We start from the raw sequence: 144,179 nt of genomic DNA on the forward strand, positions 1-144,179 counted from the left end.
ATTCCCTTCTATTCTCATTCAGTTTTCTCCAGTGGTCTACCATATCTAACTTTTCTAAAATTCTATTCACCTCCTTAACTTTTTTCTTGTTTATTTTGTGGTTAGATTTATCTAGTTCAGAGAGGAGGAGGTTGAGGTCCACCACTAGTATAGTTTTGCTATCTATTTCTTCCTGTAACTCCCTGAACTTCTCCTCTATGAATTTGGGTGCTATACCACTTGGTGCATGTATGTTTAGTAATGATATTACTTCATTGTCTATGGTGCCTTTTAGTAAGATGTAGTTTCCTTCCTTATCTCTTTTAATGAGAACTATTTTTTGCTTTTGCTTTATCTGATATCAGAATTTCTACCACTGCTTTTTTTTTACTTCAGCTGAAGCATAATATATTCTATTCCAGCCTTGTACCTTTACTCTGTGTATATCCCTCTGTTTCATAAGTATTTCTTGTAAACAACATATTTTAGGATTATGGTTTTTAATCCATTCTGTTATCCAATTCTGTTTTATGGGAGAGTTCTTCCCATTCCCATTCCCAATTATGATTACTAACTACGTCTTTCTCTCCGGCCTATTTCACAACACTCCTGTTTGTACTTATATTTTTTCTTTCTCCCTTTCCCTCCTCACTAGTATTTTGCTTTTGACCATCCCCTCCCTTCTATTAGCTCCACTTTCTTTTCCTCCCCTTTACTCTTATTAGTTCTTCCCTCCCTTTTGTTCACCCCATCCATTTTCTTTTCCCTTTCCCCTCCTATTTCCTATAGGGTAAGTTAGATTTCTATACCTAACTGATTATGTTATTCCCTCTTTGAACCAAATCTGACGACAGTAAGGTTCAAATAATGCCCATCTCCCTCCCATCTTTCTCTTTACTGTAATAGCTTTTGTGCCTTTTCATGTAATATAATTTACCCTTATCTGCCTCCTCCTTCCTTTTCTCCCAGAGCAATCCCTTAATTAGATCCGCTAAATTCACTTACTTAGATCCCCTTAACCAACTTAATTAGATTTTTTATCATTACATCAAAGTCAACTTATACCCACTCCCTTTGTCTAGGTATACCCCTTTTAAATGGTATAATAACAATACAGTTCTCAAGAGTTGCAAGTATCATCTTCCCTTGTAGGGATGTAAACAGTTTGCCCTTATTAATAACATGTTGCTGTTCTTGTTTTATTTTTTTCTGTCATGTTTACCTTTTTATGCCTCTCTTGAGTCTTGTATTTGAAGAATGAATTTTCTGTTGAGCTCTGGTCTTTTCATCAGGAAGGTTTGGAATTCCTCTATTTTGTTGAATGTCCATCTCCTCCCCTGAAATATTATGCTCAATTTCACTGGGTAGTTGATCCTTGTTTGTAATACAAGCTCCTTTGCCTTATGGAATATTGTATTCCAACCCTATAATCTTTTAATGTAGAAGCTGCAAGGTCCTGTGTAATCCTGACTGTGATTCCATGATATTTACATTGATTCTTTCTGGCAGCTTGAAGTATTTTCTCTTTGACCTGGTAATTTTGTAATTTGGCTACTATATTCCTTGGTGTTTTCAATTTGGGATCTCTTTCCAGAGGTGAATGGTGGATTCTTTCTATGGCTATTTTATCCTCTGGTTTTAGGACCTCAGGGTAATTTTCATCGATGATTGCCTGAAAGATGCTGTCCAGGCTCTTTTTTTTTGTCATGATTTTCAGATAAACCAATGATTTTAAAATTTTTTCTCCTGGATCTATTTTCCAGGTCAGCTGTTTTAACAATGAGGTATTTTACATTTTCATCAATTTTTTCATTCTCTTCTTTCTGTTCAACTGATTCTTGCTCTCTCAGAGTCATTAGCTTCCACTTGCCCAATTCTAATTTTTAATGAATTGTTTTCTTCTATTAGATTTTATACCTCCTTTTCCATTTGACCCATTTTACTTTTTAAGGAGTTCTTCTCCTCAGTGAGTTTTTGTGCCTCCTTTTCCATTTGGCCAATTCTGCCTTTTTTCCCCTTTTTCTTTTTTTCAATTCTGCTTTTCAAGGAGTTGTTTTCTTCAGGGCACTTTTTTTTTTCCAGTTGACTAATTGTACTTTTAGGGACTTGTTTTCTCCAGTGTCTTTTTTTTTTTCATTTGGCCAACTGTATTTTTAAGGACTTGTTTTCTACAGTTAATTTTTGTCTTTCCTTTTCCAAGCTATTGACTCTCTCTTGCATACCTCTCATTTCTTTTCCCAATTTTTCTTCTACTTCTCTTACTTAACTTTTAAAATCCTTCTTAAGCTCTTCCAATAAGATTTTTTGGGCTTCAGATTAGTTCATATTCCCTTTTGAGGTTTCAGATATGGGTATGTTGATAATGTTGTTGTCTTCTGAATTTCTGCCTTGATCTTCCCTGTCCCCATAATAAGAATCTAGGTCATTGTCAATTTCTTTTTGCTCATGGTGTTTGCTTATCTCCTGGCCTTTTTTTTAAAAAAAGAAAAGAGCTGTCTTGCTGGGGATCAGGGGGCATTGACCCAAGCTTCTTGTGCTGGGAGTCTGGGGCCTGGTCACTAGCTTTGGGTGCTAGGGCCTCAGGTGCTAGCAGTTGGAGGCTGTAGGGTTCTGTCAGCTTACCTGGTATTGGGCTGGAATCAGCAACAGTGGAGCTCTACGGGTAGGGGTAAGGAATCTGACCCCTGGAGGACTCCTGCTTACCTGGGCCTTTCATTCCTTTCTTTAGCTCCTGCTCACCTGAGCCTTTCACAGGGACATTTCACTGCTGCAGGATGACTCTCAGCCTGGAGCTTTACCTTTTGGAGTTGTGCTTCCCAGAGTTTTGCTGAGGTACCAGGAGACTTGGCTGATGGAGAATGCCATGGTGCATGGTGGTTTTTTGAGCTGGTATCCACTGTTTCCCCTGTCCATACTGAAGCACTTACGGATCCTGGTGTTGGTGCTTGCCTGCTTCACCACCTTGGGTTCAGAATCTCCCCCTGCTATGCTGAGGTGGGGATTTCCACTAGCTTGCTGGAATGTCTCATGTTCTGTATTGATCCTCCACCCCCAAGGTGAAAGGGGACTTTCCCATTAATCCTCCAAGCTTCCTGGGCTGCAAGATTGCTGCACTCCATCTTTTTGCTGGTTCAACTGTTCCAGGTTTTTTCCTTGGGCAGTATTTTCTGGGATTTCAGAGGTCAATAAGGTGAGATCAACTTGCCTTTTACTCTGCTGTCTTAGCTTCTGGAAGCAGAACTCAGTATTGCATATTTTCTTCCCCAAGTAAAATATCCTACTTGAGATCAGGTAGTAATTTGCTATCTTTACCATTTAATATAGAGTCTTATGTATAACAAGTCAGCCTTCTTCTAGATCAAGAAGTTTGACTGGCTCTCTATTGTCTCAAGAAGAAAATACCAACTCCTGTGGCTTTTAAAACCCTTCACAATCTTACTCTAAAATTGCATTCTATATTTACTTCAAATTACTCATCCTCATGCACTCTGTATTCCAACCAAACTGTCATACTTCATGTTCTCTCTCCATGCCATTCCTTCATCCGTCCACCTGTGAAATGCTCTCCCTCCACAGCTCTACATCTTTTTAAATCCATACTTCCCTTCAAGGATTATGCCACATACACATACATACATATACACATATACACACATATATACTATGTATAAAGAATAAGGACACCCAGCTAGGACAATAAAACAAAATTATAAAAAAAAAACAGTCATTTCCTGCCTACTGTGTCTTTGTTGCTGCTTTTTTGTTTGTCATATCAGGAATGGCACAAAGTTAATTTTGTAAACTATATTAAGCTACTGTTTTGTAATACACAGAATATGAACTTCAAACTCAGAAAAAAGCTTCTAAGTTTAAAATGGGATAAAATTAAGTCAAATGCTATAAGTAATATTGCTTTCCTTATGGAGTAAGATAATTTTCTGGGTAGAATATGTGTCTAGGAGTAAGCAGGGCTTACAAAAAGAAAGTATTTTTGCCATGCATTCATTCAATTAAACATTACCATCTTTAAGGAAAGTAACTTGACAATTGATGTGAGATGCAGTTTACAGACTTTGTTCTTCATGAAAAATAAGTAATTTAAAGTATGGTAGAAAACATAGTTTTCAAGGTTGTTAGCTTAGCAGATCTAGAATTTGTCAGTAAAAGTCTTCACAGTATGATCAAGAAATGACTCACATGGAACTCATAAAAGGGTTTTGGATTCTAGAATTCTTTTCCATATAAAAATTACCTTTGAAATATTTAGAGAAAATCCCTATAGATATATTTGCATAAGAAAATTGTGAGAACTGCATATTCATGCTGAATTTTTGAAGTGGAATATTTCAGCAAGAAATGAAAATAGCCACTTGGAAGTGTTTACGTTGTTAGGATTAATGTAAATCTGTTGCTCCATGATGATACATTGGGTTAACTAAAGTTGTCAGACCTCATTTTATGAATCCTTATACTAAAGGTTGTATTTTTCTCCCAAGACTAGGTATTTTCTAGGTGCAAACTTGACTGTTAATAAAAAGAAAATTGCTGGAGCATTGCCTGATGATGATGAATCTGCATCAGGTATCAAGAAAAGAACATAATTAGGCCCATTTTATTTGTATCTAGTATTATGATTAGATGATTTTGATGGTTGCTTTGTAAAATTCAAGGAATTTAGAACTCTGATAAGAACAAAAGGGAAATAACTCATGTTTAACTGAGTATCTTAAGAAAATAAAATAGTAATCATGAGTATTCATATTATTGTAGTGCTTGAAGATTTCTAAAAGTTATTTTTAATCACAAAAACTCTGTGACGAAGTGCAAGTGTTTTTATGTACGTGTTAGATGAGGAAATAGAGGCTCAGCCAGGTTATTTGACTTACCTAATGTTGCAGCACTAGAAAATATTAAAGATGATCAACAAACCTTTGCTTGATTTCAAGTCCAATGTTCTTTGTACTATGCCATACTGAAGTTCATGAGATAATGATCATGACAAAGGTAATGCAGTTTGAAGATGGGTACTAATTTCAAGAAAGCTAGTATTCTATTACAAAAGTAACATTTAATTTGGCATCATTCTCTCTATTAATTTTATCCTTTCATAGTATTATTTTCTCCATCTCTTCCATCTTTGGACTAGTTCTGTGACATGGTTTTGAAAAGTCCTGAACTCTCTTCACTTTCTGAATACATCACCTGCTTGGGGTTTGGATTTTGTGTTCCATAACATCATTAGCTTTTATTGGATTTACCTGGAGATGGGCTGCTTGCTTTTTTCTAGTCTTTAAACATGTAATTGAATCATAATGGCTGAATTTATATTACTTTCTTGGGAATCAATGTGTGGCTTATTTTTGAGTTGATTACTGCTATTTTCAGTGTATATACTGTCTTCATATATCTCCAATATGGCAGGGGGATTGAAATGGTGTGTTCATCTGTAAAGGCATAATGACATACTGCTTAAAAGACTATATACACTTACATGCAATACATATGCTATTCATGTATGTATGTATGAATGTATGTATTATGGAGCTTAGCAACTCTAGAAGTTGTTAGTAAAAGTCTTTATCATAGGATGATCAAAAAATTAATTATATGGAACTCATAAAAAGGGTTTGAGGGCAGGGACTGTTTCACTTTTCTTGGTCTTTCCAGTATCTAGCATAGTGCTTGACATAAAGAAGAAATGTAGTTACTACTTGTTGAATTGAATTGAGATACCCTCTCCCTCATTTCCATCTCAACCACTTTCTTTTTTTAAAATTAATTTATTCATTTATTTTTTTTTAGTTTTCAACATTCGTTTCCATAAGATTTTGAGTTTTAAATTTTCTCTCCCTCCCATTTCTTACCCCCAACCACTTTCAATATTATAATCAATCAATCAATAAACATTTATTAAACACCTACTATGTGCCAGACACTATGCTATGCACTGGGGAAACAAAAAGGGGCAAAAGACAGTCTCTGTCCTCAAGGAGTTAAAAATCTAATAGACGATATCATTCACACACACCTATATTTATGTGTGTGTGTGTGTATCTGCATATATATATATATAATATATATACACACACACACACACACATATATGTGAAAGAGAGAGAGGGAGAGAGAGAGGGAGAGAGAGAGGGGGAGAGACAGAGAGAGACAGAGAGAATGAGAATGAGTTATGAATGCTTATCACCATTCTCCAGAGGATTTTCTTCGTAACAGTGTGTAACTATGTCTACACTTTCCACAAAGGTGAATATAACTATGTCTACACTTTCCACAAAGGTGAATATAACCTTTTGCCCTACTTCTTTGGTCATGTCTTTGTGTGATTTAATCACTCAATATTTTTGAAGCATCTACCATGTGCCTGGCATTGTGTTAGTTGTTTTGGATAAAAATATAAAATTAAAATAATCAATGACCTCAATGAAATAGCATTCTACTGGGGAAATGGGCTGTGTGCATACCTGCTATAGACAAGGGCTATTACAATTTTCCTCCCTTCTCCTCTTCTATCTCTAATAGGTTGCATTTATCTTCCATTTTGCTGTTATATTTCTCAAGCTCAGTCTCATCTCTACAGTTCACCTTGCCACACAAGGTTTGCTCTGCCTTGGTCATCCATCCAATCATCTGCTTCATTTATCTCATTCTGTGACATTATGGTCAGTGAATTATTGTTCTGTTTTGGGGAGTTTTTTCAGCCTATTATTATGTTATACTATTATGAGGATAACTAATACTACAACAACTAAGATAATAAAGATGATGATAACAATGACAATGACTATTAAGAACAATTAAAAAGAGAAGAGTTATCAAATGGCAAAAATAGAAAGGGGCAGTACTGAATAAGAATCATAATGCTGGAAATATATTAATTACCAGGAAGGCAAATTGCCAGTTTCTCAGACATTGGTCCAATTTTGCCTTTCTTAACAGAAGGCATAATATCTATTATCAAAGGACGAAAACGCCAGTGAGTTCTCCAAGTTTATAACAAACATTTGTTTGTACACTTAATAAAAAGCATTCTTAGCTTGTATCATGAAACATATGTGTATGTATGTGTATGTATCTATGTGTGTGCATACCTACATACCTATAACATGAAGATAGGTAGTTGGGAATATAAGATAGATAGATAGATAGATAGATAGATAGATAGATAGATAGATAGATAGATAGATAGATAGATAGATAGACTTAAAAGAAAAAAAAGATTTATTTTTGAGCAGCAAAAATGATATGTCAAAAAGTCTCAGGATTTTTAAGAAGCTCTTTTTTTTGTTGAGTTAATGATTTTAAAATGAGCTGCCCTAAAGTATCATAACACATATATTGCTTTTTTGATTACTGGAAAGCCTTTGACTTCATTTCCTTATTCTTATTCATTTCCTAAAAATTATAAAATAGAATCAAGTAAAGTAAGAATAGTAAAATATTTAATCTCAACCTGGAAAACTCTACTTTTAAAGCATACTACCATCATATTAATATCAAGAACAATTCATATAAAATTTGACATTATCATTTTTGTTTCAGCAATTCCCAAATGTACATATCTAACCCTAGAAGCTCTCCTGAGAGACCACATTACTAATTGCCTTTTTGGACATCTCAGCTAGATGTCTCAGAGGCACCTAAAACTTAATATGTCTAAAACAGAATTCATTAAGTACAGATCTGACCCCATACTCCTTTACTCATTAAGCTCCAGGGATTCCCTATTAATTCCAAGATCAAATATAAAATCTTCAGTTTGACATTTAAAGATCTTCATAATCTGACCCCTTGCTTTCACTTGTCTTATACCTTTCTCCATTCCATACAATCTGCAACCCAGTCACAGTAGCTTATTTGCTATTCCTTGCACATGATACTCCATTTTCTGACTCTGTACATTCATACTGACCATACCGTAAGCCTAGAATGCTTTTTCTATCACCTCTGTATATTAGGTTCCCTGGCTTCCTTCATGATTCAATTTAAATGCTGCTCTTTATAGAAATCCTTTCATGATGATACTCACTGCTGTTAAAGCCTTCCATCTGAGATTACCTTTCATATCGACTGTTTATGCTCTGTCTATCCATTTATCCATCCTTCCCTCATGAAACCAACTATAAATGTTTTGTATAAAGTACAAAAAAATGACTGCCATAAATATGGAAGCATCATTGATGTTCTCATCCATTGATGATAGGTAGCGTTATGCTTTTTGCTTAGAAAAACAGAATTAGGCATAATCTAAGAAGAAGCTGAGAACAATGTACCTTCGTATCAATTAATCTGCCACTTGAGCGTTATGATTATACGGCATAGCCATTTTCCAGCTTTGCAGAGAGGCTAGAGTTTCCATCACCACTTTTGACATAACTATATATGTACATAGTTGTTTACATTTTGTCTCCCTTTTTTAGAATGTGATGTCCTTGAGGATAGAAAGAACATTTTTTTTTACTTTATTTGCATTCCCAACATTTAGCATGGTAAGTATTTAATGAATACTTGTTGATTAATTTTTCAGCGAGAGAGTTTGCAGCTATTATGATTTGCCTATCCTTAAATTTATTTTTAAAATCTCCTAAATATGAATTAGTATGGTTTCTAAAATAAAGGAGTAGAGACATATTATCCTATTGATTACTAATATATAAAATGGCCCAAAGCTATATAGTTTCACTAAAAAAATAAACAAATCATCACATTAAATCCTTCTCCAATGATATGAAAATATAATTTATACTTAATAAGTGAACAATTCTTAATATATGAGAGGTAAAAAGATATTAAAAGTTTTATCTTGAATCAGGAAGTCACATTGAATCGATGGATGAAGGAGATACTCAGAATATCTTGCTCTTCACCAGGTAAGGCATATAGAGATATATTAAAGAGAAGGTCTGTGCCTGAATACATCAAAGTACTAATTGACATCCTCAGATTAAAACTTGGGGGGGCGGGAGTATGAAACAATGAAAATTTGTACAATACCATTCTTATGTAAACTTTCAGAATTGTAAAATGAAAAGCAATAATTAAAAAATAACCTAACAAAAACCCAAACTATAGAGTACTTTCTCTAAAGCAGTTATAAAAAATAGCACTTCTACCAAAAAAAAAGGAATAAGATTGATAACATTCTTAGAGCACATGTCAAATAGGTCAGAAATCTATAGAAATTCTTCTGAATAAGTAATCTTCACTTCACTAAACAGTAAATGTTGATAACAGATACACAACATTTAATTTGTTGAGTGTGACTGGAAGCAATATACCTTCAGAGGGAGCCTATGAAATGGCTAAGATACAAAAACAGAATCTAAAAGCCCTCCATGAGTGATTTTCCTATGAACTCAACCAACAATTTTTCAACATTAATGAAACAAATAAATGGCTTGGTAGTGTGGATTTGTTTATATAAATGCAAGGATTTAAGATGACAATTCAGGATCCTATCATTGCCTCCAGAAATAAAAAAGAAGTTATCCTTAAGGAATTTGAATTTATTTATCAATGCTCATTATTTAAGGATACAATAGAAACTGTACAAACTATCAGTGAAAGTTGCAAAAATGTAACATTTACTAAGACATAGTCTAGCGGCAAGAATTATTCATTTGGAAGTTTGCTAACAAATAGATGACAAAACCTCACATTACAAATATGGACCTGAAATTTCATTGAGAATTCAATAAATAAACTGTGTTATGTATAACTGGTGCACTATCACAGGCAGTGGAAGCTAAGTGTCACAATAGATAGAGCCCCAGGCCTGGAGTCAGGAAGACCTGAGTTCAAATCCATTCTGAGACACTTAATAGCTATGTGACCATAGATAATCACTTTACCCTGTTTGACTTTTTCATCATCTGTAAAATGAGCTGGAGAAGGAAAGGACAAACCACTCCAATATCTTTGCCAAGAAAACTCAAAATTGGGTCACAAGAGTTGGACACGACTGGAATAACTGGCCAAATCAGAGGCTTCTCTTTCCCACAGTTGCCCAAACATAACACTGATCCTTAAAAATATTTGAATCGATTTTTAAATAGACACATCTCTACCAAATTCTCATGGACCTCAAGCTGTATAGAATGAAAATATTTCAAAATATAGAAATCTAGTGGAGAAAATCAAAACCATGTGGAAAGGTTCAAGTAAAGAGTCTGCCACCAGAGTTTTTCTGAAGATGATTACAAGGACCTTACAGAAGAGAACTTATATCTCAATACTTTTATTCAATCAAATAAAACAAAAAAGAAAAACAAGACAGTTAAGCAGGGCAATTTCTATCTGTGCCCTATCAAAAACAGAATAATGTGATGGGTAATTATAACAACAATAACCACATATATTTATATTGTGTTTGACAGTTAAAGTTATAAAATGTTTCACATATATTTCATTTCAATCTCTGCTTCAAGCTGCCAGAAAGACTTTGAAAATGAGGTGAAGGTTGACTGGAAAGAATATAAAAAGGTCTTGTGTATACTGAAGAAATTAAAAAAAAAAAAACATTTTGACAGTTTTAGTAGTATCAGGCCCCAACTTTAAACATTCCTAAGAAAATAGAAAGGTGGCCGTAGTGGATGGAGTCTGAAATAAGGAGGACCCAAGTTCAAATTCGGCCTCAGACACTTACTAGCTGTCTGAGCCTGGGCAAGTAATTGAACCCTGTTTGCCAAAGTTTCCTCATCTGTAAAATGAGCTGAATAAGGAAATGGCAAATCACTCTGATATCTTTGCCAAGAGAACCACAAATGGGTTCACGAAGAGTCAGACATGACTTAAACTACTGAACAACAACAACAAAAGTGGAAAAAATGAAGCAGTTTAAATAATAAAAGTTACTTGGGGTGTGGAGGTTAAGTTATTGTAATAATTGTATGGTTAAGAAATAACATGATATTCTCAGAAATTCAATCACTATTAGCTTGTAATGCAAATGATAGCCAATTGTTATTGAAGTACCAATGTGGAACAAGCCAAGGTATGGTAGTTATTTTTTTAAATATGTATTTTGTGAAAAATCTTTTTTGCCACTAAAAACTTCACAGTGTCTTATCATTACTAAAACATGATGGTGACAAATAAAAATACACAGTCAAAATTCAGAAGCAGTGACATTTTATATATAGAATCTTCTAATTGCTCAGTTATTTTGCAAAAATGCACACTTTCTATGTAATTATTCAAAACTTGTTCATTTTTTACAGGTATTGTACTAGACAATCTATCATGGTAAAGGTCTAGTTGTTTGATGCATGAGCTTCATTTAATTTGGAAAAAAGGCATGGCTGTTATAGCAGTACTAATAAAATACATATTTTATGTAAAAGCATAAGAGTATTTTAACACATTAATGTTCTTCTTAAGGATTGCTTCTTTGCTTTTTATTCAGTAAAACAAAATTGGATGGCAACCTGATCAGGAAGAGAAAGCCAGGAAAGATCAACTCTTTTGGGGGTGTGTGTGTGTGTGTGTGTGTGTGTGTGTGTGTGTGTGTGCTTGTATACACACACATACGCATATGATCTCAGCTTTCTTTTTGTTTGTTTAATCATGTCTGACTCTTCATGACTCCATTTGGTGTTTTCTTGGCAAAGATACTGGAGTGTTTCACCATTTCCTTCTCCAGCTCATTTTACAGATGAGGAAACCAAGGCAGACAAGGTTAAATGACTTGCCCAGGGTGACAAAGCCAGTAAGTGTCTAAGGCAGGACTTGAACTCAGGAAGATGGGTCTAGACTAGAACTTTCCTCATCATAAGCAGACTTTTAAATTATCTATTTATACTTTTGAAATTACACAATTTAAATTTAGAAGTGTTCTTTAAGGAAGAGATAAAGTAGTTATAGGCATAATATACTTTAATCAAAAATAAATAATAAAAAACAAATTTTAAAAAGTGTTTGTAATTTTTTATAGTTGCCAGTTCTCCTTGTTGGATATATCAAACAGTCATAGATATAAAGCTTGAAGAGACCTCAGAGACCATAATATCTTATCTCTTTTTATAGATGAGGAAACTGAGACATAGGTTGAGTGATTTGGCCAGGGCCATATAACTGGTAAGTAACTGAGGGAGGATGTGAATCTACATCTACTCGATTCCAATGTTCTTTTGTATGCCATGCTGCCTCTCACATATATTAAAATATATTAAAATGGGGCAGCTACATGGCACAGTGGATAGAGTACTGGGCCTGGAGACAGAAAGACCTGAATTCAAATGTGGACTCAGATACTAGCTGTGTGAACCTGGGCAAATTACTTCACCCCATTTGCCTTAGTTTTCTCATCTATAAAATGAGAATATTAATAGCACCTACCTCCCAGGGTTGTTGTTATGAAGAACAAATCAGACAATAATTGTTAAGCACTTAGCAAAGTGCCTTGCAAATAATAAATGCTATATAAATGTTAGCTGTTGTTGACAATATATAAGACACAGCTTCACATTAATGGCATTTTCACATCTAAAATTCAGTGAATGATATAAATAGGAGTTCTGTAAGACAATTAAAAAACCATGATTGCCAAATTTAAACCTCACCAGAGACAGTATTCTTAATTGCAATATAGGGTCCAAAACAAACAATGGATGTGGTACTTTTCAGAGAGATATGAAACAAAGAACAAAAACAGTAGTGAAAGACGAATTATAAAGCTTTCAGTAGTGGATGGTTATTAAGGCAGTATTTAAGCACTTTTTATGATACATAAGGCACTATATTAAGCACTGAAGGAAACAAAATTAATTTAAAACTATTCTTCCCAAGAAGAACTTATAATCTTAAAAAAGGATATAAAACAGTGATGAAAATAGATATTAATACACAATTGAGTATGCTAAGTTTCTAAGAAGGTTCCTAAGAAATAAAAGAGAATAACACTTCTGGTTTTTAGAAATGAGAAAGACTTCATAAAGGAATTGTTACTTGAGCTAGTCATTGATGATCAGGTCACATTTCAATAGGTATGGATAAGGGAAAGGATGTCTAAGTGAATGGAATGGCATGAGGTACATATCAAAATCATGGGAAGGGATTTAGGAGTAAGCAATTATTCACTTTCACTGAAGCAAAGAACTTGCTAGGGAATATTGTGTGATGAGGATGAAAAGATAGATTAACACCAGTTTGTGGACTGCTTTGATTGCCATACTAATAAGTATGGTAGGTAATAAGGAGCCACTGAAGATTTTTGAATGGTATGATTGTACTTGTAGATTTGGAAGATTAATCTGGTAGCAGCACAGGAAGAACTAGAAGGGAAGGGGTAGAGACTGCATAGGTATAAACTCCAGTAGTCCAGGTAAGAAATAGTCCTGGCTTAGGCTGATGATTTTAGAACTTATAATAGAGGGATTAATCTGAGAGTTATTTTTGAACAGAAGGTTAAAAGGATACAATAAGTTAAATATAGAAGATGAAGTAGGTTAAAAAATCTGTATACAGAGGACTTGAGTTTGGATGACTGAAAGAATGGTGATATTAGTAAGCAAATGAAAACACATGAGCCCCAAGTTTTAAAGAAAAATGATGAAACTTATTTTGAACCACACTGAGGTACCAGCCAGACATTCAGGTGATTGTAGAAGATATGGGAAAGTGACCTTTGGAGTTATGTATAGAGATAGAACTCTAAAAGTTATTTATAGTGGAAGTAATATTTGCAATCTTGGGAATGAGTATAGAAAGATATGCAAAGAGGTCCAAGGTGAGAGCCTTGAGAAATATACAGGTGACAGGAGGAGAAAGAAGGGTGTACAAGGGTGGAAAAACAGATACCAAATAGTAGGTAGGAGGAGAACCAGGAAAATTAAATTAACTAAAATCAGATTAGAAAAATGAAGAACAGGGGAAGTGACTATCAGTATAAAATATTTTAAAGTAATTAAACTGGATGAAAACTTTTTGGTTTCATTTTTTCCCTTAAGGCCACTGTATTTTGAAAGTAAGTAATCAATGGGAAAGTATCTTGAGAGGACATCAGTGTCTTAGGAAAATTTATCCTTTCAAAAAGCTGTGTAGTAGAGTAATAGAACAGAAATTTTAAAGCCCTCAGTTGTGAGAGGTTGCTAAGGCAGTATAGTGAGTGCATGTTTTGGGAGCTTGGGAATTAAATGGAAGAAAAAAATCAGACATTATTGTAAAGGGTTAGCAGAACATAGGGAAAGTGCATGTTTTTAATGACAGTGGAGACTTAAAAACGTTTATTTAGGTCAAGGAGAAGCCAGTGGAGAGAAAAAAATTGATGATGCAATTGAGAGAAGGGATAATTGATGGAGCAAGATAGTGTAAAAAGTAGGAGGGTGAAAAAAAAAATGAAGGGCATTAGTGGAAACTTTGCCAATGAAGAAATAAATCTTCCTTTAAAATTATAGGAAAGAGGGAAAGGATGAGTGGGTTATCTAAAGAAGTTCTGAGATGTAGAGGGGAGGAGTTAAGGAAACTCACATCAGATGCTTTTTATCATCTCAGTAGAACACAAGGTGAAATCACCTGCCTATGTATGTAGAAAGTTATGGGTGAGGTTATAACTTTGAACATGAAATATGTTGTATATGGTCAATAATAGTTTCATGAAATTATTGCCATGTAACAGTGAGGGCCTTGATGCGTATATTTAATATGGCTTTAGAGTATACCCAAATGGCCTACTTTGTGTCTTTCTCTAGCAATGTATAGCTTCATAAGACAAAGCAAATGGTTTACCCATAGAGAAAGAATGTGCTTATCTCTATGATTAATTAGATAATGGTAAAGGACATTCCACTGAATGGTAAGGGGTCTTCAATCTCCTTAAGTCTTCTCAGTACCCTGAGCAGACCAAACTTATTACGAAAACATGTTTCAGACAATCACACTATACTGAAGACCTAAAACAAAGCAAAAAACTTGCACTGTATTAGGGAGAGCTATAATAATTAATGTAATTATTTATTAATTATATGTGTAGCACTTTGCTAAGTGCTGTAATACTAGATTTTTTTTAAAAAGAGGCATAAAAGAGATGTTGTTTAGTTGTTTTTGACTCTTTGTGACCACATTTGGGGTTTCTTGGCAAAGATAATTGAGTGAATTTGCCATTTACTTCTCTGGCTCATTTTACTGATGAGGAAACTGAGGCAAAATTAAGTGACTTGCTCAAAGTCACATAGCTAGTACACATCTGAGGCCAAATTTGAACTCAGAAAGAAGAGTCTTCCTGACTTCAGGCCCAGCACTCTGTCCACTGTGTCACCTAGATGCCTGGTAGAAAAGAAAGTTCTTGCCCTCAAAGAGCTTATAATATCTATGGGAAAATAAGAGTAGTACAGATGAAAGAAAAAAAATAACATACAGGGGCACTATACAAAGAAATGTGATATAAATGAAGAGGTTTACCTTTACCTCTTTTTCCCTTTTTGCCCCTTTTCAAAAGGAATTTGGCTAAGCTTATTCAAATGCACCTTTCCTCCCCACCCCTTAAAAGAACCTGGCTTCAGTTTGTCTACAGGTCCCAGGAAAACCTTAAAGTTTTAGAAACTGCCTTATTTCCCTTTGAAAGCTCTCTTTATCTCCCTTTGAAAGCAAACTTCCCCCTCTTCCAGCTCCCTTCATTATCTATTCTCATTGTCTGTTCAAATCTCTCAGACATTCCAAAGGGAACTCCCACCCGGGCCCTTTTTCTTTATCACCTCCCCCCTTCAACTGGCCTCTCCTTCCATTGTTTTGCCTTCTCACCCTTAATCCTAGCTAGGCTCCATGAGGTCCAGGACCCAGGAGTCCTGTTCACCCCAGCTTACTAGCCACTCCCATCCAGATCTCCTTAGACCCCTCCTCCAGTCACTCCAAACTGGTTGGCCACTCCTAGACCCCTCCCCTAGTCTTTCTGTACTTAAGACTCATCTTTGCCCCATTCTGATGCTGAGCTGTTCTCAAGCCTAGAGGCTGAGACCCCTCACGTTAGTCCTCAGGGGCTTACATAGCCTATCCACCCCAGCCCCCACTCAGACACTGGGAATTTCTCATGCACCCAGAGGCTGAGATTCCTATGGCCGCTAGTCCTTACGAGGGTCACCTGGCCTTCTTAATCCCCAGCCCCCATTTGGATCACTGATGTTTAGGTTCCTTGGGAGTCCGGCCTATATGCTTTATCTTTATTTAATAAACTTTTTCTCTGACTGGAAGATCTGGGTTGAATTCATTCAGGCAGATTCGGTGCCACAATCTGGGCTTTTTCCCAGCGATCTTGGGGTGCCTCTGTGCATCTAGGAGCACCCCAAATCCCCCCACCTCTTCATAATGAAAACAATGTTCTACTGCTACACCATCACACTGATTTAAATGCACATTGGGAGGCCAGCAGTATGCCACTCCTCTCTTCAGTCAGCTACATCAGAGATCCTTAATTCAACATCCTTTGGATTCATAAATTTTGTGCATGGTTTCCTTTTGCCCTTCCCACTGTGGATGCTTGAGTTACCACACAACTACTCATTTGGAAAGGCATTTACCTCCAAATGAAGGGATTAAAATGAGTCTGAGAAACTGATCAATTCTCATTTTTAAATTGCTTGAACTCAAGGAACCCTCATTCAAGTTATTGTATTGAGTGTTTCCAATTTAATAGTAACTTATAAAAACTATTTACTGAGGCATAGGGGGATTTAAATTTCTGTCACTGGAGGGAATCTTGATGGTTGAATTCACTTTGACTTAATGCAACCTGGTAGCAATGGGAGGGGGCATTGAAAACAAGGAACTCAATTAGGAGGCTGTTACCTTGGTAGTAGAAATAGAGGGAAGCAATAGAGGAAAGTTGGAAAAAAGAGACAGAGAATAATGAGATCATAGGATTCAGATGGAAGATAAAATTGATAAAACCTCTTCATTTGCAAATGAGGACACTGAAGAACTGGTTATTGAGTAACTTTCTTTAGGTCACAAAGGTAATAAGTAAACAACAGAATCAAGATTCAAACGCACTCTCTGACTCCAAATCCAGAGAGCTTCCTAAAACACCATTTGCCTTTGAACATATTGAGTTTGAGATGATGGCAAATCAAATGAAAATTTCAGGAAGGAATTTGGAAATAGTGGATTGTAGTTATGGCAAGAAATCAGAACTGGAGATAGAAATGTGGAAATCACCAACAGAGTATAGAGATACATCCATAAGAATAAATGAGGTTTAAGTATGAGAATATTCAAAGACAAAGAAAGAGTATAGGGAAATAATCCTTGAGAAATACAGAAAAGAGATGGGAGGGGAAAGAAGATTCAATGAAAAAGGGAGGAGTGGTAAGACAAGTTGGAAAATAAGAGTAATATAGTATTAAAGAGACAAGGGATTAGAATGTATCAATTGTCCACTAACTTTGAATGGGCTGAAAGGGCAAAAGGAATGAAGACTGAGAAAAAGTGTTCATTGATTGGTTAATAATCGAATTAGTGACATTTGGTAAAACAAATTAGCATGTTGTAGGCAACTGGTTATGCAAAAAAGGAACCTTCAGGAAAACTTGGATCTTGTTTTGCCATTTCCTCAAGCACCTGGTTCAGTACTCTGCACATAATCAGTACTTAAGATATGTTTCCTGAATTGAATTGGGGAACTAGAGGCAATGCATATACATATACATATATACATATATATATACACCCACCACATATATAAACATACATACATATATACACACATAAAATATGTGCATGTGCAAGTATGTATGTATGTATGACTCACTCAGGAAGTCTGACAATGAAGTGGAGAAAAATACAATGAATGATAGTTTGAAAATACAACTAGGACAAATGGATACTGAGTTTTGTTGATCAGCGTCTGGTTTAGTTTTTGAAGATAGATAATTTCCATGTTGTATGGAACCAGAGTAGAAGTAATTTGAGATAGTAAAAAAAAATATCACAAATGCCAATGATGTATAACAGGAAGGTCCCACAGTAGAGGGTCAGCTTTTTTTGGAAGCTATTTATCTGAAATTGAAAAAAAAAAAGATGGAAGTGAGGTATGTTTCAAGGAAAAGGTTCTTTGTTTTGTGTGTGACAACAGCCACACTAGAATTAAAAGTTTGGGGGTTGAGTCAGAGATCAGCAGAGGTTTTATTCTTTCTCGTGAGAAAGGGCACAGCCCTCGTTGCTCAAGCAGTGACTGCCAGGGAGTGCAAAATCTGCTAGTGAGGAACAAAGTTTTATAGCCCTAACTCAATATCCCTCCCCATTCCTGAACCCTGCTTCCCATTGGCCGGGTTTCAGGGTGCACAATCTAAACGGGACTTTCTAAGACCCTTATTTGGAAATATTTGCCTAGAGACAAAGAATCAGGAGGACTTTTGATAACAATTTAGAAGTTCTGCCTAAAGACAGATAAGCAGGTAGCCTCTGGGGGTCAGGCTAGCAGTCTTTCTCAATGTTTACCTTGCTAGAGGAATTGGAGCACAGGTTAGCTCTTGCTTAATGCATAGCAAATGTTTGCAGATTCATCAAGTTTTACTGCTTTGGGAGTAGAAAGGGGATTCATGAGTTTTAGTACTGAGGAAACTTCATCTATCTCACACAATTTGAAGCGCATAGAACCTGCTGAGGGGATCTGAGAACTTGGGTGGGTGGGTGGGGGTAATGAAATTCTCTTTTCATTAGTCTTTGGTTCTGTGTAATCTCATTTTTTTTTGTTTTCTTCATTTAAAAGCATTATTCTGAAAAGAGATCCATAGGCTTCACTAGATTGCCAAATGGGCTTATGATACAATATAATGAAGAACCTGTGTTTATGCTAGCTGACTTGGTAAAGCTATGTAAGCTGCTTACTCTCCCACATCATGATTTTTAGTTTAAATTCATTTTGATTTGACTTGTTAGACTATAGGAAAATACACTTTAATCATAACTTTTTATGTGAACCCCATCCCTGAAAAAGAGCCCACAATTTTTATACTTAAAGCTGTGTTCTAGCAATCCAAATTCTGTTTTAAGTCACTATCTTCTTAAAGTATAAAGAGCCATCTCTGATTGTTACAGTCATGGCATTTTCTGGTAGTTCCTTCAGTGAAGTGTGATTCAAGCCGGCTAAAGATGCCAAGTGTTTAATCACTCTTTCTTTCAACAAACAGTGTCCTTTACACCTCCTAGCTGCTGACTCAGTTATCAAAGTAGCTCTTGCTGTTATCACTGCCAACCAATCTAAAAGAGAGAGACAGAGAGAGACAGAGACAGATAGGCAGACAGAGACACAGACACAGACAGAATGAGAATGCAATTTTTATTTTCAGTTCGAATTCTCTCCCACCCTCTTACTTCTCCCCCACCAATTGAAAAGGCAAGAAATACTATACCTACTATGCATATGAAGTCATGCAAAATATTTCCACATTAGCTATGTTGCAAAAAGAAAAAAAAAGGCAAGAAACATTTTTAAAATGAAAGAAAATATGCTTCAATCTCTACTCAGAATTCTTCAGTTCTTTCTCTGGAAGTACATAGCATTTTTCATCATGATTCCTTTGGAATTGTCTTGGATTGTTGTAGTCATAAGAGTAGCTAAGTCTTTCACAGTTGATCAGTGTTACAATATTACAGGTATGATGTTCTACTAGTTTCCTTCATTTGGCATATATGCATGTATATATATATTTATATGTACACACACATACATACATACATGTGTGTGTTCTTTACATATGGGCCCTTTTTCTTTGATCTCTTTAGGATATAGACCTACTAGAGTTTTTGGTGGCTCAAAGTGTATGCACAGTTTTATAGCACTTTGGCTATAGTTCCAAATTGTTCTGCAGCATGGTTGAACCACTTCAAAGCTCCCCAAAAATTATATTAGTATACTTATTTTTCCACATCCTCCCTAGTGTTTGGCATTTTCCTTTTCTGTCATATTAGCTAATTGGATGGGTGTTAGTTCCTCAAATTTGTTTTAATTTTCATTTCTCCAATTATTAGTGATTTAGACTTTTTTATATATGGTTATTGATAGCTTTGATTTCATCTTTTGAAAATTGTCTGCTCATATCCTTTGATGATTTATCAATTGGAGAATGGTTCTTATTTTTATACACTTGGCTCAGTTCCCTATGTATTTAAGAAATTATACCTTCATCAAAGAAAATTCCTACAAAATTTCCTCCAGTTTCCTGCTTTCCTTCTAACTTTGGCTCCATTGGTTTTGTTCAAGACCTTTATAATTTCATGTAACTGAAGCTGTCTAGTTTACCTCCCATGATCCTTTCAGTCTCTTGTTTAGTCATGAACTCTTCCTTTATCCATATATCTGAAAAGTGATTTTTCCATGCTCCTCTAATTTGCTTGTAATGTCACCCTTTATATCTAAATAATGTACGCATTTTGAGCTTATCTTGGTGTATGTATGAGATGGTGGTCTATGCCTGGTTTCTACCAGGCTGCCTTCCAGTTTTCCCATCAGTGAATGCATTTGTGCTTAAAAGTGTGGTGGTATGATAATGACAAAGAATGTGGAAAATATCTCACTTTAAAGTGTTAAGGAAGAAATCAAAGTTGATCAACTCAATGAACTACATTAGGAGCCTATAGGTTGTAATCTCTCTATAGAACAGATTTTATAACCTGAGGTCTATTATCTTTTAAAAAAATGTATGCATTTAAATTATATGTATTTCATGCATTTAAAAATATTTTTTCTGAGAATGGATCAATACACTTCACCATAATTACAAAGGGATAAATGATCCAAAAAATGCTAAAAAAAAATTGAGTTAAATCAGGATATTCATCTCAAAAAAGTTGAAGGTATCTATTGAAGATGAAATGGGGCAGAGGAGCTGGTAACTTAAGAACATGAAACTGACACTGAGGAAAATATGTTTGGAAACCAACAGAAACAGAACAAAAATCTTTGCATGTTAGTTGTTGAAGGATTTGTTGAAATTAAACAGCAAACATTTATAGTGATCTGATTCTGCAAAGTTTTTTTTTTATTAAGCACTTTCAATAAGCATTTTATGTATCTCTACCATCTACATTGCTAAATGTGAGAGAGAAAGGAAATTTTGAATATATTAAGAGAAGGAGAAGAGAACATATTAATAAATATTATGTAATCTAGAGGGTGAAAGCTCATAAGGATTTTAAAGTGCTATAATAAAGAGGGAGGGTTCATTTCTGGTTTGGCATGCTGGAAAGTTACATGTAGAAGATGACATTTGAATTGATTCTTTAAGGACAAATAAGACTTCAACTGGCAGAGATACTTTAAGGAGAGCGGTCCAGGCATAGAAAATGATGGTAATAAAAGGAAGAAAAAATGAAGAAAAACTTAGAACACATTCCAGTAAAAGAGAATACAATGGTTTGGTTGGAACATAATGCACATGAAAGGGTAGAATTGTCAAATAAAGAGGAAAATGTAAGTGAAAGTCAGATTATGGTGAAAATTGAATGCTAACCATAGGAGTTAATATTTTATTTGGTATTCAACAAGAAACCATTGAAAATTTTTGATCAGGGAAATGTTATTTGACCTGTATATTAGGAAGATTAAATTGGCAGAGATGTATAAAAAAAAAAGGACAGAAGTTATAGATGTAGAGATCATTAGTGTTTTGCTGTTGTCCAGGAGAAAAGAGCACTAGATACTTAGGTTATATGAGTTAGAATGAAGAGGAGAGGAGAGATTTACATTTCTGTTGGGGTAGAGAAGACAGGACTTGGTAAATAACTGAATAATTCCTTCCTCCATCCCTTATCTCTTGAATCTTGCAAAGATGAAGACCTAGACTTGTAGTCAGAGGGCTTGGCTTTGAATTTCATTTCTATTTCTTACCATCTCAATAGTCACTTAACCCCTCTTGGCTTCATTTTCTTGATCTATAAAATAAGAGGGTTGAAGTAATTGCCCTCATCTGATTTCACTTATGAATCCAGGTTTCTATGATCCAAATAATCTTCAACATTTGATTTATCAAACCCTTTTCCATCTCTGTACTCCTCCTACATTCCTGAAATGGAGCCCTACTACTCAAGCTCCATATGTTGAAATTCCTCCTTTTCTTCATGGTACAACATTGCTGCCACATTAAGCCTTCCCTGACCCTCAGCTGAAAGTGATAAATTCCTCTCAAAGCTCTCTCAACACCTTGTTGAGCTTCTACTTTGCACTTGCCACACTCTTTCCTGTGTCACAGTTATTTGTATATATTTTTTGTCATCTTCTTCCCAAGTAGATAGCAAGGTCCTTGAGAGTAGGCTGCAATGTGTAGCTAGCTTTCTCTGTATCCCTAGGGCCTAATACAATGCTTTATATAATAAATGAATTTTGAATTGATGTGGATAACCAGATGTCCATATATTTTTGAAATATTCTGTGACCCCAAGAGCAAGAACAGTTCGTGTAAAAAGAAAGACAACTTTGTAAATTTTCGAGGCAGGATGTAGCAAAAGATAAGAGACATGAGGGAGTCCAGGGATGTGAAGCAGGAAAAACTAGAGGCCATGATCCAATGTATAGTGAGATTGACTCACTCAGTAAGCTTCATTCCTCTGAGGTTTGTTCCCTAGATAGGATTTTGAGCTCCTCTTTTACCTTTGATGCAATCCTTAAAAGGTGCTATGTGGCATAGTGATTTGTTCAAGACCTTGTATGATTCTTTTCATGGAGGTAAGATTTGCCCTTGTGTTCTTGGCAGTATTTCTACTTTTCCTACTGTTCTATAGCAATTGTCAAGACAGCTGGTGTCCTCCACTTGGAAAATTATAGTAGGATCCTTAGAAAATTAAAAGTGCTACATTGCATTCTTATTTTAAGATGTAATGTATGTTTAACTCTGGTACCATATGGATACTACATTTAGAGAATTAAAACTATCTGAATGAGATCCTATAAGAAATGAAAAAAAAAGATGTATATATAGAGAGATTTGTGAACATGATTTAGTTATGGAGAAGCATAAGCGTGTAAATTGTTTTAAGAGAGTACTTTAGCTTTGAATTCTGCTCTGTGCATCATACCACTAAGTTTATCCTTTTTTTTTTTTTTTGAGAATGGAAGCTACAAATCCCAAATGGTATTCCTTAGCCAGGTGACATGCTACAAGTCTACCACATATTTAGTTAAGTGTACACATGGTGTTGTTTATCCCTGATTCTTATATCTTATGCCTAGGCCTATAAGTTTTGAGTCTGTGCTAAGGTAATTGTTATGCTTTGAGGCCACCTTGATAGTTCACCTTCCTTTCACATTCATATACTTTGGGATGTCTCCATGGCTCATAGTCTCACAGGCATACAACAAGAATGACCATAGGCTAGGGTGCTTCCTAAAGTTACTAGGTTGTAGGTAGGGGCTATTTTTCTGATATTTGTAATTACATAAATTATTTTAAGTAAGTTTGTCCTATCCACTTGAAAGTCTTTTCCTTTAAAAAATAGTTAAGGTCACACTACTCTATAATAAATTAGCTTTTAATGTGGCAAATAGTGAGTCCACCCCAAAAGCTCATCACTTTTCATTTTATGTATCCATGTTAATGAGTCTAGGAGACAGATAACCCACCTAAGAGGATATCATTCTCAAAAGCCCAAATGCAGCATAAAGGAAACGGACATTACTTGGAGCTTATGTATTCTCAAAGGACCTATATAGGTATCAACTTAGCCATAAATTGACAAAGAACCTTGTTTGCCCTCGGGCTGTCAGGAACTTATAAGAAATGATATTTTAACATTTTGGGGGGAAGGGGACTTATAATGAATTGTTATTTATTGAAATCTCCAAATGTGATGCTGTGTACATGTTTTTTTCCTAGTCAAAATCTACAAAATAAATAGAAGTCTCTGGCTACAGATTTCAACATAAAGCTTCTGTAATCTACAATATTGTCTAATTTGCATGAATAATAAGTACAACTCTTCTTTGTAAGGGATATCAATAAATATGCAGTTAGATGTGCAGTTAAAATTATTCAACTTTAGGTGTTGTACTTTTTTTAGAAATGAAAAAGACTTCATTTTTATTTTGTTGTGATTGATATTTTTTATCCTATTACAAATGAGGCAAATAAAAATAATAATTTAGTTAGGCCCATATTCTGGCCTACAATAAAATTGTTTATATCAAAAGTTCATTTGTACATTAAACCAACTTTTTTTTATAATTGATGTATTGATATTTATGTTGAGTAATGTCTCTATAAATCCTTAAAATTGACTACAGGAAGTTGCCTCACTGGGGGCTCCCTCCAACAATAGAATCAAAAAAGAGTGTCTAGAAAAAAAGAGAGGGAGGTAATGGTGGAGAGGAATCATTTTTCTGTCCTTTAATAACTTGATTTCATTCCTAAGCAACAGGTGAAATTTTATTCTTTTTTCCTCTCTTGGTTTTTCATATCGAAGTATACTTTTCTATATGGTATCATTTAGTTTTACTTTGATCATGCAGATTATAGAGTAATAATGCTCTGCTGAGCAAAAATAAAACAGTTACAGAAATGTAATATAATCCTTTAAAAGGGGGGTAATTGGGTTTTATATGTTCTATATAAAGTGAGTTGGCATTTTTTTTTAACATTGTGAGTGTTTTCTTGCTCACTCCAGGTGGGATCTTGTCCTTTCCTGAAAGACAAAATGATTCAGAAATTAAGGGCAATTAGTCATTGTACATGCAGTCTTCCTTCTGTTTCTATTAATCTAAATCCTACCCTTCCTTTAAAAAAAGAGCTCAGATTCTATTTGTTCTATGAAGCCTTCCCCTAGGATTCCAGAAGAGATCTCTCCAGATGAAGTTTAGGACTATTTATTATTTGTAGAATTCATTTGTTTTACAGTGTAAAAAGGCCAGGCAGCCTGATATAGATGCAAGAGAGCAGGATTTGAAGTCAAAACATCAGGGTTCAATTACTGGCTCTACCTATTATGACCTATATAGCCTTGGGCAAGTCTTTTCTATATGCCTCAGTCCTCTCATCTATAAAATAAAGGGTTAAACTATAGGGTCTCTGAGGTCCTTTCTAGTTCAAAATCTGTGACATCCAGTATTTTTATGTATATAACCTATCCTCACCCCAAACACTTTGCAAATTTGTTGCGTTTTGCATCTTCAATGCCTGTCACATATAGCAGGACCTCACTAAATATTAATTGACTAATCTTTTTTTTTAACTCTATGTATTGTGATTTTCTCTAACACGGGTAGAACATAATTGAATTATAAACTCATTTGAAAAATGGATTTGAGATCTATCATGATTAAATAAATTAGAGCAGGGAAGATTAATGTAAAATTTTGGTTTTTTGTTTAAATTGGAGAACAAAATGGGACTAATTAAATTATTATAGACAGGACAATTACAATTATGAATTAATCCCCTTTTGTATCTATTAATGCCTTTATATCCTCAGTATCTACACTGTACTTTAAAGGTTACAAATGAAGTAACTAAGATATTTTGCACTTGAGAGAAATGATTTGTTACGAATTCAACATTTTGAATAATGTGTTACTTAGCAGTATTGGTACACCTCTGATTTAACAGCTAAAAGAGTAATCAGGAAGCATTTGACAACATTGTAGTTAAATGGTTTTCTTCCTTCCTTCTTTCCTTCCCTCCTTCCTTTTTTCCTTCCTTCCTTTTCTTTTCTTTCCTTTTTTTCTATAAGCTTTTAATTGGGGTAGCTAGGTGGCAAAATAGAGTGCTGGGCTTGAAGTCAATAAGATTCATCTTCCTGAGTTCAAATCTGTCATCAGACACTTACTAGCTATGTAACACTGAGCAAATCATTTAACCCTGTTTGCCTCAGTTTCCTTATCAGTAAAATGAGCTGGAGGAGGAAATGGCAAACCACTCCAGTATCTTTACCAAAAAAACCCAAATGGGGTCACAAAGAGTTGGACCAGACTACAACAAAATTTTTTATGCTCTACTTTTAGAAGAAATTTAACTTGCATGTACCTGAAAGAGGTACATGAGTGAATGATTTTTTTTTAATAAAGGTCATATGACAGACATTCTTGGCACTGAGAAGTGAAATGAGTATATAAATCCTTTCAAGAAAAGATGATTTCTAAAGTCCAGTGGGTATGAGTCACAATTTAAATAAGCTTAAATCTGAAATTTCAAAGGAGGGATGGCTGCTGTTTCAGGTTTGTTGTCAAATGTTTCAAGAATCACCAGTTATTAGAGCTGAAAATGATTATCTACAAGTGAGGAAACTCAGACCCCCAAGTTACACAGCATGTTTGTTGCGGGGCAGAGGCTGGAACACACATCTCCTCACTGTCATCTGAGAAATTGTTCCATTACTCCCAGCTTCATGGAAACTTCAGATCCCAAATGATAAAAACAAATGGACTTTGAATTTTTGTAAGAATGGCATTAACACATCATCATCATCATCATTAAAAACTATTTAACCACCCACAGGGAACTAGGAGTTCCAAAAATTTCCAAATTTCATTCATTTACCGTGATAAATCTGAACCCAGAGTTAGTCAAATAAGCCTTTTACTCTTTAGAGAGAGGAGTAGTCTTGATTTAACTGGCCTGTATGCCACTTTCAGTTTCATATTTTCTTAGGTTTTACGCTGTGTCTTTTAAAACCTTTTTTTCCCTCTCTTTATTAAATTCAAATGTTACATTGCTTCTCCTTGCATATACAGGAGTTTTAATGGTCCCTCTATTCAAAACAAAATGCTCAATGTATACTTTAGATAAGATGGTTATTTCTAATGAACCATCCAGTAGCAGTATGACAAGTTGTATTTTTCCTCCTCATTCTCCAAACCATCTCTTTTAATGTCTATTTTTGAATGATGATAATGACTCCATAATTTCCTTGGGCAGCATGTTTTATTCCTTAAATGATATTTAAAAGTTTTTTTAACACTTAGCATAATTTTTCCCCACTGCATCTTAAGCTTGTTACTTCTTGTTGGTAGTCTTTGACTAATGACATTTATTGGTCCCTGATCTCCTTCTAGCTTCACTTTATGTTTTTGGAAGAAGTTATTATTATGTTTCTGCTCTTCTAGACTGAATATCATTAGTTTTCTTCTCTTCACCTTTATCATGTTTCCTACATATAAGGTTTATTAGAAATATTTAGCACCTTTTCAATAAGAGTGCTCTTTGAAAAAGACAAAATGAAACAATTAAAAGAAACAAACAGGCATTTCTTTCATCCTACAATTCTGAATTATATTGTTACTTCTGTTATTAAGTTATTAAGTTTTTCCTGTTTCTTTGCATTTTATTGACGTCTGAAAGGTATTAGATTTGTAATACTTTTTTTGGCAACTGATAATTGTCTTCACATTAGCTTCTGAGAAATATGTCATAAAATTTTCCTAGAGATGAGCAAAGGTCTTTAAATAATAAATACAATAAGCACCAAATTTTCAAAACCTGTTCAATATCATAAGTCAAGATCTTAAGTCTGTAAGCAGTTATATGATAAAACATTGTACTACAAAGTATTTTAAATGTTTCTTTAGCATTATACTCAAAAAGAACAATAACATTTATTCTTATTCTGGGAGCAAATCTTACATTTGAGTTTAATATCAGAGGCTTTAAACTCATTATGTCAATCTGGTAACATCAGAATTTTCAGGTTTTCTGGCCATATTGATGATGATAAATCTCCCTTCAACTTCACTTTTTAGACATAAATTCTTATTTTTATTATTAATTATGGGACTGATAGCAATAATCATGTTTCTCAATTATACCTGGGTGTAAACTCACACATTAACATCAATTTTGTTTAACTACATTCAGTTTAAAACTTTTAGTAGTAAAAATGGCTATATTTTTAAACAATAGATTTTTGTTACAACCAGCTTTGAAAACAATTACTAAAAGTGCTTAGAAATTATAACATTACATTGAAACTATCCCTGTAAGTAACATTCATTGATGATCTGATGAGGAGGATAATACAATTAGATTTTCCATGGCAAAGTAGGAACAACATGGTATTTTCTCATGTTTTCTAACTCAGGAAAAGAAACATCAAGGAAACAGTGTTTGAAACAAAGGCAAAAAGAAACTTTGTGTAAAACAAATTATTTATTGAAGATGAACAGTTGTTGGGAGAGGAAGAGTAGTATAATAGGTAGAGTGGCTTCAGAGTCAGTAAGTACCTGGATTTAAGTTCTGCCTCAGATATAATATACTAGCTGCGTGATCTTGGTCAGTCTTTTTCTCTCAGCACCCCCAAACAGTTCTCTCTTATTATAAATTGCAGAGCAGGTACTGACTTGCATTGAAAGAAGATATTATCTCACCTATAGCATCCTACAGCAGTGATAACAACTGGTCAGAATTTTAAAAAGCAGTAGTTGATAAAGGCAAGAGCAGAATACACCAGAGACTCTTATAGTAGGACTAAACTATAAAAGTAATAATACCTAACTCTGATAAAGAATGGTTTGGGCCAGGAGTCTAGTCACAGTCCTGGTATTGAGGAGAAGGCAAGAGGCCTAAGTCAAGAGTCAATTGTGACATTGTCAGTGTTAACATTTACACCTTGGTTATTGGCAAACATTACAAATCCAAACTTGATTTGCTGCTTTGTTGCTTGTCTAGACTCAATAAAGTGATAGACAAAATGTTAACAATGCAAATAAACTTAAAAGTATATAAGTGTACTCCTCCACCCCTTAACCCCGATCCCTAGAAGTAGTTGTTCAACATTAACCAGAACACCTCTGAGTCCAGGGTTCCCAAAGGTCCAGGCTTTATAATCTTAGGAGGTAAGACAGTCCCAGCCCTGGTCAATGTCCCATGATTCTAAGGAGAAAACTGTCTTGGCTGGGAAGTCAAGCATTACAAGAGAGAAAATAGCATAAGATGGGAGCAATGTTTAAATGAGCAAATTTCATTAAGGGGAAATACAACAGGAAGGAAGCAGTCAGGGAGAGTGGACTAGGGCAGGTCTCTTGGGTTCCTGCATGGTATTAGGCTCTCCCAAGCCATCAGTTTGTTTGTTTTTTTTATAGGATTCTTGGCTAGGGCAAAGATGACCAGGTTTGAGAGGAAGGGTTCAGGGACATCAGACTTGTTGTGCAGATCACAATTAAGGGACTGGTACTCATTCATGCTAAGTGAAACATGAGAATTGACTTCTGGTTCATATTCACACTCCCCTCCAGTAGAAAAAGGAGTTTTCCAATATTATTGTGAGTCTTATTTTGGCAGGGTAGGTCAGGGGATTTTAGCCTTTTTGATATTTCTTCATTAATAGAGCTGGGAGACCACTGGAGTTTTCACAGTCAGTTTGATGTTTCTCTTTCTTTCACATCTTTTTTTTTTGTTCTGCTATTAATCATCCTTTTTCTTCTTTTTGTAGTATAATTAATTTACAATTTTGAATGAGGAGTTGTATCTTTGTAGAAAAAAGAATATTTGCACAAGGAAGGATTGCATGTGCTTTGAAACTCAGCTGGCTCTATCTTGGGAAGATCCAATGCATTACATGGTGTCAGCTGCTAAAATTATGGATCTAATGAACAAAAAGAACAAACCAGCCTATGAGTCATGGATAACAATTTCAAATCTTTTTTTTTCACTTTTGTTAAACATTATTAAAATACGTCTCAAATTAGTTTTTTTTTTAAATTCCAAGAAGTCCAGTAGTTTTGACTGAGCCTACCAGCTGAGAAATTCCTCAAAGTTAACTTTTTTAAAAAATGAGTTATCAATGACATGTCAATAGTAGGATATGGTACAAGTCATGACCTAGTTGACCATTTTAATCACTTTCTGAGAATTTGAATTGATGAAACAAATGGAGGTTCTCATCTTTTTTGTGAATTTTTGTATTAATTTTCTTTTTCAGCTCAGCCATATTTTGCCCCAGTAATTTATTTCCTTGGGTTGTTAGGATTTTCTGGAAGTTCTTTTCCAGCGAGTCACGTGAAAACCAGAAAGAATGCCTTGGATTAATGTCTATTAAAACAGATCTTGCTGGAAAAAAAAAGAATTGATGGACTTACAAATATTGCTAGGTTGTTGAGATTTTTGTTTTTGTTTTTATTTTGGTGTGTGCGTGTGTGTGTAGCTAAAGATTCTTTTGTGGGCTAGTTTTTGAGAAGTTTTTTTTTTTTTCCCATCATATCTACATTGTTGTCACACATTAATGGAAGGCTTGATTAGTTATTTGAGAACAATATCATTCACTTTGATTTAGTTTTGCTAGTGCTGGGCTTGTTTCTTTAAGGCTTAGTCTGAATGCATCATTCCATGGTCCAAGACCCTGTGCCAGAGTTCCTAAATCCTGCTGTACTTTCAGGTATCAATCTATCCCTACACAAATCTGCCAAAGTAATATTCATTCCTATTCCAATATCTTGTAATGTCTTTCTGTTGCTTCCAGGGTCAAATATAAAACTACTCTGTTATTTAAAGCCCTTTACAAACTGGCTGTATCACATCTTCCCAGGAATACTTAACACTTAACTCCATTTTACATATATTATTATCTAGCAAAATAACTTCTTACTCACATATGGCATACCATCTCCATCTGTGCCTTTAATATTCCCCCATCTCTGGAATATATTCCATTATCATCTCTGAATTATAGATTCCCTCTTTTCCTTGAAAGCTTAGTTCAGATATGATCTCCTACAGGAGTGTTTTCCTGATCCTCCCAACTGTAAGCTCCTTAAAGGCAAGAACTAGTACATTTTTTGCCTCCCCCCACCCAGCTACTTACAATGGCTGACACATAATAGGTATTAAGTCTGGTCTTTAGGTTACCTGGTATCCTTTGTTTGTGACATCAGGGTGTGAGACAACAATGGAAGCCAGGAGTTGCTCAAGAGAGAGTTAGGTGCCTTCCTTGGTATAGAACTGGAAGCTACAACTCCAGCTATTGTTAGGGAGGTCTGCTCTCAGAACAAACTATTCCCTAAGAGCAAAATTCCTACAAACTTCAACCCCATTGCATACATTTAATTGATAAATGTGAGTCAAAGTTACACTTAATTATAATTGCAGTATAAAAGTAAGAATTTAAGTAGTAACGTATCTTGGAAAAGAGAGACAATGAAAATAAATTTGTTTTTTAGAGCTTTATGGAGTTCAAGAAAGATTCTCTGAAGAAGGTAAATTAAGTTAGTGATTAAAAAAAAATCTAGCTCACTAAAAAACAGGGGAAAATTTTGTTTGAATACTGCTTAGACATCCCTAATGGTACCTAGTAGTTTCAAAGAATCTGAAAGAGGAATCAAGCATGCTTAGTGTAATTCAAGTTTGAAAAGCCCATAAGAATGGAATTGTGCCCAAAGGAAAAGGGAATAGACATGATGTGAACAACCACATCAACTTTTATTCTTTTGTACTAAGATCATTTGCCTTTTCTTTCCTCCTCTTCAAATGAGCATGGTCACAATTAGTCTTCTTTATTATCCTAAGGAAAAAAACATAAATGGTGACTTATAGTATATCCTTGAGCATTTGTTATAGAATACCTCCTGAATCTCATTTGTATGCCTTATGAATATATTTATTGTGCTGAAAACTGATTACCTAATTTCTTCTAAGTCTTTCAAGGCAGTAAGCCAGGATATTTCTAAGTTTATAAGCATACTGATTTTGACAGTTGGGAGAGTTTGAAATTTTTATATTAATTACTATGTTTACATAAAAATGAGCTTTATGTCATTTGTGACTTCTTATTATACACATTTTCAAAATTACAGAGCAATTACATGAATTGCTGAAGCTGTATGTGGTGCCTAATTTAATTTAACAAGATGCAGCTACATCATTTTTCACGTATCATAAAAATAGACATATTAGATATGTAAGTCATAATAAGCCATTAGTTATAACACTGTGTATAGTTCTTAAAATATGTGCCTATCTGATGATAGTTACATTGATCACAAAGAAATATAGGTATACTTGCTGACTACTTTAATAAAAATATGCAAATGAATCTGCCATTTTATCCTTAGTATCCTTCATTGGGTGACAGAGTTAGAAGGGAAGAGGGCTCAGAGGTCTTCTGGTTCAAAATTCTAATTTTGCAGATAAGGAAAATGAGAACAAAAATGGTTAAATGATTCAGTCAAATTACACAAACAGTAAGTATCAAGCAAAGAGAATTGCTTGTGACAGTCCCCAGATTTAAACCCAACTTTTTATATTTAATGATGATGATGGCAATGATATAATGTATGTGGTCTGAGACTTGGCATGAGCCAACCTCTGATGAAGATCAATCATTTCTTTGTAATTTATATTCCTAAAGAGTCAGTTACTTGGAAGCACCAAAATGTTCAGTGACTTGCCCATAATCACAAACGTTATATGTTTCAGTGGCAGGACTTCATCTCAGCTTTTCCTAGCTTCAAGGATATCTCTCTACTCACTATAAATTTTAAATTTAAACATATTATTGTGTAGTTGAAAAAAATTGTGGGGTTAAGCAGTGATGTTATTGTACACAATAAAGCCTTAATAATGACACACCTACCTGGACTACCAGTGCCAATGGAAGGTGGGATGGGGAACTAAATGCTGACACACAATATGGCAATAAGTCTGTTTGAACTGGTTGGGGAGAGGATAACACAGATGAGAAATATCAAGTAAAGAATATAGAGTGCAAGTCTAAGCCATGGCTTCTATTTAGGAAATCTGTACAGTACCAAAATGGGGATATCCTGCATAATCCATCAAACATATGCTGAATATCTACTATATTCAAGACTACAAGGTACAGGGAATATGAAGTCAAAATAAAACTAAATATGTCCTTTCCCTCAGAGGACTTTTATAATACTCAGATGATAGATTATGTAAAGGGATAAGTATATATGCGATAACTTGAGGAAGAGAAAAAGTACACTCAGTTGGGGAGCTAGAGAAAGGCTTCCTCTCATATAGAAGCATATAAGCTTTGAAAGATTTCAGCAATTCTAAGAGAGAAAGTTGAAAAAGAAGAACATTCAGAGGTTCCTAAAATGATGATGCTACCCCTTAGGCAACACTGGAATGATCCAGGGGGTGACCTTAGGCGCAATTGGGGGGTGTTAAATAAAAATAAGGGAGTGATGGAAGCATAAAGAAAGAAGAGAAGAGAAGAAAATTTTGAAAAACTTATACATATTTCATCTGTTGTGTAACAGAGTTAAAGTCACAGCAATTACATTATTTTTTAAATAAACACACAAAATGCAAGTTATAACCCATCAATGATCAAGTCCACCGACCTTAACAAGCAAGTGTTGGCAGGTGAGTGTGTAGCACATTGTTGGGAAGCCCAGGATGCACTGGCAGGAATATGTATATGTGATGACTTCATTGGTCAGAAGAACTGTGTGGTCAGAGAGATAATAGAAATACAAGGGTAATGTCTTCTGCCTCAAAAGAGTAGTTTTAGTTGTCAGGAAGTTAAATGGAATTACCAAAGGGCATATTTATTATATAGAAGGACCCAGGGGAGCAGTATCCTCTCATTACTAGAAAAAATATAGTGAAAGCAATAATTAGACCAGGTAGGTGATATTGATTTGTGTTCACAAATAATTATAGATATTAATTTTATTCAAATGCATGTTCTTAGATTTCTAAATGGAGATGTCCTTAGCATTATAGATAAACTATTTATTGTTCTCACTCCCCAAATCCAATCTGGTGCTAAGGCATATAAAAATAGATTTTACCTTGAGAACATTCCTCACCTATGTGCCCTTCTCTCTTCTGACCCTGTCACTACCTTGGTGCAAGTTCTCATTATCTCACACCTGGACGATTGCAATAAAGTGCTAGTTGGTCTACCTGCAACAACGCTTTCCCACATTCCATTCCATCCTCCGTTCAGCTGTCAAAGTGACCTTCCTACAGCCCATGTCTCTTGCTGAGTAAACAACAGTGGCTCCCTATCACCTCCAGGTTCTAATATAAAATCTAATATAAAATCCTCTGGTGTTCAAAGTTTCTTCTCTTTCTTTTCAATCTTTTTATACTTCTTGTATCTTCCCACATACTGATTGATACAATGATACCGGCATCCATGTTGTTTCTCACAAAACAATTTATCTTCTCATTTCTGGTAGGCATTTCTTTACCTCCTCACCTCCATCTACTAGATTCCCTGGCTTTCTAGAAGTCCCAGCTAAAATTTTACCTTCTACAGGGAGCCTTTCCACATTCCTCTTAATTTAATGGCTTCTTTTTGTTGATTATTTCAAATTTATCCTATGTATAGCTTGTTTGTACATAGTTGTTTACATATTGTCTCTCTCATTAGAGTATGAGCTCTTCAAGAGCAGGGACTGTCTCCTACTTTTGTATTCCCGGCATGCGACATAGTACCTGGCACCTAATAAGGAACTTATTACATCTTTATTGACTGAATGACTTTTAAAAGTGAATCATTTCTACAAAATCTCCAATAATTTGACTAGACAAAAGTAATGTAATTCTATTTTATTGTTTATATAAAGACACCTGAAAAACAAATAATTGATTAGCTTGTCCTTTTTAGGGAATATAGCAATGTTCACTATAGCAATCACTACATGAACAATGTTAATCTTTGGGGCTTTCAGAGGAACATGACCCTCCGGAATATAATTCAGTGTCTCATCTCGTCCAATTAAGGATTGACTGAATAATACTATTCTATTCTACTCAATTCTTTATAAATTTCACTTAATATTACATGTCAGTTTATTTGGGTAAACCAAAAACACAAGCTGAAATTTGGAATCTACCCCACAGAGTGGAGGCTCTTTATATCCTCTCTCGATCCCTATTGTTGAACTTCTTACATTTTCATACCAGTTTTGTGGCCATGAGTATTGATTCTTATTTCATTTTATGAAAAATGCTATCATGTATACCTGGAATTTGACAAAAGCCTTGCTGATACTTGTCAAAGTTCCTAGATATAACTGACTTCTCGTGACTCATGTGGAAACCATAATACCTCTAATGAAAACCGAAAGGGCTTGCAGAGTCTTGGGTACAAAACTGAAAAAAATTGGGGGCCAAAGAAAGTGTTTCTTTGCAAGTAAAATATGACTATAGAAAATGAAATCTGACTGAGAAAATGTTGGTGATAATGTATATGATTTAGTTCAATGGAATACAAATAAAGATACCAAAATATTGGAATAGTGGCAAATGATGATTTAATCAAAAGCCTTGTATTTCCCTAAGAAAATGTAAGCAGAGGAATAAAAACACTCAGATATAATTGTTAATCTAAATATTACAGTTGGCAACAGATATGAAGTAAAACAGAATCACAATATGGGATAGAAAGAAAAATTCACAGAAGAAAACACTTAACAATAGGTCCAGGAACAACATTTGTGCCTTTAGATGTCTATATAATAGTACACATAGTATGAAAAACAAAACAAATTTGAAACAAAGAATTACACAAATATTGGAAATTGAATGGACAAAAATATAGTCATAGAAGCCTATTTCTTGTTGGGAAACAAGCCAAAACAAGAATCCAATAGAAATATAACAAATTATTTGAAGAATACAAGGAAATATCCAAATGATATAGGAGTCGTGCTAGAAAAAGGAAAGAAAAACCAAAAATGATGCCTCTACAAATGCATTACAAATGACATGATCATATGCAGAATATGAATGATAAGTTCCTGATACAGATCATAAAATAGTGACAGAGTGGGAAGTTTAGTTTTGATAAGAGTCTTCATCTAGCCAGAAATCATCTGGAGATCTTTCCACCAAAAGTAAAGCATCTGATAAACTGTTTATTTGATGGTCCTACAATTTCATTTTTTGAGTGATAGGGAAAGTGCCAAGGGAAACATTTGAATTTAATTCTGATCATAAAGTAGAATTATTGAAAATGGTGGAAAAACTAAACATGTTACTTTATTCATATTAGCCAAAAATTGTGATGCTGAAGATATAGGAAGGCAAATCAAGGAAAAGATATAGGTCAGCCAGTATTTTAGACTAGCAAAAGAAAAACAAAGCATGGGGGGACAAAGAATGATCAAAAAATTGTGATGGCACAGTGATGGAAATATTCAGATGAGGATGAGCATTAAAAGAGACCAGTGTGACTACAAAGAGAACTCAATTGAAGACATATATAAAATATGAAAGTAGGGATATGTGACCAAGGATAAATGAGTGACATGTATTTATGTGCTTTTCAAAATAATATCCTAAAGTCTGAAGTCTACTGTGAAGAGAAACTTATAAAAAACATATAAAAATGTTAGCATAAAAAGTAGGTTCTTTGCTTTAAAACTCTCTTGCAGTCAGGAAAAAAAATATGAATGGATTAAACCTGGATGAATGGATGTATAGATAGGTACATAGATATATAGATAGATACATAGATACATAGATTACAGAAAGGAATTAGAAAATCTTGATATCTGTTAAGTTTCTGGATTCTTTATAGAGAATAACTTTCAGTTTGAAATAGTTCAGAGATTTAGAGATAGAAAGGACCATAAAGGTAATGGAGTAACAACTCCATCACTTTACAAATGAGAAAGCAAAGGTCTGAAGCATCACAAGATCACATAAATTGACTTGTCCAACTCACAAATGAATGAAATCTTCAGGAAAGAGAATAAAGATTTATATAACACCTACTATGTTCTAGGTACTGTGCTAAACACTTTTTACAAATATTATCTCCTTCGATTCTTACAGCAGTCTTGTGAAGTAGGTGTTGTTATTTTGCTTCAGATCTGGGGACAATGAGGCAAACAGAGGTTAAATAACTTGCTCAGGATTATACAGTTAGTATGTAACTGAGACTGGATTTAAACTCAGGTCTTCTTGACTCCAGGCTCAACATTCTATACTGTGTCATCAACTGTCTCAGACAAGTGGCCATCTAGTCTCTGCTTGAAGACCACCAAAGAGGAGAAATCATCACTTCATTAGGCCATGCTTTCTACTTTTGCTTAGCTCAAAGTTTTAGGAAGGTTCATTGTTCTTATTGTTATTTTCCCTGCCATCAAGACCTCTTTGTACCTTGTACCCATTGCTACTAGTTCTGCCCTCTGGGACAAGATAGTCATCCCTCTTCTACATGACAGATTTTCAAATATTTGTAGACAACCATCTTCTATCTTTCCCCTCCCCCAAGCTTCTCTTCTCCAGGCTAAATATCACAATTCCTTGCATTGATAAAACCCTTCACCATCCAATTTGCCTTCCTCTGGCAACTCTCAGAATTATCAATGCTATGTCCTCATTAACCTATGGTATCCAGAACTATAAAGAGTACTCCAAATAAGGGTTAACAACTATTAATAACTACTCCTTGAGCCTGGCTATCCAACCAGTTCTAAATCCATCTGATTACATTATCATCTAATTCTCATTCTCTTTTTCATAAGACTGAGATAATTTATTAAAGGTTTTACTAAAAACTAGATAAACTATAGAAATAGCATTCTTCTTATCTGTAACTTTAGCATTCCTATCAAAAAGAGAAATTATGCTAGTCTAACATGACCTGTTCTTGATCAGGCCTGTTGACTCTTTTTAATCATCACTTCCCTTTCCATGTGATCTCTTTACTGATTTAACCTATAAAATTTCCTGGCAAATGAAGTGAAGCTCACTGGCCTATAGTTGACAGGTTTTGTTCTTCCCCCCCTTTTTTTTTTGAAAATTAGGACTTTGCCCTTCTCCAATCTTGTGGTAACTCTTTTGTTTTCCATGATATTTTACATAACACTGCCTTGTTTCACTCCATTGGTGACTGGGAAAGCACAAGAGCATCATCCATTATCTAGAACCCAGGCAAGCATGCAGTCATGAAACTGACTTACAATTCTGATGAACTTCTCCAGGCAACCAAATTTTGACATGATTTTCCCTAATGACTGACAGTATCATAGGCCTTGGTCAGATCTACAAATGTTGTGTACAGACCTCTGTTCTGCTCCTGATATTTCTCCTGGAGTTATCAGGAAACTGAATTGCTCCCAATTGAATTGTTTTAGGAAGATTCTGAAGATCACCTGGCAGGATAAGATACCAGACACTGAGGTCCTTTTTCAAACTAAACTGCCAAGCATTCAAACTCTACAGCAGGGAGCACAACTCTGATGGCTGGCCATGTTGTTTGAATGCAAAACGTCTGCTTGCCAAAAAAAACTATTTTGTGGACAACTCACACAGGGCAAGCACTCACATGGTGGTCAAAAGAAGTGATATAAGGGCACACTCAAAGTCTCACTTAAGAATTCATTGTGTGACATGGGAGACACTGGGAAAGGATCACTCAGCATGGTGTGCCCTCATTGGAGAAGGTGCTCTGCTCTATGAGCAAAGCGGAATGGGAGTAGCTCAAAAGAAATGGAGATATGCAAATTTAGAGAATCCACATGAAATGTTCACAGTGGTTCAGCAAACATATCCACCACTTTTTTCAAGATCTAAGGTAGTAGTTCATCTGAGGTGAGACTTGAATTCATTAAGGACAGCTAGATGTTCTTACTTATTTTAAGGTATAAACTCCTTAGTAGTAATTTCATCCTGTCATTTCCAGTTTATAAACTACTAGAAAGTGTTAAAAAGAGGTTAAGTGGCTTGTCCAAAGTGGTGCAGATAGTGACTCAGCTGGAACATGAATTCTGATCCTCTAAATCCAAATCCAAAATTATTTGTACTGTGCCATATTGAGAATTGAAGTAAAATTATAACTGAGGATGTAATTGGAACACTAAATTGCTACATATTACCTGGTCAAAATGAATCACATCTGTGACTACTGAAAAATATCTTCTAGAAATGATCAGTAAATCATTGTTGAAATCATTTAAGAAATCATTGAAGAATGGGAGAATGTTGCTAGACCAAAGCAGGACAAGGGCACCAATTTTCAAAAATAGAAGAAGGTAGGTTCTGCAAAAGATATAACTATGTGCTTGATAACCATTCCTGATAAAATTTTAGAACAAGTTATTGAAGGATAATTTGGCATCACTTAGAACAGGAAGCAGTGATCACAGGAGTTAATAAAGAACAATTGTACCAAGTAATCTGGTTTAATTTTTGTATTCAAGGGTTGCTAGACTTGTAAATCAAGAGAATGTTATGGACTTTAGGAAGATATTTAAATGACTGTCTCATTGCAGCCTTGTGTATAAAAAGGAGAAATGTGTGCCGGATTATCATATAATTAAGTGCAGTTGTAACTGATTGAATGTCTGTACCCAAAAGAGTACTGATTAAAGTAAAACTTGAGCGGGGTCTTTATGCTATGCCTCAGGGCTACATCCTCTCACTTGTCCTATTTAATATATTTATCAATGTTTAAATGAAGATTGGAAAAGCTGCTTATTAACATTGCACATGATAAAAAAATAAACTTGATAGCTACTTCAATTAATTCTACTGATCCACCATTCTTATGCAGACACAGCCAATGTATACTGGGTGTACTGTCTGTCATCTTAGTGGTCTTTAAGAGTGTATAGTATATAGGCATATATACATATACATATATATACACACATATGTATGTGTATATATACATATATACATACATATATACATACATATACACATACATACATACATACATATATGTGTGTGTGTGTGTGTGTGTGTGTGTGTGTGTGTGTGTGTGTGTGTGCCTAAAATAACAGGGAGGTAATTTAGGAACTAGTAGAATATGGATCACATTTTGTATTGCCCTCCAAAAACATAATGTAATTTCAACTTTTTATTACTATTGATTTTAGTTAGTACTTCAAAACCATCAAAAGCATTAGGAAGGATCAGTAGTCCATGTTAGGAGACACAGTTGAGTGCCATCCAATAGCATAAACATGTGGAGAGGGTTTTTTGGTTTTATGGTATTTTTATGGTATTTGTGTAATCATTGAACTACAGGGTTTTTATTAGATTGAAAGGATATCTGATATAATTTTAACTTTAATTTTATTTACTAAATTTCTGTATACCTACAGTACTCCAACTATAAAAAGTGCAAAGCTTTTTTTTTTTACTTATCAAAACTATTTTTACTATTTATGTCTGCTGTGGTTGAGTTATAACACTACTTCTTCAGTTAATGGTAGCATTCACAGTCATTCATCATTAACCAAACCAAACAATACTGCATAAATATTTGGAATGGAATGGTTTCAAGGCAGGCTGCAGTAATATGTTTGATCTATCTCTGCTAGAGGAAATATATGAATTTTAGGAATGAGAAAAAGTCCTTCAGCTTATTCCCTTCAAATACATTAATGCATTTTGTCTTGAATTTTAATAACTTCTGGCACAGAAACAGATCCAGTATTTGCACACTGTGGGTTTAACTTTTCATGTTATAGCTAGTACTTTTGGGGATGGCACTATTAAACAACAATTCTCATGATACAAAAATTCAAAATTAAAGCACGTTTGAGTATGACAGACCTTAGAAAAAAAATCAAAACCTAGTGACATTAATCTTCAATTTCAGTTGTCTTTCACCTTAACATAAGTGTTGCTCTCATGGAAAGTTTTTGCAGAATTGGTAAGGGAATACAAATGTTCAAAGTTTGTCTCTCTCCCCTAGAGTTCCATTTAGCCTGTGTCGGATTAGTAATGTAACTTTATTTGATTATTGTGCATAGGTCACTCATTGCTATTCATTGTGCATAAAATAAAAGAAAACATTGACAAGACAGAAAAAAATAGCTTTTAAGATAGATTTTTTTAACTTACAGATTTTCTGAAACTTCATTACTCAATATGGAAAACAAATCAGTGACTGTATTTAGTTGTATAGAGTATAATAAGGAATTTTGTAGTTGCAATAGTACACTGTTCTGTGTCTCACATAACATCCCTGGTCATGTCTGCTTCACAAAAGTATGCCTTTGGTGGTAAGGAAACTGGGAAAACGAATGCTTTGACATTCAGTGTAAGTCTAAATCAGACCTGAAATGAATATATCAGACTGATTGACTAACTAATGGAGATCAAAAACAAGGCATTTTTAATTGGTTAATATTCCAAAATGCTAGATATTTCCTTAATTCCTGGAACATATGAACATATATACATATATGTATATACATATATGTACACATATATATGTATATACATATATGTTATATTATTTCCATAAGCATTTGATTTGTTTTAATTACATCAATATGACATCCAAAATTTCGATATTTTAATATGTGGGCAGACATACCTAGTTGTGATTTGAGTCACACCAACAATTCTATGTGTTGTGCTACTTATTCGCATAACATTTCTAACCAAAAAAAAAAGTCTCACCTCCTAGTAAATGAAGTAAAAATCCCTCAAAGTATAGAGATGTAGAAGAAGAAATAAAAACAATGTGGCAATGAATAAGTTGTACAGTAGAGAGAGAACTGGGCTTGGATTCAGGAATAGCTGACATTACATTATGCTTCAGGTATTTACTAGCTAGGTGATCCTGGCATACAATTTTACCTTTCAGTGCCTCTATTTCATCACCTGTAAAATGAGTAGAATTCTATGGTCTCTAAAACTTCAATACTAGGGTGCTCAGAAATCATTGTTGTTGTGGTAATGGCTGTATTCTAGCCCCTCCTCTAATACAATTTAGCCTAATTTTTTCCCTGAAAAGTATTTTGACCTTCCTTAAGATTGATTGGCTCAGAGGACTAAAGGCTCAGTATGCTGTTACCACTTCCTCATCATCTGAGTAAAAAGCATCTACAAAGAGCTCCAGGAGTGCTCTGATGCTTGGCTATTGGATCGCAGTAGGTAACTCAGAAAAGAGAACTTCATTCAGTTGTAGCAACTCGATGTGCCCTCGGTGTCTATCCTTGTTGAACATTTTTCTCTTGCTGTAGCTAAGTATATCTCTCTTTTATTAAACTGGTGAATGACCTACAAGTTTCTCATTTTGTTCCAGTATTAAAACTGAACAACTATTAGACTTCTGCGACAGGTGCAGCCCAGCACACCTTTCATCACTTCTGCGGTTACAGTGGTTCTAAAGATGCTTTCAGTGAGATTAAATAAAATGTGCTCACATTCCAACACTTTTATTCCCAATGCTTATTTATTTTATTTATTGGTATGTCACCATACCAAATACGGAAGTTACATGGGATGAAATCCTTTAAAAATAGATACCTCACAGAAAAGACCAAAATCATGTTGGAACAAGATGAAGTATATGTCATTGAAGTTGCCCTGCCTGCTATAAGACCTTTGTTTTCAGTGAGAAAAAAAAGGTGATTTTATATTCTATTGCTTTTTTTGCAACTACACATTTATTTTATTAACTCCATATATGCCTATCTGTTTCAAGTATGTTTTTTGTAAGCAAAATATTGATGAATTCTGGCTTCTAATCAGTTCTGTTATCTGCTTCCATTTTATGGGTGAGGTCATTCCATTCCCATTCCCATTTATGAATGCAAACTATGTGTTTCCCTTGATCCTATTCTCTTCTATTTATCTTTCCCTCTCTCTTCCTTTTCTTTTTTTACCCTATCCATCCTGAACAGTCTGTTTTGCTTCAGACCACTGTCTCCCTTAATTTTTCCCTCCCACTTATCAATACCCTCCATTTCTCTTAACCACTTCCCTTTCTGTTTCACTGTTGGGTAAGAAGATTTCTATATCCAACTCTCTCTGTCTCTGTCTCTGTCTCTGTCTCTGTGTGTGTGTGTATGTGTTTGTGTATAGATACACACATATAGGTATCTTCTTCCCTCTTTGAACCATTTTAGATGAAGTTCAAGTTTTGCTCACATCTCCCTATTTCCCCCTCTACTACAAAAAACAAACTCTAGCCTATCTCTTTTATGTAAGATCATTTCCTACATTCTTCCTTTTTCTTTTCCTTCTTCCAGCACATCGGTCTTTCTCAGTCTTCCATTTTTCTTTTGAAATCATTCCATCATAGGAGACTCATACCCATGCCCTCTATCTAAGTAGCCTTCTTATAACTGTCCTAATGATGATAAGGATCTTAGGGGACACATCTATCATATTCCAATTTGGAAATATAAACAGTTTAACTTTATTAAGTTCCTCTTGATTTCTCATTCATGTTTACATTTTTATGCCTCTCTTGAATCTTGTGTTCATTGTCAAATTATCTCTTCAGCTTTGGTCTTTACAACAAGAACGTCTGCAAGTCCTCTATTTCATTAAATATATTTTTCCCTTGAAAGATTATTCTTGGTTTTGCTTGGTAGAATATTCTTGATTGTAAACCTCACTTATTTGTCTTCCTGAATATCGTATTCCAAGCCCTTTACTCCTTTAAGTAGTAGCTGCTAAATCTTGTGTGATACTGTTTTCATGGTTTTTTAAGTATTTCTCTCTGGTTGCTTGCCATATTTTCTCCTTGATGTGGGAGCTCTAGAATTTGGTTACATTGCTGGGACTTTTCACTTTGGGATCTCTTTTAAGAGGTGATCAATGGAATCTTTCAATTTCTATTTGACCATATGGTTCAAAATATCTGGTTATAATTTCTTGAAATATGATGTCCAGGCTCTTTCTTTGATCATGGATCTCTGGTAGCTCAATAATTCTTAAACTATATCTCTTCAATCTATTTCCAGAGTACTTGTTTTCTTTCTCATCAGAGTTTAATCCCATTACTGTCTCTGAACATTGAGTGATCCCAGTACAGCTGTTATTGCTGCTGTTGCTGCTGCCTCCAAGCCTAGCTCACACATCATACACCCTCCTACGCTGCATTCCCAACCAGTTCCTACCCCATTGCCACAGGCCTCTCCTTTTGACCTCCTAAGTTGTCTTAGGCTAAAAAATGTTTTGCCTTGACTTATTATTTGTTATGGAGTTTTATAATTTGTTTTGACACATTATTTTAAACTTGTTTAGAGGAAAATGTTGGGAGGGCTCAGCTAAAATGTTCTCTTTACCACCTTGGCTCTGCCCTAATGATCCTTTATTATTCACTTTAAAAAAAGTGTCAGATGCTCTGCTAACTTTGGAGAAAACAAAGAAGGGTAAATACATGGTGCTTGCCCTCAAGGAGCTCACATTCTAATGAAGGAGACAGTACACAAAATAGTGTATTTACAGGATACATACAAGTACAAATTGCTGGTAATCTTAGAGAGAAGGCACTGGGCAGGTGGTGGGAGGGAGAGGGGCAGAAAAAGTATCTTGAGGAAGGTGACATTTGAGCTGAGTAGTGTTAAAGGATGCCAGGAAAACCAAAACTATTGGTGACGAGAGAGAATATTTCAGAAATGGAGAAGCTGGAAATGCATGGGGTCAGGAGATAGAGTCTCGAAAGATTGATATCACTGGACTGTAGATTATATGTAGAGAAGTAAATTATAGGAAAACTGAAAAAAATAACTCAAGTTGTGGGAGAAAAGAAATGGAAGAGGAGGGGAGGCTTGGAATAAGCATTTATATAACTCATATTATGTGCTAGATACTATGCCAAGTACTTTACAAATATTAACACATTTTATACTCAAAACAATCCTAAGAGGCAGGTGCTATTATCATTCCTGTTTTGCAGTTGAAGAAACTAAGGCAAACAGAGGTTAACTGATTTGCTCAAGATAACACAGCTAGTATGTTTTTGAGGCTGTATTTCAACTGAGGTCATCCTGAATCTAGGTCCAGTGATCTATCCACTAACCAGTGGTACCATTGGTTAGACCAAGCTTTAGGAAAATCACTTTGCCAATTGAACAGAGGGTGAATTGGAGTAGACAGATACTTGAGACAGAAATAGAAACCAGGAAGCTATTTCAATAGTACATTTGTGACAAGATAAGGGCCTGCATCAGAGTAGCATGTCTGCAAGTACTTGAAACAATAAGTATAAAGGAATATTAACATCATAACTACTTGTATGAGAACCTTTTTCATCTGAATCCCCATCAGAAAAGATGATTAAAAAATAAGATGATCATAATGATGATAATAATCACTGACATACTTCTATACATTTTGAGTTATATGAACCACTGTACATAGGTTATGTATTTGTTTCTCACAACAACCCTATGAGGTAAATGTGTAGTCAGCAATCACTTAATAAGAGTCTGCTATGTGCAAAGTCATTGTGTTAGGCACAGATAGGAGAAGAAATATAAAACAAAAAGCTTTGTGTTAAGATTTTTAAGGTCTAAGAGGAAAAAAAAACATAGAAGACCTGTACACAAATAATCTTGATAATATTAGAAGTGAAAAAAAATGCAAATTTCTGTGAAAATTTTAGGAAGAATAAGATAATCAGAGAAAACCTCATGAAGAAAGCAGGACTTGGGTTTAATTTTCAAGCAAGGATGAAACTTCAGTTGATAGATGTGGGCTGGAAGGCAAGGAGCATTATCATATTTTTAAAGATGAGGAAACTGAGGCACAGAGAGGTTAGTTGACTTACCAAGTCATATGACTTGTAAATTATAGAAGTGCATCTCACACTCAAGTTGACTTCCTACTACACTCTAGTATATTACTACTGCTCTGCTCTTTGGGGAGGGGCCCAGTCTGGCTAGCCTTCATTCTTTTACCAACAGTACTTCTGACTTTCTTTACTTCAGCACTGTTAATTAGCAAAACCTGGAATGGCCATTAACATCTGGGTTGCTTCCTTACCACAGACATACCTTTGACATACCAGCTCCTTTCTCTCACTGGGAACATGTTCTTTGTACCTCTATTTGGGGGAGGGTTCCACGCCTGCTAATCTTTATTTCCTTCTTAACTGCACTTCTGACTTATCTAACTTTAGTATCATAGCTCTTCATAAATGCATTTATCTCTACCCCCCCCCTTTTCAGTTTTCTTTTGTATGCTGCCTTGTTACACTACAATGAAAGCAGGGATTTTTTTTTTTTACTTTTATTTGTATCTCCAGTGCTTACCACAGTGCCTGGAACAAAGTAAACACTTAATAAAAGTTTGTTGCATTCCTGCCTTCTATGCCATTGTTCTAAAGCAGCTCTTCTTAACCTGTGGTTAAGTGATTCCGTATGGGGTCACAAAAATTTGGCAATGGTAAAATGTTTCTGAATGTGTAATGACCAAAAATTAATTCAACATCAATCCAAGGTGTTTGTTGCAGTGCTTGCTATTGTTGCGTTGCTCAACTTCACTGCACCTTGTTGTTGTTGCTGTTGTTGTTGTTATTGCTGTTCTTGTTGTTGTTTTTAGTGAGGCAATTGAGGTTAAGTGACTTGCCTAGGGTCACACAGCTAGTAAGTATCAAGTGTCTATGGCTGGATTTGAACTCAGGTCCTCCTGACTCCAAGGCTGGAGCTCTATGTACTGTGCCACTTAGCTGCCCCCAACCTTGGTTTTGAACACAAAGCTATGCCCTCAGGCCACGCAAAGTCAAGGAAAGCTGCCAAAATGGGAAAAGGGGTCTCAGGTGGAAAAAAAGTCCTGTTCTAGAAGACTCTATATGGCAAAGGAATAGCTCCAGAGACTTGGGCACACCAAACCATGTCAGAAGATATCAAGACAGAAGCCTAGTCTTAGAAAAATTTGCTCAACAGTAGAAATTTTAAGAAAATAATAAGTGGAAAAGTCAAATTTTCACTAATTTTGTCAATGTTCTACTTACTAAGATATATATTATATCCTCCTAGTCAGCTGTTAGACATGACTTTGAACCTTTCATAATGATATAGTTACAAAATGTTGAATTTCATTTTTCTGTGTTTTCCCCTTATTTTTCAATCATCAAATTCAACAGATTGCCTTTTTGAAACTTCATATGTTATAAGATCTGAAGAGTAAAACATTAACACTTTAAGATTATTTTAAGGAAGATAATGACACCCCTTCAATCTTTTGAAGAAAATGATGCTCTCATTTTTTGCAGTAAAATTGATTAAATGATCTTTAGTTCACATTTAAGAAGCCAAAACAAATCTGGTATTTCTTAAAGGTAAATTGAAATACTCCTTGTCAGAAAGAAATGACTTCAGATTCATCTATTTCTACATTTTATAGCACTCCTATCAAACACAACAGTATTAGAGATGAAAATCTCTTCAGGGCCACATTTTGCACTAATGTCAGGAGAAAGCAGAAGAAAAAATATCCTGAACTCTATTCTTATTAGGCAAAAAGGAAACAAATCAAAACAAATGAACAAAAACTTCCTTTGCACTTAAAAACAAAGGTTTTTTTTTTTTGTCTGGGTTTAAATCAACTAATTTTCATTAAATCAGGCATGAAACTTTATAGAATAAGATTGTCAGATTTCTTAAAATACACATTAGTGATAATATTTTCATCTTAGGAAACTTTTATGCAAAGTTAAAAAGAGACAATCTGTTACCATTTAAAGAATGTTCAACGGGAATTTAAAGACACTAAGCTAATTTAAAAACAAAAAAAGGAATTTCTGAACAATACCATTTTAATAGAGGTGTTTCAAAACATAATCCAGTTCAATCCAGTAAAAATTTATACAATGATGAAATATAAACAATGAAGTTTACAATGTAATTTATCTGTGCATCACAAATGTGTATTTGTGAACATTTTCAGACATCAGAATTTTATTACTTTCTAAAAAATAGTTCTAAAGAAATAGAAACCTAATTAATATTCTATATTCAGCTTTAGAATATTTCCTTTTCTTTCATACTTCAATATTTCAAGGTTGCGTGAGTTCATTGTTTTATATTTTCCATTTACCACAATAGATGGCATCTTCTCTTCACAAAAGAGTAGCTTCACAGAAGCTACTGTGTCTGAAAAATCATCACCTTGTAGCTAACTGGGTAATGAGCTTCCCTTAACTTTACTAGTTTGGTCCTGGGTCTGTACTTGAATCTTTTCCAGCTTGGAAAATTTACCAGAGTTTTTGCTCTGTTGGTATGCCTTCGAGAACCCTAGATCATGCCCTGCCATGATAAGTCATTAGAGTAGAACCCAGATGATCAGTAGATAGAACTCTGCAGTTTAATCTGCATTATTAACATTTTCTCCAACACATTCTTAAGTCTGTACAATTAATAAAATAATCAAGCTCTGATTCATAGTATTTGTCAATTTCCGAAATGTTAATGCTCACACCAAAAACTTAACAATCATTTCTTGTGAACAAGTTCCTTTTGGCTCTAGCAGACTTCTATTAGTAGTGACTAAAAATAAAATTACTTCTTTTTCTATGAAACCCTTTGTCAGCCTCTTTCTTTAGGTAACAGTGGGATGTCACAACTGGCTAAAAGATGATAGGATTTTACAACGGAAGGAAGCATAAAATGCTTTCATTTTACAGATGATGAAATTGATTTTAAATGACTTATCCACAGTTACTCAAACAGTAAGCAGCAAAGCTGGTACTCAAGACCAAACTTCCTCTTTCCAATTCTCGTTACATTATGCAAAGTTGCCTCAGTACCTTTAATACTTAAATACTTGACTGTAATAGTATCTGAAGCATTCAGTTCATCTAAATAAGTTATCCTTGAAAGTTCTAGCTATTGATATTAATGTTATTCTCTGTTTCTATTATCTATCCTCATTAAAATAAAACTAGTATTTCCAAGTTCCCACAAAGAAGTCAGATCTTCAAATTTCTTGTATCTATATCTTTCTTCACCAGTAAAGGGAGACTTGGTGAGGACTTTATATGTTATACATGTGCTAACACATATGTTGTTCAATTGTTTTAGTTGTGTCTGATTCTTCATGACTTCATTGGGATTTTCTTGGCAAAGATATTGGAATGGTTTGCCATTTCCTCCTCCAGCTCATTTTATAGATGAGAAAACTGAGGCAGACAGGGTTAAGTGATTTGCCCAGGGTCACACAGGTAGTAAATGTCTGAGGCTGAATTTGAACTCAGGTCTTCCTAGGCCTGACATTTTCTACTGTGCCACCTAGCAGCTATGGATATAGATAGTGCAGATATGGGTAGATAGATACACATATAAACATACATACATAATATATAACATGTATAACACACATAAGTTATATATACACATGTATATATATATATATATACACACACACACACATATATATGTATATATAATTTTCTTATGTGTATAACAGAGAGTGTTCTCACCAAGGTATCAAACTCAAGGAGGTGTCAAATTTGCCCTCAAAACGCTTGAGTATTTTATGAACCAGATTAAAATGTAATTGGGAAGTATTTAACAAAATAATTAAAAATATAATACAACATATATAATATTAAATTCTAGTTTTCTCATTCAATATGTAGCCTTCAAGGATCCTGTTCTATTTGAGTTTGATACCACTGAATATGTAGATTAGCTAATACCCTATAGTTCACTCCTTTCTCCCCTACTAGCTCTTCCCTCTTTGTTTTTCTGACAGAAACATACACACAGTGGAGAATATTAATGGGTAAGCTCTGTTTCTTTGAAATATTAGGCAAAATTTTCTACCAGGAAGCTAAATTTACTTCTTACTAATAGTGACAGTTAGGTGGTATAATGGATAAAGGGAAGTACTTGGAGTAAGGAAGACCTAAGCTCAAATTCTGCCTCAGGCATTTATTAACTGAGGGCTTCTTAGTTACTTATCTTCTCTGTCCCTCAGTTTACTCATCTGTAAAATGTGGAGGTTAGACTCAATGGTCTCTAATATCCCTTCTGTCTCTAAAGCTATGATCCTATGAAACCTGTTCATCTATTTCTCCTGACCAAATTGAAAGATAAATCTTTTAAATACTTAATTGTATTTTTTAGAAAGTTCATGACCACAGAAATGTTTTTAAAAGGGATGACAAAGAGAAGGATCACTTAATAAGTCACAGCATTGTACTTAGAGTGCTTTACTTGTCATCATGAAGACTTGAGCTACAGTCTTATCTCTGATACTCACTAAATGATCACCTTGCGCAAGTCACTAGCCTTAATTTCCTGAGCTATAAAATGTGTACATGAAAACTTAGAGTATCTATTTGAAAGGGTACCAGTGCTTTGCAAACTTTAAAGCTCTACATAAGAGTTGATATTATTCTTGCCAAGTAATTAATTTTTCATGGTAAATTTTCAAGCAGTTTTTAGCACCCTATGTTCTTTTATATATTATAATAACAATATCCCCATGTAAGTAGACATATGGGAGGGAGTTCAGTGATGGGCAGAGCAGTTTTTGTTTATTTCCTAAGTATGTATAATATCAAGAAAATTTGTAATTGTATAAGTTGATGGGTTGGTCCTGGAGAGTATTGGGAGGCGAGAGATACAAAGACAGAAAGAAAGAGAGAGAGAGAGATTGAGAGAGAGAGATACTCAAGTCATGTTGGGTGTATCCTGTGTACAGGTTTTCGGGAAGACTTGGAAGGGAATTGCATAGGAAAAAAGAAGTTATGGTTAGGATGAAGTTTGTAATAATGGGGTAATGTCGCTATGTTGATTAGATCACAGTTCCATTGAATTAGTGACTGATCATAAGGGACATATTTGTGGAGCAAGGTGGAGATGTCTTCCCTTAGTTCACAACATATAAAATAAATTATTCCAATTCTTTGCTATGTGTCAGAACATATCTAATTGTTATATAGCTAAATAGCCATTTCCAGCATTCTCTCTATGCTTTCTGCAGGTTGTCTTTTCTAAGTCCAATATTAATTACATTAATTCTCATAAAGAAGAAAAAATATATTTCTCCTGAAAAATAGTATAATTACAGTATACCTAAAAATATTTATGTAGCTAGATTATTATGCACTTGATAGCTATATTTTTGATGACCTTCTGTTTCTTCCTGTATAGTTTCCTATTTAACAGTATCTTACCTGGTAAACTCATAAGTGTCTTAACGAGAATATCAAGATTACCTAGTATACATAGACTTTTAAGTATTTAGATAGTATTCTTTAGGTATGAAATAATAATAGCTGACATTTATTGAGAACTTCAGGGTTTGCAAATTGATTTACACATATGTTATCTCATTTGATCCTCACAATAACCCTTTAAAACATTATTATCCCCATTTCACAGATGAGCAAACTGAGACCAAGAGAGGTTATGTGATGCTTAAGGTCACATAGCTAAAAAGCATCTGAGGCAGTATGTGAGCTCATACCTTCATGACTCTAAGTCCCAAGCACTGTCCACTGCACTCTTGTTATTGTTGTTCAGTCCTGTCTGATTCTACATGACCCTCCATGGGGTTTTCTTGGCAACTATACTAGAGTGGTTTGCCATTTCTTTCTCCAGTGTGTCTCCACTTTTACAGATGACTAACTGAGGCAAATAGGGGTTCCATGACTCACCCAGGGTCACACAGCTAGTAAGTGTCTAAGGTGGGATTTGAACATAGAACTTCCTTACTCCAGGCCCAGGGCTCTCTCCACTGTACCACCCTAGCTGTACTACACTCTTTACTACTTCAAAATAAATTGAAATGGTTGTTATTAGTGCTCCATGCCAAATAAAATGACAATCTCATCTTATATTTATATTTAGAGCTTACCTTTTAGGGTTATAAAAGTGCTTTCTACACTTGATTTAATTTGATTTATACCTTACTGCTGTGAGTTAGGTAATACAAGGTTTATTATCCTTATTTTATCTGGATGAAATAGTCTCAGAGAGGGTAAAATATTTACCTAGGGTTCCACAAGTAAGAGTAATAAATGAATGAATTATGAATCAATGAATGAATGAATGAATGAAGAAAAGTATTTATGAAGCATTGAATATGTGTGAATCATTATATTAAGGTCTGAGAGTACAAAGAAAAAGGCAAGATAGTCCCTACTCTAAAAGAGTGTATGGCTTAATAGGAGAGACAATAACATATAGAAGAATTCAGCTAGTTATGAATTAGATGGAAAGTTGCATCTTCAGGTGCACTAATAAAATACATCTTCGCTAATGTCATTTTCATTAATGAAGCCACGCATATAGTTTTAACTTTATAATTTAATGAAATGACTCTCTTTCTCTCTCTATACACACATATACATTGTACATATGCATATATGACACATAGCAGGAGCTTAATAAATGTTTTTCTCTCCCACTAAGTAATGTTTATCAGTTTTAGATAAAGAAATCCCTTAGGCTGGGCAAGGGTGCTCAATTTTGCAGTCTCTGTCATTATAATCTAGAAAATGGTTTATTTAGTGATGTCTGGCAAAGTTTCCAGTGTACTTCAGCAGCAGAAACAGCAATAACTACCAATATTGTAGCCATAGTCTAATTTCCATGTTTAAGGAACTACCCAGTTAAAAGCCAATCGATTTCATTTTAAATTTTAATGAGGCCATGAGTTTGTGATCAGCTATTATGCATTTTTCAAAAGGATATTTTATTAGAACAGGATTTAACCTGTTGTCTCTTAGGTTTGAACTACTTTTTTTGTACTAAAAGGTCCATTTCAAAGTGTAGTCTTTCTAGCCTTCCATCCTTTGTGTCCAGCTTGATAAATTTTTGCCAATTGATACTTACATAATAGTGGGTAAATGCTTAATGATTCATATGGCTCCACTGGGAATGAAACACTCTCCTATGTAAATCCAATACCTTTCTTTTAAATTAATATGCCTCTGATTTTTACCTCAATAAATAATGAGAATTATATAAAATGTGCTAGAACAGTAATAACCAACTTCCCACCTACTTCTCCCAAACTGACTAAAATATTTGGAGATGCGGTTAATCCTTATTCATTATATTTGCTGAATTTTACCCCATCATAGTATACTTAACTATTAAATATCTTTAATTAAGGAGAGGGTCAGCAAGGCTGGCCTTGGGTTCAGGTATTGGCTCTTATTGGCTGTCACTTAACCCTTGTCAAGTCCTTCAAACACTCAATGATCTTGACTACTCTCCCAAAAAAATTACAGAGAAGTTGCCAGCCTGCAATGGAAAAGGAATTACTCAGGAGCTTCCCAAACCAAAGAATTCACTAGTCAGGTTTTATAGCTAATTAAGGTGAACAGAAATCTCTTCATTCTCAAATTTCTCCCATGTCGGCTTGACCCCTCCTCTGCATTTAACTCAGTCTCACTTTCATTTTATTTTTGTATTTGTACTTCTTCCCATTGCATTGAAAACAATGCCTGGACCATATTTCTCTTTCTATCTGCAGCTACTGGCTAAGTGCCTTGCAGAGTCAGCACTTAAAGGGTTTGCTTTTGAATTAAATATCAGCATTTTGACTTCATGTTACAAAGAACTTCAGTGTCCCCAAGAAGCTTCCTCTTACTTTTCACTTGAAGAGATGGAGGTAATCTATGTCTGCTTGTCAGCTTTCAATATAGTTGTCAACTGTACCCTTATAAAGAGAAAGTTATAATTTAACACAAATAACCAGAAACAATTGACATTTGCTGCAAGAATGAACACCATTTGCTTTCCTAAAAATCTTAAACTCAAATCTATTATATGAGACATGTTTTTTTTTCTATGAATTTTGATGATTATTTTTCTGTTGCAACACACAGGTGACTATACCTTTTCTTCTTTTCAGTGGAAGAAAAGGTGGAAATTTTAAAACACCCAGAAAATTATTGCATGTTTATTGTTTAATTGAGCTTTCTTTATGGTGGCTGAAGGACATACCTGTATTTAGTAATGGATTAATAATTTAATCAAGATACTTAGTGAATTCCTAGTATACATAAGACACTAAAAGTAACATAGAAATATATACTATGTCCCTCACTACTGGTATCTAAACTCTAGAAGGTGAAAGAGTGCAAGTATCCAAATAAATATAAGTCAGCATGAAATAAGTATAATAATAAAGAGGGAAACGATTGCAAATATTTTGTAACTTCCGCTGTCCCTAAGGTTTTAGGATTTAATTTTTCACTTATTTTTATGTCCTCTCCTCCATCAAGTTTTTGGCCTAAATAGAGAATTTTAAATATGGAAAAGTCTAGTAAATGAGTAAAAATGAAATACTAATATTAAATATTCACCAAATATTTATATGTATTAACCAGTTAATCAATAAGTATATATTAATCAATTCAAATACAAATACAAAAGTAAGACATTTCTTGTCCTCAAGGGACTTTTTTTTTTCCTATTAGAGTATACAACTTGTTCATAGATAGGTAAATAAAAGAACATACACAAAATAAATACAGTAGAGTACAGTCTGGGGCAGGTATGAATGGGCTGTCATCTGCATGCCTGGTGAGAATACCCACCTTATTGACGTCACAGATTCATTTAAATATTGAATTTAGTAAATTAAGAAAATTAAGAAAAACATTAAGAAAAGTTCTGAGAGAGTTCAGTGTAGTGGTGGGGAAAAAAATCACTCTTTGTGGAACTGGAGATGTGTGTTCAAATCCACTTGCAAATGACTTTACCTCTTGGGGCCTTATTAGGTAAAATGAGTAAGTTGAAATAGATGATCACTGAAGTCTTTTCCAACTTTGAAAGCCTATGATATTAAAGCTGGGAGGGGTGCTAAATGCCATCTAATCCAATTTACTCATTTTACAGATTAGGAAGCTAAGGTCCAGAGAAGTTAATTGACTTGCTAAATGTCACACAATTATTAAGTGTCAGGATTATTTTTCAACCAAAGTCCCCTGACTAGAAGTTCAGCATGCTTTTCTTTGTATCAAATTGCCTTTGAAATAAAAATTAAAAAAAAAGTTTCTTCTCATTGAAAGCAAAGTTTTTGTCTTCAGAAATTTAAAAACAAAAGAAAGTAGACTTTGTGACAGGTAAACTAACAAAACCTACATGTGTTATCAAAAATGCATAATATGTAGTTTAGTTCTACCACTGCATTCTTCAAAAGATAATATTTTTACTTCATGGGATATACAGACTCACCCAGAAAATTTCAAATGTATTCTTTCCGGGTTTCCATTGCATTTAACATAATACCCAGGGGTCAAAGGGGAGAGGAGGTTCAAATTATTCTGCTGCAGATCATGTAACTTTCACAGAGAGCTCTAGTGTATCTCTTAATCTCAAACAGAGAGGCAGATGGCAAACAGGTTCTCTTTGGTGATATACTCACCACTAACATCCAGAACATGATTATATTTCTCAACTTTGTGGAGCAACAGTCTTTGTGTAAAATTTATAATACTGTCATATTCTCTCCTTTTTCTCTCTCATCGGTATTCTTTACAGGGTCCATAAACTTTGCATGTCAGCAGGCTAAATCTGCCAAATTTCAACCTTTTTTTCCCCTTTTTTCTTTCTAATACTTGCACTGCCATCGATGCACTCTCCACAATGTAGCTTCCATACATTTCTCATCATCACATCTCATTCATCACTGTGTCTCCTGTCACTGTGCAACATATTAGAAAAGGGTCAGGAATATGAAAAGAGACTAAGCAACAAAAAAGCTACTGTGCAAAAATAAAATAAAATAAAAAGATAAGTTGGTAGGAATGGAGTCAATTACATTGCCAGAAATAATATTTGCCATTAAATACTAGTTGAATTTCTAAAACATTTGACTTGAAAAATTATGAAGTAGACCATCCCTATATTCTCAGGTATAGAACAATAAGATTGAGAATGTTCTGCCTCAAAGCAGGGCATAACACATCCCATGTTTATCTGTATTCTAATTAGTTTCCATTTCTTAAAAATAGTAATATATCATTGCTTTGTCTTTCTCTTGTTATTAATGATTTTGAGCTAATTTCCATATGGTTGTTAATTGTCTTTATTTCATACTCTAAAAACTGTTCATTATATTCTTTGACCACTTATCCTCTGGGGAGTGGATCCTGGTTTTATATATTTGTGTATAATTGTATATGTATTTGTGTATATAATACATTTGCATAGATATTGAGGCAGTTAGATAGCACAGTGGATAGTGTGTTAGTTGTGGAGTCAGGAATACCTGAGTTCAAATCCAGCCCCAGACACTTACTAGCTGTGTAGCTGTGGATAAGTCACTTAACCTCCCTCTATTTCACTTTCCTCATTGGTAAAATGAGGATGATGATAGCACCTATCTCACAGGGTTGTGGTGAGACTAAAATGAGATAATGTTTCTAAAGTGAATCTTTAGATCTTGAAGATCTTGAAGATCTATATAAAAATTAGCATTATAAGCTATTATACACACACACACACACACATATATGTGTATCACAAATAAAAAATAGGGAGTAAGCCCCTTTATCCAGACAAAACAGCAAACAAAAATCAAAGGAGCTGTTCAGATTAGACTATATCAGAAAATACCAGAGTAAGCCTTTAGATGTAATCAAAATAAGATCTCAGCTCAACCAAAAGAGAGACCAGATTTCACCAAAGTGAAAAGTCTCTGAAATCCTTAGGAAGGCAAACCGGGATGTGTTCAGGAGCTGACTTCCTCTACATGTCTGCAACTTAAAAGTCTCTCCACATGTCTCTTTCATAAAGTTTGTCAAATTGGTATCTCTGTCTATTTCCCAAGAACTTATGGCCCCAGCTCTACCCCTTATGCAAGTGCTCAGCCTGGGCTGTGGAATGGTACCTGATAGAGACAGCAAAAGAGCCAGTTGTAGTTAGATCATAGAATATGTGGAGGGGAGTGACTGTATGGATGCTGTAAAGATAGAAATGGGCCATATTGTGAATGGCTTTAAATGACAAAGTACCTTATATTTGATCCTAGAAAGCAATAGGCAACCTCTTGAATTTATGAAGTAGTAGAGTGATATGATCAGCCTAACACTTTAGGAAAATCACATTGGCAACCGAGTGGAGGATGAATGGATTAGAGAGAGAGAGTACAGGCAGGAAGAACAATTAGAAATCGATTGTAACAGTATAGGCTAGAGATGATGAGGTCCCGTGACAAAATGGTGCTTGTGTCAGTGGAGAAGAGCATATGTGTAAGACAGGTTGTGAAAGTAGAAATGTCAAGATTTGACAACAGATTATCTGGGGTGATTGAAAATGAGGAATCCAAAATTGCATCAGGATTGTGATACTAGGTGATTGAGAGGATGATAGTGACTTTGACAGTCATAGGAAAGTTGGGAAGAGAGGAGGGGTTGAAAAGAAAGATAATGAATTCATTTAGGACACATTGAGCTTGTTAGGACAATAAGACAGTCAACTTCAGATGTCAGAAAGCAGTTGGGAACATGAAGTTAGGGTTCAAATAAGAATGTAAGGGTACATCTGTATTTTTGAGAATCATCTGCATAGAGATGATAACTGAACCCCAGGGAGCTGGTGAAATCACCAACTGAGATAATAAACAGGGAGAAGAGAAGAGGGCTCACTGTAGAGCATTGGGGACTATCTTTGGTCAGTTTAGTTAGTGGCAGTGACTTTGGTAAATATTCAGTAAAAGAAACAGAGTGGTTAGACAAGTAGAAGGATACCCAGGAGAGAGAACAGTATCAGAAAAACCTAAAGGGGAGAGAGAACTCAGAACATTACCGAGTCAAAAGCTACAGAAATGCATAAGAGTTAAGAAAAAAGTCATTATGTTTGGTAAATACGAGAACAGTAGGAAATTTAGAGAGGGTTGTTTCAGTTGCATTATGAAGAGAGAAACCATATTACATAGGATTTCAAAGTGAATGAGAGGCAATGAAGTAGAAGCACCTAGTATAAATGGCTTTCTCATGATTTTAGCTGAAAGGGGGAAGAGGGATATGATAGATACAATTGACGTTCAGATCACTTGAGGTTTTTAAGGATAAAGGAAGTCAAATAGCAGTAAAGAAGCCAATAGGGAAAAAAAAAGAAATTGCAGATAAGAGAGAAAATGGGGATAATAATGGAGTCATTCTGCTGGAGAAGATGGGAGGATATGGAATCCAGACCATAAATAGAGGAGTGACGTTGGCAAAAAGAGCCACCTCTTCACAGGAATACATCAGGAAATACAGGTGGAGAATATCTGAGTGATATATGAGGAGAAAAGAATTCTCCAGGAAATGCCCCATTACCTCCTTTTTTTTTTCTTAGGAAGTTTGAAGCAAGGTCCTAAGCTAAGGGGAGAAGAGAAGGGATGTGGAGCATTTCTGACTAAGTCATTGCTATGGAAAGATCAGACAGGGACCTCCACAGTCAGACCCTGAAGTACAAACCTGTGAGTCTGTTTGCAGTAACAATTGGGAAGATACAAGTAGAGGGAAAGAGAAAACTACTCCACCACCTTTCTGATTACGTGATCTTCACAAGCACCTGCTGAGGAAAAACTTGTCAGAGTCATACTATTTTATGACTAAGTAAACGGAGGTTTAGAGAAGATAAGTAAGTGACTGGCATGCAATGTCACAACTAGTATCAGAAATAGGATTCAAAACAATGGCTCTCGAGGCAGCTAAGTGGCACAGTGGAAAAAGCACTGGCCCTGGATTCATGAGGACCTGAATTCAAATCCAGCCTCAGACACATAACACTTACTAGCTGTGTGACCCTAGGCAAGTCACTTAACCCCATTGCTTAGCCACCCACCCCACCCCCCAAAAAAAGACAAACTATGGTAGAGTGCACTGAACATTAAAAATGTAAACCACTGATTATAGCCAAACTTGATGTATTAAAATGGAAGTTAACTTTGTCATCCATGTCATTACTTCTAGAAATTAGCTTAATAATTTGATCATTCCGTGATCAAATGATTTCATTGGAGAACAGTTACCCACTTCAAAAAAAGAAAAAGAAACAAAGAAAAGAAAAAAGAAACCTGAAGGTTTGATTTGCATGTTGATTTGCCAATTACTTTTTAATTATTGATGTTTGTAGTTCAATAGATACCTCTTTCTATTGGCTATATTTCATGACATGAAGTATTTGGGAGTTGGATCATTATTATCATAAAGAATTGTCTTTATCTTATATACTCAAAATTTTAGTTAAAGTATGAGGGAAGTGTATTTTGATTTGAATGAGATCAGTTATGAACAATAAAAATTATCAAATATCTGATATTAGCTTGTAAAATATTTTTCCCTTTAATTTTATGTCCTTTTTCCTTTGATGAAAATATCTTTTGAAATTTCTAATGCACACACAAGCACACACACACACACACACACACACACACACATACAGATACACACAGTAATTCCATTGGAAACAATTGGAATCATTGGGCCTAAATGAAAAAGATCATGCATAATCTTACAACTTAAAATACCCTGAAATTTTATTTACCAATCTCTTCTATATTTCTATTCTAATTAACTGCAGTTTACTTTTATCTATCTATCTATCTATCTATCTATCTATCTATCTATCTATCTATCTATCTCTTTATATACATACAAATTGGGATGAGCCTTGGGGGGAAAAAATGACAGCAATAGTATTCTTGCTTCATGTGTAAATAAAAATAGGACCAACTGAGAAGAGAAAAAATATATATTGTTGATTGAAGTAAAAAATGTGTGAAAGTATTTGCTGAAATATGGAAAGAGTCTATAGGACCTAAAAATGAAAACATATTTACTCACATAGAGCCCAGAGGTCCAGTTTTTACCATTCTATAATATATGACCATGGATAAGTGATATACACTTTTATAAGTTTAATTAACACATTCATTCCATTAACATACACTATAATACCTAGAAAAATTAACTGACTGAAAGATATTCTAAAATATTTTATGAATTTTCATTTGTTAAAATCTCATTCTTTTATATTCCAGTTGAGTTTGTGAGTGTTTGTTTGTGTGTGTGTGTGTGTGTGTGTGTGTATTCCTGTGACAAGACTCTGAGTGAAACTTTCTATTTTGGATTTTTTAAATATAAATGACGTCCTGTATGAATTCACTCAGGTTTGATATTAAACACTTTCTAGAAGTAGACTTTGACAGATGAACATTACATTCCTTCTTGAATTTTAAAAAAAAGAAAAGTGAGGTTTTCCTGCAGACACTTCAGAACCAGACAAACAGATGGGTTAGCTATGAGCTCTTTTGGCACAAGTCAAGGTTCCAGGTCAATAGGAGTTAAGGTTATAAAGATGTTATGTGATGAGACAAAACTGTCAGGAATCCAGGAAGAGTGGATAAAAATCAAAGAGTCATGGTGAAGAATGACAAAGAAAGGAAGGGGAGGAGAAGTGAACAGGAAAAGGGAAAGATGGAGGAAGAGACCAAGAGACAGAGAAAGAAAAGAAAGCTAGCTAGCTCCAGATAAGAGAAAAGGCTTTTTAGCAGTGTCAAATATTCTGTCCACACAATATTAGTCAATCAAACATGGGTCTTCTGGATCCTGGGTTCCCATTAGCCAGGGAAGATTTGTTGGCATTTTTTTTAACAGGATCTAGTTATTTCTGCTACCTTTTAAATCCAGAGACTCATTACTGAAAGTTCAGCCTCATGCACTTTTGACTCACCTTGTTTCATAATTAGATTTTTTTTTAAGGATTATAGTTTGCTTCTTAGCCCCTTCCTAGTTGAATTTCTTGATCAAGGAGGCCTTTCCAGATAGAGAAGGAATCAAGGAGAAAAGTTTAAATGTACTAGGGACAAAGAGCTAAGTCTTTAAGATTCCCCTCTTTTCCTGCTCAGATGATAGGGATTTTATTGCTGGATATAGTCTGGTTTGTGCGATGAGAGGGGTTCCCGAGTTAGTATAATGTATAGAAATCAGGCAGACTCCTGAGATGAATATTTGGGCCCATGCCCCTTTAGATCACCCAGGTAATTAAATATCTAATGGTAGAAAGAAAGGAGTCCATTATTTCTCATACTTAAGTCTTCATGTAGCTATTGATAACAATAAGGGAAGAATGCTGGCGTAGTATATAGGTTTGTTTTGCTAGCCAGAGAAGGCAGTGATGAAATCCATGCATGTTAACTACCTAGGTAGAAGTAAAAGTGACATTTCATTTGAATTATTAACTCTTAAACACTTTAATGCTGAATGGTGAATACACAATTTAAAATGAATTCATTCTTTCCACTCAAACTTGATATTTTGCTTATCTGATTGTAAATTGCTCTGAACCATTATTTTAATATCTTTTAGAGATGTTAGTTTTGCTTTGTACCTTGGAACAAATGTAAAGGGCTTTTAATTGTGAATGTCAGTATATTAGTAAAGAAAGAAATTATTTTCCTTGATTAAAGCCAGCCTGGTATATTGGCATAAGATCCACACCAATTTTTCAGGACCCATAGCTATAAAAATTGAACTCTTAGATACTAATGTAAAAGACTGCACAGACTGGTTGACCTTAGAGATCCACTAATCCAAATCTGTCATTTTATAGATGAGGAAATTGAGTCTCAAGGAGGCCAAATGGTTTGCCAAAAATTACTTGGATAGACGATAAAGGGCAGAGCCAAAATTTAAAACCAAATTCTCTAATTCTAGAGCCATACCTCCTTCCACCAAAAGAGAAAACTTTTGAGTTTGCTAAGTCAGTGCTTTGTCCTTAGAAGGGATGACTCCCACTTTGTACTGTGCAGATAGATTGAGAGTTGCAGTATATGTTTGATTGTAAAAATTTAATTTTAATATTATTAGGAATATGACAAGTATGAACATTTTCTTATAAAAAAAGGAAAATTATTTATGACACCATGGATCTTTATTTTGCATGACTTTTTAATATTATATTTGAACTGAACAAAATAGTTCCAATGGAGGCAGTTAGATTCAGTGCATAGAGCACTGGGCCTGGGGTCAGGAAGACCTGAGTTCAAATGTGACCTCATACACTTACTTGCTGTGTGACACTGGGCAAGTCATTTAACCTTTGTTTGCCTTAATCCATTGGAGAAGGAAATAGCAAGCCACTCCAATATCTTTGCCAAAAAAAAACCCATGGACAGTACTGTGTGCTTTGGTCCATAGGGTAAAAAAGAGTCAGACATGACTGCAACGACTGAACAACAAAAATTAGTTCCAGTGATATCTAACTTGTCTCTTTCCTTCTGAACTTCTCCCCCTCCACCTTCTGCATGTTAATTTTAATTATTCAATGACATTCTTTTCTTTCTTTTCTTCTTTCATTTTTTCCTATGAGTATCCCATAATTATCACATACTCTCCATTAATCCCTCCATGCAAAAAAAAACCCCTCCTTTGTAGCAAATAAATATAGACACTAATAAAATTACTAAGCAAAACAAAACAAACAAAAAACCTCATTTGAGAAAACCCGGAGCCCATACTGACATTTTTCATGACAGTTTGAGTAAAAGAGTTAACTGGGGGTAGGAATTTGGATACTTCTTCTGGAAGGAGAGGGTCCCCAGCGATGATACTTAGCTCTCTAGAATCTCAAGGGTTTGAACTTCAATAGTCACTGCTGTTGGTTCAGACAAGATCACATTTTCTGGTGCTAGTCTGACAACATATGACTCAATGCCAGCAAGGATATATCAACTCTTTTTCTGCTTCAGACTTCATTTACTGAAAAAGACAACCTGACCACGTAATAAACCATATGTCATCAAAATAATACATTCTTAACTTGTGTAATAAGTATTATATCAGACTTAAGATACCCCATGCTTTAAGAATTCTTCCTCTTCCACTAACCTTTTTTCAGTAGATCACATTCCACATGAATAGTTATTTTTTTTTCTTTCAACAAATAATTCAGAGCTGGGAGCCAACATTTCATCAGCTCTTAACAATCATGTAACTTCAGGTGAACAAATCTTGAGGATCATTTTTCATGTTTAATTGCAATAATCGTATTGGACATTTTTCTGATTTGCAAATTCTGACTTTAAAAAATCAATGGGGGGCAACCAGGTGGCACAGTGGATAGAGCACAGGCCCTGAAGTCAGGAGAATCTGAGTTCAAATCCGGCCTCAGACCAAACACTTGACACTTACTAGCTGTGTGACCCTGGGCAAGTTACTTCATCCCAATTGCCTAAAATAAAAAAAATCAATGGATTTTATATTGTTAATAAAACTCTACCATAAGCTTTAGAGGTACTATTTTTATTAAAAAACAAACAAACTTGAATAGTGTTTATTGCCCAGGTGGCTGCTGGAAATCTGAAAAATCTTGTGAAAAGCAGAGGAGCTGATAAATTCTTGACTTGGTTTTTTATCCATTTCATCTTTCAGAAGGTACTGGAAGTAATGAGAAGAAAACTAGCAGGCTTAAATAATAAAACCAGCTGGCATGTAAGACTTTATAAGCGTGGTCTTATTTTTGCCCATCAACCATCCTATAGGCATTATCATTCCCATTTTTCATATGAGGAAGATAAGGCTCAGAGAGATTAAATGAATTTCCCAGGGTCAGCAGGTGGATTTGAACTCATGTCATCCTGATGTGAAGGTGTGCACTCTATGCTTCAGTGCCTTTGGGGGAAGCAATGTATATTGAAATGGAATGGCCTGAACCTTGGGGAAAAAAGAGATCATATCATTTTAGAATTCCCAATAGACAAAGGGATGTAAGGCAGAGTATGTCATGCATTCTGTTTTTTAAATGGATTTCCAAATTTCAGAGAAAAAATAAGAACCGTATCTAGAAAGTTTAAAAGTAAAAATCGCTTAAGGCCTGGAAGCTTACTAAAATGAAGTTCTGAGAATTCAATACTTAAAGGAAAGAGAAAGAAATTGTAAAAGAGCAGGGACAAAATGATAAACAACAAGATTATACAAACTTGTGGCATAAACCTTTAAGAATAGGGTTAACAAAGCTAAAGCTCAAAATGAACTTGAAAAAAAATATAAAGGCCAACCAAAAGGATTATTTAAAAATATGTTTTCACTAAGGAGAGCAATAAGGGTGAGATATGCCCATTTCCCCATGCAGATTAACTGCTTATAGTATTTCAATAGCTAAGAATCCGTGGATGGGATCAAAGATGGAATTGTTTCATGTAATATTCCAAGGAGTATTGACATGTTCCAGTATGACTCCCAGGATGTACTAATGTGTGTGTGTGTGTCTGTGTGTGTGTGTTTTATTTTTATTTTTCCTAGTCAATAAACGAGTTCTTACTAAATCGCTACTTTGTTCCTGGCATAGTACTAGGCCCTGGGGATACAAAGATAACAATGAAACAATTCAACTAGCTTAAATTCTCTTGGGGGAAACAGCAGGTATACATATAAAAAGCTGTACAAAATATTTACAAAATAAATGTAAACTAATTTTAGTGAAAAACATTAACAGTGAGGGAAACCTGTCTTATGCAGGAGTTAGAGTTCTATCTGAATTTTGTAGGAAATTAGAGCATTCCAACTATTGGAGGTGGCTAGTACAAAGGTACTTACATAGGAAGTTGGAGTATCATGGAATCAAACAGCAAAACAGCCAATTCAATTGAACTGAAGAGTGGATAAAGGAAAGTAATGTATAATAAGACTGGAAAGGTAAGTTGGAACCAGGTTATTATAAGGGATGTTAAATATGGACTGACTGTCATTTCCTCCTTCCTTACCTTTGCCTCATATCTTTGTTTCTCTGAAATACACCTAAAACCCTATCTTCTTCAAGTAGTCTTTTCAGACTCACGCAACAACTGATATCTTCTTCCCAAACTACCTTGTATTTAACACACACACACACACACACACACACACACACATTCACTTTATGTTGTATGTATTATATATGTACTTACTGTATCCCTTATTAGAATGTAAGCTAATAATAAGTTGAATTTTTTTTATTCTTTGCAGTCATATCCCTAGCAGCTAGCAAAGTACCTTGTATATAGTAAGTACTTAATAAGTACCTGTTGATTCACTGACAGATTTCAAGGTAAATAGAAAAAAATAACTGATGGAGTCTTATAGAAGGCCTGCTGCCAGAACAATTCATGCCTGCATGGTGCTTGTCCCTTCACAGCAAAGCAATGGAGCCTACCAGGGTTTGGGGACTATTCATGGAGAGAGAGAGATCCAAGTTCTAAACCTAAAAACAAACAAACAAAACAAAACAAAACAAAAAAGCCAGGAGACTAAGCCAAAATAGAGAAATTTTTTCAGAAGTTGAGGCCTAATTTTAGTAACTCTATCTAACACCAAAGGAACATCCTTACACTATATAAAATATAGGAGTGGCAGAATCTGAACGATGCAGAAAGGCCTAGTCCATAAACTGAGGCTGCAGAGATGAGTAAACAGAAGAAAATGTTAAACACAACATACTAAACGGAGACTGAGAAAAAGCCAGTGGAAAAAGCTGACTAAGAAAAGCCTCAGAGGTTAAGTCAAAAGAATAGAGTAACTACGTAATAAGTCCAAGTAAAATTTACAGTGTATTGGCTAATGGGAAAGACTGCCTGGAACAAAGGAAACAAGAGATATCAAATGTCATGCTAAAATTAAAAACAACTAGGGAAAATGTCAAGGAGAATGAATACCTTAGAATTCACTGAAAATTAGAATGAGTCAAACAGAAAGCACCAAATCCATGAACAAAAAAAAATATTTAAAACAAAATGAAAAAAAGAAAAAAAAAGAAAATATAAGGCACATACGATTAAAAAAATTTGTCCTAGATTTCAGGTAAAAGTGATAGAACTTAAAAATCACTGGACTACCTGAAAATCATGATCAAAAGCTGGCTACTATGTCAGAGGTCTCCAGAGAAACTGAAAAGAACACTTTAAGTGTATAAACTTAAAATAGTTAGAATAAAGATACTTAAAATTTTACTAGTTTTAAATTTTTTTCTTATTTTGCAAATATAGATTGATTTAGTCGATTTTTTGACAGAACATATGATTTAATTGATATAATGATGTCCCAGGGAGTAAATTCACTCTGTAGATGCAGATCAGTATCTGTGTTCCCATATATAAACTTAGGGAATTGCCTGTGGCATTGATATGTTTAAGAGGCTTGCTTAGGGTCCAACAGCCAGTTTGTGTCAGAGGCAAAACTTAAATCAAGTCTTTGTGACTCAGAGGATAGCTCTCTAACTACTGTACCTCTCTGCATTTCAGGTCAACAATATCACAATTCAAAAGGGAACCAATCGACTTCTAAGGTGCATAATGTAATTGTAGCATGCATCCCAACTATGTAATGTAGCTTTGAGACATATTCCTAGAATCCATAGCTATTATTCTATAGTAGGAATTGTAAAGTAAGGATTTGGTAATTTTTAGTAATAATGTGATAAAGTAGCAAGAGCAAAGTAGGGAAAACAAATGCACAAACAACTCTGAACTGAGTCAAAAAACTTCAGTTCTAAGTCCTGTACTGTCGTTTGTAATTTGTATGATATTGGGAAAATCATTTCTATTCTCTAAGCATGTTTCCTTATGTGTAAAATAAGGGGGTTGATCTAGGTCAACAGTTCTTTAACTTTTTTTTGAGTGACATGGACCCCCTTGGCAGTTTTGTGAGGCCTATAAAACCCTTATCAAAATATATGTTGCTTACAATAATGACTGAAAGAAATGCTAAATTTCCATTAGAGGTTAACAGAAATTGAGATTTTTTCCCTCCATGTAAGTTCTCAGATCCAGTGAAATTTACCTGTGGCCCACATAGGGGTCCATGTGTCCTGAGTTAAAAATCCGTGTTTTAACACAGTAGTCAATGACTATAGTAACCTATTATTTGATAAACCCAAAGACGCCAGCTTCTGGGATAAGAACTCACTCTTTAACAAAAACTGCTGAGAAAAGTGGAAGAATATCACAGAAACTAGGCATAGATCAAAATCTCACACCATATACCAAAATAAAGTCAAAATGGATTTATGTTTTAGATATAAAGGCTGATATTGTAAGCAAACTGGGAGAGTAAGGAATAGTCTACCTATCAGATTTATGGAGAACAGAAGAATTTGTGACCAAACAGGAAATAGAGAACATAATGAAAAGCAAAACGGATAACTTTGATTACATTAAATTGAAAAGTTTTTGCACAAACAAAGCCAATGCAACCAAGATGAGAAGGAAGGTAGGAAATTGGGAAAGAATTTTTACAACCAGTGTCTCTGATAAGGGCCTCATTTCTAAAATATGTAGAGAATTAAGTCAAATTTATAAGAATACAAGTCATTCCCCAATTGATAAATGGTCAAAGGGTATGAACAGGCAGTTCTCAGGTGAAGGAATTAAAGCCATCTATAGTCATATGAAAAAATGCTCGAAATCACTATTGATTAGAGAAAGGCAAATCAGAACAACTCTGAGGTACCACATCACACCTATCAGATTGGCCAACATGACAAAACAGAACATGGTAAATGTTGAGAAGATGTGGGAAAATTGGAACATTAATGCATTGTTGATGGAGTTGCAAAACAATCCAACCATTTTGGAGAGCAAGTTGGAACTATGCCCAAAGGGCTATAAAATATGCATACCCTTTGACCCAGATATAGCACTTCTAGAGCTATATCCCAGAGAGATCATATAAATAGGAAAAGGACTCACATGTACAAAAATATTTATAGCAGCTCTTTTTGTGGTGGCAAAGAATTGGAAATTGAGAGGATGCTCATCAATTGGGGAATGGCTGAATAAGTTGTGGTATATGAATGTAATGGAATACTATTATACCATAAGAAATGATGAACAGGCTGACTTCAGAAAAACTGGAAAGACTTGTATAGTCTGATCCTGAGTGAAATGAGCAGAACCAGGAGAACTTTGTACACAGTAATAACCATGTTGTGTGATGACTAATATTGATAGACTTAACCCTTCTCAGCAATACAAGGATCTAAGACATCTCCAAAGGCCTCATGATGGAAAATGCTATCCTCATACAAAGAAATAACTATGGAGTTTGAATGCAGATCGAAGAATACTATTTCCTATTTTTTTTTCTTCTGTTGCGTTTTGTTTTCTCTTTCTGGTGGTTCCTTCTATTGGTTCTAATTCTTACCTACAACATCACTAATGTGAAAATATGTTTAATAGGAATATATATATATATAATATATATTTATGTATAGCCTATATCAGATTTCATGCTGTCTTTGGGAGGGAGGTGGATGTGGATGAAGGGGGAAAAATTTAAAACTCAAAAGCTTGTGGACGTGATTGTTGATAATTCAAAATAAATTAATTAAAAATTTAAAAAAAATTTTAAAAATGCAACTTAGGTAAAAAAAAAAAGAATAATCCATGTTCTAAGTGATCTCTAAGTATGTTTCTTCTTTCTTATTCTATCTTTCTTTGATTCTGAAAGAATGTCTTAAGAAGACTTAGGTTCAAATACCCCCGAGACACTACCTGTGTGATTCTGGATAAGTTATTTTATCTGTCTGAGCCTTAGTTTCCTTATCTGTAAAATGGAAATAATAATAGCACCTACTGACTGAGCTCTACTGCATTTAAATTCCTTTCCAGTTCTAAAATTATGATCTATGATCCTATCTAAAATTATTTAATTTATTGATTTATGATGCTTATCCTACCTGGATAATAAATTATTTAAGGCAGCTTATGATAACTACTGTTAACCAGCTCTGCTGAGTGATAACTTTTGAAATGGCAGCAAAATATGGTAGAAAGAGGACTATACTTGAACTCCTTGGCCTGGTTGAATCACACTTCCTATCTGTGTTACCCTGGGCCACTCATTGAATCTCCCCTCCTTATGGGTAAAATGAAGGGGCTGGATTACTGAAGATGACCTCTGAAATTCCTTCATGTTCTAGATCTATGATGCCATTACTATGATGCTAGTATAGCATGAAGCTAGTAATAAGTAAAATCTAGTGGCAGATTATTGTTGGATGCCTTAAAGCATTTTAATAGAAATTAAGAAGCTGCGTGTCTTTCAAGAAAGAAGGGGATAAACTATGTGGTATAAATAATTACGTATTACACCAATGATTTAAGCAACACAAATTATTATTGGAATACCTGGGCATCTGAATTCATATTTAAAGCCTAGGTTCCTTTTCTTTACCCTGTTTCTTAAGTGGGAAAAGTGTAATATTATTTTACTGGACATTTTAACCTATTTATTAATAAACTTAACTTCTAGTTTATGCTCTCAGTTACCTTTGCAAAATAACTCCAAGTCAACTTATTTTTTTAAAATAAATGACATTTGTTAAAGTTCAGGCACAGAAGAAAGTGTTCCTCACTTTAAATGACAATGTGGAGCATATAAAATGATAGAAATGCTTTTAAGCCATTAATCCAAGAATGAAATTTTGTGAGCAGTACTAAGCGTGTACCATTGCTGAATGTCATATGCTACCATTTAAAGGGAGAAAAATACAAGCATTAAGTTGCTAACTTGCAGAAGCAATTTATTTCCTCTCTAGTATTCCTCTTTGTGGCTTTAGAATGATTTAAGGTGGATAGGATTCTTATTCAATACCTTTCCTTGCTTCCAAAACCCTCCCTCTCTTCCCAGTGTCAGGGGTTCTGTATATAACTCATCCCACCTTCTTTAAAATAGTTAAATTACATAGTCACAAAGCACACAGACTACACAAAAAAAGGAATATTAAAAAACACTTCACAAAAGTGCAACTTCTATCCATGTAGTATGTTAAATGTAAACTATACATTATGCTAGGGTTTTTAATATACATCTAAATATTTTTTTCATATTTATATTCTCATTTTGATGCTGTTTGAAGGGTCATTTATTTGTTTTTCTTTACAAGGTAGAGAATCAGTTTAGATTTTTTGTAAATTAGGAAAAAGCTTCTAGGTAAAGCTTCTGTGATAATAAATGATCAGGTTCAAGCCTACTAGGGATGTAGATCATGGTGATAGGAGGGTGATAGGAGAGCTAAAAGATGTGGGATGGACTTGGCATTTTGACCCCAAAATGAGTGTGATTATGGTAAATGATTAGATTTTTTTTTCTACCTACAGTCCCAGTTGGACATACTTGTCTTGTAATAGAATATCTGTAATGGTTTAAAAGACTCTCATGGGATTATTGTCACAAGTTCCAATTCATAGTTTTTAGATCTATACCCAAATGGTGTAGTTTTAAGAATTTCTAATAAAAAATATAAAAGACAAGTATGTAATGGAATAAATAATATAATATTAATCCCAGCTTTACAAGTAGCAAGAGTTGTCACTGTAGATTATGCGAATGGAGAAAAACAAGGGAAATACACTTGTCTCCTACCTACCTCCACAACATTTCCTAATTCATTTGTCACAATGTCTGAAATTCCACCATTAGAAAATTATTCTTCTATTAATATATTACATGCATGCTCTGTAAACTTTGAACATCCCTTGACGAAATAAGGACATTAGGACAATGCAAATCATTAAATACTTACTATTGTTATCAGATTTTTATACTAGAGTTAGTAAGCTCCATGGAAATAGAACTCAGGACAAATCAGTTTTGTTGAAGAATGCAAATTTTTTCTAAAGATTTGGAAAGAGTGTTGTAATGTTGGCCCTTGGCATTTGATAGAGACAAGTCATTGCTGGAGTAGCAAAAAGTTACACGAGTAGGAGTTGAAAGGAACACTGAGGAAAATTTTTACATGATGCACGCCTTAGCCTATGATTAACCCTTCATGGTCTGATGTATGTATGTCTGTTATATAAAAATAATTCAATAATAATTATAATAATAATAGCAACAGTGAACATTTATATAGCACTTTAAGGTTTGCTGAATACTTTGGATATATAACCTCATTTGATCTTCACAGCAACCCTGGGAGGTACTATCATTATCCCCATTTTACAGATGAGGAAACTGAGATGGTTATAGGTGGCTTACCCAGAGTCACATAATTAATAAGTACCTGAACTGGATTTGAACTCAGATCTTCCTGACTGCAGACCCAGTGCTCTATCCACTGTACCATCCAACTGAATTGAACAATTTAATCCACAAATATTAAGTGACCATCATATGCCAGGCACTGTCCTAGGCACCAGGTAGATACAGCAACCTCAGTTCTCTAAATTTGTGATTATTTGCAAAATGTCAAACTCCTTCATGCAAAATGAAATAACATTTATAACATCTCATTTTTATTAAATTAGAAATGACAATGGACCATTTATCAATGAATACCATTTCTTAGTATAAATGAAGCAATAATGACTATTCAAGAAAATTGTCACAATTTTCATTTGATTTCAAAGCACACACACACACACACACAAAAGATTTTGTTTGTGTTGGATTGTTTTGGCTTTGACTCTCCTATGGAGATTTTGTCAAGGTAGTCTGTTGACCTTTTGTCTACCAATACTCAAGTCTGCAAGTAGAGTGACAGAGTAATTTGGCCTGGTGTAACACCAATTAATGATTTGTATTGTAGTAAAGTCCTCATGTCAACTAGAGAAATTATTTTTTACAGGATTTTTGAGTCCTTTAAAAGAGTGATATTTTTCTAAATGAAATGAGAAATATCCTCTGTGAAATGGAATTATTACTGAGTAACAGCTCGTTTTATCTGTAAGCTTTCTCTTGCTACTGTTTTCATGTTACTGATTAAATGGGCCAGTTTGAAAAAGGCTTCTTATAGTGAGCCTTTTATTTGCCAGTTCCTCCATTCCCCCCCACCACTGCCAGCTTTAGTTGTACACAATGCATTTACTTTATCCATATGAAGCTGTTTATGGTGTGACATATTTAGTATAAATGGACTATGTTATTCTGATCATTGGACTATAAATTTGCCTCTGAAAAGATCCTTAGAGATCAGCTAGTCTACCTTCATTTAAGGAAACTGAAATCCAGAGAGTTTGAGTAAGTAAGGTCAAACAAGTAGTAATAGATAAGATTTGAACTCAGGTCCTCTTATTCAAAATTGAACACTTTCTCCATTGTACCACACAGTTTAGCCGTCTTAATACCCATCAGCATGACTCATTACAGGCAGATAGGTAGCTCAGTGCATACAGCTGGGCCTGAAGTCATGAAAACCTGAGTTCAAATACGGCCTCAGACACTACCTGTGTGACCCTGGGCAATTCACTTAACCCTGTTTGCCTCAGTTTCCTCATCTGTAAAATGAGCTGGAGAAGGAAATGGCAAACCACTCCAATATCTCTGCCAAGGAAACCCCAAATGGGGTTATGGAGAGGCGGACAGGACTGAAAAGACTCAACAACAGTTTGTTGTTTGAGTCATTGCTACTCTTTCTTGTGGTTTTGAAATGGTCCTAAAAGCTTCACAGCCTGACTCCTGCTTACTTTTCCAGATTCATTTCACCTCATTCCCTCCCAACATTCGACAACCAGAAAAATTTATCTGCTTGCTGTTCCCTAAATTTAGCACACCTGTCCTCACCTCTGCCTCCTGTGGATCATTAGTTCCTGGCCATGCTCACCTCAGGTGCTCCATGGTGCACAAGATCTTTCCTGATCCCTACCTCCCCACCCTCAGTTAGTACTTTCCTCCCTCTGGAAGTCATTTTGTATTTAATTCACTTCTATTTTGCATTTATTTAATAAAAATTATGATAGTTAATGTTTACATGGCACTTTGTTGTTGTTGTTATTCAGTTGTTTTCAGTTGTGTTGGACTCTTCGTGTCCTGATTTTAAATTTTCTTGGAGTGGTTTGCCATTTCCTTCAAAAACTCATTTTACAGATGAGGAAACTGAGGCAAATGGGGTTAAGTGGCTTACCCAGGGTCACACAGCTGCTTGCTTAGCACTTTAGGGTTTGTGAAGTGCTTTCCATATATTTCTTTCATTTGATCCCCATTTTACAGTTGTGGAAACAGGGGCTGTAAGAGGTCAAATGACTTGTTCAGGATCACATAACTAATAAATACTTGAAGAAGGATTTGAACTCTCTATATGTTGTATTTCCAGTAGACTGTAAGCACCTTGAAAGCATCTGCCATTTTATTCCTTTTTTTTTTTCAGGAGTGCCTAGTAGCATGCCTTTCACATGCTCTCTCTGTCCTTCTTTGTTAATAATAATAATAATAATAAGAATGATAAACATTGACACAGTACTTACTATGTGTCGGGCACTATTTTTTTTCAGGCAATTGGGGTCAAGTGACTTGCCCAGGGTTACACAGCTAGTAAGTGTCAAGTGTTTGGTCTGAGGCTGGATTTGAACTCAGGTCCTCCTGACTTCAGGGCTAGTGCTCTATCTACCGTGCTATCTAGCTGCCCCTGTCAAGGCACTATTTTAAGGATTTTACACTTGATCACATTTGATCTTCACAACAACCCTGAGAAGTAGGCAATGTTGTTATCCCCATTTTAAAAATGAAAAAACTGAGGCAGACAGAAGTTAAATGACTTGTCTAGGGTCACACAACCAGTAATTGTGTGAAGTTGTATTTTAATTCAGGTCTTCCTGACTCCAGTCCCAACACTCTAACCATTGTGTCACCAGCTAGCACTTTATGTTATCTGTGTCCTTGTCTTAGCCACCCTCCCCTACCCAATTTGAATCCATATCATCAGGTCAAGAGATTTCCTAAAGTGACAACTGATAAAATTAACTCTTTTAGGGTACTAGAAGTAACCCTTAAGAGATGGTTAGATTCCTGCTACTATATGCTATAGTCCCCACCAATGTGCTTCATATTTAAGAAATCAAACACATAAGTCCATTATCCCTTAATTAAAACAACAGCAATTAAAGCAAAGAATAATTACAATATGGCACTTAGACACCTGGGACACATTCTCTGACCAGTGCACAAAATGTCTGTGGGAAAGAGTAGACAAACTCTTAAATGTACCAGTTTAATGTGGCACATGCTTGAGAAACTCATGTTATCCACAGCCACTCAAACTGTAGGCTTTGAAAGCCTTTCTTTTCCAAAGAAATATTTCACCCACAAGTGCGGTCATGATCATGACATCCATCAGTGTTGGAAGAATGGTTCCCCTGCTTGACTCGGATGGCTCGTTCCTCTTTTGAAGCTCTCTCCTTTTTTTTCCCACCGAATGAGGCTGCTTCTCTGTTGAATGCTCCACTGCTTCCTGTGCTGGGCTTTCCTGTCCAAATCTGTGATACTCTCTTTTAGAAAGTTCAGATACCCTGAGCCAGAGTTCTGAGAACCTGCTCTAAGGCAGCTCCGTTGGCGAGGCACTGGAGAGTTTCATCTCAGGCAGCGGGTCAAAGGGCAAAGACAGCCAACCTTTGCAGTCACCAGGTAGTAGGAGGAAGTGCAGAGAAATGCAATATATAGCTTTCACCCACCAGTGCTGAGGCTTCTTCCAAAATCTGTTGGTGGGTCCAGAGCCAGATCCTGCCTTCCATGAGGTATCTCTCCAGCACCCGGTGATTAACAAAATCCTCATTGCTGCCAGCTGAGCCAATATCAGGTAATATAATCACAAAACAGTCCTGGAGTTCAGGGATTACCTCAGCTATGACCTCCAAAGTGCATGCAAATTAAATATCACAAAGTCTGTGTATGCACACACATGCATACATGCAAAAGTACTCACACACATATAAACATAATACACATATTTTATACACACATAATATATACACAATGCACACATATAAAACATGCACACATGCATGAGATATAATAGTATATGTATATATTTACACACACATAGACACCTAAACATCTGTGTATATGAACACATGTATGTAACATGTGTTTATATATTTGCACACTGTAATTCTCACACATATACATATGTAATATACAAGCACATGTGCACCCCATATATACATACACCCACATTTACACTTCTTGAAAGTAGGAACTGTCTTCCACCTTTGTATTCCCAGCACTTAACATAGTATCTGACACAAATTCAGCACTTAATCAAAGTTTATTGACTGACATAGACACATGTGTGTATGGATATGTATATCCAGCTATCTGTCTATATATCTATTTATCTATCCACTGTACTGGTAGTGGTACAATTTTTAAGAATTACAAGTATTGTCTTCTCCTGTAGGGATGTAAACAGTTCAGCTCCATTGAATCCTTTGTGTTTTCTTTTCCTTTTTTTCCTTTTTTAGGCTTCTCTTGTGCCTTGATTGGAGATCAAATTTTTTGTTCAATTCTGATCTTCCCTTATGAAATCTTGAAATTATTCTATTTCATTGAATAGCCATTTTTTTCTCTTGAAATACTATATTTAATTTTGCCAGGTAGGAGATTCTTGGTTGTAGTCCTAGCTCCTTTGCCTTCAGGAGCATCATGTTCCATGACCTCTCGTCCTTTAATGATGCAGCTGCTAAGTCCTGTGTAATCCTGATTGTGGCTCCCTGATATTTGCATTGTTTCTTTCTGGCCACTTGCAGTACTTTTTTCTTGACCTGATGGTTCCGAAATTTGGCTATAACATTCCTTGGAGTTTTTAGTTTGGGATCTCTTACCTGAGGTGATTGGTGGATTCTTTCAATGCCTATTTTGCCCTCGGGTTCCAGGATATAAGGCAGTTTTCCTTGGTAATTTCTTGAAAGATGCTGCTCAGATCTTCTTTTTGATTATGACTTTCAGGTAGTCCAATGATTCTGACTTTGTTTCCCCTGGATCTATTTTCCAGGTCAGTTATTTTTCCCATGAGGTATTTTACATTTTCTTTTATTTTTTTCATTCTTTTGAATTTGATTGATTCTTGATGTCTCATAGTCACTAGCTTCCACTTGCTTGATTTTAACTTTTAAGGAGTTGTTTTCCTCAGTTAGCTTTTGTACCTCCTTTACCATTTGTCCAATTCTACTTTTTAAGCAGTTTTCTTTTTCCAAGGTATACACTTTTTTCATAATTCTCTTGCATCACTCATTTCTTTTCCAAATTTTTCTTCTACCTCTATTATATGATTTTTAAGCTCCTTTTTGAACTCTTTCATAAGTTATTTCTGGGCTTGAGACCATTTCCTGTTTTTTCTTTAGGGTCTTGCCCATAGATGTTTTGACATTGTTTTCACCTTCTGAGTTTGTATCTGAATCTTCCTTGTCACCATAATAACTTTCTGTGATCAGATTCTTTTTTTGTTGTTGTTGATTTTTTGCCTGGTGCTGAGCTAGGGTCCCAGTGCTGGTGTTTGGCATGTGCTAAGACCCTGTGGAGTGTTCCTGCATTTCCCTGGGCTGCCCTGAAGCAAGTGGTTGTCTAGATGTTGGAGCTGCCTGTTTGCCTATAGGGCTATGCTGAAGCACATGGAAACTCTTGGAACTGGAGTCTGCCTGTTCCCCTGGCTATGCTGAGGCCCATTGAGGGGGTCCTAGTGTTAGTGTTTGTCTGCTCTATGGCACTGGGTCTGAGGAGCTCCAGCTGGTTTGCTGAGGTGGGGCTTGCTGCTGACTAACAGACTGAACATCCTAACAGATGCTTCCTATCCTGGACTGTGTTCCCCTTTTACCTCAACGAGACAGACCTTTCTTGGTGATCTTCCAAGTTTCTTGGGGTAAAAGATTGTTCCACCCCATCTTTTTTTTTTCTGGTTCTGCTTTTCCAGGCCTTGCTTTGGGGCACTATTTTATGATTGGAGGTAAATATGGGAGAGTTATGGTGATTTACTGCTTACTCTGACATCTTGGCTCCTGGAAATGTTGGATTATTTCATCCCTAAATTTTCTTCCAATTCTTAGTAATTTAATCTTCTGATCTAATAATCCTAAGGACTTGATGATTATCTGTGTGTATGTGTGTGTGTGTGAGCTTATTTAGTTGTTTAGTAGTTAGCCTGTGATTTGATTTTATCATCTCTCCCAAAGTCTCCTAGTTTGTATTTCTTTAAGTTGAAATTAATTCAATTTATCTCATGATATTTTCCTATTTGTTTTGTAAAATTAATAGTGCATTATTATATAGCTAAAATAAATTCAATGCTACGGTATCTACAGTTTTGCTAGTGTGGGTATCACTACACAGACAACAGCCCTGCACCTTTGCAAACTGTTTCTGAAATTTGCTGTGGCAAAATTACCCTATGGCAATCTTGGTGATGAGTCTAACTAAACTTTAGTTGGTCCATGGATGACAAATATATAGTTTCTTGCTGGAACTGTATGCCTTTTTGCAAAACACCATTATACAGAGCCAACACATTATGAAAATTAGTATTGTCTTTCTTTTATCACATCTTCCTTTTATTATACCTTCTGATAAGAGAGATTCAGTTTGAATTTTAGCTCTCTCTATGAGATGTCAAAATCTTCTCCTTTCATTTTTACATTTAAACTTCTTTATCTTCAAAAATCCAGTCCAAATATATAAATATTTTGGCACCTAATGACTTAAGGCTTTCAGTAGAATTTCTTCGTGTGTGTCCTATTGTTAAAAAAGGGTCTTTTTTTTCAGTCCCTTTACTATGTCATGCCCTTTATTAAAAGTACTCTTCTATAGTAAATTACATTAGTGCTGTTCAGCTGAATTAGTAGGATGTATGTTTACCTATAGGTGTATTGTGGTAAGCATGATAGTCATGCATGCAGATATAAAAGAGAAAAATAACTTTGTCAATTTTCACTGTTTTTTTTTAATCAACAGTATTTGTCTTCTGCCAAAGAATAAAAATTGTTCTACCAGTTTCTTATGTTTATTTTTGTAGCTGGGGTTTTTTATTGCTGGACATTTAGTTTTCTCTTGACAGCTTCACAATCCTGTACAATCTTGAGTCAATTGTTTATGAATAACAACATATTTTGGGGCTGCTACAGAGGTTTCTAAACTTCGTGTCCTGTTCACCTTTCGCAGTCTGGTGATCCCTTATCAGATGAATGTTTTTATGTTGCTGTTGTTATACAAATAAAAAGACACTAATTGTATTGCAATAGTAATAAGACATATTTTTAAAAATGCATAGACCCTACATTAAGAACCCCTAAGGTGGTGGCTTTTATTTTACCACATCCTACTAAATTAGATCAGTCAAGTTGACTTTTTATTTTTTAATAGAAATTGGTCTTTATAGTTCTTCTCAGAAAGTAGAATTGGATTATTGATGGAAAATATATTCTGGTTCTGGATAAGGATATTACATATCCTGAATAATGATAGAAGTGGCTAATATAATTGAAAAGGAGAACAAACTTGCAATTCCTATAAATAGACCATCCTGAATTAAAGTCTTTTTAGAAAAAAAATTCTGATGTCTCAAATCTAGTTGCTAGATAAAATATTGAAATACATGTGAAATGTGGAAAGAGACATTACCCATGCTTAGCTCAGTTTGATACCACTGCTATGTATTCATACATGGAAATTAAAATTTCTATCTGAGGGACACTTCTACTTTATTCTAGATTTATATCCTTGCCTTCAATTTTATTCCTAGTGTTATTAAAGGGAGCTTCATGGTCTTGATGATGAAGTAACTTCTGAGAACCTGATTCACAAAGCTCTGCAAGCTGAATTCCCATTTACTTCAAGGACCGCACCATCACCCTCTAAATGAGGCAGTGTGATCCAAGGTGATTTTGAAAGAGCTGAATAATGCTTTTTGTCCTGGATTTTGATGTTAATATAAAAAACTTCAAGGTTGATAGTGTCTCTATATCATAATTAAGAATGCTAAAGATCAATAAGTGATGATTTATAAACACAAATAAAAGTCCCTAAATATAGATGAATAAACTGAAACCAACCACTTTTTGTTTAATAATTATTTTGTAATAAGTGGGAATTTGAATCATCTCTTGTTCTGATTATTACCATATTATGAGACAGCTAGGAGGCACAGTGGTATCCACTGTGTTGAGAAGACCTGAATTTGAATCCTGCCTCAGAAAGGTACTAGCTATGTGACTATAGGCAAGGCATTTAACTTCTATTTGGCTCAGTTTCCTCATCTATAAAATGTAGAAAATAATAACATCTACCTTGCAGGGTTGTTGTGGGGATTAAATAAGATAATATCTGTGAAATGCTTTGCAAACCTTAAAGTGCTACATAGATGCTTTTTTATCATCACAATCGTTGTTATTATTATGTTAATTTTATAGTGATTCATGGTGCTATTGATATATGCAAAGCACTTTGTAAATACTATATAAATCTCATCTGCTATCATCATTTTAATTATTGTATTCCCCTGTGGATCCCCCTAGCCAATTTGTGTAGTGTTCTCCAGTGCACTAGATATTAGCTAATGGGTGTATGTGTACACACACAAACATACACACATGCACACACATATATGTATATGTATGTATGTATATATGTGGGTACATATATATACATATATATATATAATAAAATTTGGCAAGTATGTATAGATGGCTACACAGACAGACAGATAGATGGATAGATAAATAGATAGTAGGTTGATTTTCCCAACTATATTGTGATGTAGGGGCTATTATTGTCCTCATTTTACAAATGAGAAAACAGAGAAAGGTTAAATGACTTGCCCAAGTTAACTAAATAGTAATTATCTGAGACAAGATTCAAACTCAGGTTTTCCTGATTTGCACTGAGCTGCCAAGGTTCAATACCACACCACTGAGCTGCCAGGTTCAAGATAACCTTTGGTTTTATAGTCTGAACTGTGTAGATTGTAAACCCCCATTGATGGATTTATCTTTAATAGTTAACAAGAGAACACAATCAATTCAGGTCAAAGTGATTCAGTGAAATAGCATATTAAGATAAACAATGAAATTTATTGTAAGAATAAAACATTTTCCCCAAAAACTTGCGATGAAGTTTCATGCAAACACATACAAAATCAAGGGGGAAAGTACATACAGGTGACACATATGGCTTGGGCACATGTAGAAGAATCCAGCCCATGTGTGGGATCATTTATAAGACCTCTAACATTTTCCTGATTCTGAAGCTTCTTCTTTGAAGGTGCCAACAGATAAAAACCCTGACTAGACTTCAGGGCATTGCTTTCCTGGCATGACCCTACTTGTGCTACAGAACTTGCCACCTGGGGCTGAGAATCTCCTGGTAAGAAGTAAAAAGGCCTCAATAGTAGCTGAGAGTCTGAGGTGAAAAAAGAGATTCTGTAAATCCTTGAGCAACAGTTTTTCTCCTTTTCTTCTTCTACCTCACAGGATTATTGTGAAGATCAAACTACTCTCTATTTATCCATCTATTTATATGTCTGTCTGTCTACACACACTTTGCCCCAGGTGCCACATCTGCCCTTAGATCTAGTATTTTCTTTGTACGCCTCTTTCTAGCGAGCCCCCTCAGTCAGAAACTTCCCATTAACTTATGCCGAATAGTTCATAAACTTCACTAATTTATTCTCTGAAAGCTAAAAAAATAAATAATGCAAGGGTGACTTTCCTAAGTTACAAAACAACATTGGAAGTTCAAGATTCCCCAGTTGTTATACTCTAAGCCTCTCTTCTTGCCCATTTAAAAGAGTAAGTGAAGGTCACTGTGGAGTCAAGCTGTTTTGGGTGATTTGACTTCCATCATTTTATCATCAAAAAATAAAATGCAAAAACATGTAAAATTATTATTTATTGTTTTTGCCAAAAAAAGATCCTGCAAGCTATGGCAGACAACATTGCCCCAAATAGAGGAGAGCAAAGCCAAGTGGTAACATTTATTGACCATCTACTGTTTATAAAATCCTGAATTTGGCAATGAGGAAAAACACTAGATGAATAAAATATATAATCTACCCTTGCCTTCAAGGATCACATCAATTGCTACCTACTTTTTGAGGTCTAATTAGAGCACTCTGTGACTCCCATCAAAGTTACAAGTGATATCTTTCTGCATGATTTTCTTAGAGCACATTGGATCTCTACTTTGCCTTTTTCATAAGCTACTTTAAATTATGCTTATTTGTGTCTGTTTCATAGGTCTTGTGGTAGGTAACGAGTACTTTGAAGTCAGTTTTGGCAATTTGTTTTTTAAACATCTCTACTTTTGGTCTTAAGTACAGTGTCTTGAATATACTAGGTACTTAATGAATGTTGAATTCAATTAAGTGAGGGAAAAAGAAAACAAATTTGAAAAAAAACACCAAAGAATGTTAATATAGACCCTGTTGATAACCGGCATTGGCAAGAAATGGGAAACACAAATGGCAGCAATGAAAAGAATGAATTTTAGAATGATGTTGAGCCAGACAAAGGATGAAGTGGAAAGACTGGTAACTCTGCAGTTAAGAGGAACTGAATTCAAATCTTCTCTCTATTATTTAATACCTATGCTACTGCAGGCAAGTCAATTAACCTCATTGAGCCTCAGTTTGCTCATGAATATAAATGAATGAAATTTATGAAAATGCATTTATTAAGTTGTGTGTGAAGAACTTATGCTAAGCACTAGGAATAAAAATAGAAGAGCAAGAAAATTCATAGTCTCAAAGAGCTCACATTGTAATAGGGAGAGAAAATATTTATAAGTAGTTCTAATACAAGTCAAGTGGAAATGCCTAGTCTTCCTTCAGGGGCAGTACCAAAGAAGATGGTAAAGTATTTTATGTGGTGTCATTTTCAGGGATAAAACCATATTCATTTCTTATATTGAACTATGTGACCATGCCAAAACTTTGATATTGTGAACTTTTTCTCCATCTTCAATGGCTGTGGTTGCTGAGATGTCAAGGCACTATTTGTCCTGGGGCTCTTTGGATTACTTCTCTATGACTAGAAAGTTGGTCACGGGCGCGTGTTGTTGTTGTTGATGATTTTAGACCCCTTCCCCAAGGTGGTTGCTCCCACTGATTTTGGCCTTGGGAATCAAGTGGAAGCAGAGCTAGAGGTGTAGAGGGTGAAAATTCATCTGTAAAAGAAAAGTTTTGAACTAGATAGCCTATAACATCCCTTTCAGCTCTAATTCTACGAGCTCTCTAGTGTTCCTACATTGTGGTTTCCTAATTCTGCATGGACACCCCTAGCTCTGACTCTCTTCCCATCAACCAGTCTTACCATTCCTCTTTGCTTTTGGATTTTGTCATTCCACAGATATGCTAATATAAACCTGGCCACCCTTTTTGGTTTACACACATATGCTCTTTCTCCTTTGCATTGTCCAGAGATTTGTCAAATCACTAGAATATAATATATCTCTACAGAATCAAAATTCATGGTGACCTAAACAGTAATAGAATGAGATACATGGGGAAGAAAAGACCGTAACATATTACTGTTGTGTCATTGTTAGGCAGTAGCCTAAAGGACACATTCAAGAAATTAATATAATAAAAAGGTTGGTTGACTATGGAGCAAGAGTGAGAGGACAACTGATGGCCAGTAGTGTCCACTGGTGTGGTATGTATGATGGTGTCTACACAGTGCTAAATTTATAATACATTATTGGTGGATTTTTCTTGGGGGATTTACAAAAAATGAACATGAGTTGCATAGGGTAAGAGGGTATGTGTAGGCCGTTGTTACTTCACTCATTAGAGTGAAGGACTATATTGATAAGGTCACAATTTCATTGAACAATTGTAATATAAATAATGGCTTACTTCATCTTGTATACTGAAGGATTGAAGGTTGTGAACACTGGCTATGAAAGTGTAAGAAAGCATAGTTTCAAAGAGTCATTACAGATGACAAATTGTCTAGTTGTGGTGATGGGAATAATCAGAAATGAAAACGAATGTATGAATCTTAGGAAAAGGAATATTATGATGGTGCCTGTAAGTGAATAAATAACAATTATGGATTAGTTATACTTGTTAGAGAAGACCTCCCACTTGGCAATTTTTCATTAATAGTATTTCATTTGAATTTTATGGATATTGGAGAATAATTAAACTGTTTCTTTTTTTTAATCTATAATCCAGATGTTTTCTTCTCCATTAATCCAAAAATGATTGGCCCAACAATCCACACAGAAAAAAAATCCATAAAAATGCCTATTACCCAAAGTATGAATGTTTAAATCAGTTTAATAGAGGACATATGATATGTGTGAACTGTGATTCATGTATTGGGGTCTCAGTGGCAGTTCTTAAGTCACTCAGAGTTTACTGTTGTAGGCAGAGTATGCAAATAATCATTACTTTCTCCCTCCCTGTTATCCTAGGAAGATTCATTAGAGCATGTGTCATGGTAAAACATATTTGAATTATTTAAGAGGTTGAAATTCTATTGGTATATTTATTCCTTTTGCTAACACAGATTACAAACCTTCCAAAACCCGGTAGGTGCCCACAAATGCCATCATCCTGTGGCCAGTCTGTTAATGAATCTAGGAAATATATCATTTTACATAACTAAAGTGAGGAATGAGGCAATGTTTTTTTAACAGAAGTGGAGTTACCTAAATAATATACTGATTAATGACAATCTGGGAGGAGTAAGGGAACAGCCAGGACTATAGGAAGAAATTTATAGCAACTCCCTCCTCTTCTGTTTTGAAATAACTGAATTTTACTTTATATTTAAAATTATCTTTTCCATTCTGGCTTCCATTAGACTATTTCAGGTCTGTATTACCTCATGTATTTATTACAGATATAGTTTCCCAATGAGTTGTCCTTCTTTCTGTCTCTTTCTGAGCTAGTCTGTTTTACATAGCATTGGCAATTAATACTTTCATGATGCCGCTTCCCTCGTTAAAATGCCCCAGTGATGTGCCATTGACTAATGGATAAAGTTCTAAATCTTTAGCTTTCTATTCAAAGTTTTCAAAAAATAATCTCTACCCTATCTTGGCAGACTTTTCTCTTTCTGTTTATTTGTATGATTTATGGACTTTTGCCCAACCAATCTATTTATTGCCTTCTGAATGGCTTATGTTCTTCTGCCCTTGAGTCTCTTATCTCAATCTCTTCTCTTAGAATATCCTTTGTCCCCATCTGTTTCTCTAAATTTTCCATATTCTAAGCAACCCAAATTTTCTTAGAAGCCTTTCCAGTCCATTCAAAATACACTCAACAACTATTGTCTCATTTGACAATTATAGCACCTTTTTTGGCAACAAAAAATTCATCCATACCACAAACATTTTTTTTAAATTCCTACTTTGTTTGAGGCATCAAGGAGACCTAACATGGAAAAGTTCTGAGATTTCCTTAGCATAGAGAATTTACGCTGGGGATTATCAACACAACTGAGACATATTATGTAGCTAGAAAGTGCCAAAAATGGAATCTGATCACAGGTATTTTAGACTCCAAGCCCAAAATTCTTTTAAGTATACAATATCATGCTAGCATTTGAAGTACAAAGTTAAAAATTTCATGGTGCCAGCTCACAAAGACTTGCTATTCTGCTATATTTTTCATGTTATTTATTTAATTGTAATGTTACAGCTCACTGTGACATGAAGATGATACTGCATGCCTGATGTTTACTCCCAGCAGCACATAAACTCTATTAAGTCTTCCTATGCTGGAAAGGTTTCACTTCTTGGTCTGACAGCAGATAATGTTTCCTTTCTGAGGAAGGACTAGCTAAACTAAGTAACAAGAGGCCCATCACTTGTAGTAATCTGGCCATTAGATGATGAATTTTTCTTTCATGGTAACTCATGAAACAAAGAAAAAGAGAAAATGATACTTGTTAGGTCTGCTTTATATTTCAAGTGAAAGTGGGCAGAATGTCTTCAAGAATCAAGGGGGAAAATAAAATAAACTTTTATTAAGTGCCTACTAGACGCTGTGCTAAATGTTAGAGCTCAAATATAAAAGTGAAATGAAGAATCTTACATTTTGATGCAAATGACCAAATGTACATATTTAAATGTATAAAAAATGAAGAAGATAGTTTGAGGAGGGAGGATATTTAGAGGCAAAAGAATCAAGAAAAGCCTTAAAGTTGAAGGTAACATTCGAGCTAAATCTTGAAGGAAAACAATAATTCCAAGAAGTAAGGTAAGGAGAAAGGGGGTTCCAGGCATGGGAGGTAGCCTGGTTATACTCAATGGGGAATCATGTGAGGAAGGGCAAGAAGGTAGATAGAGTATAGAGTGTATCAATGTGAATAATGTTTATGAAGATTGGAATTCTACAAGGGACCAAGTTGTAAAGAGCATTAAAATGCCAAGATAAGGATTTTGTATAGTATATGATCCTAGAGATAATAATCTATTGAGTAGCGATATGACATGATTAAATATAGTTTTATCAGAATCACTTTGGTGATTATATATGAAGAGTAGATTAAAATGAGGAGACTAAATAGGAGACTGTCTCAAGGCATTGGGCATGTCAAGTGTCAAATAACCTAACAAGAAATTGATTTTATTTTACTGGGAAACAACAAGTTACAAATATGGGAGTTATGTTGGTATTAACCATTTCTGTCTATGAATATAATAACTTGTTAAGATAACTATCAAAACCAAGAGTGAATTAGAAAAAGAAAATGTCAAGATATGGTATACAATTTAAAGAATTCCAACCTGAGCAACTTCAACAAGCCAATGATGCTTCCGAATGAGAAACAAACATTTACACAGACTTTTGCCATTACCTAAAGAAGTTTAAATACTATAAGTCAACAACAATGAGGAAGCCAGAGGAGCCTAGAAGCCTTAGCCAGAAAAAAAAATTGATCTCCTGTCAGGGTGAGAGATATGTCAACCAAAGGTAACATAAACTTATAATAGAAACTCATCTATAAAATGGTAGGGAGGAGGATGGGGAGACTATGAGCAGTTTCCTCTAACCAAATCAGAAAAAAAAATTGTGGAGAGAAATTGAAGTTTAAAACAAACAAACAAAAAATCTTGGGTTAGAAATAGTGTTAAGCCAGACTGTTTCAAGAACATTTAAGGATGGAAATAGAAATAAAACAAGCAAAATATGGATTATATCTATCAAGATTACTGTAACAATTTTCTCTAACAATTAAATTATTTTCTCAGTGTATAAAAGACTGAAATTGGAGTAAAAATGACCTGAGTTGAAATTCTGCCTTTCATTTAACTTCTTTCTCACAGCCTCCATTTCCTCATCTGTATAATGAGAGATTGGGACTCATAGCGTTTAAGGTACCTTCTAGCTCTAAATCTATGAACCTAATGCAATGGAACCATAACATGTGGACTATCAGAATAGAATGAATTATCTTATTCTGGAATAGGATGTAGAAATTGCTCTAAAGGAAACAGGGAAAGAAAGAATATCTGGATGGAAAAAAAAATACATCCAGAAGCATTTGATTCAGGAGGTGACACAATTTTAAACATATTTGAGGGATCAAATTCTCAAAATATTTGAAGGAGAAGAATATACCAAACTTTCAGAAAAAAAAATCAACACTACTGTAATGGGGAAAAGGAAATTGAGAACAACAGGAGTATAAAAACGGCAACTGACATAAAGCACTTCAAAGTTTATATGAAGTTTTCTATACATTATCTCATTTGGGTCTCACAACAACCCTAGAATGTAGGTACTTCAAGTATTATTATCTTCATTTTATGCATATATCAGCAGGCTTAGAGAGGATTAAATGACATGGGCATACAGCTAGGAAGTGTCAGAGTAAAGATTTTAAACTTGCATCTTCCTTACTCAATGTCTAGCACACTATTCACTACTATCCCATATTTCTGTTTTCCAATCCAAACAATTTATTAAAAGAAAGACAAAAACAAACAAACAACAACATAAACAACAGCTTTATAAGTGTGTTTAGGGCATCCATGCTGCAAGCATGGGAAAACACTAAGACTTCCAAATTATATTCTACAATAGACCACATCTATATAGTCATACAACTGACTGAAAAACATAGGACATACACAATCCCACTGTACTTATTAAATGTTGTGTTAGGAAAAAAAAACAGTTGATTCAGTAGAGAAAAATCTTTCCTCAAAGGCTGTAACAAAATATATCTCATAAACTTCAAAATCATACAAGAATCTTTGAAATCTTTGAATCTGAAAGATATAAACAGAAATATAATGTAAAATATAATGACCCAAATACCCCTGCTGGGTAAATTCATGAATTGTATACTTTGAGAAAAAAACAATTGTTGATATTTCATTAGGGGGAGTCCTCATTGATGAAATTACAGATTTATTGCTCTATTGAAGTGTTATTACATAAAATTTCATGTATGTTTTTATCTTAATTATTGCCTTGTACTGTATATTCCTTGAAAGCAGAGGTTATATCTTGTACTTTTCATTGCCTCCTGTCTTGCACATAGTAGGCCCTCAATAAATATCTGCTGTTTGGCTTACTATTTGGCATGCAAAGAGTAAATAGGATTGTTTTTTAGGTTCACATTTACTATTTGATTTGCAAATAAGCAATGGGTTTCTTATTTCAGTAATGATCTGCATCATTAGAAGGAACTCCTAAAGCTATTTTTTGTTACCAAGTCATCCAGCATATGTTGTTCCTACTGTTTTTATAACTGATGGCATGGATCACTGTTCTATATGATGTACATATGTCTTAGGGCTGATTGAGTCAATCAATCAAAAATCCTACCCCACTTACCACTGATATGTTTATTAGGTGAGAACATATCTTAATGGAATCAGTCAATCAGGAGTGTGAGGAATGTCTGAACACATGCCTTTGAATCAATCAACTACAGGCTTTAAACTATGTGCAAATAAGTTCTTGATTAATTTGGATGTCCTTAAAAGCAATTAGATGAACTGGAGTGGCTTTGGATAGGAAATCTTTTCAGATTGGTTGAGAGAATGATCACAGGAAGTGGGGTTTGGGGTTTATAAAAATAAAACTAATGTGCTAGTTGGGAATTAGGGATTTTAGCATCTGTGAGATTAGTAGTGGAAGGCCCTACTATATAACTTGAGAAGGATTTACAGACTGAGGAGAACACTTCATCCTCTTCACTCCCTGCTTGACCAGAAAAGGGCCATATGCCATGTGAACTGAAGATAGCCTGGGCATAAGGAGCAATGAAAGATTCAAGGCCCTGCAAGGGCCATAGCAGAAAAGCTATGCCGTAACCAAGGAAACTTGTAGAATATGCTATAAATGAGAGAAAAGTAATTCTAGCAATCAGTATCTGTCATTTGAATCCTTTTTCAAGAGTTTTATAAGCTTGATCCCATTTTGCCTTGGAATCTAAATATACTGGTAGGAGAATATACCATAGAAATTTTGATGAAAAATTCCAAGCCAATTTTTCTTACTATTCTACTTTAGCAAAAAATAAACAAAAAAAAAACTTTCTAAAATTAATTAATTCTGGATGACACTAATTGATACAAACTGATTTTCATTAGAGATAAGCACATGGGTGAGGGGCTCATGAGCCATAGCACTAGAAAGACATCCTCCAACCACTATGTGTGTGTGTGTGTGTGTGTGTGTGTATTATATACACATATAAAAGTATGTATATACGTATGTAATATAAATATGCATATTACACACATGTGCAATATATACACACATATGTGTGCATATGTATGTGGCAATACACCCACACAAACACACACTTTCTCATCCTTGATTTTGAGCTTTGATAGAAAGAATATTGAGTCACAGTTGGTTACAGACCAGTGGTTGAAGACTTACAAGTCTGTTCTGTATAACATTTGACAGAAAAAGAACATATTCTCCCATACCCTCCAATCACCACTGCCCTGCATGACATTTCACCAAGGCAGAAATGTTTTGAAAATGATAGCTGTAAGGATGATAATAGACCTGCCAATAGTAGCATTTCTAGGCTCATATTCTGACACTGATCTGTAGGGGATAAGGGAAGGAAAATGAAACAGAATTGATGGAGTAGGGACCTGTTTCAGTTTTGAAGTGTGTTCAACTTAAAGGCTTAATGCACCACTGTGTTTCTTGAGCTTTCTAGGATAGCACAAGCATCGTGAATGTAACAAATCATAATGTCATTGCTGATCAATTACAAATGTGCACAGTGTCACAGCAAGCAATTGTCTCCTGCCGACAACTGATGACTCTTATTACCTGACAAGTCACCTCACCATTTTAAATGAGAGCTGAGGGCCAAATATACAGATTGGTCATTCCCATAGAATGATTGATATGTTTTTAATTATAAATCACATTTTAATTCAGTTATGCTGTTCAACCAAGTATAACTTATGAAATTTAATGTATAAAATATTAATATGTTCTATAATTGAGTTTATAGTGCTAGAAGGGCCCATTGCCCTAGAATGCAAAGTGGGCGACATCAGAAAAGATGACTTACTAATCTGCCCAGTGTATGAAACTAATAAATGCAAAGTAATCAATAACAAAAAGTCTGAGTTGGCAGTTTCTTCATCTCTTATTAAAATATGGCACAGTTTAAACTTGAATAAATCTGATTTCAGATTTCTCTAGAAAGACTGATTCAAAGTTAAAAGGAAAATGGGCTTGAGATCATATTTTTCACTTTGCACAATAAACAAAACCACATAGGGATCTTAGAGAAGTTATCAACAACATCATCAATTCCTATTGACTGAGTACTACTGTGTCTGCAGTGATAAACGAGGCTGAGTAGAGATAATATCATGAATAGCATGATATCATGTTCTCTAACCATTACTCAAAAAATGCATTCATTTAATTAGACTTTAACATGAAGTAAATGATATGCTTCCATGGATTTTTATTTGTCTAGCAAAATAGCATCTTAACATCAACAAAACATTTTGTTTGAGAACCCGTACATTTTCACAAAAGGCTTATAGATGAAATAATAAGATCATAGATTTGGGATTAGAAGGGACCTTACAGTAATTTAATCCAAACTCCTCATTTTATAGTTGAAAATACTGTGACCTAATAAGGTTAAGTGACTTACTAAGTGTCCCACAGGGAGTAAATGGCAGAGTGAGGATTTGCGGCAGTATCTATGGTCTCCAAATAGAGCATCCCTTCCTCTGTTCCTCATTACCTCCTCTGTCACATTCTCTTATAAATATTGTGGCTCTGAAAGTTAACATTTCCCTAAGCACTAGCTTCACAAAAGACACTATGGTCTGATTAACTCTAGAGAGCACAGATTTTCAGAGAAGAACATTTATAGACTTCTGTCTCAAAAGAGCAAAATGTTTCTTTTACTTTCCTGTTGCCTACTATGTTGGTTACAATTTTTAAGGGCTTTTAAAAATTTACTCAATAGTCCTGCAAAAAAAGTGTCAGTGAATATCGAGTGTGTGATTACAAGGGAAAATTCCTTATTAAAATAATGATCTGAATCCCCACAATTATTTTCTCTTTAAAATGAAATGCCTATTGAATTATCTAATGTCTGAAAATCAGAGACTGATTTTTTTTTTTCTGTCAGGACTGGGGACATAAGCTTTTGATTTAATTAAGCTTGTTTCTTTTCTCATATTTCATAATAATTATTAATAGGGATTCTATAATATGAACTTGACTGACATTTGTCTTGAATTAAGAGGCATATTAACCTATAGTCTCCAAGCAGAATTTTGAGTTAGTGAAGCATAGAGGTATAATTTTTTTATGTAAAGAAACAAGAATGTTGCACTGGAACAATTGTTTTGGGTTTCTTACATTTAAATCGTTCATTCTTTTTTTTTTCATTTTGAGGTAATGAAACTCTACAACTCTCTTCTTTTTCCCCTACATTGTTTATTTGGAAATGCTGCCTTTGGAATTCGAGTTATGATATATGTTTAGTGACCATATTTTGCAAACTAAAAGTGTAACACGATCAGTGAAGTTTGCCTTGTTTTTGCCAAGTGGTCACCACAACTATTTTGACTTCTGTATTTGTTCAGGTGACTTGTGTGTTGTAGAAAGGGTGCTGGATTAAAATACATGAGTTCAGACCCAAGGTCTACAAGCTGCTTAATAAGCAGGTTTGACCATAATAGATGAGGTCCCTTCATGCTACAAATCTGTGATCCTAGAGACTATAACAAGTAGAAACTTCCCAACCAGTAATCAGTTGTGGGAATTGATTGCCTCTTATTATATATGTGGTTGTACACAGTTCAGTGATGTTTCTTGAGTAAATGATTTTGGTTTAGGATTCTTAAAATTTTTTTATTCTCCTGTTCAATCCGTACCACCTTAATTAATTTGATTTTTTTTTTTTTTTACTGAGCTGTTGGAATTGCTAGGATATTACCCTGGTTCATAGGAATACAGAAACAGAATAATTGAAATCAAAATTGTCTCAGAAAATCTGGGCCATATGGTCACTGTAATTATATGTAAAGTACTTTAGTAGCAGTCTTGCTTAAATAGTAGACATAACTTGAATGTCAGTTATGATTGTGAAGTTATAAGCAGCAAAACATATATGGAATGAGATGCAATGATGGAAGAATAATGTAAGAAGTTCTATTACTTTCTTCAGCTCAAGAAGAAATGCTGTGCTTCAAGAAGAATCAATATTAAAATGCCTTTATAATTAATATGAATTAGGAGGAACATTTATGTAACAATTATTTTCTTTAATTTACAAGAGCTAAATGCAAGTTTCCTTTGATTATCACCACTTCCTGGCACATTTAAACAGTAATTCAACTTTGCAAAATAACTTGTGTGTGTGTGTGTGTGTGTGTGTGTTGGTTTTTTCTTTTTGTTTGTTTGTTTGTTTGTTTGTTTTTAGGAACATGTGTACATCCTAAGTAGATCTTCACAAATACATTTTCCTTCTTGTGTTACAGAAAAGAAAATGTTCTTCTGCCTGACATTTGACATTCTTACTCTTTATTATCACTTACCAAATGCTTTTGAAAGTAGAAAGTTTATGCTTCATTTCTAATATGTCCTTGTACATTTTCACCTACTCTGAGAATCTAATGTCTCTCCAGATTTTCTTTTGATTTGTAAGCTGAATCTTTTTGCTTAACTTTTCTTTGACTCAGATCCCTGAAATATTTCCTGATTTGGATTTTAATTTAAAAGTCTAAGCAGATCAGCTGTTTTCTTTCTGTTGCTACATCTCACAGCTGGTGAGGAGGTGAAACATGTATGGCCCTTCTTGAAGACTTGAGTTGCATAAGAAACAGCAGCAGCTAAGACTGCAAGAAAATTATCCTCTCCTTTTTTTTTAAAATATCTTTACAACTTTTAAAAAGAGATTTCTAATTGAATTTGAATTGAGATTTTAAAAATGTTTAAGGATATTTCAAATTATAAAATCTGTCAAAACAGATGTAATTGCCTTAAGCCTGTGTCCACACATGCATAGTGAAATGTGACATTCAGAAATCAGGAGGGGGAGGGAACCACATTTCCACCATAAGACCATTTCCAGTTGCAATTTTATGTATGGTTTTTGTTTTGTTTTTGCTTGATTTTCTATAGTATCATTTGTGGCATGTTTAATCCTCTTTGTTACTGTGTAGTCAGTTTCAATTCTCCATGTTCTTTTGTATGTTGGGGTGGGGGGGGTTAAGCCTAAATGAAGGTCACATTTCATTATGAATTTAGCCCCCTCTTTTTATTAATTTATTTATTTTTAGTTTACAATATTCACTTCCACAAGATTATGAATTCCAAATTTTCTCCCCATCTTTCCTCTCCCCTACCCCAAGATGGCATGCATTCTAAATACCCCTTCCCCAATCTGCCCTCCCTTCTATCACCCCCCCGCTCTTATCTCCTTCCCTTTCTATTTTCCTGTAGGGCAAGATGGATTTCTATACCACTTTGTCTGTAATTCTTATTTCCCAGTTGCATGTAAAAACAATTTTTAACATTCACTTTTAAAACTTTGAGTTCCAAATTTTCTCCCTTCCTCCTTCCCCACTCACTCTCATTGAGAAGGCAAGCAATTCAATATAGGTTATGCATGTGTAGTCATGCAAAACACTTCCATAATAGTCATGTTGTGAAAGACTAATTATATTTCACTCCATCCTATCCTGCCACCCCATTTATTCTATTCTTTCTTTTTACCCTGTCCCTCCTCAAAGTGTTTGCTTCTGATTATCCCTCCCCCACTGTGCCCTCCCTTCTATCATCCCTTCCTCTCTCATCCCTTTCCCCCCTATTTTCCTGTAGGGTAAGATAGATTTCTATACCCAATTGAGTGTATATGTTATTCCTCCTTTAAGCCAAATTAGATGAGAGTAAGGTTTACTAATTCTCTCTTTCCTCCTCCTCTTCCCCTCCACTGTAAAAGCTTTTTCTTGCCTCTTTTATGTGAGATAATTTATCCCATTCTACCTCTCTCTTTCTTCTTCTCCCAGTATAATCCTCTCTCACCACTTAATTTTATTTTTTTAAAATATCATCCCTTCATATTCAACTCAGCCTGTGCCTTCTGTCATTTCATATTCCCTACAACTATCCTAGTACTAAGAAAGGTCTCATGAGTTACAAATATCATTTGTCCATGTAGGAATGTACAGTTCAACTTTAGTAAGTCCCTTATTATTTCTCTTTACTGTTTATGCTTCTCTTGAGTCTTTTATTTGAAAGTCAAATTTTATATTCAGCTTTAGTCTTTTCATCAAGAATGCTTGAAAGTCCTCTATTTCATTGAATATCTATTTTTTCCCCTGAAGGATTATACTCAGTTTTGCTAGGTAGGTGGTTCTTGCTTTTAATCCTAGCTCCTTTGACCTCCAGAATATCATATTTCAGCAGAAATATGATAGCTTAGCAGAAGCTGCTAAGTCTTGTGTTATCATGATTACATTTCCACAATACTTGAATTGTTTCTTTCTGGCTGGTTGCAGTATTTTCTCCTTGACCTGGGAATTTTGGAATTTGGCTATAATATTCCTAGGAGTTTTCCTTTTGGCATCTCTTTCAGGAGTTGACACCTCCTTTTTATAGTAGTCACCTATTAACACTGTTAGTTCTCTACTTATGGTTCTTACGTGTTTATGTGACTTTTTTTTTTTCATTTGAAATATCACCTAAGTGTCAGTACTCAGGTGATCTTTTAGTGTATCACTGGATTGTCTATCCCTCTTCACAATGGGTCTGATAACTTTGCCAGGAACTTTCACTGTGCATTGGAAGGGAAAACTGCCTTTAGAAACTGCTAAACTAGTTACTACTAAGAGCAACCTAGAATGTCATTCGGCATTCCTCCATAAATACAATATTTTTTTCTCTTTGAGGCAGAAAATCACATATACGGTGGCAACCTGATGGAGGATATGTTTTATTCCTAGCCTAAGAAGACCAAAATACCTAGATCTTTTACCTCTCCTCCCAGATACCTGGGTTCTGTCCAGCAAAAGATTTGAGATCAACACTTCAAAAGTTGGAAAAAAACAAGACACCACAGATGGACTCATTCAAGGGCTTAAGGACAAAGAAAAAAAAATAGCAATTACCTATAATCCATCCAATTCAACAGACATTTCAAACACACCTACTATGTGCCAGGTGCTGTGCTAGACTCTAAGGATTCAGAGATAAAAATGAAACAACTTTGTCATAAAGGAATCAACTACCTATAAGGTCTGGCATATATATTTATGAATTCCTAGCTTCTACAAAATTATGCTTTGAGGTAATGGAGAATAAGTGAATATTGTGTGCTCCATTACCCTGTGGCCAAAGACTTTATGATTTCCTTTCCAATGGTTCTGAAAAGGCTAACATTATAGAGTAAAATGGAGAATGGACGCATATTCAAATGCTTTAGACTTAATAATTTGAAGAGAACAAATGTTTGGATTGTTTATCATTTTTATCTGTTGAAAATGGTTATGTATAATGTGTGAAGATAAAATAATTTCACAATGTGCAAGTATTCTATAATTTTTGTGGTCATATCTTCTGCAGTAAGATTTCAATATAGACCCTTGTTTGTTGTAAATTGGCAGATCTACATTCCTATAGTGGCCCCATTACTTTATGACCAGTCAATTTAAAAACTTGCCATCTCATTTTTTAAAAATCTATAAAATGTGGATAATAATAAGTATATAACCTTTCAGGGCAGAAAAGCACTTTGTAAAATGTTATGTTAGCACAGTGGGCCTGGAGTCAGGAAGATCTGAGTTCAAATTTGGCCTCAGATAATTACTTTTTATGTGACTTTTGGCAAGTTACTTAACCCGACTGCCTCAGTTTCCTCAGCTATAAAATCTAGATAATAATGGAAAAGTCAGGTTGTCAGTTAAGGCTCTTGTATAGGAGCCAGATAATTATAAATGAGACAGTTAGCTATTATTTTTTAACTGTTATCATACTATTATAAAGTGTTTTGTGGATGACTGCTTGATTAGATTTACTATAATTGGGACAACACTTTCCCTACTATTTTAGTTTAGGAGAATGAGGCAGACAGGTTACGCGACTTGTCTAGATAAAGTCACAAATCTATAAAATGTCTGAGAACAAATTTGAACTCAGGTCTCCTTGGTTCCAGCATCAACATTCTACCTACCTTCCCCCTATAGTCATAAGATTGACAACTTAGGTGCAAGAATGTACAACAGTTTTAAAAATCATTTTCCGAACACTTAAAAATGATTGGCTTTATTAACAAATTAAATTTTTAAAAGCAAAATTAATTTATGTGACTTGGCAAGGTAAAATAAAATATAGTATTGTAAAGATTCCAAAATACAATGATTTTTATTCAGTGTACATGTAGTCTCCAGAACCATAAATGAGTAAGTTTTCAATTTGGTGAACCATAGATTACATACTGTTGGTTTAGTTTGCCCCAGGGTCAGACAACTTCAGGGATCGATTAGATTTATTGTTTTCCAGCTTGTAACTCATAGTTAGTCTTAAGTTAGAGGGCAAAAAGGAATATTAAAGTTCATCCTGTGTTCTTCTAAAAACCCTTTACATCGTCTCCCATTCTCTTCTCCTTTCCACAGTCTTTGAAAATTAGGTGATTCTTTTCTTTTTTTACAAGGCCAGCCTCTCTACAGGTGCCCTTAAACCTGCTCTATCTCATCTTTTCTTGCAGATTGCCCAATCATTCTCTATCTCTCTAGAACCATTAATATCTTCTTATCTATTGGGTCTTTCCCTGATGTCCATAAACATATCCAAATGTCCTCTCTACTTTAAAAAAAAAGGAAAAAAAACTTTATTAGATTCTTCAATCTATAAAACTATCATTCTGTCTCTCTCCTCTTTTTCTCAATCATACTCCTTGAAAAAGTATTCCCATTGCCTACACTTCCTCTTGTTTTACCCGCTCTGATCTCTGCAGTCTGGCTTTTGAATTCATCAATCCACTCAAAGTGTTCTCTTCAACGTCACCAATGACCTCTTAATCATCAAGTCTGGGGATGGAAAATTTCTTCTCTGGGTTTTCATACTTCTCTTTCCTGATTCTCCCACTGGTCTAACCACCCCTTCCTAGTCTTCTTTATTGTTCATATATATGCAGTTGTTTGCCCTGGCTCTGTACTGTGGTTATGCTTTTGTTTCTCCTTCTCTTACTCCTCCTCATTTTTTCCTTCTCTTCATCTTTCTTTCTGTTTTTGTTTTTGTTTTTTTTTTCTACCTCCTCTTCTTCTTCCTCTTCCTTCATTTCTTCCCTGTATCACCAATTGTCTATTGGATATTTCATACTAGATGTCCCAGGTATATCTCGACTCAGAAGTGTAAAAGAGAACTTATCATGTTTCCTCAATATTAATATACAGCACTCTCAAAGGCACTGTCATTCTTCCATTTTTTCAGAGTTACAACTGTCACATCATCCTTGATTCTTCTCTCACCCTTGAAGAGGTGGAGGGGTTTTGGGGTGCCTAGTGGTGCCAAGTCTGCCTGAATGAATTCAACCCAAATCTTCTTCCAGCCAGAGAAAAAGTTTATTAAAGATAAATCACATATAGGCCAGGTGATGCCCATGAGGACAAGCGGGCATGAGAGTCTCAGCCTTTGGGCATGGGAGGTTCTCAGCATCTGAAGGGGGCCTGGGGGCTAAGGTGAGGCCTGTAAGGACAAGGGGGCATGAGAAAACTTCAGCCTCTGGGCATGAGAACAGCTCAGCGTTTGAATGGGGGCTAAGGTGAATCTTAAGTACAGAAAGACTATGGAAGGGATCTAGGAGTGGCCAAGTAGTTTGGGGTGATGGGAGGAAAGGCCTAAGGAGATCTGGATGGGAGTGGCTAGTAAGCTGGGGTGAACAGAATTCCTGGGCCCTGGACCTTGTGGTGCCTAGCTAGGATTAAGGGTGGGAAATGGCCAGGGGCCACAGGAAAGTAAAACAATGGAGGGGAGATTGGGTGTAGTCATAATGAAAGGCCAGTTGAAGGGGGAGGTGGTTGGGAAAAAGGGTCCAGGTGGGAATTCCTTTTGGAAGGTCTGAGAGATTTGAATAAACAATGAGAATAGATAATGAAGGGAACTGGAAGGTAGAAGTTTGCTTTCAAAGGGAGATAAAGAGAGCTTTCAAAGGGAAATAAGGCAGTTTCTAAAACTTTAAGGTTTTCCTGGGACCTGTAGACAAACTGAAGCCAGGTTCTTTTTAGGGCCAGGGGCAAAGGTGCCTTTGAATAAGATTAAAAGGTGAGGCTGAGGCTTTGGAAGGGAGGTAAGGGGAATCTGAAAATCCAAGAGTTTTCAAACTGGATGTTGCGCACATAACCCCATCAACCCTCACCCTACATACACAATTATTTGCCAAATCTTATCTTTCTACCTACATAACATGTCTTGCATCCAGATTCTTCTCTGTACTCCCACAGTTACTATACTATTGTGAAATCTTCTTGCTTCTTGTCTAGAGGTAATTTAACTTCCACATAACTTCTAATGTCATTTTTGATAAGAGCATATCTTACCCTATCATTTCCCTATTCAATAAACCTCACTAGCTCCTTATTGCCTATAGCAGAGGTGGGGAATCTGAGGCCTTCTAAATCCTAAAGTGTGGCCTTTTGACAGAATCCAAATTTCACAGAACAAATCTTTGTTCCGTAAGAAATTCAATTCAGTCACGTGACATTTGGAGTCCATTTGTCTAAGACTTATTTTTCTGTCTAGAACCAAATTGGTTGGGGGAAAGTGGGGAGAGGAGGGTAAGAAGGATAAATTGTTTTGCCTCCTATTTCGGGCATCTAGGAAATAACTTGGTTTCAATTTTTAATTACTATATTGCTGTGGATGATTAAATAGGTAGGCTTTTTACCTGTATCTCTCATTTTACAAATGAGGAAATTAAGGCCCAGAGTGATTAAGTGAAATTCCTGAGATCACACAACAGGTAAATAGTAGAGCTGGAATTTGTATCCAGTTTTTACAACTCCAAATTTCTACAATGCCAGTACTGTGTCTAGTATACAATCCATCTTTTATATTGCTGACTAGATTATCTTACGTTTAGATTTATCTAGTTATGATACTCCTATGTTAAAAAAAAATCACATAAAAACCAACCTTAGTGACTCTCTAATACTTGGAAAGTTAGGTATCCTTTAAATCCATGTCCCTCAACAGTCTCTTCCCTTGTCTTTTATCAGTCCTTTCCACATGCTCTACATTTAATAATCCTGTCCCCCAATATAATTTAAACTTTACTCCCCCTGTGCTTTCTCTCACACTATTCTGTCCTCTTATAATGTGCTCCTTCCTCACCTTTGACTGATGAATTGATACTCATCCTTTAAAGCCCAGCTCAAATGTCATATCAGTTGTTATATCATGAATTCTTCCCAAATCCCCCTAGTAGAAAACAACCTTGCTGTTACATTTTCCTCTCTCACCCCAGCTATCTGACACCCTTATCAGACATGTTTACGTGGCTATTGCTGTCTTAGACTATAAGCACCATAAAGGCAGCAACAGCTTCTAAATTATCCAGTTCTTGTACCTCCCCCAGCAGCTGGCAAAAATGCTCTCTTGGCTTAACAAAGACTCAAGAAGTTTCAGAAGATAAATGCGTTATAAGGAAAGTATTTCACAAGACAGGAAAGCAAGTCTGCTTTATTCAGGGGTGATATTCACAATGCAATGACTAAAACAGGTCTGCTGGGGCCCCAGGTGGAATTAGGCACCCTGTTGAAGCCTCTGAGGGAATGAGGACCAAACTCTCTCCAAAACAAGTAAAGTCTCCTCACCTTCCTCCAATTAATTAATTAATTAATGGTTTTAAAATACGATTCTTATCTGGGTTTAGCAGGACCAAGCATTTATTGGAAGATGGAGAAGGCTGGACCTGGGGATTGGTAGTAATTCGTATTATTAAGGGGGAGAGAAGACTCATGGGAAATTGGAGGCAACTTGGTATTTAAACTTGGGCAGTTACTGCGGGTCTTACTCTGACAGAATGACTCAGCTTCTGGGGAGTGAGGGCAGGGAAGAGTGTTAGAGGTCAAGCAGAGAGGGTAAATTGAGCTTCCCTGAGGCTATTTCATTTAGCAGGGCAAGTATGTTACTAATAATCCTTACTACCCATCCTACATTTCCCAAAATGTTAAAGGAAACTTGGAAATGTAACATGTTGGATCTGGGAAACCTACAGTTGGTATAAAATCCAGCACTTACTTTTCCAAGGAGCCAGACCCATGAAAGGGTAGGGAACCAACCCTGGTTGTTGTTGTTGAGTCATGTCTGACTTTTTGTGACCTGGTGGACGATACTGTCCACGGAGTTTTCTTAGCAAAGGTACTGGAGTGATTTGTCATTTCCTTCTCTAGTGGCTAACAGAAGTGATTTGTCCAGGGTCAATTAAGTGCCTGAAGCTGAATTTAAACCCCATTCCAGGCCCAGAGCTCTATCCACTGAGCTGCCTGTCTCCAGAGCCACATTTAAGCCACTTCTATTTGCCTGGGAGGAGCTGGTAGAGAAAGTACAGGGTTGTTTTAATTGTTTTCATTTCCTTTATCTTTGTGGTGATAGCACTAAAGGGGTGTGAGTATTCCTTAGATAGTCTATAGGCTATGGGCCTAATCACCGGCCCTAGGGTATTGATCCAGAGAGCCTGAGCTGCTTTTCAGGACACACACTCAACCACTTGTGTCTCACACCCCCACCCCCTACCCCACTCCCCCACATCCCCTCCTCACCCCTCACCAGGACACCCTCTAATCCATTCTTTCATTTGGCTGCAACTTTAGTTTTCTTCCTAATATCACATATAGTGGAAAATTCTAGAATGATCTACAAGTCAATTATTTAAACAATGTGTACTCTCATTGGTTACTGGACAAAGATCTCACTTTTAGAGTAACCAACTGAGTTAATGTATTTGTATGGTTTAATTATATTAAATAGTATATATTTACCTTTGGCAAAGTATGAGTTATTTTGAAATACATTTTTTAAAGAGTCATATTTATCCCTAATGTAATGGAATATTATTGTCATGTCAGAAATTATGAAAAAGATATTTTCAGAGAAACTAAGGAAGACTTTTCTGAACTGATGCAGAGTCAAGTGGACAGAACAAGGAGAACAACTTCTAAAATAACAACATCATAAAAACAGACAATTTTGAGAGTTAAAATCTCTGATTGCCTGCATTAACCAATCATAATTCTAGGAAATTCTTGTGAATTTCTGATGTGTTAAAAACACCTATATGAGTATAGGAATATGTCAATAGCAGTTTTAAAAATAACATGCCAACAGTTCGTTTTGTGTCTATTGATTGTAGAACTCCATACAAAGAAAAAAAAAATTGCAGCCTCTTTAAAGCAACTATTTTTACGATAGAGGAAAAAAAAATTCAGTAAAATTTTAAAGTTTTTTTTGTTTTTGTTTTTGTTGTTTTTTGTTTTGTTTTGTTTTTTGTTTTTGTTTTTGTTTTTGTTTCTTGCTGTCCCAGAAGGAAGAGTTAGTTTGGAGATGCCAGAGAAACTGAAACAAGTTGATATTTATAGTAATGCCGGTAGAACTCATTTTTTAAATCTTGCTACGTAAGAAGAATATATTGATATATTTAGGTGAGGGTTTGCATTTGGGTTTAGGAAATTTGATTTTTTTAGTTTAGCCAGAAACTATTTGGTTCTAGAAAAGTGATTCATGGGGCAGCTAGGCGGCGCAGTGGATAGAGCACCAGCCCTGAAGTCAGGAGGACCTGAGTTCAAATCCAGCCTCAGACCAAACACTTGACACTTACTAGCTGTGTGACCCTGGGCAAGTCACTTAACCCCAATTGCCTAAAAAAAAAAAAAAAAGTGATTCATGCTATTGAAATATGGGAGAATTATTTAGAAATCACAATGATAATTTGTTAAGTTGTTGATATTTGTAGTGATATCCCATTAATGGTCCACAGATATGTTTAGGAGAGCCCAAATGGAATACCTAGTTATTTAATAATCACAGTTTAGAAGAAAATATGGAGTTGAATATTCTCAAGAATATTTCAATCCAACTATGATTCTCTGTAATTGCCAATCTTTAGCCTTTTTTTTTATGGTAATTTTTATTTATTTTTTTGTTTTCAACATTTACTTCCACAAGATTTTGAGTTCCAGATTTTCACCCCATCTCCCCCTTCCCCCACCCCAAGATGGCATGCATTCTAAATACCCCTTCCCTTAGTCTGCCTTCCCTTCTATCTCTCCCTGCCCTTCTCTTATCCCCTTCCCCTTCAATTTTCCTGTAGGGCAGGATGGATTTCTGTACCTCATTTCCTGTATTTCTCATTTCCCAGTTGCATGTGAAAACATTTTTTTTAAACATGTATTTTTAAAACTTTGGGTTCCAAATTTTCTCCCTTCCTCCCTCCCCACCATCCTCATTGATAAGGCAAGCAACTAAATATAGGTTATATATGTGCAGTTATGCAAAACATTTCCATGGTAGACATGCTGTGAAAAACTAACTCTATTTCCCTTAATCCTATCCCACCCACCCATTTATTTTATTCTTTCTTTTGACCCTGTCCCTACTCAGAATTATTTGCTTCTGATTACTCCCTTTCCCAATCTGCCCTCCTCTCTATCATTCCCCTACTCTCTTGTCCCCTGCCCCCCCCTATATTCCTGTAGGGTAAGACAGATTTCCACACCCAATTGAGTATGTATGTTATTCCCTCCTTAAGTAAAATCCTATGAGAATAAGATTCACTCATTCCCTCTCACCTTCCCCCTTTTCCCCTCCACTGTAAGAGCCTTTTCTTTTGTTTTTTTTTGGGGGGGGGGATAATTTACCCCATTCTACCTCTCCCTTTCTCCTTCTCCTAGTATATTCCTCTCACCCCTTAATTTTATTCTCCAGATATGACCCCTTCATTTTCAACCCACCCTGTGCCCTCTATCTATCTATAGCTATTTATACGTACATATAATTTTTTCCCCTCCAACTACCCTAATACTGACAAAGGTCTCATGAGGTACAAATATCATCTTTCCATGCAGTAATGTAAACAGTTCAACCTTAATAAGTCTCTTATGACTTTCTGTTTCCTGTTTACCTCTTCATGTTCCACTTGAGTCTTGTAGCTGAAAATCAAATTTTCTATTCAACTCTGGTCTTTTCATCAGGAATGCTTGAAAGTCTTCTATTTCACTGAATGACCATTTTTTCCCCTGCAGGATTATACTCAGTTTTGCTGGGTAGGTGATTCTTGGTTGTAAACCTATCTGCTTTGCTCTCTGGAATATTACATTCCATGCCCTGCAGTCCCTTAATGTAGAAGCTGCTAAATCTTGTGTTATCCTGATTGTGTTTCCACAATACTTGAAATGTTTCTTTCTGGCTGCTTGTAATATTTTCTCCTTGACCTGGGACCTTTGGAATTTGGCTACAATATTCCTAGGAGTTTTCCTTTGGCGATCTCTTTCAGGAGGAGATTGGTGGATTCTTTTAATTTCTATTTTGCCCTCTGGTCCTAAAGTATCAGGACAGTTTTCCTTGATAATTTCCTGAAAGATGATGTCTAGGCTCTTTTTTTGGTCATGGCTTTCAGATAGTCCAATAATTTTTAAATTCTCTCTCCTGGATCTATTTTCCAAATCAGTTGTTTCTCCAATGAGATATTTCACATTGTTCTCTAATTTTTCCTTCTTTTGGATTTGTTTTACAGTGTCTTGATTTCTCATAAAGTCACTAGCTTCCAATTGCTCTATTCTAATTTTTAAGGAAGTATTTTCTTCAGTAAGCTTTTGGACTTCCTTTTCCTTTTGGCCAATTTTGCTTTTTAGGGCATTCTTCTCCTCATTGGCTTTTTGGACCTCTTTTGCCATTTGGGTTAGGCTATTTTTTAAGGTGTTACTTTCTTCAATTTTTTTTTGGGGTCTCCTTTAGCAAGCTGTTGACTTGTTTTTCATGATTTTCTTGCATCACTCTCAGTATTTCCTCTATTTACTTGCTTCTCAAAATCTGTTTTGAGCTCTTCCAAGGCCTGGGACTGATTCATATTTTTCTTGGAGGCTTTGGATGTAGGAGCTTTGACTTTGTTGTCTTCTTCTGGTTGTATGTTTTGATCTTCTTTGTCACCAAAGTAAGATAATATAGTCTGACTCTTTTTGTGCTGCTTACTCATGATCCCAGCCAATTACCTAAGTTTTAAACTCTTTGTTAAGGTAAAAGTCTGCCTCCAATGTGGAGAGTGTACTGTCCCAAGCTTTGGGGGTTTGTACAGCTGTTTTCAGAAGTACTTCTAGGGACCTGTAAATTTTCATTTCTTCCAAGGTGGTATGATAAGGGGCGAGGTGTTTCCTCTCCACCACCACAACAAGCTTTACCACACCAGCGTTCCTCCTCACCCCAGGACCGCCCCTCAGAACTGTGACCCAGATCCAAGCACTGGTAAAGCAAGAGATTCCTGCCTCAGCACTGGCAAAGAGATTCCTGCAATCCCGCTCTGCTCAGCCACTTGATTCCCCCTCAGTCTGTGGGCCAGAAGCTCAGGAAAAAACCGCGGCCCCATGCTCGACACTTGCGCCTGAGACCTAGCTCCTCTCTCACTGCAGTCACAGACTTTTCCCACTGACCTTCTAAGTTGTCTTTGGCGTTCATGGGTTAAGAAGTCTGGAAACCACCACAACTGCCTAAGATTCAGTCCTCTGAGGCCTGCTCCAGGGTCACTGAGCCCATGCCGAACTGTGCTCCTCTCCCTGCCCGGCACGATATACCTTTCCAAACAACCATGCAGGCTGTCCTTGGCTGGAAATTTGTTTCACTCTGTCTTTTTGTGGATTCTACTGCTTTAGAATTTGTTTAGAGCCATTTTTTTAGGTATTTGGAGGGCTTTGGGAGAGAGCTCAAGACAGTCACTGGTTTCCCTCTGACATCTTGGCTCCGCCCCCTAGCCTTTCTTGATAATAGAAGTATGTTAACTAGAATTAGAGTAACTTGAGCCATTTTAAAGAGATACTGATAAATTATTTTGTTTGGTTTTCTTTCATTAGATTTCCTTATTAGATACCAGAACCTACCATTCCTATAATGTCATGGTTTCTATTTCATTGCTTAAGGATGAGGTGTAATGGAAATTAATGAATTACTAATCAACTTTCAGGATGCCTTTTCATAATGAAAGTATCTTATAACCTAGAGAGCCCCATGAAAATTTTCTCCATTTGAATCATCATTATTATCATGACATGGTCATGAAGGTAGAATCTCATCAGATTACCATTTAGGTTGGTAAACTATTTCTGGCAAGGAGGCCTAGCTACAGGTAGCTCAATGTATTGTATTTATTTTGATTAGTTTCCAACTTTGGAATTGACACTTCCACATCTAATTCCTGGATTGTCATTCATTTTACTTTTGGGAAACTGTAGCACTCAATAAGTAATTCTGACTACTACAGGAATAACTGAAAATGAGAAAAGGCTAGCTGAATGGAACAGGAATTTATGGAAATATATGTGATATATATTATATATATATATACACATACATACACATACATATGTGGACATACATATGTAAAACAACATAAAATATCCAACTTATTTAATAAATGCACATATGTATATATATATATATTTACACACATATGATTAATAGTGCAATATGTACAATGTGACTTAAGGAAAATCACTTTCACTTTCATCCCTGTTTAGGAAGGAGCATCTGAAATTGCAGATGGTGAGGAAGGGTGACTTTGCTCTTAATTCACAAGGATCAGAACAACACATTTCAGTATGATCAAATTAAAAAGAGCCCAGGGAGTGCCCATGATGATAAAAAATGACTACAATTAAAAGTTGTGTTATTTAGACATTGTTATTGACACAATAAATACCATAACTACTACCATGTGTTTCACAAGCTGTGATATGCCCCAGGGTGGTCATATGGATAACAAGATCAGTTTCTTCTGCTTATTAAATGGATGCTATGGGAAAGGGCTTGATTGAAATAAGGGAACAGCAGTACAGCTACAAAGACTGAATGAAGCTATAAAATTGCGAGTGCCACCAGATTAAGTGTTTACCACTCTAACTGAGCATTTTACTTCCTTTGATGGTGGTTTATTCATAAAAATCATTTCCAGTTTCCGGGAGTGTTTGCTGTCTTGGCACAGAGTTCAAGGCAACACATTTATTTTTGCTCCTCCAACATGAACTATGAAGCCTGACAGAGATTTGCTTTCAAATTTATTATTCCAGTGAGAATGAAAACAATTATCAACTATATATAAACTCATTAGTAATATGAATTTCATCATTGAAGAGACGTATCCTTGATGCTCGCTGTATTCTAAAGAGTAACCACATGTTTATCTGGTGTAATAATTTTCTTTATTACATTTGTATTTTAAACATTTAGCTATAGTATTTATGTTCATTTTTTGATACCTCTCGCTTTTCTCTATTATTTTATATCTTTCTCTGACTCTTACACAAACTCACTAACTTTGTTTTGTTACCATTAAGTTTTTGTATGATTTATGGACATAGAATTTCATATGCCCCTTTCTTGCCTAACAGAATTGCACATCATCTTTAGGGAAAAGTAAGTGATTTTTTTTTAACATACTCTTTGCAACCAGAACCATATTTCTTATGCCAACCTTAATATATAAATCTACCATTATATTCCTCACTAAGTTACAGTGTGACAGACTGTACCTTTGGATCTGAAATGGTTTACATCCCACCCATGATTGAACAGATGCAGCTCATATTGTCTGAAAGTGGGTCTCTCCATTACCACCTAAGCAATTTTAGAGTAAAAAATTAAGGTCCATTCATTTTCCTTTCTTAAGGTGATTATTCTCTTTGGTATTCTTTTTTTTTTCCTATTTTAATGTGCAATTTTCCTAACACTTTATAATACTGACAGTATTCCTATAACAAGTTAAAATTATCAAAATAATTAAACTTGCTCTTCTGAGCAAGGCCATGCACAGTAGAGTTTGGGGATTTGGAAAAGTCCCATAATGATTGTCAACATTTGGATAGAGATTAAATGAGGCTAAAATAAATATCAAGAGCAGCCAGATTGCTTTTGTTAAGAATAGAGCAATGACAGTTCACTTACTTTTATCTTGGGGGAAATAGTGGAGTGTCATAGTCTGAGTGTAGGAAATAAAAAAAAATAATAAGTTATCAGTTGAGCTGCTTTCTTTTCTTTCTTCAGTGTTGTGTTCTAGAGTTATTAACCATATAGGCCTAGAATAATCACCTTGATTTTCTATTCCTTCCAATTGTCTCCAAAATAGATCATCATCATCAAGACATTCAAAAACGTAGTAGAAAGAGCAGTGAATATGTGGGTGTGTGTATATGTGTGCGTAAGTTTCAGATTTAAATGCCTTCTTCACCAAACCTCAGCTGTCTCATCAGTAAAAATGGGATTAATAATATTTACTTTACCTGGTTCACATAACTAATACGAGGAAAGTATTTTTTCAACAATAAAGCAGAATGTAAATGCCAATTATTTTTAAGCTTCTCTTATTTCTTTTATATTATTAAGCATATCTACATAAATAAACCAGTTCTTCAAAGTCATTAACAGAATTTTAATGATTGTATTAAATTGGCAGATTTTGAACAAAATTATCGCTTTTGCTAAATTACTCATGTGCTGTCTCTGGTCTGTGCTGCAAGGGCCTCATGTGGTGTTGAAGGCTAACATAAATGACAAGTAGTGAGTGAAGTAAAAATTCTCTTCTGTTTGCAGCTCTTCAGTTATGTGTCATCCCTATGTCACAGCGTTTCTTCCATTCCACAGACTTTACATAACTTTAAAAAAATGTCCCATTTGCCAGCTTGTGACAACTTCACTTCATCCTTGATGTGCAAGTGATTATCTTTTAAGGGATTCTTTACATGTACATATGCCAGCCTTTAGTTGTTTCTTATGTCCTCAGTCAGATCATAATTGATGCCCAAGGGTAACCTGTACATTTCAATGAGAATAGATAATGATTACTCGTGATACATCTTCTGCAAGCAGACTAAAAGCCATAATAAAGCTAATTCCTTCACTGGTGTGTCTGTTGCACATGCATCTGAGTGTGAAAAATTGCCCACATATCAGCTTAGTTCAAGTATTTTCATTTTCTGTGTCTTTTTTATTTATTTATTTTGGCAGGGGGTATCTTCCTTCTCATTCCTCTCTATTACTTTATGGTATTGGGGTTTAGACTACTCTTTCAAATAAACTATGTGTTGTAAAGGTTATGTATATGTTTGGATTGGGAGTTTGGTCTGAGAGTGCCTGTAAAGAACCCACTCATCCCTTGCCTATAGGGAGCTTACCATCTAACAAGAAAGACCACAGACAACTGAAATTGCCTTCAGCACAAGGTTAGGTACCAAATTAAGCATATGGTTGTGGGAAGATATTGTGTGCAGAGGGACAATTAATCAAACACCTTTTCCCTGTAAACAAATACAAAACCAAAACTAAAAACAAAAAAAAAGCCCTTTTATTACAAATGGTTGTATATATTCCCAACAATGAGACTGTAGCTGAAGGAACTGCTACCATAACTGATGCTGATTATATGTGCTTAGATATGAGAAGATTCACATATTTTCCCCAGACATTAGTGATATACAATATAATATAGCATCATGAGCCTATCCAAGATGTTAGATAGCAAATCATCTCTTGAAGTAAAACATGGAGAAAACTCAAGTAGGATGTGAATTGTATAATATGATTGTGAATTTTTTAGCTGTAATCCACAGCAGTATGTTTCTGTTTTCACGCCAAAATCGTTGTCTTAACAATGATTAATAACATTAAAGGTTTCAACTTTTTCATGGTACCATACCTTAACAAATCTATTGTTTTATAAAACTGAAAAAAGGCTACATAGTATTGTTAAAAAAAAAAAAGCCTGAATCAAAAACTAGAGGCCTTGGATTGCTTGAACAAGTGAACTGCCAACTAGGCCAGTGACACAGAGTAGATAATTTAGTGTTTTGGGTTCCCGGTTTCATCATCTGTTAAATCATTGGTTTGGCCCAGTTCATCCTTAAATTTCCTTTCAGGACACAAATTCACTGATTCCATAAGCATGTGAACTTGGGATTATAAAACCTGGATTTGAGGCCCACCTTTCAATGATGTTACTGAATTTAAGGTCTTTTACCTACATTGAAGCAACAAGGGATGCTTATTCTAGAAAAGACAGGATGGATTTGATAGTTGACTTTGAAGGATTTTCATGTTGAAATGGATAAAGATTTATTCTGTTTGACTTGAGATGAAGAATGAGCTTTTTAAAAATTTATCATTCAAAATTCACAAAACAAAATGTGTAAAAATTTGAATAAACTTTCAAATGATACTTTATGTAAGTTTGTAGCAGCTATACTTCGGGAGTTATTAAAGCTTAAAACTGCATTAAGATTTTTCAGACACTACATATATGTATATACCTGTGTACCCACATACACATGCATACAAATACACATATATGCACGTATGCATGTACACATATACTCATGGTTGTATATATGTATATGCATATGTGCATACAGTTTCACATACACACATTAACATGTACACACATATATGTATATATGTACATATGTGTTTATGTATGCATAGGTGTATATGTGTGTATGCATGTATATGTCTCTATACCCTATCACATCTTTGAAGTTCCTTTGTGTTTGTAATATAGATTTAAAAGTTATTTTTGTTTTTCTTAGCACTTAGCACAAGCTTCAACTTGTTCTGAGTTTAACACTAGATTAACACTATACTTACTGGACTATTTCATATCCATTCTCTTTGACCTGCCCTCCTTATTGTTTTCATAGTGTGTGTTTATGTGTGTGTGTGTGTCTGTGTGTGTCTGTGTGTATGTGTGCATGTGTGTATCTTGAAAAATCTGAGTTGATTCCATACCCTACCAGTCCACTTTGATCTCTTTCAACAGTTACACTTTCTCTTCTTCAGCAGAACTATTTCTATTTGCTTCTTTAATATTTCATTCTTTAGAACTTCCCATTATTCTTCACTTGATTCCCCTAAAGAATCCTAAGCAATGTATTCTTTCTCCAACAACTCCTCAGGGAGGTTAGCCAGAATGTTTTCTCCTCATTTGCAGTAACTGGAATTCAGCTATCCCCAACAAGCTCAAATCACTCCTATATCTTGATATTCCATATCCCTAAGCAAAGATCAAGTATTCTTAGCCCATTTGAAAACTTTTCCTATGCTAATTCATCCAACGATATACCTTCCTTAATCTAAAGTATTTGGCTGATTAAGCCTGATTCTCCCCTCTTTATGGTATCAGATTCTATTAGGGAGGTAGGTGATATCTAGGTCTGGAATCAGGAAGACCTGAGTTCAGAACTGGTCTCAGACTCTTACTAGTTATGTGGATAGCTCATTTGACTCTTTTCAAAGCTCATTGAACAGATCATTTAACCTCTTTTTGAATCAGTTTCCTCAACTGTAAAATGGAGATAATAATAGAACCTACCCTCATGGGGGTTACTTTGAGGATCAAAGGAGTTAAAAATCTTTAAAATGCTAAGCACAGCCCCTAAAACATAAGCACGATATAAATGCTAACTTCTATAGATCATGTTTTTACCTTATCATTTAATGTGAAGTGGAATGATTTAATTGATTTACTCATGCAACACCTCATTTCCTATCTCTGTGCTTTTGTACTTTCTATCCCTCATGCCTGGCATTCATTCTGTCTTTACCTCTGCTTTATAGAATGCTTCATTTTATATAAGTCAGAGGTAATACGCTACCTTCTACATAACTGTTTTCTTGAGCTCTTTAGATGTGAGTGGAATATTTCAGATGTTCCAAACTTTTAGTTCTCAGGCTGTTAGTAAAACTAGGCTTGTGAGAAAGTTGAAACAGCCTCAATTTATGTCCAGTGTGAACTTTGTATGGGCTGAGAACTAGACATGCTGCCTAAAAAATAAAAATAAACTGAAGTAATGTTGATTGCTGATTTGTATTCACAAATAAAGCCATGTATTTCAAATACTATGAAGTTCTAAACCTATCATCTTAAATTTTCAGATTATGGTGAGAACTAGGGGAAATACAGGCTGTCCCCAAACTCTTAGTATAATTTTAAGCAGCTTGAAACTGCACCAAGACTGTTTTTAAAAGTGCATATTTTGAGTCAGTGGACTGAGTTACATTGCAGAAGTTTATAATTTAGATGTTTCATATTTAAATATTTCAATCACAAAACATCAGGAGCAATGAGTTTAAAGTGACAGAAAGCTACAGCAATTTGGGATCCTCTAGGTATTTCGTGCTTTTGACCTTTGGAAAGTATGGCTTTAAGGGACAATTTAATTTGCAATCATAGATCAATCCTATTAATCCACCTGTCTTAGTGATATTTGAGACATTTAAAAAATAGATTGGAAGATTCTGGATGCTCTCCTATAGCAGCAGCAGCAGCAGTAAGTAAGCAGCTTGATGTGGGTTCTCAGTCAATGATGTTGTCATAGCTAATGCTTTGATGTAGCCAGAGAAGAAACCATAGACCAAATGGCACCCCCACTTTTCCACTGTGGCTTCTGGACATCCACATCTTTAATGCAAATAGATGTACCTTTTAAAGGCTGCTATTTTTGTGCATAGTGGCTTCATTTTCAGCCAAGTGAATCTTCCTAGAGCCTGCAATCTTTTCAGGTTATCACTTTAGCCTCACAAGTGAATGGCTCCATTCTCCATTGTTTTAAATGAATGTCTCCATGGTTGAGAATTTTGGCTTTGGCATTACTGAATTCTTCTGGTCTGGGTACTTATTATTGTATCTTTTTTTTTAACTCTGTTATGGAATTTGGTCCATAAGCAAGAGAAAAAGATGGAAGGTTATATCTGTGTAAAAGAGCAAAACAAATGATTCCTACAGTCTGATATGAAATAACCATCTCATTAAACTAGAATTCTTGTTACTTCCATCGCCAAAATATATACCTTTGTTTTACCTGCTCTTTGAAAAAGTCTCTTCTCTGTAACATGCCAAGAGAGACAACTTGTTGTGAGCAAACAAAATGAACTTTAAAATAACAGAATAATGAAGGATATGTAAAACTCATTGAGAACAGAAGGGTAGGGGGAGTCCATGGTGCAGGTGTCATTGAGATTTATAGCTGGAAGGGGCTCAGAAACCATCTAGTCCAAATTTCTCCTTTTATGACTAAGGACATCAAGTCCTAAATATGGTAAAACAACTTGCTCAATTACACAACTAATTACTGGCAAATCTGGGCCTCCTCATTCTTTATCTAGTGCTCCAAAACACTGTATCACTTCCCCCAACCAGTGCCAAAAGAATAACACTAACTCTTCATTACGTTTGCATAGCATGTTTTATTTTTGTACAGATGTTTGTCCAAAACATCTGAAAATATCATTGAATGTGATCCTTATAACAAATGTGTGAGACAAATATGGCAGGTATTATTCTCTTAATTTTGCAGATGAACAAACTGAGTCTTAGGAAAGGTACTTATAAGGTGAGACATCTAAGTAACAGTAGAGTCAAGCCTGGAGTGCAGTTATTCTGAATTCCAACATAAGTGATAATACTGTAATACAGAGCAATAGCTTAGCTAGTATAGCTGATTAAATATTCAAGTTTCATGAAATCAAATGCATCTTTCAAGGAATTGGGAATGATGTGGTATTTTGTAATAAATGTGTGCTTCTAAACAAGAGAACAGGGTGTTACGGATTGAGTGTCTAACTAACCATCAGGGGTTTATGGGAGAATTTTAAGTATGTATACTTCATACTGATATAGGCACAGTTTCCTCAGAGTAAATGTTTGGACTTTGGAAGACAAAATGTTATTACATATTAAAACCAATACTTTATGTGTGAAAACTGATTATAAGTGTATATACATATATGTATATATATACAACTTTTGAGAAATGTTTCTGATTCATGTTAAAACTCTGGTCTATGTAGGATATAAAAGCATACTTTGTGAGATTTCTATTTATATATCTTTTTTTAAGAGAGAGAAAGGGTCCTAATATCATAAGATTTAAATTTGGGGACGACCTTTAAAATCATCTTGTGTATTCCTCTCATTTTTTTCAGTCGAGGAACCTGAATATCCAAGAGTTTAAACTTGACTCTGAATGAAATTTCCAATATTGAGTCAGATAAGGAAAATGCATTGAGTAGAAATAATTCAACAATCTTCCTGACTTCTTATTAGTTTATTTCCTCATTATAGAATAACCAATAGTATCGATCAAATTACAAGCAATTTTTAAGTGCAGGTTGGATGTCACACCCTATGTTAGGTGCTATAGATGTAAAGACAAAAAAAATCTCTGATCTCAAGTAGCTTCAAGTATATTCCATTGATGGAGAGAAGTATATATGTAAGTATATACAGAACAAATATTTTCAGAATAAATAACAAAAAAGTAAGATATTTAAATGCAAGAGGATTAGTGAGGGAGAACACTACTAGTTGGAGGAATTGGGACAAACATTATCTAGCTGTTAATGCTTGACCTGTGTCTGTGAAACAAAGGGGAATAAGAAGTTTATTTTAGTCATGGGGAATGGCCAATGCAAAGCACCCAAGGTGGTAAATGCATTGCAATGTATAGAAAAAAGGAAAAAAAAAACCTAGTGCAGCTGTTCCGTGGAGTGTATCATAGGAGTAATGTAAAATGGGTTGCTGGGATCGGTTGTTGTCAATTTGAAAAAGGCTTTAGAAGTCAAAGGGAGGAGTTTATATTTTATCCTAGAGGCAATCTGGAGTTTATCAAGATGGTAAGTGACATTGTCAGATCCACATTTATGGAAAAATCTTTTTGCCATCTTTATAGAGAATAGATTTGTGTAGGAAAAGACTTAAAACAGAGCTCTGACTATTAGACTTTTGCAGTAATACCAGCTAGGAGTTAAGAGGACCCAGAATGATCTCTATAGAAATAGGGGGCAGGAACTAGAGATGAAAGATGTTGTGGAGGTAAAAATGGAAAAGTTTGGAAAATGATTGGCTGAATGTGGTGAAAGACAGTGCAAGGGTTATGAAGGAGAGAGTCTGGAATAATGGTGGTACCTTTGCCTGAAACAGGGAAATGTGAAGGGGAAGGTTAAGGGTTGGTAGTGAAGATAATGAGTTCTGTCATGAGGATAAGTCTTTCATTCATTTCATATTTATGCAAATATAGAGAATTTTAGCCTCATAGTATTTTAGAATTGAAATGGACCTTAGAGTTCATCTAATCTAATCTTTTCATCATCTAGACAGGTGTTGTATAGGAGTATTAAATACCCATGTGCTTGATGTCAAGCTCCTTCATTTCAGCATAGAAATGAAAGGATTTAGAAAAGGTTGCACTACCAGTTTAATGTTATAGCGAGGCTTCAAAAGAACATGGATCTTTTGATTTTCAGTCCAATAGTATCTTCAACACAAGAAAAGATACACAATTAAAATATCCTTCATTTTCAACATTTTCAATAGTAGTGGGGAGGAATATTCTGGGAAAATATCTCATTTATCTACCAAACTAAAACTAATCAAAGATCTAGTTTAAGATCTAGAAGTTTATTTGGAATGCTAAAATTGATCTTTGTCACTGTATATTTTCTTGGATAGTAGAGAATATCTGACTGGAAACTGAAGTGAATTGAAGAAGTAAAACTTAAGGAACAGTAAAATTATTAGTTTGAGTATGTGCATCTTTTACTCTTTAATTATTTTGCAGTTCTGAAATATGATCATTCCTCTCAAATTAAGCAGACAAGAGCAACTTTTAATGGCCCCAAAAATGTTCATCAAATATAAAAAGTGTGATTGTGCTGCAATCATAAATCAATGAAAAATATGCCTGTTCAGGAAACCTTTACTCAACTGAATTATAAGGTGCTAACTTACAGCCGAAGTAGAGAAAAATGTAGCCTGTATCTAAAATAGAAATATACTTGAAACTCATTTGTTTTTCGAAAGGATATATTGATATCTTGTAAACTTCCTTACCTTTATTTATTCATTTTGTGGTTATACTTTATGAATACTTTATGGGAGTGAAATGATAGCTCTGCTGTCCTCATTATTTAATATCTGCTATGCACACTGAACTTAGCCAAGGAGCAAAATATCTTTTCTCAAGGAGATTTTTATGAAACAATTTGTAAGCTACTAAAGCAAGGCAAAGCTCAGTATAGCTTTCAGTTCATTAGTCCAATTTGAGTACCATCAAAACAGTTAGTGTCTGAATGGAATTTTATAATTTGTCTAATATGATGACAGGAATTGTGTATTCATAATATGGAAGTCCAACTATAATGACCCAATAAAGTCCATCTGACAATTTGATTTGAGAAATTATGATTACCCATTGATCATTTCAACACTTTAACAACAATGTTGTTCTCTTGATATAGAACTTGAATGATTACAGGAAGCAATGGGAATCATATAAAAGCTAGAGAATGAAGTTCCCTTTAAATTGATCAGTTTGCATCTCAACTTAAAAATATTTCATCTTAATCTTAAAAGTAGTCTCTCCAATTTTTATGATGAGTTGAAAAATTCAAACACAAATAGTCTAGGTATAGCTATAGAAATAAAGACATATTTTTACTGACACACAAATAACTAATGGTATTTGTGACCCTATTTTCAGGAACATAAACCTATTGTAAATATGAGGACAAAGTGAGAGGTTGGAGGCACAAGCTCCACTTGAGTTTCACTGACTCAAAGTATGGCAGATCACCATAATAACAAGGATCTATACTGGCTTGGTGAAAGTAAGAATCAATAATTCAGTATGGTTTGAGAGAGACTTAAATTCTACACTATAGAAATTGGTAATTACAGGAATATAAGTGGTGAAGGAGAGAGGCGATTCACAGATTCAAGCAAAATCAAGAACATAGGAGACCAAGTTAATGTTTGATAACCTGAAAGAAAGAGTTGAAGTTGAAGAAGGTAAGTTATTTTGTAGAGCTAATAGAGGGGTTGTCTCTGAATATTGTAATCACCAAGGATGATACCCAGGTATGAGATGGAAAGAAATAAATGGTGTTAGGTATTAAAATAGTTCAGAAAGATAGAGGGGTAATTTGGTGGTCATGAGATGACAACAAGGATAGAGAAGTACACTTCAAAATTTTATTGAGTAATTGTGATGATGGAAGGTTGGGCAGAAAACATCAGTTGGGAATAAGGCAAATAAGTTTTTCAAATCATGTTAATACTAAAGTTGAAGAAGGAGTGTCTTCAAGTGGAGAGAGTTGCAATGTATGTGGGGGAGGGCCACATATCGTTCATGTGAAGAGGCAGAAGAAATGTTGGTGAAAAAAGGGTAGTTTTTTGAGAATCAAGCCACAGGGTCCTAATTAGCCCCAGTATCTCCAGTAGATCTGGTTAACAGTCTTCCATTACCATGTGAAGTGGTTTCATACTTCTGGAAAAACTTCTACATCACTGCCAATCAAAACCCTTTCTGTTGTTCAAGGAAGATCCATCTCAGATGATATATTTTACACATTCCCCTACTCTCCCTGACCAGCGAAGATTTCTCTTGCCTTTGAATTCTCATAGTATTTAGTGTCTCTCTTATGTATTTTAAATTTTATATTAGAATTGTTTGAATAACATGTGAACCCTGAATTAGATTATTACTTCCCTGAAATTATAGTGTATTTTCTGATCATCTCTGTATGTCCCTCACACCTCAGACAGTGCTTTGAACATAGTAGATAGTCAAAAAAAGTTTGTTCAATTTGAATTTAATGACAGTTGACATTGTTCTAAATGTATTTTCTCTCCCACTACGATGTGAGCTCTTTTGAGAACGCAGACTGTTTACCTTTCTATTTGGGTCCCCAGCACTTACCTCAGTACTTTACACAAATAAACGCTTACTAAATGCCTTATTTATTCACTCATCCATTCATTCACATCCTATTGATTTCTATTTTCTTATTAGTATAGAGGAAAAAGTACCAGATGTGGTGCCTGGAATCTCAGCTCTATTACTTACTTCTTGAGTCAAATTGGGAAAACATCAATTTCCTAGGCCTCAGTTTTTTCAACTGTAAAATGAGGAGTGGTAGCAGATGCTATTGAATGTCCCTTTCAATTCTAAATCTATGATCTTTTGGACCTGGTTTTACTTTTTGATGACTCCTATCTCAGAGTAAACACTTCTTTCTGTATATGAATACCTCCCTTCCCACTCTTTGCCCTTAGAAGTTGTCCAAATGCTAATAGCAATATTGTAAGTTTTTTACCCCCTTTTTAACGTGTCTCTTAAGGGGTTTCTTGATTAGCCATGTACTGATGGTCACTAAGTAATATGCAGGGAAAAGCCAGGCTTCAGTAAATTCTTATTATTTGTACAACTGAGAGTTGCCTAGAGAAACAATTGTACAAATGATATAGGAACTTGCTGCAGCCTGACTTCTTCCTGCCTTGCCAAGAAGTAAGTAGGGTTCTACCAACACACTTCCTACTTTTCCCAAAGTGTATTGGAGGAAAACACATCATTTATTCCCTTTGCACAAATGCATCTAAAGTGTTAGACAACAACCCCATCCTCTTTTGGGAGCAGGTACGAATCATTCACAGATTCATTCAATGCATATTCACAGAATTTCTGCTATATATCATACAATAGTTTGGGAGATGGAAAGGATCTATCTATTCCAACTCATCCAATTCCATCCTCATTTTGCAGATGAGGAAACTCAGGCCCAGAAAAGTTAAATGACTTGCCTAAGATCACCAAGGTAAGAGTTGAGATTCAAACTGACATCATCTGACTCCAAATCCATTCATCTTTCCACTGTACCTTGCTACAGTTCCAGGCACTGGGCCAAATGTTGGAAAGAGACAAAGAACAGAAAGTAAAGTCACTGACCTCAGGGAGTTTATAGTCTAGAGAATCAGGCACCAGGAACAACTTTAGGGTGGTCATAGATTTGCTTTAATGTCAATAATGATTATAATTTATAGGCTGGCAATACACAAAGACACATGTGCACACACATTCACGCATACACATACACATAAACAAATGACAATTCCATCTCAAATAGTCACAACCATTTTATATGCAATAACAGGTTTCATCAGTTAGTCAGACAGCTGTCCATTTTATCCACATTGGTTTCTCTAGTTTGGGCATCAGAGGACTAGCATTTATGTCTCACTTTTGATGTTAATTATGTGCTTGACTTTGTGCTACTTGCTTATCCTCACTAGACCTCAGTTACCTTGTTTGCAAAATGAGGAGATTGGACTCAATTTCTTCTAAGTCCCTTATTGTTCTAGATCTATGATCCTATGTTCCCATGTCAATTGATGAAACAAATTTTAATGGTATTAATTCTGAAATGACTAGTCATTTGAATATTTTTTTAAAAGAGGCCGTCCTTTTTTCCCTAAGAGGATCAATATTCGTTAAATGTATTGCTAAACTCAATTTTTTCTTCATATTCACCATAACATACTTGTTAGTAATTTCTATCCCCATAACCATTTAATGTTTTAATTCTAGTTTAACCACATATGTTAACCTCAATTGTCATTATTTAACCATCTCTTTTTAGGGTTACTTTTTTTTTATTTTTAGCTTTACATGTTTGAAATGTTGTATAGTAAAATCTAAGTACCAACCTAGATGGATGGCTTGTCTTAGATGATGTATATATTTTTCAGGGCTATTGACTGTCTGATTAATGACAGATAGAAAATTATTACAAAAATAGTAGCATCTCATTAATTCTGTGTGTAATTTGCATGCCATACCCCTGTGAACATTTTATATTTGGCTCACTGGCCACTACTTGTATGTAACAAAATGGGGATAAGAATCTTTGGGGGTCACAGGAAATGATTTAGTTATTTTATGAAAAGGTTTGGAGGACTAGTGGAAACAGTAATGGTCTGGTAGTCAGAGGCCTTAAGTTCTTGCCAAATGCTATTAGCTTGCCTACCATTTAACCTAGGGTAATTCAACTAACTTCTGGACCTCATATTCCTTATCTTTAAAATGAAAAGATTGAACTCAACAACCCCTGCCATCCCTTAGAGCTCTAATTTTCATGATTCTATGAGAGGTACTACTTACTAAAATATACCACATACTAAAATGCATTTAGTATTTTCCAAGCTAAGAACTGATTTTTAAGTTTACCCAAAACAAAAGCACATAAACACAATACACACAAATACAAACATGCTACTAACATAAACTGAAACCACATAAAAAATAAATCTGATTTTGGCTTGAACATGTTTTATAACATCTATCAAACTTAAATAACTTTGTTATAAAAGAATGCCATTTTAAGTTAGAATATACGCAACCTTGGGCAAGTCACTTAACTTTTCAAGGCCTCAATCTTCTAATCTATATAATAAGTTGCTTGGTTTCTAAGGTCCAGTTAAGTCCTTGATCCTATGAATTTATGATTCTATGATAGCTGTATTAAAAACCAACCAGATTTTGTGGGTATAAAAATATAATGCAAAGTTTATAAAAACAAAGAAATTTTCCCAAAGCCTCAAAGTGCTCAAAACCCAGCCAACTCTTATCCCCCTCCTGTTACACTCTTTGGACTGGATATCACTACTCACCTGCACCTTTTACCTTCTCCTTCCCAATTCCTTTTCAATTTTCTTTTGTGTGTCTTCCCTTATTAGATAGTAAGCTCCTTGAGGACAGGAACTGTCTTTGTTTTTTTCTTATTTTAATCCCCTACACTTAGCACAATGCTTTGCACATAGTAGGTGCTTAATCCATATTTAGTAATTTTTATTATTGAAATAATTTAACAAGTATTATACAGAGACAAAATGAATATTTCTTTCCGTCATGGATGGGCAGAAGGGGCAGAAAAAATATGTACACATATATACATGTATGTAAAATATAAACCAAGTCAATAAAAGATTTTTGGAAGTATCTGAGATACTAGTAAAGGAAAGAGAATCAGGAAGGACCTTACATAGGAAATGCTTTATGGACTGAACTTTTGAGGAAACTAGGGGTTTTGAAGAGGCAGCAATAAAAATGAAACCCATCCCCAAATTGTAAGATAACTTACATAAAGGGACAGAGACTTAGATGGAATGTTCTATGGGGAAGAGCACTTTGCCTTTTCTGACTGGAATGTAAAGTATATGAAATGGAATGATGTATAACAAATTTGAGAAGGTAGGCTGGAGCCAGACTGCAAAGGACTTCAAATACTAAATGGTGGAATTTGTATGTTATCCTACAGGCAACAGGGAGTAACTAGAGCATTCGTAGCAAGGGAATAATTTGATTAACCTTTTGCTTTAGGAATTTCACTGTATCAATTGTGTGGTGTATGGATATGTGAACAAAATGAAACTTTTTTTAATATAATAGAGGGCATAATTTAAACTGGTATATTTTACTTTTAATTCCAAATGAAATTTGCCAAATGAGGTTTGATGTTTTCCCTATCAAGGTACTTTCTTCATAATACAAGTATTTATGCAGAGAAGTATCATTAAATTATCAATTTCATTCACTTCTAAATTTCCTATAGCAAATATGGTCCTAACCCAGGACATATGACATCTGATATTAATCAATGCCCAATAAAGCCATAACCAATTCTAAGTGTGTGCAGGCCAAGTTAAGTTGTAAGAGATGATGATGCAGACAATAGGGAGATATGCAGACTGTGGCAAACATGTCAGGAAAGCAGTTGGCTTGTTCTTCAGAAAGTTCAGAGTTGTCAGGGCGAAGGAACTTAGGAGAGACTGTATGGGTGATAGGACCCAGGGAGATGTTATATCAGGTTCCACAACTTCAAGGGAGGCACATTATTATTTGGCCACAGGGAGGAAGCATTCCCCGTGGAGGATCACTTCTTGCAGCAAAATCCTATTAATCACATTAGCTATAGCACAAATGGCTAAACAGAAAACATAAAAATATCAAATTCTCATTCAGTTGAACTAGATTTCAGAGGGGGATTAATGAGCAATGTCTCCATTATGATTGCACTGAGATTTTCAGAACCTATAATATAATTTTTATGATGCTTTAGGATGGATAAGCTTGGAATAGGGGATGAAGAGCTGGCTTTGAGATACAGACCATCTTCTGAGATACACTGGCTATGTGACCCTGGATAAGTCTCTTACCCTTTCAAAGTGCCCTATGCAACTTTCTAACACTGTAATTTGTAGGGGAGGTGTTGATCTGCATTGGTAGAAGAAGTTTCCTCATTTGGCAGTTCTGTGTACAACTGAAACCACAGGTGCAGTTCTAAGGTCTATCCCTTCAAGACAGAAAAGATGTCACAAACTTTATTATTCTTAGTCATCTATAGAAAGAAATATAAATCTTTCTGCTTCTCTTAGGACTATAAAAAATTTTCCCATTCAGCCTTTCTTATCCTCATTGCCACCCCATTATTTTGATATTTAAATAATTTCTGTTGAATGTGTTTTTGAATTCTTTGTGGTGCATTATCTAATAAATATATTAATTTGAGGTTGAATAATTTAAATGAGACTCTTTTGTTTTTTGTTTTCTGCCTACAACCATTTCCATTATTTTTTCTTTCTGTTTGCCCTGTCAGTTCATTCTTGAGGAATCCTAAATTTTCCAGAAGGCCTTAACCAGACTAATTTCATCATATAACTTAATATTCTTTGATTTTTTTTCTTCCTTCCTCTCTAAAAGATGCAGAAAAAAAATAAAGATCATAAAAACAAAAATACACAAAATGGTTAATTACAAGGTATTTTGAGAGGGCAATACATTTGAAAAAAGCTGGAAAAGTCAGGAAAAATATATAAAGAAACTTGTGCTTGAGAAAGATTTTGTGGGGTTGAAGTGAGAAGAGAATGAATTCTAGAAATAGGTGGCAACCTATGCAAAAGCAAGGAGTTAAGAGATGAAATGTAGTATATGAGAAACAGAGAAAATCAGTTTGGCTAGATTACACACATTTTTGTTTTTGTGTTTCTATTTTTTTTTCCTCAAATACTTTAATTGCAGAGAAGCAGTGTGTTGTAGTCGATTAAAAACTGACTTCCTTCAGACTCAAGAAGGGCTTACTCCAAATCCCACCTTTCACCAGGTACTGGCTTAGTGACCCTGAGCAAGTCACTTAACCTTTCAGTGATCCAGGAACCTATCTATTACTGTGAATTATAAAGATACTGATAGCTTGCTTTGGTAGATGGCATTTCCTCACCAGGGGATCTCTATACAAATTAAATTACGGGTTTGACCAGCACCCTCCCTCTCTTCCTTCCTTCTTCTTTCCTTCCTTCCTTCCTTCTTTCCCCTTTCCATTCCCATTTCTTTCCTTCCTTTCTCTATGAAGAAGGATGGATTAAATATGGGTAAATCATCTAGATAAAATTGCTGTAGCTCCTCTTAAATTTGGCAAACCAAGGGATTCTAGAATCCCTGCCTGGGGCACAGATTTTGGTCAGTTTACAGACCATGCAAATCTGGCTTTTAAAAAGCTTGAGTGGAACCTACAGTTTTACTTTTAGTAAGAGAGAAAATAACAATGATTTTTAAAAAAAATAAATAAAACCTCTTTAAATGAGTTAAAGAAATAAAAAACTTTCACAGTATCATTATATAATTTTAGGAGGGTGTAACTATAGAATTTCATTTTATTTTTTTCTTTCAAAGGGCGTTGCAAAATTCAGAACAAGACTGTAATTTTACACCTAGATAATCTTTAAAAATTTGCCTGCAAGCAATCAAAGACATATGAACAACACTGAACATCTCTTTTCTTCCACATTCAGCAAATGATATTGCTTATTCCTCTTCCTGGGATTACTAAGGCGAATATTATGTTGATTGTTTTAAAGTATAGATTTACTCCTCAGTGTTTGAAAAAGTAAGTCTACAAGGCAATGACATGAGCACATGAATACAGTATACACATTTTATTTTTACGTAACTCATCATTTGTCAACATCTTTGAGGAATGAGTTATTCTACCTAACTGAAGTTATTCTCCAAATTGAAAAAAAAGAATCCTTTAATTTTTATATTAACCCAATTTATTGAAAATAGGCCTAAAACAAGGCATTTTCCTGTTTACTTAAAGAAAACATACTAAACATAATTTAACTATTTCTTGATGACCCTGGGCCATTGTTATGAGAATTCATTAATGTACTATATGGTAATATAGTTTTTATTTTTTCCCAGCTTTTCTTCCCCTCTCTCTTCATCTGCCTGGCAGATGTAAATTCGCCTACAAACCTTTCGCCTACTTCTAAATAGCTTCTGCAAACTTCTACTTTGTTGCTTCCCTTGAATTTTTGACTGAAAAAAAGATAATTATGCTAATTAAGTTCTATATGTTTAGAAAAAGAGTGAACAAATGGCTCTGCTACAAGAATAAAATATTTCTCTTCATTGTCACAGCTATTTGGGATTTGCAGAGCATATACTTACACACATTTATTTATTCTGGTGTATGTCCAGAAGGATTGAGTGTGGCTTGTAGTTAAGAGTGTGTACATATATAGTATAAATTATGAATTATATAAGCTATGTGCCAGAATTTATATCTATATAATATATAATGGATATATATTTACATATCCATAACTTACACATACACATATATGTATATGCACATGTATATGTGTTTGTGTGTGTTTGTACTTCTAGCAGTTTGAGGGCAGTTTACAGACGTGCAGGTAGACAGATAAGTGCCCACCACATAAATCAAGGTTTCTGAGTTGAAATCATAGTTTTATAACTGAGGATTCAAAAGGATTTTGTGATCTCTTTGATTTGAAATTTTCCTCCAGGAATGCAGAGTAAAATCTATCCTTGCTTGCCCAATCTGTGAGACTCTGGTCCATGGCCTTCCATAAGTTCTCTATAGCAGAGATGTCAAACCCCGGCATTGGACTGCAAAACTCCTGAGTCAGAAGAACCACATTAAAATGTAATTGGGAAATCTTTAACAAAATACAATACAGTACAACACAGATCATGTTAATTTGTGGTTTTCTAAGTCATTGTGCTTCCTGAACTGATTGGTTTCTATTTGAGTTTGACATGACTGCCTAGAGGGTGCCTCTAACCAGAAGGAGACCTTTTCTGTTTTCTCTGACATTGGGAAGGTAGCTGTGGAGCTTGTTATCTATCTACCTTTTGTTCCTCTTCCTTGCCAGTTAACCCATCTATCAGACAATTCCCTGATGACATCATTTATACCTGTTCTTCAGAGTTTCTCCTTGGTTATAAGTTGTAAGCTGCCTCCATTATTCTTTGTGTGAGGTTGACTTCAGTTGTATTCTATGTCTCACTGCAATGTAACAATACCAGTAAAATGTTGGTATTTAAAAAAAAATGGGCCTTTGATTTCATGGGAAGTTTTGTTTTCAGGAAATTGCTAAGTTCCTTTAATTGCCTGATCATTCCATAGGTTTCACGATATTTGTTTTGTTGTTTTTTTTTTTTACAAGGTTGATGTGGTATTCTTAATTTATTTATCAAATTAAATATTTACAACAATCTTACTCTGATGCCTCACCATGACATGGAAGTGACCTTGCTTTAATTCTATTCATACTAGCTGAGCACAAGCAAACATCTCACCAACCTGGAAAGGCTTCAATATGGACCTTAAAACAGACAATACACATTCTGTACAAAACGCAATTTAGTCAGTCAGTCAATGGATAGACATCTATTAAGAGCAAACTTTGTGGAAGTCACTGCATTAAATGCTGGAGATACAAATAAAAAAAAAAGTATCTTACTTCAAGGAGGTTACAATCCAATTGAGAAAGACACAGAAAAGGAAATTTAAAAAGAGATGGAGGGCCAGGGAAGAAGGTATCTAGGCAGAGGCATAGTGGAGTCTTGTTAAAGGAACACACTTAGGGAGAAATGAAGAGTTGGCTGGCCAGGCAGCCCTCTTTAAAAATGGCAGTTTTAGGAAGAGTTCTTTGCATTGTCCTCCTGACTTCTAGAGGGGCAGAGGGAATTGAGGGTACTGATAAGTTATGAGAACCAAAGCTAATGCAATCTTAAAGGGTGATGAATTTAGTGGTGAAAGAGTTTACTTGAGTGTATGATGATGGAGGAGTGCAAGTCACAAGAGTATAGCTAGTAGGAAATCAAGTCTGGATTTTGTTTGAAGAGAATCATTTCTAGAAAACAGGCTATTAAACTTTGAAAACTTTAGACCATAGAATCTCATGTTGACCATAATCTTAAGAGAGAAGTGCTGTGTACTTTATCAGGAAGATGAAATAAGATCCCTGTACTTTTGAAGTATCGTTATAGGCAGTCGGTGAGGAGAGACTAATGTCTGGGAGACAAACCAGCATGCTTTTGCAATGGTACAGACCTGAGGTGATGGCAATGCCACAGGAGAAAAGGAGGTTTATTGAAAAGATGTTACAAAGCAAAAATCAACAGATCTTGGCAACTGGGAGGATTATTGTATCCTTGATAGTAATAGGGAAGTTTGGAAGGAAATCTTTAGGGCAAAGATAGGTTCAGTTTTAAACATGTTGAGTTTAATATGTCTATAGAATATACAGTTTGAGCTATTTTAGAATATTGCATAGTTATGATTTTGAAAAATAAAATGGAGAAAAAACATGGCTAGATAGACATAAAAATGGATCATTAAAAGTTACTATTAATTATCTTACAAGTGGAAAATAACATAAAATCTTCATTAGCCTTGTAGTTGAATGTTAAAGTCTTTATTTTTTAACATATGGATATTTATCCTAAAAAGGACATACTAAATTATAATTAATCATGCTTAACTCCATGGTAAATTTAGCAGTAACATAATTAAATTTTTTCACACTTGGGCTGAGTTCTAAGATTAATGCCTACCTTTTTCATGAAACACTTTATACTTTTTCCCTGAGCCTTCAACTCCCTCTGAAACCTCTGTCCAGTCATTCCCAGTTCAGTGGCCTCAGCTTCAGACATTATTAGAGAACAAAGAACAGGTTTAATGAATTGCCTGGCAAAAGTTGGTTGACTCCCTAAAGTAATGACTGATTAGTCAGAGTATCTCCATCTACCCTGTTTTCCTTCTCTCAAAGTATCATGTGTACTCTTCCCATTCCAAGTGTTTGCTGGAAGATATTCCTGGTATACAACCAATTGCCAAATGTGATAGGATGCCTCCAGGAACCATGGTCAGTATGGCTTGGGGATTGAGATAGGGAGCAATTTTCTATTTTTTCAAGAATATCAGGTGTGTTGTAGAAGGATAAGGTATATGACCAGAATCATTACCCTTAGACACAATGATATAAGTTGGTAGGGAATCTATAGTAATAGGAGAGAGCTGGACTACTAGAGCATGAACTGGGAGAGTTTCTCAGCTGAGCCCTAGGATACTGCTTTACTTATTGGTTACTAGTTCATCGATTGGTAGGCATTTGTGAATTTTGCTTCCTAATTCATTATATTTGACTAATAGATTTGAGTCTTGTGACTAGTGTAACAGGATAGTTTATAGAAAGATAAATGTGGGTTTGAAAATCTTTATGGACTCATTTATTACATGCATTTTCCAGTCCTTCAGTCTGACACATATTCGATAGTCAGAACAGGTAGCAGAGCAAATATATCTCCAATGAAAAATGAAGTATTGTATGGAATCATCATTTCCAGGCTCCATAATGTGATACATAAATAATTTATGTACACCCTCCTGCTTTTGTTTACTTACTTATTAGTACAAAAGTCTTTGGCATATGATTTAGTGGGATTTGATATAGTTCTTGATCTGGTAACTCCATTCAAAAGCAATCAAGTCCATATATTTCCTTTGGGAAATTAAAATCTTAATACTAGGAAAGGGATTAGATACTGTTATCTGCTAAGTGTTTTAGAGTATAAAAATAAAATTATTTTGAATTTGTTAACATTGAAGTGTTAAGTGATAATTGTAAAGGCTCTGAAAGGTGAATTTTCAAGATGTCTGAAGTAGAGAAAGAGTACAAAAAAATGAAAAAAAAATATAGTGTTGTTAAACTCTCCTCCCAATATATCTCCACCCCCCATTCCCCCTCCCTCCCCTCCACCCCACACTCTACCCCAATCAGTAGCAATAAGAGTGCAGCTAAGATCAATTACATACCTTTGGGTGAAATCACATTGACTTCATTAGTAAGGAAGACAATATAAAAAACATCTGGGATGTTAGCTGACCTCTCTCTCCCTCAATTCTTCTATGAATCAATTGCCAAGTTTTGTGACTTCTTCCTCTATAGCATAATTCACATTTGGTCCCTTGTTTATACTCTCATGGCCACCACCTTACTTCAGGCCCTTAATGGATCTGACTATTGCAGTACCTTCCTAACTGATCTCCAAGTTTCCATCTCTCCCTTTGCTATTCCATCCCACACACGACTTACAGTGATATTCATAAAACACAGGTCTGACCACATTACTATCTTACTCAAGAAGAATCTGGGACTCCCTGTTGCTAATTAGATAAATATACAAACTTCTCTGACATTTGAAGCTTCCACAATCAAACTACAACCTGTCTTCCTAGACTGCCCCCTTATGCCCCCTCATACACTACATTTCATCAAAACTGCCCTATTTGTACTCCCTGACATAGAACACTCTATTTCTTGTTTCTGTTCCATTTCACAGGCTACCTTCTATGCCTAGAATGCTCTTCACCTCTACCCCTTTGAAATTTTAGATCTCTTCAAAGGTCAATTCAAGTGGGAAAGCTATTTAAGCAACTTTAATTTTTGTCTCTATATCACCTATACCTAGCATAGTTTCAGGCAAATAAAAGGCACTTAATGACCTACTTATGGAATTGAACTTAGTTGAATTAGCTGAAATTTCATATATATCTATGTTTATATATATATATATATACAGGTATATATATGTATATATGTATATACCAAAAGAGTTAATAAAATAACAAGATTGGCTTGTTTAGGGGTGGAGCCAAGATGGCAGTGACTTGCTTGAGCTCTCCCCCAAACCCATCCAAATACCTGTAAAAAAATGGCTCTAAACAAATTCTAAAGCAGCAAAACCCACAAAAAGACAGAGTGAAACAAATTTCCAGCCCAAGACAACCTGGACGATTGATCAGAAAGGTATATTGTGCCGGCCTGGGAGAGAAATGCAGTTTGACGTGGGCACGCAGGCCTCGGCGAACCTGGAGCAGGCCTCAGAGGACTGAATCACAGGCAACTGTGGTGGTTTCCAGACTTCTCAACCCATGAACACCAAAGACAACTTAGAACATCAGTGGAAAAAGTCTGTGTCTGTGGTAAGAGAGAAGCACGGGGTCCCAGCCCCAGTCCGCAAGCCTGGCACCGGGGCAACAGCTACCTCCTGTGCTTCTGGCACCAGAGACTGAGGGGTAATTGAGTGGCTGATCAGAAGGGGATTACAGGGATCTCTTTGCTGGGGCAGGATTTTCTTGCTTAGCCCATGCTTCGATCAGGATCACAGTTCTGGGTGGCGGTCCTGGGGTAAAGACGAGCACTAGCATGGTGAAACTTGTAGTAATGGTGGAGAGGAAATCCTCCTCACAGTTCCAAGGCAGAAAAGAGTGCTTGTGGTCACTCATAGAGCAGAGCATAGGCAGGAAAGGAGTAAACACCTCACAGTTGATCATAGCACCGTGGAAGAACTGAAAATTTACAGGTCCCTAGAAGTATCTCTGAAAACAGCTGCACAAAACACCTAAAGCTTGGGAAAGCACATTCTCCACACTGGAAGCAGACTCCTTCCCTAACAAAGAGTTTATAACTCAAGTAATTGGCTGGGATCATGAACAAGCAGTGCAAAGAGTCAGACCATAGAATCTTACTTTGGTGACAAAGAAGATCAAAACATACAACCAGAAGAAGACAACAAAATCAAAGCTCCTACATCCAAAGCCTCCAAGAAAAATAAGAATTGGTCCCAGGCCATGGAAAAGCTCAAAAAGGATTTTGAGAAGCAAATAAGAGACCTAGAGGAAAAACTCAGAGTGATGCAAGAAAATCATGAAAAACAAGTCAACAGCTTGCTAAAGGAGACCCAAAAAAATACTAAAGAAAATAACATCTTAAAAAACAGCCTAACCCAAATGGCAAAAGAGGTCCAAAAAGTCAATGAGGAGAAGAATGCCTTAAAAAGCAAAATTAGCCAAATGGAAAAGAAAGCCCAAAAGCTTGCTGAAGAAAATACTTCCTTCACAGTTAGAATAGAACAATTGGAAGCTAGTGACTTTATGAGAAATCAAGGTACAGTAAAAACAAACCAAAATAATGAAAAAATAAAAAACAATGTGAAATATCTCATTGGAAAAACAACTTACCTGGAAAATAGATCCAGGGGAGGGAATTTAAAAATTAATTGGACTATCTGAAAGCCATGATCAAAAAAAAAGAGCCTAGACATCATCTTTCAAGAAATTATCAAGGAAAACTGCCCTGATATTTTAGAACTGGAGGGCAAAATAGAAATTGAAAGAATCCACTGATCACCTCCTAAAAGAGATCCCCAAAGGAAAACTCCTAGGAATATTGTAGCCAAATCCCAGAGTTCCCAGGTCAAGGTGAAAATATTTCAAGCAGCCAGAAAGAAACTTGAATAACACAAGATTTAGCAGCTTTTACATTAAAGGATCACAGGACTTAGAATATGATATTCCAGAGGTCAAAGGAGATAGGATTACAACCAAGAATTACAACCAGCAAAACTGAGCATGATCCTTCAGGGGAAAAAATGGATATTCAGTGAAATAGAGGACTTTCAAGCATTCTTGATGAAAAGACTAGAGCTGAATAGAAAATTTGATTTTCAGCTACAAGACTCAAGAGAAACATGAAGTGGTCAACAGGAAAGAGAAATCATAAGAGACTTATTGAGGTTGAATTGTTTACATTCTGCTTGAAAAGATGATATTTGTAACTCATGAGTCCTTCGTCAGTATTAGAGTAGTTGGAGGGAAAATTATATGTATGGATATAGATAGATAGATAGATAGATAGATAGATAGATAGATAGATAGAGGGCACATGGTGAGTTGTAGATGAAGGGATGATATCTGGAGAAAAAAATTAAGAAATGTGAGAGGATTCTACTGAGAGAAGGAGAAAGGGGGAGGTAGAATAGGGTAAATTATCTCACATAAAACAGATAAGAAAGGCTTTTACAGTGGAAGGGAAATGGGGAAGATGAGGAGGAATGAGTGAATCTTATTCTCATCAGATTTGGCTTAAGGAGAGAATAACATACATGCTCAATTGGGTATGGAAATCTATCTTACCCTACAGGAAAGCAGGGAGAGAAGAGGACAAGAGAGCAGGAGGATGATAGAGGGGAGGGCAGATTGGGGGAGGGGATAATCAGAAGCAAACACTTCTAAGGAGGGACAGGGTCAAAAGAGAGAATAGAATAAACAGGGGGTGGGATAGGATTAAGGGAAATATACTTAGTTTTTCACAGTATGACTACTATGGAAGTGTTTTGCATGACTACACATGTATAACCTGTATAGAGTTGCTTGACTTCTTAATGGGGGTGGGTGGGGAGGGAGGAAGGGAGAAAATTTGGAACCCAAAGTTTTAAAAACAAAAATTAAAAAGAAATTGTTTTACATGCAACTAGAAAATAAGATATACAGGAAATGGGGTATAGAAATCTATCTTGCCCTTCAGGAAAATTGAAGGGGAAGGGGATAAAAGAAGGGGGGAGAGATAGAAGGGAGTACAGATTAGGAGAAGGGGTATTCAGAGTGCATGCCATCTTGAGGGGGGAGGGATGAGATGGGGAGCAAATTTGGAACTCAAAATCTTGTGGAAGTGAATGTTGAAAACTACAAGTAAATAAATTAATTTTAAAAAATAAAATAACAGCCTCAATAAATAGATATATGACATCTAAAATGATGGGAATTGTAATTTTATTGTGTACACCGTTCTTCTGATCACACTTAGTGACCTGTGTTTAATTTTTGGTTAACTATTTTAGGAGGACAAAATGAAAGAAAGAAGTAAGGGGAGGTGGACAAATGCACAAAGTATTTAGGTCCTATAAGAATAGAATCAGGAATATTAAAGCCCAGAAAGAACTAAAGCTTGAACTTTAGCCGTGTTGGGGTCAAGAAGAAAATCAAAGAAGGGATAAGGTGGAGTGTTAAATCTGATGATTCTGTGTACACAGTTACCTTTATGAAGTAAGGCATATGACAAATATTCTCATGATTTTTTTTAGGGGGGGTTGGGGAAGATCTGTGGGCTATATGAGCATATGTGGATTTGGGTCTGGCTGGCTGATTCATATCCAAAGACAGTTTAATATCAGTCTGGAAGGTCTCAGGGGCACTGACAGATGTCTTTGTCCTTGACCTATTAAAAATTTTTAGCAAGGAGTTGAATGAAAACAATGATGACATGGCAGGAAGTTAAAAGGAATAGCTAATACAAAGTATCAGCTATGTAGAATTCATTCTCTATTAGGTTGAAACAACTGAACACAAAATTGAAGATGGGTAAACGGGAAATCCATTTGCTTTAAAAAGGTAATGCTGGAAATGACCTAAAGTCAGAATTATGACAAATGTATTTTCTATTTTCTCCCTACTCTCATTTAATCAGCTACCTCATCAGCTCATATGGGTTCAGTCAGATGATAAATATTTATTAAATGCATAATATAGACCCATATTGTGTTGAGTGCTGAGGATACAAAGAAAAAAGAAAAAAAAAATTATCCCTGCCCTCAAGGAGCTCACATTCTAATGTGGTTGACAACATGTAAACAACTATTACAGAAGAAAAAATTTGCAGTCTATGTTTTAAGTATGAGCCTGCTAGGGAAAAAAAAAAAACACCTACATCTAAGCATTTCTGCTTAGAAAAACCCAAAGATGGTCAGAATTACCCTATATCCTGACAACTTTTCTCAGGCAAGCCATATTGGGGAAATAATTTATGATAGTCTCAAAATCATAGTCAGAATATGAGATAAAATAGTTATAGAATTCAGGGTAAAGTTTAGTTTATAGCTACTTCATCAAGAGGTACAATAGTCTGGGGCATTAGGTGTTTTAGTGCATTGACTACTAGCCCTGGAGTCAGGAGAACCTGAGTTCATATTGGGCTTCAGACACTTACTAGCTCTGTGACCCTAAGCAAGTCACTTAACCCCATTGCCTAGCAAAAAACAAAAACAAAACAAAACAAAAAAAAAATAAAACAACAACAAGAAGTATAAAAGTCACTTAACTTTCAGCCTACAAATCATTTCCCTAAAACCATTCAATCCTTCTTTAACTACTCTCTTTAAAGATTCTCTTTTTCAGTAAGTCATAAGTGAACTTAATACATACTTCCATTAAATGAAGTAATCAAACACTTTTTTCTTTTTCTATTATTTTTTCTTATTGTACATTTTTATTTTCAGCTAATCATTGCCCTAATACTTTCAATACATGGTGATAGGGAATGACATTAACTAGATTGTATTTCTTATTCTATATCTTGTTACCACCCTTCATCAATTTATTGAGACTTTAGCTTTCAATCTTAACTTTTCATATCCTTTCCTAAAAGAAAATAGTTAGGCTTTAGACTAGGATAATTAAAAAAAGTTTTCTTAATATTTTTAAAAGAAGGAGGGGAGGCTTAGCCTGTTTTGATACTATGTAGTTATGTATTTCACATATCCAATTAATTGCCAAATTTTGTTGCTTCTGTCACAACAAATTCTTTCACGTACATTCCTTTTTTTTTTAATTTTTACTCCCACAGTTCACTGCTCTGGTGCTTTATCCCTTCATTTTATTATCACAGGCTAAAGTCACATGCAATAATCTTTTCTCACTAAACTGTCCTCTCTTCCTTCAGATATTTTATGTGCAGTGGTAGAAGCATCATCAAGCAAGCAAAATGCTCCCAGTTAAAGTTGAACCTACCCTTTGTAATTGTATTCTCCACTACTGAAAGTCATGTAGTCAACAGAACATTGATATCTGAGTCAGGAAGATGTAAGCTCAAATCTCATCCCTGGGAAAGTTCCTTAACTTCTCTATGTCTCAGTTTCTTCATGTGTAAAATGTTTGCACTTGATAATCTCTAAATTCTCTTTCAGCTCTATGTCCATGAACTTGAGACCTGATGAAAAACATGTTAAAAAGCAATTGAACAGTAGTCAATGAAATGTTCTTTAAATTTGATCAAACTTGTCTCTTATAAGTGTGTATATTTGTTAGTGTATGTTTATAGATATTAAGATAAAGTAGTAAGAATATTTGATTTTTTTATTCATTAGCCTTAGATTTGAATGCTGCCTCACTAACATTTTAATAATATTTTATTTTTGTTCCCAATTATATGTCAAGACAACTTTTAGCATTCATTTTTACTAGATACTGAGTTTTAATTTTATCTCCCTCCCCCCCACCCCTTTTCCTAAAATGGTAAGCAGTTTGACATGGTTTATATATGTGCTATCATGTAAAACATATTTCCATATTAGTCACAGTTAAGAAAAACAGCTAAAAAAACACACAAAAAGAATAAAGTAAGTGAAAAAAGTATGCTTTGATGTGCATTCAGAGTCCATCAGTTCTTTATCTGGATGTAGATAGCATTTTCCTCCATGAGTCCATTGTACTTGTCTTGGGTCATTGTGTTGTAGAGAAGAGCTGAGTCATTCATAGTGGAGCATCATACAATATTGCTGATACTGTGCACTGATAATGTTTTCCTGGTTCTGCACATTTCACTTTGTATCAGTTCATACAAGTTTTTCAAGGTTTTTCTGAAATCTGCATGTTCATCATTTCTTATTGCAATATAGAATTCCATTATATTCATATACTACAGCTTGTTCAGCTATTTCCCGATTGGTAGGCATCCCTTCAATTTCCAATATTTCGCCAACATGAAAAAAGGTTTCTATAAATATATTTCCAGATGTAAGTCCTTTTTACTTTTTTATGATCTTTTTGGGATGCACGGTCTTTTATCAGAGTCACTTGCTGTAAAGATTGTTTCCCAAATATCTGCTTTCCTACTAATCTTGGTTGTATTGATTTTGTTTGTGCAGAAGTTATTTTTTTAATTTAATATAATCAAAATTATCTATTTTACCTTTCTTAATGCTCACGCTTGTTTGATCATGACCTATAACTCACTTAACTTCTCCTTTAAGAATCAGGGTGCTATACCACTTGGTGCATATATATTTAGTATTAATATTACTTCATTGTTTATGGTACCCTTTAGCAAGACACAGTTTCCTTTCTTATCTCTTTTAATTTGGTCTATTTTTCATTTTGCTTTGTTTGATATCAGGATTGCTACCTCTGATTTTTTTTTTTTTACTTCATCTGGAAACATAATAGATTCTGGTCCAGCCCCTTACCTTTACTGTGTGTGTATTTCTCTTCTTCAAGTGTGCTTCTTGGAAACAACATATTGCAGATTTCTGGTTTTTGATGCACCCTGCTATTAGCTTCTGTTTTGTGGGAGAGTTCATACCATTCATATTCATAGTTACTAACTGTGTATATCCCTCCATCCTATCTTTCCTCCTGTTTGTCCTCTCTTTCCTTTCACCCATTCTCTCCTTGATATTACATTGCTTCTGTCTACCTCCACCCTGATCTCCTTTCTCTTCTGTAAGTTTCTCCCACCCCCATCCCTTCCTTTTGCATTATATCCTCTCCTCCAACTTTCCTGTTGGGTAAGATAAATTTCTATATTCTACTGATTGTGTATATCATTCCCTCTTTGAGCCAATACTGATGAGACTAAGGTTCAAACTATGCCCATTGCCCACCCTCCCATCTTCCCCTCCACTGTAATAGGTTTTTTTGTACCTCTTCATGTGAAATAATTTATGCCATTCTACCTCTCCCTTCCTTCTGCACCCAGTGTACTCTTCTTTCTCATCTCTTAATTATTTTTATGTCATTCCCTCAAATTCACCTTGTACTTGTACTTTCTGTCTATGTATATTCCTTCTAGTTGAACTGTTAGTGATGTAGTTTTTAAAGAATTACATGTAACATTTTCCCATGCAGGTATGGAAATAGATTGACTCCATTGAATCCCTTATGTTTTCTTTTCCCTTTTCGCCTTTTTTTAGGCTTCTCTTGGGTCTTGATATTACAGATCAAATTTTTTGGTCAATTTTGGTTCTTTCCTTATGAAAGCTTGACATTCCTCTATTTCATTGAAAGACCTTTTTCCCCCTTGATACATTATGCTTAATTTCACCAGGTAGGTGATTCTTGGTTGCAGTCCTAGCTCCTTTGCCTTCAAGAATATCATGTTCCATGACCTCCAATCCTTTAATGTTGCAGCTGCTAAATCCTGTGTAATCCTGATTGTGGCTCCCTGATATTTGAACTGTTTCTTTCTGCCCACTTGCAGTATTTTTTTCCTTGACTTGATAGTTCTGAAATTTAACATTAATGTTCCTTGGAAGTTTTATTTTGGGATCTCTTTCTTGATTGGTAGATTCTTTCACGGCCTATTTTGTCCTCTGGTTTCAGGACATCAGGGCAGTTTTCCTTGATAATTTCTTGAAAGATGCTGTCTAGGTGCTTCTTTGGATTATAGCTTCCAGGTAGTCTAATAATTCTGACATCATCTGTCTTGGATCTATTTTCCAGATCAGTTGTTTTTCCTGTGAGGCATTTTACTTTTTCTTCTACTTTTTTTCCATTCTGTTGAATTTGATTGATTCTTGATTTTGTATAGAGTCATTAGCATCCACTTGCCCAATTCTAACTTTTAAAGAGTTGTTTTCCTCAATTAACTTTTGTACTTCCCTTTCCATTTGGCCAATTCTACTTTTTAAGGAGTTGTTTTCTTCAGTGGATTTTTGTATCTCCTTTTCCATTTGGCCAATTCTACTTTTAAGTAGTTTTTCCAAGCTGTTGACTCTTTTTTCATAATTCTCTTGCATCACTTTCATCTCTTTTCCCATTTTTTCTTCTCCCTCTCCTATATGATTTTAAGTTCCTTTTTGAGCTCTTCCATAAGTTATTTCTGGGCTTGAGGTCCCTTCCTATTTTACTGTGGAGTTTTTCCCATAGGTGTTTTGACATTGTTGTCCTCTTCTGAGTTTGTGTCTTAATCTTCCCTGTCACCTTAATAATTTTCTATGGTCAGATTATTTTTTTGTTGGTTTTTGTTCATCTTTTTTGCCTTTCCCCTTTGCAGAAAATTTGAGCTCTGCTCCCAGAGTGGAAAGGCATGGTCTCAGGCTTCTTCTGCCAGGGGCTGCAGTCCCTTGCTGTTTACCTAATGTTGCACTGATGTTGCACTGAGGTCCGTGAGAGACCCTCTTATCTGGTGCCACACTGAGGGAATGGGGTGGGATGGGGGGTGGCTGGCACAGCTATAGTCTATAGGAGTCTGGCAGCTTACCTGGTACTGAGCCAGGATCTTAGTGATGATATCTGGCTTGTTCTGAGGCCAGTGGGAGTGTTTCTGTATTTCCCTGGGGCTACACTTAAGCACAAGGAGGTCTGGCTGCTAAAGGCTGCCTTTTTGCCTGGGGCTATGCTGAAGGGTGTGGATGTTTTCAAAGCTGGAGTCTGCCCATTCTGGTTATGCTGAGGCACCTGGGTGAGTCAGTGTTGGCATTTGCCTGCTCCACTGCCCTGTGACTCAGGATCTCCCACTGGTTTGCTGAGATGGGTCTTGCTGCTGGCTTACTGGGATGCTTCCTGTCCTGGACTGCATTCTCCTTTTACCCAAGTGAGACAGAACTTTCTTGATGAGCTTCCAAGTTCTTTGGGTTCAAATATTGTTTCACCCTGTCTTTTTGCTGGTTCTACTGTTCCAGGTTTATTTTGGGGTGCCATTTTATGGTTGTTTGAAGGTGAAGATGGTAGAGTTGTGGTGATTTACTGCTTATTCCACCATTTTGGCTCCACTCTACTCTAGATCCTGCCTTGGTGCTTGCAAAAGACCTTCTCAAATATTTCCCAATGTTTGATTCTTGAAGCAGTTGCTGATAAGTTTTTTGGTAGAATCTTTTCTGATATACATAGGCCTAGAAGGATATCTAATTCTTTCCGTCAAGCCTAGTATATTCCTGCCTCACCGACCTATTAGTTAAACTGCAAATAATCTTTCTGAGTCATCTGTAAAATGACCACGATACTTTCATCAGTGCCATAATGACAAAGGTGTTTTGTTGGTCAGTGAATCAGCAAACATTTGTTTGGCACTTACTATTTCCCAGGCATTGTGCTAAGTACTACTGGGAATACAAAGAAAGACAAAAAGAGAGTTCTTGTCTTCAAGAAGCTCACATTCTAAAGGGTAAGACAACATACAAACAACCATGTACATACAAAATATACACAGATTGAATAGGAGATAATCTCAATAGGAAGACTCTAGAAGGAGGCCTCTTAAAGAAGATGGAAGTTGAGCTAAGTCTTGGCAGAAATCAGAGTACCCCAATGGGACAGCCACTGAAAAAGTAGTCAAGAGATAGCTATAACTTAAAATGTGAGTTCATGCTAGTGAATAAAAACTATCATTCCCATTTTCCACATAGGCACTCTAATTTTCATACAAACAGATCATCATTTCTCCTATTGATAGAAGTTTTTAAGACCATTTCAAAACCATTAAAAATAGTAGCAAGACCTAAAGGATGAACTGTTGTTGAGTCATTTCAGTCATGTATGACCTTTTATTACCCCATTTGTGGTTTTCATGCAAAGATACAGGAGTGATTTACCATTTCCTTCTCCAGGTATTTTACAGATGTGGAACTGAGAAAAACAGGGTTAAGTGACTAGGGTCACAAAGTTTGTAAGTGTCTGAGGCCAGGTTTGAATTTGGGAAGATGAGTATTCCTGACTCTGGTCCTGATATTTTATCCACTGTGCCACCTAGCTGCCCTATCACAATGAACAAATCTCAGTAAATCTAGCTCTGGACCTTTGCATGTTCAAGTCATTAGGTCAACAATCTCAATTCAATATTTCCTGAGAACTGCAACCTTCTAATTGTGACAATAGTATTGTTTATTTAGTTTAAGTACTAACTATGAATTGGCATTTTTAAAAGTACTGTTTATTCAGTGTAATTGCTCACTACGAATTGCCTTTACTCATCTCAGCCACAGGCAGCCCCACTCTGGTTTCTTGATTCCCCTCTGGTTTGGCCAGTCTAAGACCCACTCAGATCCCTGTCCCTTTGGGTGTAAAATGTTAGTATACCATACTGCAGCAGATGCAAGACTTTCCACAAGTTGACCAATTGGCATGAATCATTTGCTGTATTTTTGCCTTTAAAGAGGAAGCCCCATGTATATCATTTGTCAAAGCCATTTATATTGCCCTCTTTTATTTATTTATTTAGTCAATGTCTTTTATTTTTTTTTGGGGGGGGGAGGCATTACCTAAAGGTATCTGGGTGCTAAGAAAATATTAAAGAGCAGAACTTCATGATTCGTAGATCACCTGTGTATTATTCCACTTAGTAACCCCTGAGGCATTTTCATGTTCAGTCACACAATTGACATCATTTTCATAAAGCATGTTTTGGTAAACAGCCAAGCAGTTTCAAGTAGAGATGTGATTCTACAAATCTTATGTAGAGATAGTAAACAGTGAATCTTCCACATATTTCAAACAAGTGACCAGCAATGCACAGTAGTTTTTTTTTTCCTTTTTGCTGATGGTCTCACTTTTAGATAGCTCAGTGCCATGCGTGCTAATATGTAACGTATAATTTAAAAAAAGAGTGTGATGTATTCCACGAACTCAAATTTTAGTTTGATCCAAATGACCCACCAAGGAAGAGATTCAGGGTGCATGCTGATTCCTGGAATCCTCGGCTTTGTCAGAAAATATCTCCTTTGAGGGCAGGGTAAGTGTTTTTATCTGGCACCAATGCCAGCAGGCAACATTGCTTCCCTAAGTGCCAAAGTGCTGAGTGCTTCACTTTCCCAGCAAGGGGTACCTGAGGATGCTTTAGTTGTATTCTAATGTGAGCTATAAATTCATGCCCTTGGTTTTAGCAGTTTAACAATTGGCAGCATTTTTTTAATCTAACTTTCCAAGTATTTTCTGTTGCCTGATATAAATATAATACCTGCTCTTTGCTGTATTGATAATTATTTCAATGCAGGGATAAGAATAAAATCTATACTTGTCATTTCATTAGTTTAGAGAACTCCTGAGTAAAGAAACTCTCCCTCTACCAATGCAACATGACGCTTTTCTTCGTAACTTTAGGTATGTTTTGAGAGAGTAGGGGAAGGAAAGGTAATAAACATTTATATAGTGTCTACTGTCAACCAGGCACTGCTTTACAGATATTATGTCATTTGATCCTTCTAACAACCATGGAAGGTAGATGCTATTATTAACCCCATTTTATAGTTGAGGAAGCTGAGACAAACAGAAGTTAAGTGACTTCTCCAAGGTCACACAGCTAGTAGGTGTCTGATGCAAGATTTGAACTCTAATCTTGCTGATTCCAGGCCTAGAACTCTATCCGCTGTGACACCTACCTGCTTTTAGGCAAAGTGACTTGCCTATGCTTCCTCCAGACAGTGTGTTGGTAGAAAGAGCTTGAACTCTGGTCTTCCTGGCTTCAAGGCTGGTTCTCTAATCACTATGCCTAAAGAAATAAGGAAATGGGAAAGGGAATGAGCATTAATATAGCACTTATTATGCACCAGGCACTGTGCTAAGTACTTTCCAAATATTATCTCATTTTATTCTCACAACAATCCTATTAGGTTGATGCTATTGTCATTCCCATTTTACAGTTGAGGAAACTAAGACAGAGGTTAAGTGACTTGCCCAGAATCACACAGTTAGTAAATGATTGATAGATTTAAACTCATGTCTTCCCTAGTGCAGACCCCCCACTGTGTCACCTGGCTGCCTCTAAGCTAATGAAATAATTAATATTATTTCTCAAATAATTGAGAAGTGGTAATGGGACATGGGAAGTAGGGTAATAAAAAAGAAAATAGCAGGGTAGTAGTAGCTACTTATCAACAGCTGCAACTGTTCTCTACAACATACTTTTCTGTATTACATTAATCAAGCCATTTAGGCCTCAGTTTCCTCATCTATCAAACCTAGAGAACGGTATGATCTCTGTGCTCCCTTCCAGGTCTAAAATTCTGAGTCTATCAATCTGATTCCTCAAAAGCTCAGAAAAGCTGTTATTTCAGCAGTTTCACTCTCTCTTTTTTTTTTTCCCCTCTCTTTTCTTCGTAAATAGTCTTTATTAGTTAATGGGGACAAAAAAAAAGGTTTAAACTGTCAGCACTGTAACTTTGAATTTACTAATGTTAATGAGTAAATAACAGACAGGTGGCAGGACAACAGTCTTTCACTGGGTTGTATTTGAAATCTTTTTTATCTGACAGAGTTTATGATTTAGGATCACAACTATGCCATGATGAGGTACTAGAGACAGTTTCAGGCAAGGATGATTGTATCACAAAAGCATGATGTCAGCCTTGTCATTTGAAGTTTGATGTTGAAATGAACCCTCTGGTAGGTGACCTGTAATAGACAAGTGAATGAGAATCCAGAAAGAACACTTTTTTTTCTCTGGACCTCAGCTCCTTCAGCTCTATGATTTGTGACTTGCTTGAGATTATAGTGTTCAAGTTATTATTGTCACTTGTTCTCAGCACATCTCTATACTACAAGGCACATTGTAGCAATTGAAATGATAGAGAACAGGAGGAAATTAAGTTGCTAACTAAGTTTTCTTTCTTTTTTTGGTACTTTTTTTTAAAGAACCAACATAATAGCATCTGACTCTATGATGATTGCTAGAACCCATTTATTCTTTTTTTTTAATCTGAAATTAAATTATTTTCATTTATTTCATTAAATATTTCCAATTACATGTAAGAAAATAACAATCATTTAAAAATTGGGTTCCAAATTCTCTTCCTCACTACTCTCCCTCCCCCTCCTTGAGAAGATAAGTAATTTTATTTTGTGAGGTCATGCAAACATATTAGCATGTAGCAAAAAAAAGACATAAATGAAATAAAACAATAAAAATACAGAAAGTTTAAAAAAGTATGCTTCAGTCTGCATTCAGGAACCACCAGTTCTTTCTCTGGAGATGGATAGTATTTTTTATCGTGGGTAATTTGGAATTGTCTTGGATCGTTGTCTTGATCAGAATAGCTAAGTCTTTCACAGTTCATCATTCTTATGATATTACTGTTGTTGTATGCAAATGTTATCCTAATTCTGCTCTCTTAATTTTGTATCAGTTCATGCTAGTCTTCATAGGTTTTTCTGAGAACATCCTGCTCATCATTTCTTATAGCACAATAATATTCCATCACAATCATGTACTACAACTTGGCCAGCCATTCCCTAGCTGATGGGTATCCTTTTGATTTCCAATTTTTCACCTCCCCAAAAAGAGCTACTCTCTCTCTCTCTATACATATATATGTGTATGTATGTATGTATGTATGTATATATTTGTACAAAAGATCCTTTTCCCTTTTCTTTGTTATCTTTGGGAAGCAAACCTAGTAGTGGTATTGCTGGGTCAAAGGGTATAAACAGTTTTATAGCCCTTTGGGTATGGTTCTAAATTGTTCTCCAGAATGATTGGACTAGTTCACAACTCCTCCAACACTACATTCCATTTTACTTCACAAACCCTACAGCATCTGTCATTTTCTTTTTTCTGCCAGGTTAGCTAGTCTGATAAGTATGAGGCAGTGTTTCAGAGTTGTTTTGATTTGCATTTCTCTAATCAGTGGTGATTTAGAGTATTTCTTCATGTGGCTATTTATAACTTTGAATTCTTCTGAAAAATGCCACTTCATATTTTTAACCATTTCCCAATTGAGGAATGGCTCTTATTTTTATAAATCTGGCTTAGTTCTTTATATATTTGAGAAATTAGATTTTTTTTTCAGAGAAACTTGTTGTAAATTTTTTCCCAGTTTACTATTTTCCTTCTAATTTTGGCTGCTTTAGTTTTGTTTGTACAAAAGCTTTTTAATTTCATGTAGTCAAAATTATATATTTCACTTCCCATAATCCCATCTAACTCTTTTTGGTCATGAACTCTTACCTTATCTATATGTCTGATAGCTACATTTTTTCTATATTCCCTTAATTTACTTATGATTTTACCCTTTATATCTAAATCATTTGTCAGTTTTGACCTTATCATGTGTCATATCACATGTATATCATGTGAGATGTTGGTCTCTGCCTAGTTTCAGCCAAATTGCTTTGCAGTTATCCTAGCACTTTTTGTCAAATGATGAATTCTTATCCCCAAAGCTTAGATCTTTTTGTTTATCAAACACTAGATTGACATGGTCATTTACTGCTGTGTATTGTGTACCTCTGTTTCTTAGCCAGTACCAGATTGTTTAATGATTACTACTTTGTCATACAATGTAAAATCTGGAAATTCTTCACATTTTTTCATTTATTCCCTTAATATTTTTGGCCATTTGTTCTTCAGATGAATTTTGTTACTGTGGTTTTTTTTTTAGCTCTATTAAAAAAAATCTTTGCTTCTTAGATTGGTATGGAACTGAATAAGTAAATTAACTTAGATAGAATTGTCATTTCTATTCTATTGGCTTGGCCTCTCCATGAGCAATTAATGTTTCTCTAATTGTTTAGAACTGTTTTTATTCATGAGAAAAAGGTTTTGTAATTGTGATCATATATCTGTCAAGACAAACAGATTTCCTAATATTTTATAAGCAGTGATTTTCAATGGAAATTTTCTTTCTGTATCTTCTAGCTGAGTTTTATTGGCAATATATAGGAATGCTGATGATTTATGTGGGTTAGTTTTATATCCTCCAACTTTGCTGAGGTTGTTAATTATTTCAGCAGGTTTTTTAGTTGATTTCTTAGGGTTCTCCAAGTATACCAACATATCATCTACAGTGTCTTTCTGTTTCAGTTGTGTTTCTTGTAAGCAACATGTTGTTTGATTGTCATTTCCAATCCATTCTGCTATCACCTGTTTTATGGGTAAGTTCATCACATTCACATTCACAGTTATGATCTCTAACAGTGCATTTCCCTCCATCCCATTTTCTTCTGTTTGTCCTCCTCACTCTTTTTATCCTTTCTCTCTTCTAAAGTCTGTTTTGTTTCTGACTATTCCCTTCTTTTATCTATCTTCTCTTTTGTCACTCTATCCACTTTCTCTCATTCCCTTTTCCTCTTGCTTTCCTATTGGGTAAGATATATTTCAGTTGTCAATTTTTCTTCGAGGCTTTGCTTATAGCTATTTTGACTTCATTGTCTTCTGAGTTTGTTTCATAATCTTCCCTGTCACCATAATAGCTTTTTATGTTTTTCATGGTTTTTCTTGTTGTTATTTCCTTATTTTCCCATCCTATTTCTTGATTTGGAACTTTATGTTAATATTGAACTCTCTTCCTGGCATGGGGGGTGGGGAGAGGGGCATGATCTCTGACTCAAGCTTCAGACTTTTTCACACTGCTGTTTCAGAGCTAATTCTGTGGCTTTTGAGGTTTTGGGTCCTTCCAACATGGTGTGATCTGGGGAGACTTGTGGTTACTGTTCTTTTGGTCTGTACTCTGGTCCTTTTGCTTCTGACCTATGACCTAGAAATGGGTACATGCAGTGCAGTTTCCAAACAGCATCTGGTCCTCTGTTCAGTGCTAGCAAAGTAGTACTCTGAGATCTCTTTGTAACCAGTTGCCATATCCCATTACCATTTTTAGTTTGTGAGCTCTTCAAGCTGCCATTGCTTCTGTCACCACCAAATAGTCTTTCCACTGGTGTTTTATCTACTTGGTCTCCAGGTCAGCCTCCTTCCCCATGTCACAGATCTCTCTTCCCAACCTGCTATGTTATCTTGGACTAGAAAAATGTCTTACTCTGACCATTTGTTGGCTTTTCTCCTCTAGAATTTGATTTGAGGTGTTATTTTAAAACTGTTTGAAGGAGAAAGTTGGGAGAGCTTGACTGAGTGCTTCTCCTCTCTGCCAACTTGCCTCTACCCCTGAAGTGCTATGTAATTTTTCAAGAGTGAGGTGTTCTATGGGTAAAGATTCATAGGAATTCAAATAGCACAAATCATTGCATAAATAGCACAATTGCAACAAATCTACCCAATGGTTCATTATTTTCTGCCAAGTTGCTATAATTTCTAGAACTTGAATGATGCCACCTGTGCTGTCTTTTGGAGTGTGCAGATAAGCATGCCTTCTTGAATGTCTAGAGTATGTTCGCTAAAGCCATCAAGTACAAGATCTTTTTTTCTCTTTCAGAATTCTGATTTTCCCTTAGGGCTTAGCCTCAGGTAACAGTTTCATGTGTATAAATCATTTTTATATATTGTCTTTCCCCTATTAGACAGTAAGCTGCTTGAGGCCAGAGCCGTTGTTTCAGCTTTTGTATCTCCAGAGCTTAACATTTTGCCTGGCACATCTTAATTACTGTAATGTTTATTGGTTGAATAAAGTCACCTCTAATAGCTCTAGATATTGGTGTGTTCTCCCTCCTTGGGTATTCCTAGAGCACCATTTCTATTTTCCCATCTCCTTTTTTCACTTCCTATCCTACATTGTACTCATCTGCCTGGAATGTAATAGAATGTAAGCCCCATTGAGCGCAGAGACTACTCCTTTGTATCCAAGGATCCAGCCTAAGCTATTGCACACTTTAGATGCTTAATAAATATGTTTAATCCAGTTGAATTGTTGAAGACAAAGACAGCTAGTCCTGTGTTAGTTTGTTCTTCCTCCTGTCCTAAACTCCCAGCCATATTACCCCATATGTGTGTATGTGTATACACATATGTGTATATATAATATATCTGTGTATATACACATGCAAATGTGTGTATATACATAATGTATGTGTGTATGTGTATGCATGCATACATGTGTGTGTGTGTGTGTACTTCCAGTTAATAAGTCCACACATACTACACCAAAGTAGCCTTACACTCTACTTTTTTATTCCAGCAGAACTATTTTCTGTTCATAAAATAAAAAAAGGCATGATATATTGTATCATATATATATATATTGTATACCTGATATTGTACACGTAGCTTTTTTTTCTTTATAAGTTTTTCCGCTCTTGAGCCGTTTTCTGACAGGTCTAACTCTTATTACTCTGTGAGCTATATCCTTTTCTCTTTCAAACTTGCCTGTTACTTTCAAAGGCACCACCATCTTCCCAGTCTTATACATTTACAAGCCCAGGTGTCATGTGCAACTACTTATTCTCATTCATCCTACCTCTACTCCCATATCCAATCTGTTGTCAAGGCCTGTCAAATTTCCCTTGATAACAGCTTTCCAATATGTCCCCTTCCCTCCTGTGGTACTGCCACCCCACAGTGCAGGCATCACCCCTGAATTATTCAAATGACACAATGTTGATTGACCTGCAA

Source organism: Vombatus ursinus, unplaced genomic scaffold (assembly GCF_900497805.2).
Source record: "Vombatus ursinus unplaced genomic scaffold, bare-nosed wombat genome assembly UNPS02014791.1, whole genome shotgun sequence".
Taxonomy (NCBI): domain Eukaryota; kingdom Metazoa; phylum Chordata; class Mammalia; order Diprotodontia; family Vombatidae; genus Vombatus; species Vombatus ursinus.